Source organism: Phoenix dactylifera, chromosome 4 (assembly GCF_051530095.1).
Source record: "Phoenix dactylifera cultivar Ajwa chromosome 4, Ajwa_hap1_PhDact_Kaust_v1.1, whole genome shotgun sequence".
Taxonomy (NCBI): domain Eukaryota; kingdom Viridiplantae; phylum Streptophyta; class Magnoliopsida; order Arecales; family Arecaceae; genus Phoenix; species Phoenix dactylifera.
The window spans coordinates 53712565-53825454 of record NC_143193.1 but is presented as its reverse complement, the minus strand read 5'-3'; the positions used below and the strand labels follow the sequence as shown (position 1 = coordinate 53825454).

Sequence of the window (112890 nt, the reverse complement as noted above, 5' to 3'; positions counted from 1 at the left end):
GAGGCCCTAGCGGTCACCGCTGGAAAACGCCGTGTCCGACCCACCTCCCACGACTCTTCGCCCGAAACTACAAAGTAAAAACAAAGAGCTTTTAGGTGGGGTTACGAAGACGGCTAGCTTCGATAAAGTAATACGCCACTGCAATATCTGACCGTGGAATCCTTTTTCTCCTCCATGTGCTCCTTCTGATGTAACGCTAAAGCTTGACTAATCAAGCTACACACGCAATAATTTGTCAATGGAGACAACGATGTCAGGGTGTGAAAGAATTTTGATGCCATTGCAGACGGACTCGTGGGGTCACGACAAGGCCGGTATCTTTCTTTCGTGCACCTGCTTCTTCTTTGCTTTGCTGTGGGTTTTCGTGGGAGTAGGGGATGGGAATCCCTGTGGCCCCCAAGTCCCCTTGCTCACATCATACAATACAATACAATATCATCCATCCATATTTTGTTCCTTTATTTTTTCTTTTTTTATGGTGCTAAAAATGTCTGTAGAAGTTTGAATCCTCTACTACCTTTGTTGGCTGTATGTCATCCAATTTAGCCAACAATGAGTTATAAAGAAAGGAGAGAGAATCTCTGTGTTTTTCCTTATTTCTTGACTATTAAGCACGGTTCGTCACGAGTCCTCCAGAGGGTGGTGGCGGACTACTGCGTGGCGTCGGGTCAGAGAGTTAACTTCTAGAAGTCAGCGGTCCACTTCAGCCCGAGCATGGAGAGCAGGGTCAGACAGGAGATCAGAGGGATTCTGCAGATACCTGAGCAGGAGGAGCCACTGACCTATCTGGGTGTTCCGATCACAGGCCGCAGACTGCGAGTGGCAGAGTGCTCCTACCTGGTGCAGCGGGTGGAGAGCAGGTTGGAGGGATGGAGAGCGGCTTCCCTGTCCATGATGGGGAGACTGACCTTGATCAGATCGGTGTTGGGGTCCATGCCAGTATACCTCATGGCCAACACCGTGGTTCCGAAGACGACCCTGCTAAGGGTCGAGCAACTGCTGCGATGTTTTCTGTGGGGGTCTGACGGCGGAGGCCGCGGAGTGCACTTGGTGGCCTGGGAGCACGTCTGCCGGCCCACTAGCATGGGCGGTCTCGGAGTGCAGTCCCTACTGGAGCGGCGCGAGGTTCTCATTGCTCGGCATGCAGCTCGTTTCCTGCTAGAGCCACACGGGCTGTGGAGTCAGGTGATGGCGGCCAGATATGGCCGTGAGGTCTCAGAGGCGGCACGGAGAGGGCGGCGAGTCTCCTTCATGTGGCGTGAGATTGGGAGGTACTTGCCGATGGTGTCGGCGAACACCAGGTGGCTGATTGGCGATGGGCGGAGTATTGATGTGACTGCGGACCCATGGGTGGACACCGTCCCACTGAGGTGTTGGCCGACCATGATCGATGTTGAGGCAGTGGAGGGATTGCGGGTCTTCGATCTTCTTGCCCCAGGAGATTCAGCATGGGATGTTGATAGGCTACGACAGTTGTTCGGAGGACACCTAGCTGAGAGGATCCGGTCCCTTCCAGTGCCAGGTTGTGGGAGGCCTGATGTCAGGGTTTGGGGCACCTCTTGCCGGTCCAGTGTCAGACTGGGAGACCTTGCCGGGGTTATCCAGCAGGAGCATGAGCCGGGCCAGGATTACACTTGGATCTGGAGGTCCGGGCTTCACCCGAGGGCGGCACTCTTCCTTTGGAAGGTGGCATGGGATCGCCTTCCGACGAGGGCAGTGCTGAGTAGGCGCGGTTGGGGGATCCCTGCGGAGTGCGGGACATGCAGCGTGGAGGAGTCGGTCGACCACGTGCTCTTCCAGTGTACGTGGGCGAGGTCGGCATGGCTGTGGGCAGGGTTCCCGCAGGGGGTTTGGTGTGGGAGGCTTCAGTTTTTTCGGATGATGCAGCAGTGGCTGACCCGGCCGCGGATATGTCAGGAGGCTATTCGAGCGACCTGCACAGCACATCAGATCTAGCTGGCGAGGAACGCCCGCACCTTTGGTGAGCGCAGGGTGTCACCGAGGTTTGCTGCAGAGCTCGCGCGAGTACAGGCATTGTAGATCAGACCCTCTTCAGATAGACCTCTGACAGCTCGGGACACCTGGGGTTCCTTCTCTGCTTCGGCAGCTCCTCAGCTGGTGTTCTTCACCTGGGAGCCCCCACTCCCGAGTTTCCTCAAGGTCAACTTCGACGGATCGGTCCTGGATGGAGGTTCGCGAGGTGATGCGGGTTTTGTGATACAGGACCCACACTTCAGAGTGGTGGCAGCAGGTGGCTGTCAGTTGTTCGGCACATCAGTTCCCGGGGCAGAGCTACGAGCTGCCTGGGCAGGTATTCGATGTGCGAGGCAGGTACTGCAGGCTGGATCGATTGTTTTGGAGGGCGACTCGGCTACAGTCATCAGCTGGATCCGGGAGGGGCTGAGGGGTGAGGGCTTAGACCACCCCTTGGTTCGGGATATTGGGATGATGTGTGGGGTTGGGGTGGCCATCCAGGCCAAACATGTATTCAGAGAAGCTAATGGGGCAGCCGACTGGGTGGCTGCCTTCGCGGCTCATCATTCAGGGTACACCTTTTGGATGGGGGAGGGAGAGTTGCCACTGGCTCTCCGTGAGCTAGTGTTTTTTGACTTTATTGGGTGTATTCGTACACGTACTGTATGAGAACCCGTTTTCAGCAAAAAAAAAAAAAAAAAAAAAAAAAGCACGGTTCGTGAAGGTCACTGCTCGAACAATGGATGGTTAGTGAAGGCCACTGCTTATTTGCTGCGAAAACTAGTTCGGAATCCTCAAAATTTGGATTTGAAGCTAGTAGTAGGTCCATTTCGTAAACTGTTCGGGTTAGGGTCGCTTTGCATTTTATGGTCCATATGAAGCTTTAACTTACGAAGAATTAGTGCATTGCTGATGCTAATCAAATTTGTTGACATAAAACTTTTTTACTGAAATAGTTGCATATGTTTTTATGAATTGTAATAATGTGCGTTAAAATGCATGTGGCTCTAATAAACTTATGCCAAATCTTATATTTCTAGATAAACGTATAGATTAGCTATTGAAATCTTCAAACTTCTACTTTGTCCACAAGCTGTTGGGAGTTGGAATTTTTAAGTCAATTCAATAAGATAGACTATCATCTATCTTTTTTCTAAACAAAAAAATCTATATTAACTATTAATTATTCTTGCAGTAAAATGAAGTCATCACATGTTAGAATCTTCTCTGCCCTATTTACTATTCTTTGGGTTTTGAATCTTCCCTCCCCTTGCACGGCCTGGATAAATGGTAGAAATGAGCACACCTTACTCCTAGCCATCATTTGGTTCAACCAGGGTTCGATGGTTTGAAGGAGATAAAAAAAGAAGGAAATAATTCAATTATCCGACAATGGTCAGTTGAACTTGCCACGCACTTGTGTTACAGGAAAGACTAGGATAACACTCTGCCCTGTAGGTTGTGAGGAAGTGTAGATGCCATCTAACCATGATAGCAGCATCATATCATCACTATCTTCTCCTGAATTGCAGTTAACTATTCTCATATTTATCTTGATAAGTAGCATGTTTCTTCTAAAACTACTTATCCCATAAAAGGAGTCTACTTCCTCCATCCCACCTAAGCCTTTGACGTAGAGAAAGCATTCCCTGCAACCAAAACTTGTCAATAAAGAACAGAGAACAAGTCATCAAAGAGAGGAGCCAAAGCAATTAAAAAGGGGTGAAAGGGGAGACCCACAGGGCTCTTTCTCACCAGCTTCTCACCTGCAGAGGCGCCCGCCGAAGAGCACGAGGCGGAAGCATGTCCGATTCTTTTCTTCCCTTCTAGAAACTTTATTGATTCCGGTGAAAAGTACGTAAATCGCCGTGGAAGCCGTCGTTCAATCCAACGAGACACACGTGCCGCCCATGCGACAAGGGTTAGGTTTCAAATCTGTGTGGATTTACCATGAATTACTTCCAAGTCTTAAATAAATTCAAGCAAAATATAATAATAAAACAACAAAACATCAAAGAAATGATATGGGAGGTAGATTTAGTATAATAGCAACACGAATTCTATAATACTGATTGGAATGCAGTCAATGCAATCTGGGCCCTCCAAATCCACACGACACGAAGTTTCGGTGTACACCTTAGGAAATGCATGTGCCGCGCGACTAGCTTGTGTGCTAGTGGGATACGCTAGCATGTTAAAGCTGAGGAAGAAATTATCGAATGACCGAGTTTCCTGACGTATTCAAGATTTTAGAAGGTTAGTCCCATGCGAGTAAAAAACCTTCAAATATGTTTAATAATAATAATAATAATAACAACAATAATAATAAAAGAGAGTGGTTTTATTGGTTGCAACTAGGACTTTTTGTCATCCCAATATCAGTGGCCAGCATTGAAAACAACATCATTCCTCCCCTCAGAATTTTTTCCGAGAAAATCCTCCCTTCAGAATTAAGTCCTTCAAGACTTGTTTCCTTCATGGAAAAAAAGGGGAAAAAAATGGTCAACCACTTGGTTGGAGTTTTTTTTTAAAAAAAAATAAAAAATAGTATTTTTATGGGAAAAATTCTTATATATTATAGAAAAAAAATTATGAGGAACATAAAACAGCTATTTTTCTACTGATTAGAAATTAGATTTTTTTTCAAAACTATTTTTAAGCCATCAAAATTCATAAATAATTTTTTTCTTTATTAAAGGTATAATAGATATTTCACATAATTTTTTTTAAAAAAGTATATGTTTGATCAAATATAAGCTACTCTATAATATACCATTTTTAATGGTCAATTAAATATGTTAGAACCATTTTTTAGGAGTTATATTTTCAAAAATTAATTTTTTAGAATATATATATATATATATATATATATATATATAGCTAAGGCGAGCGAGTCAGACTACACGAGTACAGACGCATCCAATAAAATCAAAAAACGATACATTACGAATTGTCTTAGACAACTCATCTTTTCGAATCTGATTGGCTACATAAGCATACACCCAGTCTGCAGCGTCATTGATCATCCTAAAAGCGTGCTTGGCCTGAAATATCTTCTGTCATTGAAAGTACTGCAAGCAGATTGCCTGTGAGTCAACCAATAGATTCTTTGTGCCGTGCGCCAATTATGCAAGAAAAGAAAGGGACGGGCACATCGACCCAAATTGCCGTGTTCCAGGCCCAAAGTCTGTCATCAAAATCAATTCCCTTCCGCAAGAAAAGAAAAAATAGAAAAAATAATATCCCCTGCTCCACCTTCTCACAGGATCCATTTGAGGACTTTCAATTTCGGCTTGCATCTAAATAGATATGCCTATAGGTCACAACTTTTTGAAAAAAAAGGGGAACAAAGAAGATGAGACAATGACCATTCCATTTGTTATGAAGAACGTTTCGGAAGAAATTGTTTATCATATTTATACTAAGATTTTATTCCTAATTTATTCTCGTTTTTCTATTCCAATGTATTTTAGTGCTAGTTTAAGTTAAGTTAGGTTGAGCCATAGGCTCATCATATTGAGTTTGCTTTTAGTTGAAATGTAATAATGATGTTTAAGTCTTTTAGTAGGAGATGATGGTTTTTTGGTCTTATAACGAGAGAGAGAGAGAGAGAGAGAGAGAGAGAGAGAGAGAGAGAGAGAGAGAGAGTTGCAAATTTTCTGTGTGTGTGTGTGGGACAATCTTTAGTGAGACGTTTTTATGGGAGAGAGCTAAACTATTTCTTTTAGTCTTTATTTTATTTTGAATAAATTTGTATTTTTTCCCGATTTTTTTTTGTTTCCATTATTTTTATTTGACTTATTATTTAGTATTTGTTCTGAATTCTGGGCGAGCACGTTTGATATACTTCAAGTAACATTCTGTTCTATAATAACATCATTGAGTAGGTTGGCAGGTGATTTATTTTCTTCCGCTTATTGATTAGGCTCTAAATCTTCAAACATACATGCGAGCATCCAACAGTTTGGCACGTTGACGACGATTCAGTAAATGCCCTACCAAAATTGGGAGCGGTGGTGCACCCAAATATTGTAAGCATGAAGATGACTGAAGAAGAGGATTAAACCATATAAATAGGTTTGCATTTTTGGAAGATTTGTCACTATATTAACGATTAGATATATAGACAATTAATTGATTGATAGGGATCGAAATCCTGCAACAAAAACAAGGAGGAAAAAAAGGGGGTTTCCTTGTTTCAATTCGATATGTTGCGATTTGGTTGTCTCTGATTTTTGGTAGGTAGGCCTTTTTACAAAGCTAGCCCAGAAGGCAAGAGCTTTAGGTCATTCCCTTTAGTTTCGTTAGAAGTTAGCAATTTGGTCCAATTGATAGGATCCGCAAGGCAGAGGCTATTCGGTCCGAGAACTTTCTATCATTTGTGATATGCTATATGCATGCGATCAAACATTCAAAAAGTTTCGAATGAAGTTGCCAGTCTCCAGGAGTGGCCCAATGTATTTGGAGGCCTAATACCGTTTTGTGTTTGAGGCCTTTCCTGCAGTGGGTCGGCTTAAGGTGTACTCAGAAAGATCTTTTTTTCTTTCTATTTTGTCTTTGAGACCTTTCCTGCAGTGGGTCTTCTTTGGGCCGGGACCTTAGGCGACCGCCTAAGTTGCCTAAGGGTTGGAATGGCCTTGCCTATCTCTTAGTGGGTGACTTGTACCAAGACTTAGATTCAATTCCTATCTTGAGAACAATAGTTTTTTTATTCACTATTTAATAAGATTTGTATAGCTTGAAAATAATTTTTTATTAAGATAATAGTGATTTGAAAAATAATGTAATTACTTTTTAGAAAAAAAGACTCTAGGATCTAGAAAATTAATTTGAAATCACATATTATAGGTCAACATACAATGGCCTTTGTAATCATTATAATCAGTAATGATTTTAACAGGACCCTGTCATAATGGAATAACACCATTATTGAAATCTTGATACAGACAGCACCTTTTGATCAGCCAGTAGTACCATACAATGTAGCATTGGTCGCACATATTACACTACTAATGTGAGCAAGATCTTGCATGCATTATGTCAAATGGCCATCATTATATTTTATTATGCACATCCACCCTATATTTGATGATCCAAGTGTCCAAAGCCAGTAGCCGCTGCCCCAATGCTCATGCCATTATGTCAGGCCAGGCCAAAGATTTAGCCATTCTAGCTTATACGCAAACTCAATAGCAGACCCAAGCCTACTAATAATTTGTGCTGAGCCTTGTGGCGACCAGACCCGAGCCCGTTGGAATTTGGAACCCGTCCCTCCGAGGAAATAAACCAAGAATTTCTGACCGTTGGACGGCATCATTTCAAAATTAATAAAAAATTGCAACCCTTATGACCGTTACGTTTCGAACACATAAAGCGTGAGTACCGAAGAAAAAGAGGAAAGAAAAGGAGATCAAAAGGTAAAACAGAGAAGATGGGTTGCATCTCCTCCAAACTTCTGGCTACAACCGATATTGATCGAGATATCCGCTTCTATGGGAGCAAGGCGGCCGCCGGCGATTGCCCGAACCACGTTGTCTCGCTCACTTCGAGCACCTATGGAGTACTAAATCTCGACAGGAATGAAGCCAAGGGGAAAGAAGAAGAAGAGGAGGAGGAGGAGGCTGCGACCAAGAAATGGAAGAGATCTTCCCCTCCTCCTACCATCCCTTCATCTAAGAGAAGGGTTCTGAAGGAAGAGCCCTCAGAGATCATAAATGCTTGGGAACTGATGAGGGATCTCGATAGCGAGATACCCATTTGGTCTTCATTGAAGAAACCCACGAAATTGCATGCCTCGGTGCATCTATTTTCTCCGTGCAAGTTCACGGCATCACCCAAGAAGCAGAAGAAGCAATCTGCGGGGAAGGAGAATAGCCCACTCAGCCAGGGTTCAGAAAGGTTGGATCTTGATTCCAATCGGATCTTGAGACCCTTCAGATCCTCCGAGAGTATGCAATGGTCTGGATCACATTCAGCGATTTCGAAGAAGATCACTCCCATCAATGCCAAGATCCAAAAATCAGGGAGAGATTCTGGAGTTTCGGGGTGGAGACGGAGTCTTAGCCCTTTGTTTGATCCAGAGCTTCTTGCTTCCATCGAAAAAGAGCACTATGAAGAGCAGGAACAGATCAAGAATATGGAATTTCCAGTTCGAAGAGATAAAAAAGTCCATGATGTTGGCTTGCTGCTTCAATCCTTTGAGGAGAAGTGCCCGACTGGTGGCGAGAACATTGTGGTTTTGTATACGACAACGCTGAGGGGGATCAGGAAGACCTTTGAAGATTGCAATGCTGTTAGGTCCACGATCGAGTCTTATAATGTTAAGACTGTGGAGAGGGACATCTCGATGGACTCGGGATATAGAGAGGAACTGAGGTTGCTGATGGGGAAAAAGGAGGTGAGGGTCCCTGTGGTCTTTGTGAAGGGAAGGTTGATTGGTGGCGCCCCGGAGGTCTTAAAGTTGGAAGAGGAAGGCAAGTTGGGGTTACTACTGGATGGAATCCCGAGGGCAGAGGTGTGGTGTAAGGGTTGTGGAGGGGGGAGATTTGTTGTGTGCATGGATTGCAATGGCAGCTGCAAGGTCTTGGAAAGAGAGCAGAAGAAGATGGTGAGGTGTGGACAATGCAATGAGAACGGATTGATTCGCTGCCCCCTATGCTGCTAGGAATTACCTCTCCTTTGTATTTTATTAGGCCTGCAAGCTCTCAGAATGGGTTGATGTAGTGTCTACCCTCAAAAGAGATTCAGATATCACTGTTGTATGTATTTGACTAGTTCTCTGCTACTTCAACTATTCAATATAATTCTCTTTCTATGAACATTTTTTTTTTGCACTAGTTTATCTAGTCTGCTGCTCTTTGTTCTTCTTGAAATGGCCATGGTTAGGAAAGCCAATAAGAATGGTCAAATTCCTTCTTGTGTCTTTCGTTCTTTCTTTGGATGGGGGGGAGACAGGAAAACCTTATGGCACATCTGATTTATGCTGAGTTAAACCATTTTCATTGCACACTCAACATCACGAGACTCACCACTAAGTTTTTTGCAGTAATACATGGTGCTCTACTGATTTTGAAAGTAAAGACCCTCCCCAGTTCTCAAAAAAAAAAAAAAATGTAAAGAACAAAAGATTTTTTGATGGGATTTTGCATTGATATGGCTTATTTTATTGAATCACTCAACATTGCATTCACTGACCAACAATGCTGGCGTTCTATTTTCACCCTCATTTATTCTTGTTTTGATTGCCCTTTGTGATTGAATTAGCTTGGCACTGAAAACTTACCCATAAACTAGACAAAGGATATGGTTATCTTCTCATATTTTTCTCTCATATTAGTTTGTTCCTGTCATAAGATGAGTAAGATAAATCAATGAGAATGTGTCAGAAACTAGAGTCACATAGTGCAAAGATGAAGGTTGTTGGTACGTCATCTGTTTTTCATGAGAACAAGCATGCAATTTTTAGTTAAGAACATCGATCTACAACTCTCAGATGTCTGCCTTATGTTTTAAGCGAAAACGTGGATGTAAAATTTGATGTTCATTTATAATCTTCGTAAACTTTATAAATAAATGAAAGAACCTTAGGCAAAGAAGATTTGCTGGGACCAAGAAGGACTTCACAACTGCATTTTGATATGGAATTTTTCGTGTGTGACATCTGAAGAGCAATACTATATGTCAGTTGAAAAAAAAATTCTGCTTGACAAATAGTATGCTGATTTGAGCAGGTGAACTATTAGGTCAGAAGGCTTGTCCATGGTAATTTGTGCTTGTATTTTCTGTTATTCCTATTTGGTGAAGTTGTAGTGCTGATATTGCAAGCGACTGTCATCAATACAGGATTCCATTTCAATATGGTATTCAATTTACCGTCGCTGGAAATAGAATGCTGCCCATTTTTATGCTGTGATATCTCTACTGATTAAAAGAAGATCAGATGTTCTCAAGAATTTTATTGCTTTATTTGCTTTCCCCTTATTGTTTTTTTTTTTTTGTGAGCAAAACCTCTTTTGAGGAACTATTAGATTTTTAGTTCCATAATGCCTGAGAACAGCTCGTTATGCTTCTTATGCCATTACTAACATGAAAGTCTTATGTAAATGCTTCATAACAATTGTATGTATTTCCTATTTTAAATAGGACATATGAAGATCTTAATGTTTAAAGAGCCTCGGTGCATTTTTCCTTCATTCCTTTGTGTCTCATTTGGATGGACAAGCCTGCTGCATAACCTGCTTGCCAACAATATAGCTTGCCTAGCTATTAATATCCCAGTCTTTGGATATGATTACTATCCAGAAATCCTCCTCCCCTTGCGTACTTTTGGAAACAATCATTAACATTTCTTTTTGTATCATTTCACCTTTATTCTCAAGCATCCATTTTGAAATTTAAGAAAGTTACATTCCTTCATATACAACAGTCTAACCATCTTCTGCCATTTTTCAATTTTTTCTGTTCAGCATGAGAAAAATAGTTTTGTTGGGGCCGAATTGGAAGGTGGTTTCACTGGTCATAAGAGAAACCCTCTAGGTAGCACTTCCTTTTTTATGGTACATCATGAATTTGTCCTTTTTTTCTAACATTCTCACAATCAACCTAGGCTACTTTGCCTACCAAAGGAGAAAGCTTAATCAATGAAATGGTTTTCTCAGAAGTTAAGACAATATGGGCGGATGACTCGGGCATCAAAGAAATTTTCCTCCAATCTGATTATGTTTTGCCATAATCAATAGCATATGCATCAATCGTTTCATGCTAAACTGCAGTGCCACTGAATTTGTACACGGTTGGGATAATCTCTTTAAGCCGAACTTACATTAAGTGTTGAATCCAGAAATGGTTATCAGCTAGTTTAGATGGTCCTTGAATCATGAGGAAGTTCCTAGTCAATTGGTAGTGCCAGTCAATGGAAAAGCACCTCCATAGCTAATGACATTCTATGGATAATTTACATGGCCATTAAAATGTGATGGTATCTAGACATGACATCATTGTCCCTTACAATGTTTCATTCGAATGTATTTATCCGTATGTTTATAAAGAGACTGCTTCTCACAGCAACTTAAAGTGCTTGTATGTTGTGCCATGTAACATATCTGGGGCACTTGCAGCTTATTGGATGTGATGTTAGCTTCATCCAGCAATTGACCAAAAAATTGATAAATTATTGCTCGTGATTACTTTCTGTTCCAACAATTATATTACATTCGTCAATGAATGATAGCAGTTGAAAGTTTGAAACTCACCAAGAAGATAACTGAAGTGTTGGGACATATAATAAAGCCTTTATCATCAAAAACAAAAAGTCATATAATCAAGCCTGGGATCTTCTAGAAAATAGCAGCCTTGGTGCAAAACCATTGGAATAATTTTTGCTGATTAACTAAAGAATTGCATGTACCACAAGAACATCATGGTGGTGGCACACTTTGCTTTTATAAAGATTGAGCCACATAACATTGTCCTAAATATCATTTTTATGCCGCATCACGCATAAACTGCATAATTTGATGAGGGTGAGTTGAGAAAATAGAAAAAATTCTATAACCATGTCCATGTGAAACTTGCATGTGCATCCTGCTGGATGAGAAAGCTTCTTATTCGCAAATGTGACTATGAATTTCTTCAAAGATTGCAACTCTAATTGTTCAAAAGTCATTTAAATTCAGTATAGGAAAAAGCATGTAAGAAAACTGATCTCTGCAGTGAAAATTAAGTGAAATAGCCAAAGCCAGCAGCACAAAGCAAGAAAGCTGATACAATGGAAACTAAGTAGTTGAATTGGAAAATGAAATTAAGCTGAATTTCTTGAGCCCACAAAAAGGAACATGTTACATTCGTCATGCCCCTTCTTTAACATTCTCGATAAGCATATGGCATATGCCATCTGGACAAACAGAACTGCTGACATGCACTTTCCTGTAACGGCTATAAAATTTCTCCTTACCATCCTAATCTAAAGGATGGTTCCTCTCTCTCTCTCTCTCTCTCTCTCTCTCTCTCTCACACACACACACACACACACACACACACGTGCGCGCGCGCGCACGCACTTGGTTACTCACACACATTGCCCTTACCCCACATTGCTTATTGAATTCCTCCATATCCCAGGTTAATGAGACTGAACTAAAAGTTGGATGATATTTGTCCCATGTTGAATATTGTATTCTTAAATATAGGTTTAAAATCCTTAAAATTTTTAATTTCTTTTGTAGATGATGCCCTTAGATGCTAGGATGCCTCAATGAACCATCGTTTCTTGCAATAAGTTTATGAAGCAACTATATTGATTAGCTTTTAGCAAAAAAAAAAAAAAACTATATTGATTAGCCCCATAAACAAGAAGACCTACAATTGATAGAATGGTATGCACAACTAAATCTAGAACTCTAGAGAAGAAGAAAAACAGGCATGTCTTCCTCAAATCTTTCAGTATTTTATATCGATACATCCCTTCTTTCTTTTGAAATTTAAGTAATTGTAAAAGTTTTTCTTATGCACATACGACAAATAATAAGTTCCAGCTGCATTATGCTGCATTTGTTCTGTCCAAACATTAAAATTTTATTATTATCTCTAAATACATGTTCTCAACAGAATCTTTTTTTTATCCGCTTATACAAAAGGACAGAATTTCTGCTAGTCTTGTAAATCTCATTTCTTAAGAAGACTGTGAGGAATCCATCACTTATTTCATTAAGAAAATGAAATGCGAAAACAAAGAGTGTGGTAGAGATCTTATAACGTATAATAACATTGAATTTTGTAGCAGATATCTCATATATCTGATAATATTGAATTTTGCTATGTGCATTGCAATTGCCAGTTATAGTGTCCACATCGATCATATATCTAACTAAACTATTTGGGTTTCATAAATTATTTGAAACGAGAAATTAATCACAATAATGCTCAAGTTAACCATAAGAAAGCGAACCACTGTAACAAAAATAAGTAGAGCTTCGGCAACAGCGAAAGTAAAAGTCTGTTGCTAGTGATATAGCTGGTTGTACCCATGCGAGAGCAGTATAAGCAATTGCTGTACTAAAAAAAATAAAAAATAAAAAATAAAAAATAAAAAGACTGCGACGGAGTTATACTGTGCCCGTTGTGCCCCCTGGCAGACTATTGTATATCCCACAGTTCTCACCGACTAAAATAGTAAGAAAAAGCTTGACTAGGGTTCGAAGAATTGCTCTCTAATCGTCACTATTGGAACGGTCTTAGCTCTCTGAATCTCCTTTTGTAAGTCTTTCTGTCACGCCCCGAACCCGGGGGCCCGGGGCGCGAGCAGACGCCGCGCACCTGCAGGGCGGACCCCGCAGGCACGCAAGGCAGATAAATCAGATCAACTATTAATAACTAATTAAAAATAAAATTCCAGTTTTCAGATCAAATGTCCATATATACATAAGTCAAAAGAAAAAGTCAATATCTACTAGCTAACTACATCATGATCACTCCACCCCGTAATCCCCATAGTCACATATCATCACCTGTAAAAAAATGTAAATAGTTAGGAGTGAGCTAACAGCTCAGTAGGCGACATCATGCAATAAAGTCGTCATATAACATGTCATAATGCATATAAAAGCAGCTAAACACATAAATCCAAAAATCCACACAATAATCTGTAAACCCAATCCGAGACTCAAAATAACTCAACCGCATGACTACGGCCACATCACCCAGTGGCATGGTTACACCGAAGTGCCAATACAACTCTCCGAAGAGCCGCTCCACTGAGCCAACGCACCACTGTGCCGCACCCCTTGGTGCCAAACTCACGCTCCACTGAGCCAACGCACCACTGTGCCGCACCCCCTGGTGCCAAACTCACGCTCCACTGAGCCGCTCCGAAGAGCAAAATGCACCCCTGTGCCGCTACTATTCTATCACCGGTGGTCGCGGTGTCGGAACTAGTTCCTCAGTACAAGTCGACAGGGCCAACGTATCATCCCATTGGCGGGGCCTAGACTATAGTCACGCGGATTTTAAAAATCAATAAATCAACTTTCTATGTCAAAGTCATAATTATACTCCCAACAGTAAAGCACATAACAATTTATGAAATTAAATATTTAATTTTAAATCTAACACATAATGCCAATAATAAATCATAACATCGATATATGCAAGATACATGTTAAAATTCTACTTTAAAGCAATAGGTCACCTACCTGGGATCGCTTAAAAATCCCTGCCACAGATATCACGAACCCCTGGTTAAACATATATATTAATTATTTAATTAACTAAGAAACATAATTTAAACAATTTTTCAAACCCTTAAACTCCTAAGTTCATGGATCCAAGAATGGGCCCCCTAAGATCAAACATAGACCCTAAAATCAGAACCCTTTAAACCCAAGTCAATTGTGGCCCAAAACAGATTAGGCCCAATTGAACCAAACCAGGTATCAGGTCCAAATCAGATTTCGGGCCCAAACCAACCCAGCCCACAGATCCAATTAGGTTCAACTCAGCCCAACCCAGATTAGGCCCAATTGAACCAAACCACATTACAGATCTAGATCAAACCGGCCCACACCAAACCAGCTCTGATCAGCCCAGATTAGATCAAGCTTAACAAACCAGATTACACTCAAATTAGACCAACCCAAGTCTAGACCAAATCCACAGTCAGAAGATGGTTCAATCAAATCAAAGTTCATTTGCGTCTGGTTTGTGACACCAACAGAGCACGGAAATTGATGCAAGGGAAACACCCAAAGTTCATTTGTGTGGTTTGAGACACCAATAGGGCACAGAAAACGATGCAAGGAAAGCACCCAGCCGGAAGAAGAAGAAGAAGAAGAAGAAGAAGAAGAAGAAGAAGAAAAAGAAGGAGAAGAGGAAGAAGAAGGAGAGAAGAAGAAGAAAGGAAGAAGGGGGGGGGGGTGGCTGGTGGCTCCGGTCGGCCCTCGGCGGCGGCGCTCGGCCAGCCGCCGTCGGTCACCCCACGGTCACAGGCGACGGAAGGGAAGAAGAAGAGAAGAAGGAGAGAGAGGGAGGAAGAAAAGGGAGGAAAGAGAGGGAGACCGGGGCTGGAAGCCCGGCCCCCGTTCACGCACCTCCAGCCGAACTCGTTTCGGCCGGATTGACCCCGGCCGGCCTCCGTCGGCCGGCCGAAATTCATCAAAAACTTCCCCCGAAACAGGGGAAGTGAAACCGACTGATCCCCCATCATTTCTCTCCCTTAAATCCACAAAAAAAATAGATCCATGCTGTCTTGCTCACCTCCGATCGTCGACGAGTGGTTTCCCCGGCGGCGATGGCGGCTCCGGCGACGACGGGCTCCGGCGATCTTCTCAAAAGAGGGGAAAAGAAGGGGAAGGGATGGGCTCTCAGAGAAAAGAGAAAGGGAGAGAGAGAGAGAGAGAGAGAGTGAGGGAGAGAGGGAGAGGGAAAGAGGGAAAGAGGGAAGAGGGGGGGGCTTGCGGGGGATTCGCTGGCCGTTCGGCCGGCGTGGTCATCGTGGGGAGACCACGATGACTCAACTGAAGTCGGCACTCCTTGCCGACTTCAGTTCGTTGGGCCCTAGGATGGGCCCAATTCGGGTCTTCACACTCTAACTAACTAAAAAGAAATTTCGTCCTCGAAATTAAAGAGATCTAGGCCTTTAAGATGCTCAGCCCATTGAGTAATATAAATCCAAGATCTTATTCTTCTCGATCAAAATCAGTGTGATAGATAACTTTAAATCAATTAGCAAAAATTTCATATAAACTCGTAAGATTAGCACTAGATAAATGACTGACTGAAATCTCGGATTGAAATTATCATCTTGATGCATGTTTACTCGAGATTGGATCAGGATCGATTCACAACAGGATTGATTAAAAGTAGTTGTGTTTGGGATAGAACTTGAAATAAAATAGATCTCATACACTTATCATGGTAGTGTGTTGATCCCTCAAAGAATAATGGCCAACCTTAGAGTCAAATCATTAAATGGCTAGAAATGTAATTCACAAAATGAACATGTACTTATGATCATTAGATAGCAACGGTCTATCTCAAAGATGATTTGCATCAAATCACAAGAGCAGGTCTGAGAAGGCAAAGTATTGATACCATGATTCAATATGCCACGAAGCTTTTAGCTTAAACCTATAAGATGGGAGCAAATAATGCATGGTTTATGTAGATACTTAACAAATTAGACCATATTTGGCCAACAATCAACTAACCCGAGTCATGATACGCTCAAATTATTATTATTATTATTATTCTCTTAGCATATCCAAAAATAGCAAATTCTATCCAAGAGATAACATAATCATATCATGATTGACCTGAGAATCAACAAAATCTTTCATTATTGAACAACATAGTCTTTCATAATAACATGTTACCAAAATTCAGTCAATATTTTTGACCAGTTTAGATTGACTCAATCCATCATACTTTCGCTGCGTAACTCTGATCAATATTCTCCAAAATTTCTTAATGATCCCAGATCATCAACATTTTTTTTTTTTTATAATATCCAAGCAAAATTTTATCCTTGCTTTCCGAGTTCACTAGGTCATTATTAACCCTTGAGATAGTTGTCGTATTTGTACCATCATATAATCAAATAATCATATTCTAGATCCAAATTTGAACTAAGCCAATTCTAGTTTCCCTTGACAATTCCATTATACAAGTTGATATTTATTTTAAGCTTCGATAATTAAAAGATTTTAGATTAACTTACTCAGGAGCTTACTTAATCATTCTGAATCTTTTCTTTTAGGCTAAACTTATTTGGGCCTCTCATGAAATCCCACTTGCATTTCTCATATGGTGATACAAAATCCATAATCAACTCATAGCCTTGATTTATAAATATTTAACTTACAAGAATCTAATAATCTGGTTCAAAGATTTACAAGAAATTCTACCAAGATATAAGCTCCATGATTTTACATTGAGATCAACTCCTCAAATAAGTAAAATATTTTTTTTTATTTGCAGTACTGCAAACATTTCGGGATCTTGTAAATCTACTAGACTTAGAGAATCTACTAATAAAACAATGATATCCATATCGATCAAAATCCAAAGAACTATACTTTCCAACGATCTTTTTTTTTTTTTTTTTTAACAAGGAAAAACATCAAGAACTTTTTCCAAATCAAACAAGTCCTATTTTCGACTAACCCAAAAACATTTTAATCCACCAATATTCTCAAGATTTACTAATTGACTTCCCATCAAAATATCAATCTTAATTGTTTCAAGTCTCAAGTAGAGCCAAATAAAAATTCTTAAGTCTCATCCCCAAATATATTTTCCTTCTATATACGAGTTCCATGCATGATCCACATACAGATTTCAATAAATATTTTCTAGTCCAAGCTTTAAACATCTTTTTATAGATAAATCTTAATTTGCCACCAAAATAATTAACTTCAACTAGAAGCAATATCCACAGTGCCTGATATCAAGTTAAACTTCCAAAATAATTATATTGCACGATAATATCTCATGATTAATATTCCTTCGCTTAATTTAGTCAAAATCTAATTAATCATAACTTGAAATACAAATTGCTCTACCAAAGAAAACTCTCAGAATAGCTCATTCACACTTCAGTTACGACCATAATTAGGTTGCATTCTAATTTTAGCATTTCAAAATCATGATAAATTAACTCAAATTTATCAATAACAAAAGCAAATAAATGCCTTTTAGATCAAATATTAATGATCTTAACCAGTTTCAAAATAAGTCAAACCACCACACTTCCGCTGCACTCTCTGATTTAATTCATTTAATTCTTTAAAGTCACAAAATGATTTCTGACTAAAGTATCATTTTGCATTGAAACTAAGAAACTCCAAATTTCAAATTTCCAAGTAGAACTAGAGCAAAACCTCTAGATCTTTTTGTCCTCAATTTATATAGAGTGTACATACCATAACTAACCCCCGATCCTTTAGTCAAGTTTAAGGTCACTATGTGATCTCCACAACCTTTTTAGAATCCAAAATATCTAGGTTTAATTTAAAGGGGGTAATTCTTGTATTCTCTTTGCAATTTAATTAGAAAATCTATATTGATTTTCCTTCCAACAGAATTTACCTCAAACTCAATGGGTTAGAACTGTTGAGCCAATATCACTATGAGTAGGAATTAACTCTATCAACTTCCAAATCCTTCTTTACCAAAATCCTTAATGTCTATGATTAATGCTACCCATGATAACTCACATAAGCATCTCAAAATCGAAATTTCTACTCAATTTTGTATTTTACAATGACAAAGATTTCTAGTTAGATCATAAACCTTGACTTGAGTTCAAGTTAACACATCCAATGGTCTCCAACAATTATAAGAAAAATTTAGTAGCCCAATCCAAATATACAAATTCAAATAATTAGAATACTCCACCAATTTGCATACTATATGGCCTTAAGAATTTAATCCACTAATAGAAATATGCCGATTTACAATATTCAAACATGTCAAATCCAAATATAATCCCCATACAGATTTAACCTCGAAATCATTCTGCACTAATACTACGAAAAATCTTTCTTAGCCCACTCCAATGATACGGAAGATGTATGTATAAATCACACTCTGATAATTAGTAGCAAAACCAAAAGTACGATCATATCACAACCCATATCAAGTTTGAACTTCCAAGTCGTTTAAATAATATCTGAACATGGTATAACCGGTATGCCATTGTTAATTTTCCTACACTTATCTTAGGTCAAACCTCTCTTATCATGATCAAAGATAATTTATACTTTCCTTCTACACTCATCGAAAACCAAACCCGATGCATACATTTTATCACAATGCTCAGTGATCTTACACCTTAAGCACCAAATATAATTGTCATGTCCCAATTGATCATAACCTTAAGCTATGATATATTTATGTCACAATCCCTAATGATCTTAAACGTCAAACTCTAATGCCATTAAGCCTACAGTCCCTAGTGGTCTTAAGCCGTAGGTTATAATATCATTCATGTTACAATCTCAAGTGACTATAAACCAAGGCTTTGATAGTTTTTCTATCATAATTCCCCACTCACACTTACCTGAACCTAAACCCTAGGATAACTTAACCTTAAGCTCTGATACCAATAAATCTGTCACGCCCCGAACCCGGGGGCCCGGGGCGCGAGCAGACGCCGCGCACCTGCAGGGCGGACCCCGCAGGCACGCAAGGCAGATAAATCAGATCAACTATTAATAACTAATTAAAAATAAAATTCCAGTTTTCAGATCAAATGTCCATATATACATAAGTCAAAAGAAAAAGTCAATATCTACTAGCTAACTACATCATGATCACTCCACCCCGTAATCCCCATAGTCACATATCATCACCTGTAAAAAAATGTAAATAGTAGGAGTGAGCTAACAGCTCAGTAGGCGACATCATGCAATAAAGTCGTCATATAACATGTCATAATGCATATAAAAGCAGCTAAACACATAAATCCAAAAATCCACATAATAATCTGTAAACCCAATCCGAGACTCAAAATAACTCAACCGCATGACTACGGCCACATCACCCAGTGGCATGGTTACACCGAAGTGCCAATACAACTCTCCGAAGAGCCGCTCCACTGAGCCAACGCACCACTGTGCCGCACCCCTTGGTGCCAAACTCATGCTCCACTGAGCCAACGCACCACTGTGCCGCACCCCCTGGTGCCAAACTCACGCTCCACTGAGCCGCTCCGAAGAGCAAAATGCACCCCTGTGCCGCCACTATTCTATCACCGGTGGTCGCGGTGTCGGAACTAGTTCCTCAGTACAAGTCGACAGGGCCAACGTATCATCCCATTGGCGGGGCCTAGACTATAGTCACGCGGATTTTAAAAATCAATAAATCAACTTTCTATTTCAAAGTCATAATTATACTCCCAACAGTAAAGCACATAACAATTTATGAAATTAAATATTTAATTTTAAATCTAACACATAATGCCAATAATAAATCATAACATCGATATATGCAAGATACATGTTAAAATTCTACTTTAAAGCAATAGGTCACCTACCTGGGATCGCTTAAAAATCCCTGCCACAGATATCACGAACCCCTGGTTAAACATATATATTAATTATTTAATTAACTAAGAAACATAATTTAAACAATTTTTCAAACCCTTAAACTCCTAAGTTCATGGATCTAAGAATGGGCCCCCTAAGATCAAACATAGATCCTAAAATCAGAACCCTTTAAACCCAAGTCAATTGTGGCCCAAAACAGATTAGGCCCAATTGAACCAAACCAGGTATCAGGTCCAAATCAGATTTCGGGCCCAAACCAACCCAGCCCACAGATCCAATTAGGTTCAACTCAGCCCAACCCAGATTAGGCCCAATTGAACCAAACCACATTACAGATCTAGATCAAACCGGCCCACACCAAACCAGCTCTGATCAGCCCAGATTAGATCAAGCTTAACAAACCAGATTACACTCAAATTAGACCAACCCAAGTCTAGACCAAATCCACAGTCAGAAGATGGTTCAATCAAATCAAAGTTCATTTGCGTCTGGTTTGTGACACCAACATAGCACGGAAATTGATGCAAGGGAAACACCCAAAGTTCATTTGTGTGGTTTGAGACACCAATAGGGCACGGAAAACGATGCAAGGAAAGCACCCAGCCGGAAGAAGAAGAAGAAGAAGAAGAAGAAGAAGAAAAAAAAGGAGGAGAAGAGGAAGAAGAAGGAGAGAAGAAGAAGAAAGGAAGAAGGGGGGGGGGTGGCTGGTGGCTCCGGTCGGCCCTCGGCGGCCGACCGTGGCCCTCGGCGGCGGCGCTCGGCCAGCCGCCGTCGGTCACCCCACGGTCACAGGCGACGGAAGGGAAGAAGAAGAGAAGAAGGAGAGAGAGGGAGGAAGAAAAGGGAGGAAAGAGAGGGAGACCGGGGCTGGAAGCCCGGCCCCCGTTCACCCACCTCCGGCCGAACTCGTTTCGGCCGGATTGACCCCGGCCGGCCTCCGTCGGCCGGCCGAAATTCATCAAAAACTTCCCCCGAAACAGGGGAAGTGAAACCGACTGATCCCCCATCATTTCTCTCCCTTAAATCCACAAAAAAAATAGATCCATGCTGTCTTGCTCACCTCCGGTCGTCGACGAGTGGTTTCCCTGGCGGCGATGGCGGCTCCGGCGACGACGGGCTCCGGCGATCTTCTCAAAAGAGGGGAAAAGAAGGGGAAGGGATGGGCTCTCAGAGAAAAGAGAAAGGGAGAGAGAGAGAGAGAGAGTGAGGGAGAGAGGGAGAGGGAAAGAGGGAAAGAGGGAAGAGGGGGGGGCTTGCGGGGGATTCGCTGGCCATTCGGCCGGCGTGGTCATCGTGGGGAGACCACGATGACTCAACTGAAGTCGGCACACCTTGCCGACTTCAGTTCGTTGGGCCCTAGGATGGGCCCAATTCGGGTCTTCACACTTTCTTCGTTCTGATCCTCTTTCTTCTTCTTCTTTTCTATCTGTTCTTCTAGGGCTCGGAACAACATCGAGTTCTGGACTCTGTTCTTATTGTAATTATTTTTTCGTCTGAAATTTAGAGTTTTTAATCGATTGGACTGGAAATGGGTGTGGTTTTCTGAAGGGAAGGCGGATTTTTAGGGGGTGCGACGGGTTATGCGAATTGGAAGATTTTCCGGCTGAACAAAAGGCATATGGAGAAATGTAGCTTTTCTTTCTACAGTAGGTCAACGAAACTCGAAATTTTGGGGTTCTTTTGCACCATGTGTTTCCCATCTTTTTTTCTGTCGTTTGGTTTTGAAGGATTAAATTGCAGACGGTCGCGCTTTCCGTAGAAAAAAACTGCTTGTCAGACCAAGCTTAGATGGTTGAGAATTGGAAAAATCTGTGATTCTTTCTTTTCGATACTGGACTAAAGATTGAAGACTGGAATAATCAAAAAGGGGGTTAAAGTTGGTTCTTGGTTTCATTCGTCATGTAGCTGGATTTGAACCTTTTAGATTTTACTAAAACTTCAAACCATGGAGCATCATAGACTTCAGTGAAGACTGAAGAGCTTGGAGGTTCACGAATCTAATCCTAACTATATATATATATATATATATATATATAAAGAGAAAAGATGAGGTTCTTCGATAATTCTAAAGTGCACTGGGCACGTCATTTCGTATTGACCGGATAAGGTGAGAAGTGATATCCTAATGGCTTTTTGGTTGCAAGGATTAGTAGAATATCAAAAGAAAGGGAAAGGTAGAAATGAGTATATAAGAAGAGAGATCGCAAAATTGAGCTTCATAACAGCCTGCATGGAAAGACCCAAAACACCTAGTTCCTGCACTCAACATATTACAAAAGTAGGGAAATTTCAGGAATATATCTGTTCATAATAATGTTTCCGCTTCTCAAGAAAACCCTATTTTATTAGTTGCAATAACTTTCTTGATTAACTAGGGATCATGGTATTAAGTGGCTGCATGCTGGCAACATGCTGACCTGGCACTGACTTATTATGCCTGTCAGGCTAGTGCTTGGGGCACCCTAGCTCCGTGGCATGGCAAAAACTGGCATGCAACTGACATATGGTTGTGCGACATGCTGATTAAGGCACTGCTGGGACACTAATGATGGAAATCCATGATGAAGGAACTTTAAGCCAACCATGATCCTCGAGGCCTTTGTAACTTCCATCCTATTAGAAATGGGAAAAATGACACAAAAAGGAAAAAAGATATTGGAGTTTCTGCAAGGTGCCCAGAGCCTTTTATTGGATGGTCATAATTTGAGACCTTTGCTTCATGTAAAGACATGTTATCTTTGTAGAATTTAATATAAGATATTATGAAACCAACTTTCTTCTTTAACAAAGTCCATTACACTTGTATTCTTCCTTTCTAAATAATAAGTGTGGATTTGTGTTATCCCTTTCTAAACAACAGCTGTTTGATTTACTTCATTGACACCCTTGCCTTGTAAAAGTACTCTTTAAGTGCATATGATTTGTTTATGCCCTTTCAGTGGAAGGAAACATTGCAGTCTGCATACTTTGAGTTCATATGCACTTTTACCTACACATCTGAATCATTTTTTCAAGGACACTTTTGACATCTCATGGTATTTCAATTTTCAAATCATATTTTGTGTTTCATCATAAACTGTATTCTCTTGATTATATCTGCTAATAATTTTACAAATAGCCATGTGAGATATAATTACATTGTTCTAATACTGGTTCTTTTTTCACTTTTGCAGCATGTCAATGGAGGAGGATGCCAGTGTAAGTTATTTGAACATTAATACATAGGTAGGATGCTTTTATTGTTTTTTATTTGTAAAAATTTAAGATATGTCCTGGCGAGTTGTGAGATTGGATTATCTTAAACCTCATTATTTGAAGAATAGCCAAGGGTACACTTACCTTATAAAAGTTTGTATAAGTCTCATAGATGACAAGAGAAGGAATTTAAATAATCAGAAATTTAAAATGCATGCTTGTAGGAATACACAAAACTTGAGTTTCTCTCTCTTTCTCTCTTTTGTGTTTTGTTTATACTCTTTTTTTAGGGTCTGCTGGCCACTTTTGTTGTTTCATTCTGTTGGGGATTTTTAGGTGTGAGGTATTGCTCTTATGCTCAAATGACTTGATTTGTGGCGAATAAATTTTGGCGGCATTCTCCACCATTTCCAGAAAGTAAATTATTCACAACTAGCAAGCCTTCTCTAAAATGTCTGGTTTATACCAGAAGCTTCCCATTTGTAATTCTCTCTCCATCCTTTTCTCCAAGAGACATCAGCAAGCTCTTGGCCATCAATTAATACTGATCCAGCTTCTCACTCCTATTTCTGCAATAATTGAAGTCCATTTACGAGATTTTAGCTGTATCCCTGCCCATAAAAGCCACCCCCCATAATTTTAGTCAGCACTTAGAATTTTCATGTTGATCATTGCATCACCTAGAACATCATGTTTGAACATATCATGCACTGTGGCCAAATTTAATTATTTGTGGTACTTTTGTCCATGAAAAGTGTGAAAAAAAAACATAGAACAAGCTTAGGGCCGGTCCTTGCTATATGCCCATCATGGGTTAGTTCATCTATGAGCCCAACTTGAATAGCAATTTTAACTTGCCATTGCTGCTAAAGCATATGTTTTGTCTTATATATACATTGTTTAGAAGGGAAAGAAAAGGCCCTTAGTACTCCATGAAACAAGGGGTAAGGCTCAGCAATAAGACACAGGCTTAAAAGTCATAGCATGAGGAGCAAGGCTGCCCCATCTGTGAGCTTCTATATGTGATGTGCATGCCTCAATTTATGTAGCTCCCACTATGAGCCACAAGGCAGTTTTTGAACTAACCTCTGGACTTGAAGCAAGGCAAGCCGAAAATATGTATTTTCAACCTAGCGGTTGATAGCATATGAAGTATATATATATCTTTTTTTCTTGTAACCCAAAATTTATACCAGATATTGATATGTGGTTGTTCATAGCAAATTTAAAAGATAAATGAATCAAAACTCGAAGATTCTTTTCTTTTTCCTAGCAAACAATATAAATTTGTTGAAACTAAATATAAATGTGATATTATGAAAGCACAGAGTCTGCACACTATTAGCAGCATTGTGTTTGGTTTGTTTCTTGTCAGTGAAACATTCTGAATTGCTAATTGTCGGTGTCTAATCTGTGCATTCATTTCAATTTGACATATGAATCAGATGTAAGTTTCAAGCAGTTCTTTTATGTTGAAAAAGGTGGTCCAGAACACAGCAATATTATTTTTGGAATTATTGAGAAATTCTTGAATCCTTCTTCAGTTTTCCTTTTGGCCAATGAATTACTCTTTATAAACAGATGAATCCAGAATTATTCAATTATTCTTGAATTTTACATGGATCAAGAATTAGCAGCATTGTGTTTGGTTTGTTTGTTGTCAGTGAAACATTCTGCATTGCTAATTGTCAGTGTCTAATCTGTGCATTCATTTCAATTTGACATATGAATCAGATGTAAGTTTCAAGCAGTTCTTTTATGTTGAAAAAGGTGGTCCAGAACATAGCAATATTATTTTTGGAATTATTGAGAAATTCTTGAATCCTTCTTCAGTTTTCCTTTTGGCCAATGAATTACTCTTTATAAACAGATGAATCCAGAATTATTCAATTATTCTTGAATTTTACATGGATCTTACAGTTCATTCACAACTTGCTTAAGAATTCGTTATGTGCCACAAACTAATAATACTATATACCAACATTTGCCAGATTGGTCGGTATCATACCATACCGGTACTGAACTGGTACCGAACCGGTATGTGGTACCGTACCATACTTGGTATGCCGAATCTTACCGTACCATGCTGTATATCAACACTATAATAGGATGATACTGGCATGGGGTCCGGTATCGTGATGGCGAACCTTGCTATATACTGTTGTTGGTGGCAATGCTTTTAGATTCATTTTTTATTATTGCCTCTCCTATACTTATGTTTAAGTAAATAAGTATACAAATATCTTAAAGAGATTGCATTTTTTTAAACAAATTTGTTCTTTTATTCCTAGCTTTGCTTATGCGAACCCTTTCTGAGCTTTTGAGAAATTTTCCAGCTTTTTTCCAGATCAGGATCATTCCTTCTAGCTAAATTGTTCCTAAATGCTGAACTTGTGACTATTGTCCAGAAAAGATTGTTGGATTTCGCTCTTGTTCTCAAATAAAACTTTTACGATTTTAAATAACTTGAAAGAAAATTCTACATATTACATGTATTTTATCTTTTAAAACAGGTATATATGTACATTGTGAGCATAGATTTCTGTCAGAATAGAAGGTCAACTTGAATGCAGTTGGTTTGCACCAATGCCCAGTATGAATACCGGTTTAAAGTGCTGTAGAAAGCAACAATGAATAAGCGGTTAACCAGGGAGGCAATCCCTTGTTCCATATGTTAGCTCAGTGGCGATCATGCCTCTCTGTACATAATTTTACAGTTTACAGTATGTTAATGCATGTATAACATTGCAAACATGCTATCATGCTACTGCTAAATCATCACATCTGTGACAGGTTAAGAAAGAGGAAGAGGAATTTAACACAGGTCCTCTCTCTGTTTTGATGATGAGTGTCAAAAACAACACCCAGGTAAGAGGTTTCTTCTTTTCTTGAACATGTCTCTGCGTAGTAAAAGAAAACAAATTTTTCCACTAGTTAGCCTGCATAAATATTTCTATGCTTGCTGATTTAACAATGTACTTTTAAACAGTCATGACTGATTATGTAAAAGAGTGTCCATGTTAACAAGTATCATGCTTGCAGGTGTTAGTTTGGCTATAAGAAAATTGAGTGGCATAGGATGAATCTCAGAGAAATTTTTATGTGGGCTATTGTACATGATTTATGGTCCAGGTCAAGCAAAATATATCTATTAATACAGTAGTGGCTATGTCATCCTTATGTTTCTTTAGTGTATTTGATTGAAGCTGTTACTCAGATGACATTACAAAAGTAAGCTAATTTAAGTTACTGATAAATTTTAAATTGTACGCGTCGATATTAAAGATATAAACAGAAAGCTCAGTACTGCTAGCAGTTGATGATTTGGCTTGTTGGTAGTTATTTAATTTAATCTAGATTGTAGTTCTTGATGTTAACATCATTTAACCTCAAGGCCAGTTAACGCTAGCAGATGGTGATTTGGCTATTTCAAGTCAACAACAATATTGGAGCCCTTTAATGGATGTTGCTTTTGTACTTATACTATCTGATTGCAAAAAATGTTGGCCTTTATATTCCTGTGGGCGAAGTCAACTCATGCTTCTCAGCTTTACACTATTATCTTATAAACTAGTAAATTCAGCTGATCCATACTGAACTCTTTTGCCTCAGGTGCTCATTAATTGTCGGAACAACAAGAAACTACTCGGCCGTGTCAGGGCCTTTGATCGTCACTGTAACATGGTTCTTGAGAATGTCAGGGAGATGTGGACTGAGGTGATTTTAGCACTCTTAGAATATTATTATTTTTCCATTATTTGTTGTTATTTTGCTCATGATTAAGACTCTTTTGATTTTTTGTATAGATACCAAAGACAGGTAAAGGCAAGAAAAAAGCACTCCCCATCAACAACGATAGATTCTTCAGCAAGATGTTCCTCCGTGGGGACTCTGTTATCATTGTTCTCAGGAATCCCAAATGAGTTGAGCCTCTTGAGAACCACAACATAAGAGATTTCTCTGTTCGGCAATTTGTTTTGATCTTCTTGCCCTTGCTTTTGAGTATGAGTTGTTATCCTAATTGAAAATTATTTCATGGTATTCTCAGCCGCAACCAAGCCTTCAGGAAACTTGGTCAGAGCACGTTGATAGTATTTTACGTTATTTCAATATGGGAATTGGCACCAGACATCTCAATGTCAAGAGTTGGGTTTAGGGTTTAGGATCGAGGGTTTAGGGTTTATAAAATAGAATACTTATACAAGCCTAAGCGTCTTCCTGCGCAGCCCAAAGGAATACCTACCTTTATCTCATACTCCGGTGATGAAGCTGAACTTGTTCTGTTCTTTATCTTCTTGTTTCCCTGAGCAGGTAAAGGTCACAAGAAAGCTGTGTGTGTTAACGACGGTTAACTCGTCTGCGAGATGTTCTTGGTAAAAGCCATGATAGTTGTTAGGATTCTCACTGAGTTTCCAAGTCTCTTGCATGTATCCCGGAATTCGGTCATGGTCTGTCAGTTGGACACAATTAGTTAAGGTCCCGTAAATTTTACTCTATATTTGTTTATAGTGTTCCTGCAGCAAATACGATCGCCTCATGCCCCTACGTATGAAAAGCCAAAGTCCTTGGAGGATGTTTTGCTTCACATGCATCTTTATGATCACCTTTTCTCTGCAAGCTCGATCCGAAGCAATTTGAGGTCACCTGCCTCAAGACCACCGCTGACCCCAAGTTCCTTGCCATCCACTTTCATCAAAAAGAGTTCTTCCTTGCCATCCACAATCTATTGACCTTGCTCCTCATGTTTGCCCACCTGCCACTGCTTAAGATTAGAATAAATTGCTACACTGATCATGGACCTAAATGCGCACCAGTGTCTTTTTGCCGCTGAGAATTAGTCAAAGGTATCTATGAGTTAAAAGGAAGCTCCCATCCATGCAGCGGCGCTGTACCTCTCAGCCATTTGTGCCATGAACATAGGGAGCTCATGAGTACCCAAAAGGATCTTATGATCGTGTCAGGCTTTTTGATCCATTGTGATCTAGTACATTAGGAAACTAAAGCTAGATGGGCTTATGGTAGGGCTATAGGAACCAAGTGTTACATAAAGAGGAAATGAGGGTAGGGCAAGTTTTCTTTTTTTTTTTTTTTTATCATTACTAAGTTTAACTATGACCGAAGTCAAAATTTCTCGTAATTCAAAAATGGAGAGAAACAGAAAGGCATGCTAGTTGAATAATAAAACTTCTTTATATTGTTCTTTGGTAGTAATATATAGTAAATTTTGCATGAAAAATCTACCTAATTATTGGTGTTATAGAAAATATTAGATTATTTAGTTCACATGATGATACATATTTAAGGTTTTGTGGACAACTTTCTTTTTAGGTAAATATGTATCACATATATTGGTTATTTAATAAATATTATATTATTTAGTAAATGTGCATTATTTATTTCATACTTAAATGTAGTGGCACAATTGTTTAGGAATCTTTAAATATGTATTTTTCTGAAAAAACTAATCTGAACTCTTTCTGCAAAATCACGAGACAGGGTATCTCAATTCAAGATTCAGTAATAAACAAAACGAAGGGTTTCTCACAAATACATGATAATGAAAGGTGTTACATGCCAAAATAACCGATCCATTAAATGGGAAACGAAATTGGAGTGAAAATATCAAGGTCTCCAATTTCTATTCCGATAAATATTCAAGGTATCCAATTTCTATTCCGATAAATGCCCCGACAAATCTCCAATTCGTTCATCTTTCTCCCCATTCGAAGCTTGCGAAGGTCTCGCCGATGGCGGTTCGAGCGTGCCTCTCCCGCTTCCCCGTCGATGCGGAGGCCCAGGAGTCGTGCGGGATACCTTGGGCGCTCACCGTGACGCCGTTCGCGGCGGTGGACGAGCACGGGAACCCGGCGGCGTACGGATCGGACGGCCACCTCCTCCCCCGCTGCGAGAATTGCTGGGGCTACTTCAACAGCCACTGCGAGCTCGACCACTGGTCGTGGAGCTGCGCCCTCTGCGGCTCCCTCAACGGCCTCACCTCCGAGGCCATCGACCGCTACTCCCAGCCCCAGGCCTGCGCGGAGATGCGCTCTTCCTTCATCGATCTCGAGATCCCAGGTGAAAAATCCGTCGTCTCTAGAATTTCTAGGGTTTGATCAGTAAAGTTTAGTGAGTAATTTGATCGATCTGATAGAAGGGAATCTATATATCTTTTGCTGTAGTTGAGGGATCTGCGAGTGATGCGTTGCAGGCGCGTCCAGTCTATGTTGCGGCTGTGGACTTGTCATGTAAGATCTGATCCTTGACCGTGTTTCCTTTTGTATAATTTGTTGAATCTGTGAAGTCTTATAGGGTTTCCTTCCATAATTATGCTTAATTTCTTCGAGAAATGGATGAAGCCTGGCGAGATTTCAACAGTTTTCTTGATTGTTGATAAAAAAGGAGCTACAACATGGGAAGGGAGCATCCCCTTTAAGGGCCTGGTCTAGGATTATTGACTGTATATAAGAGGCATCTACGAAATAATATCTACCAAGAACATGAAGAGGAATCGAGAAAGGGCGAGATGGTTTATAAATTTGTAACCTGTCAATTAAAATAAAATCCTTAGAAATCTTGAGCTTACAGACACCTAGAAACAGTAATCTCATTCTGCTTACCATCTTTGACTAACAAAAAAAAAAAAAAAACTTAGCGTGCAATAAAACAAAAAAAAGCCAGCTGATATGACCACCAGCTTTCTCAAATTCATTTTTAAGAATGTAACCACCTTTCTTTCTCACTTAGTGACTAGAAATAACCTCCTTTGCATGTGCCACATAGTAGTTCATGTTGACCTTCGGGGAAAGCTACCTTGGTCTCCCTTAATATTACTGCTACTGTTTTTTGTAAGCTTCATGAGGATCCTGTTGTCCTAAACTTGTGTAATCCATTCACCATATTTATAGGTACCTGAAACCCCACGCTTACTATGCCGCTTCTCTTTTAGGTTCTTGAGCGCAAGAGATTATGCTGCCTGTTCTTCATCACCAGACCTTTCAAGAGGTCTCTGTACAATCTTTTTTTGCCAGACTTGCAAATTTTTGATAAAATGCAGCAAAAGAATTATCCAGACAAGCGCTGGATCACTCTGTCATCCAACATGGTCCTTCCAGATTTTGCCAGTTTGCCCCATTAGTATCTTTAAATCTGTTCCAACTCAAAGACCAGTTCAAGCAATCGAACCTGTTTAACAAAGTTGATGGTCCTTATATGATTCACTTATTTAGTAACACATCGTTGCTTGTTTATTCCTCCATATGATTGCTCAGGTATGGAGAGAACCAAGTATAACAACATTATAAAAAGCTATCTTTGCTATAACCTATTCAAAATATCTCTTAAATTACAAATCTTCTTAAGAATCAGAGGGTATTTCAGTTTGTCCATTTGGGAAATCAAGAAAAAATTGGCAATATTGCTCAGTGAAGCATAACTGATTTAAAAGTAAGATGAACTCCCATATGATTTTTGTTGTTCAGTAGAAATTTTTGTGCATGTCAATTGAGAATATTGCAAATTCCTTGATGGTATTATCATGTGTGTGTGTGTGTTTTCTCAACGATCATCAAGTAGCAAATTTGAAATATCAAGACTTTATTGCGTAACATTATGCTATATCATCGTCATTTCTCTCTATTGAGATCAGTTATTCACTCATTCCACACACTTGCTAAGTAGTCACCATCATGACTTCCTTGTGCTAATTAATTATGTGCTTAGGGTTGCGGATTCTCTCAATATCTTTGAATTTTATTGCAGCTTCAGAAGAGTTCTTAGAACTTATCAAGAGTGCACTTCTAGCAGCTCTTGAAGGTGAGGGCCAAAAACTTTGTAATTTTGTAGCTTCAATGGGATGATCAACTGATATAACCTATCTACATTTCAATCTGTTTGTTACATTTTTACTGATTTGTTGATATTACATATGCAGCTCTTAGTCCAGGGTCATTATTTGGGCTTGTCACATTCAGTCACAAGATAGGGTTGTATGATGTTCAAGGCGCTATACCAGTTGTTAAGAATGTTTTTATCCCTCCTGACTCAGATGGTGGATTACCAGTTAACCTTGAAGATGTGATGCCACTGCTTTCGTTTTTGGCTCCTGTACGTGACTGAGTATTGTCAAATTGAGCATCTTGAATTGAGATTATAAGGGACTCTGGATATGCTCCAGCTATTTATTGAATCTTTAAAATTCAGATTATTCTTCTATTCAAAATGTTTTTAGGCCGTTGTACTAGGACAGCTTTTGTTGCTTTAATTCTTGAGATTCAATGATATGGAAACAGGTGGAAAATTGTAAGGATCGCATCGCTGCAGCCCTTGAGACTCTGAAACCTACAACTTCCTGGGAAAGAACCACAGCTGCAGGGCAAGGGTTAGATGGTGTATTGCTAGGTGGCCGGGGCTTTGGTGCAGCAATGGAAGCTCTTATAAGTTACCTGAGTTCAGAATATGGAAATACATTTGCACTGGGTATGGTAAAGTCCAAATCATATATGACTATTTTATGTTGATTTTGTATAGTAATAATTTGTTAAGCACAAGTGTTTTTTTTTATATTGTTGTTGTGTGTTTTATACCTTTTTTTGCCATCTATTTGTGGGACGGTGTATTTAGTATATTGTTTATATTGTTGAAATTGATGGCAGCTAGGGTGTTTGCTTTTCTGTCTGGCCCTCCTGATTATGGAGCAGGGCTGTTGGACACAAGAAGGTATGGGGAGCAGTATGCTAGCAAAGGAGAGGATGCGGACCTTGCATTACTTCCTGAACAGACGCCATTCTATAAAGATCTAGTAAGTCAATTAGAAGTATGGTAAATAACTGCAGGAACTGCAATTTGAATTTGTAAATCCTTACTGATGTATCACAGGCTGCTGCTGCTGTTCAAGCAGGTGTTTGTGTGGACATGTTTGCTGTGACCAATGAATATACAGATTTGGCTTCCCTTAAGTTTTTGAGTATCGAGAGTGGAGGATCTTTGTTTTTGTATGCAAATACAGATGATTCAACACTTCCTCAGGATATGTAAGTTCATAATGTAATCAACAGATGAGTTGTAGAAATTTGACTCCCTTTGTTTTCTATTCTAAAACTCTTTAACTAATAGTTGTTCATAGTGTATTTAATAGAAAAGATAGTGTAACATAATCCCTACACGTATTTCTTAAGTCATAGGGTAGTGATCCATTTATTTAGCAGTAATCATTCCTGGAAGACTTTAAAGTTCATAGTGTATTTAATAGAAAAGATAGTGTAACATAATCCCTACACGTATTTCTTAAGTCATAAGGTAGTGATCCATTTATTTAGCAGTAATCATTCCTGGAAGACTTTAAACTTTAAAGTGTCTTTGCATGTGTTTGGTACTGGTATCCAAAGTGCTAATTTCCATACAGCTTAGTCTTAAGTTTCACATGCTTGTTGACTTATTCATAGTTCAGTTAATTGTTACTTCTTGTGTTTTCTGCATAATTGGAGATCTAATTCTTAGCTAACACCTCTTACAGGTACCGTATGTTAAGTCGTCCATATGCATTTGGCTGTGTACTGCGATTAAGAACATCTTCTGAGTTCAAACCTGGTCATGCTGTATGCAATCTATCTTATTGTTTTAAACATCTGGATTCTGTTTAATGTGAAAATATTTAAGGTTATCATGCTGTTAATGTTTTTTTCCCCCTACTTTTGGCAGCATGGTCATTTTTTCCCAGATCCTCAATATGAGAATGTTCAACACATTATTTGCTGTGATTCATTTGCTACATATGCTTATGACTTTGAGTTTGCAAACCATGATGGTTTTTCCAGGTTAGTACTTGTTAGTCTTCTGACCCTTAGCAAACTTTTGCAAAGGTGTCATTAGCAGTATATATTGTTGAAGAAGTGGGTTTATGCTTTCTTTTGTTGGATATATTAGTGCAAGAACATTTAAGGCAGAAAGATGCAGATTTTAGATGCTAGAAAGGAGGGCTTATAGTTGGTTTCAAATCTCAATTTTCTTGAGGAACATGCTGAACTGAATGAGTGACTTCATTTTAAGTAGTGTTGGGGTGCTCTAGCATGTTGCACAAGTTTCTTTTCCCGTTTGTTGTTCTTTGTCTGGAAGCCGCAACTGCTACAACCTCTCTATTAAGGAAGCAGAGGAAAGGTGTAAAAGACAAGGATGAGGACAAGGCAACGGATTAAGGGGAAAAGAATGAGAATAAAAGGAATAAAAAAACTTTTTGAACAATATCTTAATTGTACATTCTAAACTTTTTCAAGGCTGCCTCCCTAATTGCTCAATTTTTCAGTCTTTATTCTGATAACTTGTTTCCTTAGGCTCCAGATTTGCGATGGAGTCTTTTTGTTTTTACACTCTGCTACCTTGGGGTCGGCTGAGTATGAAATTTAGTATTACTTTCTTTTTTGCAGAGTGAATTGCTTTTTTTGGTATCTGAACGCAGTTGATCTGACTGTTCGTTTACAGGCATACAGACCCTCCTGTTATACAGATTGCATTTAAATATACAATTGTGGTGCCTTGTGAGGAGACATCAAATGCTGACTTGAATTCTGCTACTAGGTATAGTTAAATTAAATTTCTTACAATTTAAGAGTAGTGTTTTGCATTGAATAATTTATTTTTGATAGTTTCATATTTGTACCATTAGTTGAGATGTTAGAAGAGTGTTATGAACTGATTGACTAACATGATTGCTGAGTGCAGTGATACTAATGTCAAAAAGAGATCGATAAGATTTAAAGAGACTTAAAAGTTGGGAAAAAAAACTATCTTTCGATCAAGTGCAGGCATTGGAAGATTTAAGAGTGAAATCTTGTCAGACAGAAAATATATAGCAATCATGATATAGAGAGAGGGACATCACCTATGGAGAATTATTATCAGAAGAAAATATTCAAAGTTTACATACATGACAATTCGAGTATTATATGTTTAATATGAGTAATGAAAAGTAGTATTTCTCCCTCTTAGTATGGACTTGGAGACCTGTGTTGATTGCTTATCCTTGTTAGACAAAATGTATTAGGCCTATTGTGTAATACATCATTTCACATACATGTATAGTGACATATCAGCTTATTTATACTTGCATTCTTTATATGAAGTTGTACATGGATTGTAAATTATTGAGTCTATTGTCTATATATAAGCCCTTCAATACGAGCCCTGCATGCGTATTGTGTGCTTTTTATTTTCATTCTTTTGTGCTACAATGTATTGAATTGATTTCATATATTATGTCACTTGTTATTGTTGTCAAGAAAATGCTACTGCAGCTCCTATTCTGGTTTATCTTGGAATTATGGACTTTTCTGCAGATTCAGGCATTCCCTCAAGAGACGATTGAGGATTCGAACACTGCAGTACAGCACAGCAAGAGATATTAATGACCTTCATGATAGTGTTGATTCTGAAGTTGTTTTGTCTATCCTTGTTCACAAGGTATTCTGTCACCATATTCTTTTGAAATGGCTAAAACAATATGATAGTCCTTGTCACTGTGTGATGCAGATATGTCTGAAATAGACCAATGATTTTTTTTTCTTTATATTTTGGTTTACTAAACTTTGATGTGATGTTGATAATGTAGTTATTTAGCTATCATCACTCTGTTACAATGATGTAATCAGAGTTAAAATAAAATAAAAAACTGGCAGTTTCAAGTCAAACAGTAGGTATCTTGACTTCTTCCATCCATTTTTTTTAAATGCCATTGTGGGCAGAGAGGGGATTTGGTTTTATCGAGGTTCCAAGGATATTATGGTTTTATGTACTTGATGAGTGATATATTGGGTTAGCTAGTTGCTCCCTTGATATGTCAAGAAATATTCTTTAAGCTGAAACGCCATGTGCATGCAATATATAATGTCGGCTATATTTATGATTTTTAGATTGTGTCATATAAGGGCATACTTTCATTTGCATTGCAAACATACTGAACTGCTTCAGCAAGATGACTGTTTGGTCAGGTTTATACTTTTTGCCACCCTTCCTAGATATAAGCAGTTACAGGTTTCTGATTAGTCATCAACCGCAAATCTATAATTTTGCAGAATCTGTTCTGCTTTCGTTTCAATGGAGAATTCGGCTCTTGGTGCTTGTTTAACTGTTTGCTGTTTGTGGATATTTCTTGTTATCTTCCAATTATATTGTATTGAATGAAGAATGCATCATTTTGTTGAATTTCTCTGAGATCTCTATTCATTATATATAATAGTAAATTATGTGCTTCGAAGGATGGTTCTTTTATTTGATTTTAACCTGTTACTGTCAAAAAAGATTCTGCAAATAGTTGGAGCAAGTTTTAACTGTTATGATTCTTATTGCTTCACCACTTGGTGCTTCCAGGTAATGTTAGCTTCCTTGGAGCAAGGTGTGAGGGAAAGCAGATTGTTGGTCCGTGATTGGCTAGTCATTCTCACAGCTCAATATAATGACGCACATAAACTTGTTCAATACGAAAATGCAAGTTCAATTGCCCATGTGGATGTTGGCTTCTCGCAATGCCCACAATTGCAGCCCTTACCCCGGCTTGTATTTGCGTTGCTAAGAAGTCCTCTTCTCCGCTTTCATGAAGAGGGTGTTCATCCAGATTATCGGATATATTTGCAATGCCTTTACAGGTATCTATATTTTTTCACGCCTTGAAATAATACCAACTTTGAAATGTTATAGCGGGCCACTTTTATCGGGGTGGATTTTCTGAAGACGATGAGATCTGGTTGTTAAAATTAATACACCAAATTAACGCAGTACAAAAAAAATGTTTGTTGCAATCAGGGATTCTAGTTTTTCAACTTACTGCTTGGACTATATGCTAACAGCATCAAGCAGGCACATTGAGCCATTTTGCACTTTGCTTTGATGCTGTGTACTGAGAAATACTGACAAACCCTGGGTATTCAAGGATCAATAAATAGTACAGATATGATGTGAACAGAATCTAAGTACATGTGTAGAGGTCTTAATAATTTGTTGCCATGCCATTTTACATTCTTTTATTTTTTATTTCTTGTTGACCATCCACAACATTTGTACTCATGCTATATTTGTTGTGCAGTGCACTGGAGCCCCCGTCCCTTCAGCGTGCTATATATCCAGTTTTGATGTCATTCGCCACCCCGGATAAACAAGCATACCCACGTCACTCACTGAGTCGCGCTGCTTTGATAACTAGTGGAAGCCCAATATTCTTCCTCGATGCCTTCACAAATCTTATAGTATATTATTCACCCACAGCTGATGCATCACTTCCCTACCCACCGCCGCATGATTGTAAGATGTTATCTTTTAACTTTGCTTTAACCTTGCTTTAACCTCTAATTATAACCCAATCATCACCGTTAGAATCTAGAATTAGTCACTACTTATTGCTGGACAGCATAAGAACTAAGTAGATGTAGTATTTCTAGCAATGCAATCAAGTCATTTGCTAACTCTGTCGGGATGAATGTTACTTTTGTAGGCCTTCTGCGCAATACAATCAATAGACTAAAGCAAGAGAGAAGCATCACACCCAAACTGACATTTATCCATGGACAGCATGATGATACAACAGCATTTGAGAGCTATCTTATTGAGGAGCAGGATGTCGATGGCACTGGATTTCCCAGTATCACGGGCTTTGTCGCCTTCCTTGAAGAAGTCTCGAGAGATGTAGCTGAGTACCTCAAACGATAACTGCCGGATGAAATAGAAATTACTGTGGAATCAATCTTCTGGTTTTCTAATAGAAATCAGAAGATCTAACAGCCAGAAAAGATAGCTATGCACAGAGCTTAACTTGACATACTCAATATGTTACGAACAGGTCCAGTCATGTTTAAAAGGTAGATTGATTAAGACAAAAAAAAAAAAAAAGGCCCAATCAATGGAAGTTCGAAAGGTCTTTTTACATGCGTTGAGACTGTGTAGGGTGTTTTGGTATGTCCGCCACATTGACCACAAGCAGCTTGATTAAAAGAATATAAAGCTAGCTTATTCTGCAAGAGGAGATCACTTGTCAAAAGTGTCAGGTTTTTTAAATATGACGAGATCAACAGGTTTTTTTACATCGGCAAATGTCCAAATTACCGTATCTCCACCAGTCATGTGGTGCATAAAATTTGAACGTTAACCCTTATGCTTCATCGCTCTCATGGGTTACACGATGACTGTTCAATGCAAGCGAGGCCCACGGACCATCTTGAGCAAGAAGAGAGGGCTTTGACACCTCCTCTAACTTGCCTTTATCTAGGAGAAGAACTCTATCTGCCATTAAAATCGTATCCAGTCGATGGGCAATTATGAGAACCTGAAACTTTCATCCCATTAGCCAAAACACTCTAGAATGGAACCCCACTGGACATTACATGTCATACATGATGAGAATGAGAAAGGGATATAAATAATGTAACTTGGGGGTTAATTCTCGTGACTGGTTCGCAGGAATTTTCAACTAAGATTGTTAAGGACGCAAGCAAGCCATCTACACAAGAAGCATTTAGTAGAATAATGTTTCACCCTCAGAACAACCAAAGAAGAAGGCTACTCTGACCAAAGAAGAAGTTTGCAAGTGTTTTTTCAAGAAATAACTATTAAAAATTCATCACAACGTTCATTCCATATTGGGCTCAACATTCTTTCTGGAAATAGAAACTGTGCATGATTAGCTCTTCAGTAAATTTCAATAGTATTATTTATGATATTGCGATTGAATGATGGTCTAAATTATTAGTATGAAGGAAAGGTAATTGTATCATCTCAAAATAAATTAAGAAACCACTACTGAGACACAAGGTTAACCTGATTTAGGACCATAATATGAATAAAAAAATGAAAAACACCTGTCTCGATTTGATAGTAGAATGACATAAAAATATGTCAAATGGCAATATGAAACATCAAAATATAAGAACCAAGATGATTGTACATACATATAGATAGACTATGTTAAACATATCACTAGGGCATGTCATGAGGACAATGTTCAGTTCAGCAGTTCTCAATGTTTCAGATGGATAAAGTTACGTTTCACCTACAAAAGAGCAAACATGTTCTGGAAGTCCCCATTTTAACCGACGCACCATTTTTGACTTTAGAAACTAAACAAACCAGCACTTCGTAGATGGAATCTTCTTGCCTCGTGGACAAGCTCGAGCTCGACATGAAACCAGATTAAACAAATCTAGGCCTACGAAAAGGTTTCTAAAGATCTTACTCATTAATTAATTAATTTATTATTATTATTATTATTATTGGTGGGGTGGTGTCAATCTGCCTAAACCAGTCTACTGATCCACCAGTCAGGAAACAAAAAAAGCTCAGCAAATTCAATATAAAGAAGCTTTGATCATTAGGAAAATGTGAAGTTTCAACTTCAAAGTTGATGGCTATCGATTTATCCAGTATACTTTGTTAACATCCTAACCAATGTTATATATCAGAATGACTTATATTTCATGTTTTTAGTGTAATGCAAAGTTACAACATTAAGGTTGATGACAAACCAGTGTACTTCATTAACATCTTCACCGCTATTCTACATCATGATAACTTCTATATGCGATGGGGAGCATATCCACTAAAAGGAACATTTAATTTTCTGTTTAAGAAGATCTTCTTTAGAGCATGTGGCTCAGTGGGTTTCTGTTTTATGAAATGCCCAATCAATTAGAGTCAAAAAGCACACAAGACATAAGGATAACAAAAGGTAAAGAGATAAAAGATTGGTTACAGATAGTTTACAAAACTCACAGTATGGTTAGCCATCATACGCTCCAGTGCTTGTCTGACCAACAGCTCGGACCTGCTATCCAAAGCAGAAGTTGCTTCATCCAAAATTAGTACTGAGGACTTCCTATACAGTGCTCTTGCAATAGCTAGCCTGTGTTTAAAGGAAAAAGATGATCAACATAACATGTTTGCAAAACATTCTAAACAAAGTGTGCAAGTTTTGCTCATTCAACTAATAACATTTCTCTATAATAAAGGCATTTTAGAAGCTGTTCCAGCAAAAGTCTTAACTACTCTATCAAATTAGCAAAAGGGATATAAAGACTTTGAAAAAATAACTTTCACCTCTGTTTCTGTCCTCCACTAAGAAGAGAGCCCCTTTGCCCAATGTTTGTTTCATAGCCATCTGAAAGTGTGGCAATGAATTCATCAGCATTAGAAATTCTCGCAGCATTTTCAACTTGTTCCATGTTCACTTTTCCAATCAAATCTCTATAGCCAATATTTTCAGCCACTGTTCCTGAAAACAGCATCTATACTCTAACAGAAGGTTAACACAGGAGACGTCAACAGCAACAGAGTGCAATAGTCATGAAATAAAGTATGTGAAAGATATCACTTTAAACACAATTGTCACAAATTATTTATGTATAAAAGAAACAAAATGTGAAAGATATGACTGAACCACACAATTGTCACAAACACTGGACAGAAATAAATACATTTTCAAGCAACGAAAAAAAAAAGATATATTTGCTGAGATAATGTTATAGAACAATTTCTGCCATTGCCAGAGATTAAAATGAGAAAGTTATCTACCTATATACATAGTATTCAGCTTTACATGCATTTTACCATCATACCGTGAACTCTCAACCATTTTTTACACATTATCCAGTATTTTTAGCCGAGAAGCCAAAGCATCTCGGTAGCTGAACTATTCAAAGACAAGACAAGTTGGTTATTCTAGACATACCCATCCACTTCAGTATTCACCATCCATAAACATTTCTGATATTGGTGATAACGAATATTGCATGACTGATGGGCTACAACCATGCAGGCCTAAAGCCACACATCCGGTTAGTTCACACACAGAGAGAGAGAAAGAGAGCGATGGACTTTGCTCCTCTCAAGAGGAGAGGGTATTTACTCCTCAAGTCTAAAACCAATAATACGATATCTAAATCAAAGATTCACACTATTGATCACACTTTATACTACTAAAAATGCCTAGAAACAAAAAACCACACGTTTGAGTAGTCTCTGACTTATGCATGTAAGTGCATCCAAAAATCAATAATTAAAATGATCCGAAACCATGTTTTTCTATGATCTAAATGTTAAAATATATTAATTTTCAATTTACATATATTTTAACATGTGTAGATCATTATCAATAAGATGGACTTTCAATATTTTATCATGTATTTTAGTAGAAATAGCACCATAGAAATTGTTCATCTTTGTGTCCACATAAGGCATAGGTTAGAGATCGCCAAAATATTTGATATTTGGTTCTAAGTATTTTTACTCATATAGATCATGATCAATGAGTAGATCTTCAATTTAAATGTCTTATTATTGATTTTAGACCAAAGAGGAGTAAATACTCTATCCCTCTCGATAGGAGCATAACAAGTATACAATGTTTTAACTTTTAAGATATAGTGGTGGAAGCCTTGTGCACTGGGCTGCTTTTTTCAGGCTGCATATGGAATCCCTTGATCGCATTGCATTGCCTATTTACAATTACTATATGCAGTCATACTGCATATAGGTAAAAAAGGTAGACCATTTAGTACTATGTTGGCCATGTATGGAGTTAATTAGCATTTTACAGCTGCATAAATGGCCCATTTAGCATTATGAGGGCACACATGTGACCCACTCTTCTGTGGCCCTCTGTGGATAGAGCAAGTGTGAACCACTAGTTAGGTTGCATTGGCTTTCAATGATGTTATAGCTATTGTTGTAACTATTGCCATTAATATTAAATACTTAGTCACTAGTTGTTAGTTGTTAGTGTTATTAACATTGTAATTATTATCAAAATAAATATTATTATCATTATTGTTGTTTGCATGGTACTTAGCCCACACACTCCCCCCCCCCCCCCCCCACACACATATATAGTGTTTTAAAACATTGTATATAAAAATATATAAAATATATAAAATATATAAAATATATAAAATATATAATATGTATGTATGTATGTATGGAGAGAGAGGGGGAGAAGATATACATACATATATATATATATATATATATATATATATATATAGATGTATGTATGTATGGCGAGAGGGGGGGGGGGAGAAGATACCTGATACCTGAAGTTTCATACTTCTGACAAGATGATGCTGGAAATTTGCTTTTCATTAAGTTCACCAATAGACCATGACATTTTGCTCTCATCTTACATAACTACAGGTACTTGTGTAATTTGCCCTAGTAAGATGTGCTAGCGTATCCTTGTGAAAGATACATCTAACAAAGTTGTAACCCATCTATAAGCAGATATCTAAGGAGAAGAAGAACTCAAATCTTTGGACTTACAATATCCTGTGAAACCAGAACTATGTGCTCTCTTAAACTTTTCAGTCGGATATCCTGAATATCATGATTGTCCACAAGTATACATCCTACAAGATAGAAGCAACAAGAAGATACGCCCATCAAACAGAAAGGTATATTATTAGACCAACGACAAATTAAAAGCATTAGTCTCTAAGTCCTAATTATCAAGCTAACATGGAAAATATCTCTTGGGCACTAGGTAATTCAAAATGAATACTACAAAAACTGAGCAGTTTCGCCAATGACCATAAAAGACGAAGTATATAGATCAATCACCACAATGAGGATCATATAGGCGAAGAAGCAGTTTGGTAAGAGTTGTTTTTCCTCCTCCAGAAGGCCCAACAAGAGCAACCCTTTCCCCTGGTTTTATATGTAGATTTAACCCATTTAAAACAGGAGGCATGTTGTCTGCATATCGGAATGTAACACCACAAAATTTTATGTCGCCAGTAATTGAGTCTAAATCAACTGCATCTGGTTTCTCAATCACCTACATTGAAGGAAAGCAATCAGCATACGTACATAAGCTTTATAGCAGAAAACATCTTAAGCCAACTTTTTCCATACTTATAGAAAGACTAGCAGATGGAACTCAACCAAATAAATTGTTTAGAGATGATTTAAACATTGGAGTGCAACCCCTCTAGCTAGAAAGTGGAATATAAGGTTTGTCATCAGGAACTTCTCCCTGAACTCAAATTTAACTGAAGCATTAGCCAAGTAAATCACTAAGTGCACAAAAAATACTCTTCTGATCCATGAAATAAGTAAAAATATATCCTGGCATCAAGCTGTTGCTCTATGGCTGCCAATATAAGATAATAGATTTTGAATGGATGAGATCTTCTTCCCCTCAAAACGAAAAAAGAATTTAAGTAAGAAAGATGAGATCTTATCCAAAAATGGTGTGACAAATTTATGCCTGTTTGTGGCAGACATGTCTGAAGAAAGATCTAGCTTATAATACAGAGGAAAAGTTTGCTTGTCATAGTAAGGTGAACCTGCAAAACAATGTTCTCTTCGTAAATCACTTGAAATTATTTAATGGCAGGAGGTGATCTCAATGCATACGGAAAAAACATACTATTGTGTTGGGCATCTAGGTTCAGGATGTAGCTTTCTGCAGTTACAACATGTACTGTCTTGGCATAATCGTTGAGAAACAATAAGATTTCTTGCGTATAATACCTCAGAATAGAACAGGTTGCAGAGACAGAGATCTTCCAACTCCCATTTGCAATTATTTTGAAGCATGTTACTTGACAATATTAGCAACTCAAAGTTGCAGTAGCACTGAGTATGCTAAGAGAGTGTTGATGCTACTAGCAAGATCCTTGTTTAAAAGAGCATTTTGGCATTTTCCAGACTCAAACTAGACAGACCAATGTTCTACAATCACATCAAAACCAACATAGAGCATACCTTTCCTAAGTGGGCATTGACTGAAATTCATGAAGAATTATAATGACATAGAAAGCTTTCAGCACCTTCAAGATGCTTGGGAAATTATATTAGAGCTTCCGTTTTGTTGGGTAAGCATGCCTAATGTCACAACCTCTAAATTTAGACATTTTTTAGCAAAAAATGGTGGTTTTCCAAGAAGCTGTCATTGCTTGCACCAAGGTCTTGCACCAATATTGCGAGATTTCAATACTAAGCACTGGGATCTATTATTCATTATTCCTTGCATTTATGTTATGGTTTGTGCAATTCAACGAAGTGTATTATATATTTGCTGTGGGCAATTAAACATACTCATATTTTCTCATATTTTGTTATCTCATGAAATCACTAGAACAACAATTTTGAGAACACAAAAGTATAAAAAATCTAAACGTCTAGAACATCTCATGCTAGGGGGGAACAAAGTGCAAGCCCAAAGTACGCCACCTTTTGATCAAAATAGCTTATAGTGGCTATAGCTTTTTCAAAATACTAAGTGTAGCAAGAAACTATCCAAGAGATTCTTTTGGTGGCACCCACACCAATGGTAGAGGGCATCTCAATTTAGAAATCCAGGGACCAATTGTCCTTTTCCGAACAATATTGAGTCTCTATATCCTGTAAAATTTTGTTTTACCCTTCTCTCTTTTTTTGAACAAATGTAGCTGTACATGAACAAGGTTTGTGATGTGCGATAATGCTCAAAGGCTCATTTAGGTCCAACAGCCTCATTCACTTGCTGCAACATGAGAATCGGTCTCCTTGCTATGGGGAGCACTAACCAATAAGGGTAACCTCTATATGCATAAAAATGGTCACAACTTATAGGCTTCACACATAAATCGAAATGTAAAGGAAATAATAAGCAGCAAATATAACATAAACTAGAATATGTAGGAGATATGTTGCTTCTTCATGACCATTCAAGGTATCACAGCAATGGAACCCACAAAAATTTAATGCAACCATGGAACATAAATGCAACAGTAAGGGTCCAAGTAAAAGAAAAAATACTAAGCTTATACCACTTGTTAAAACATGGCCCCATAAACTAGTTTGTTCTACAGGAGGTCACTTGCTCTGCAAATATGAGCTCCCCAAACTCTTTATCACAAATTTGTTGTAGATCTTCTATTTTCAGGACACTCCTCCTTTAATGGATTCCTCAGCATAAAATCAAGCCTTCCTTGTCATCCTTAGGTCTTGTCACATGTTGTGGTATCATCTGAAAGAGCCCTAAACTTGTTCTTTTTGATGCAACTTCTGAAATTTCACTAGTATACTAAACTCCATCTATAGAAATAGAAAAGGAAGACTAAATGACAATAAATAGGAACAATAAAATACAAAAAGCAATTATTGGTGCTGGATGGAAATAAGTACCTTAGATTTGAACCTTGTTAGATCAAACAAGCGTTCTATTGCTGGCTCTCCTTGCTTCAGTTCAGTGTAAGCTTTTCCCACATCCTATAAGTTTCATGACTTCAAATTTAGTGCTAAAATATGACACTAGAAAACAGATACACAGTTGGAAAAAACCATTAGTAACTCATTAACATGGCTCCTCTTGATGACTAAAATATTTAATTACACATGTATATATGTCCAGGAGAACACATGCATGGATGTACATGTACACGCCCGCACATGTACATTTAAGGTTGCAAATGGGTCAGGTTGACCCGTGACCCGACTTGACCTGCTTAGATCCAATCCGACCCATTTTGAAGGACCGTGGGACCATGTCGGTGTTTTAAAATTGGACTCGTTCCATTTTCTGGGTCAGGTCTGGGTTTACTGAATTCCGACTCGACCCATTATTTTTTGGGTCAATTTTGGATCGTTTACTCTACAACCCGACCCGAACCTGAACCTGGATATACCGTTAGCATATATCTTATGATAAAACTGCACAAAGTAATTGCTAAAGTTGGCAAGAACAATTCTCCTCTAAATTGATGTCCAATAAGCCCCACTATCATATGCCAAATAACAAGTGTTAATCACTTACATTTAAGAAAGCATGAATCACACCATAATATAATAATGACATGAAGAAGTATTTTTAAAATGCTGGGCAAGGCTGTTAAGGCTAAGAGCCCAACAAAGTCGATGGGCTGGGTCTTGGCAGTGCATGGGCTAGAATTTAAATAGGCCCAAATAGGTGAGACTGTCCAAGACAATGCAGAACAAATCCTATAGTTAGTTCGGTCTATTAAGAACAAGCAAAGCTTGTCATAGTAGAACTTGGATTGGATTCAGTTCTCATAGTTCCTCATATAAGGGTCGACCCAGACCTGACCCGAACCCAAACCGGACCCGACCCAGACCCGAACTTTTTGGGTTGGGACCATATTATACATGGACCAGACCCAACCCGAATGATCCGTTGGGTCAGAAATTTTAGCCATAGACCCGATCCGATCATCTATTAGGTTGATTTTGGGTCCAATGTTAGGACCCGAACAAGGAACCGAATTGGATCGGGATCACTCATGATCCGGTCCTACCCGACCCATTTGCACCTCCATGTATATTGGACAGGCAGACACAAAGAGCCTTGGATTGCATGTAATTCTGCTAAAACAGTAAAACCATATAGTAAATGACTCATCATATAGTTGGATGCTAGCTGCCATTCAATGCGGAAAAAAGATTTCACTGATCAAATAAAAGAAAATATAACGATAGTTAAAACAAAAGAAACATTAGATATATACACCTCATGAGCTCATTTTTTTTGTTGAGAGTTATGTTATTGACAATCCAAAATATTTGAGGTTGTGCAACCATATCTGTCTTTTTTTCTAGAATTTAGTTAACCTCTAATAAGAACATTACAATTTTTTTTTTTTGGCTAAAGTGAACATTACATTTTCATGATGAGATAGTGTTAGAATGTCTAGGTGCATAACCAATCACTAATTTCACTTGATTTTCACCAAGCAACTACACGAGTATCCATATATGCATGAATGCATCTTGTCAAGTTACATCCTTAGCAAAAAAAGCTTCTTATAAAATTATGGTGCTTCACTTCCAAGGAATTTTATTATTCACGAGCAAAGAGTTACATGAACCAAGGATTCAAGACCCAGAACCGACAGTTGACTCAGTGCGGTCTCAAGTCAGTACAATATCTAGGTGCTCTCATCTTGATACATAGGACAGGTTAGCATCAAGATACCCATACCAGGGCACCCCAAAAACCTATCTTATTTTGTTAGTTTTTAATTGATTAGAATTTTTTGTCTATTTTAATAATTTTTAAGAGCTTTTTAGCCTCTTTTCTAGGCTTTTTGAGCCTTTTAGGTAGGTGTGATACCGGTATGCCCCATCTCTCTTCTCACCATTCCTTTGCTTCCTCTTTTTGTCTTTCTTTTCCTCTTGGATCTCCCTTGAGTGACTAAATCAATGGGATAAAAGAGAGCCATCAAGGGCTCTCTCTTTCTATGGATGGGACCCAGCTATCGCAGCTAGTACAGGGTGACCCAACTAGGGAATCAGCTGATCTCAGCTGGTACCAACTAGGACAATAGGTACATCCCATTTCTTGAGAGACCCAGTACCCTAGCCTCCTAGGAGTGTCCCGGGTATCATTCTCTCATTAGAACAGTAAAATACTAGCAGGATTAGCAGGACAGAAATCCTTGAGAAGAAAATGTGCCTTTGGGTGGCCCTTTTATCAATATTTTGCATGGATGCATCCTTTATATATGAGTATAAATCATCATATTTGTACTCGTGACTCCTGTGGGCATTGTCACAGCCATAAATGTCTAGGTTACTATCATCGTTACGATGCAAGAATAGTGATATTAATTTTGTTTGTATTACAGGCATGCTGTATAGTGCATAGGTGCTGTCTGCCCTTCTTTGTTATGGACTGATGCTGGCTTATAAGATGTTGCTGGAGACTCATTTTTCAGATAGGAGAGGCTATGAGGATCAGCAAAAGGGGACGGATTTTAAAGAGACTGAGGATGGAAATCTTATAATCCTGGTAGCAACCAGTCCATAATGAGTACTTTGAAGACCATGTTTATTTAGTAGAAAATAGTTACCACTGATGAAAAAACAAAACATCTTTATCCAATAAAATATTTAGAGAGAGAAAAGAGGCATGCAAAATCAAATATTTATATTTTTTTCTTTTCCCATTTGGACAGTTATATGCTTATCCGATATAAACTAATAACATATGATAGATAAGTAGCAATAATACCTGAATAGGCTCAATTAGGAGAGTCAGTGCCATTATAAATGACAAAAAACTTGATGCAGCAAATGAATTCCTTAAAACAATCAGTGAACCAGCACAAAATAGTAGCAATCCTCCTATGTACAATGCTTGTACAATCTGAGGCATCAGAGCCTTCATTTTCCTCTTTCTCAAAAGTTTTTCCAGATCATCTTGGGCAAGCATTTGGAATCGCATGCTTTCATTCAACTCTCCATTGTTAGCCTTTACAGCAAGAACTGATGGAACTACCTGGAACATGAAACTACAAAGTACCTTCTTAGTGTAAAGACAATATTTGATATATATATATATATATATAGATAGATAGACAGATAGATAGATAGATAGATATTTCTTGGACATGATTGCTTAAATCTCACAAGAATTTATAGACAGTGAAAGTAAAGAAACCTCATTTAAGTAGGCTGAGAGTCTAGCAGCACTCAAGTGTGCGTTCCTTGATATCTCCCGAAGTCTTTGACCAAGATAGGCTATGATGACTGAGGTACATGGGATGATCTGAGGTTACAACATGGAATAAACAACTAACCTAATCAGAAAAGGAAAACAGAACTGAAATAAGCAATGGAGAGCTTCATTTATTACAGACTCACCAATGCTGCCAGGAATGAGAGAGCTGGACTGACCACCACCATCTGAGTTGCCATCGCTATCACTTGCAAGGTATTTGGTACGATAGTCTGCATCCAACTCAGCGACAAGTTAAAGAAATCCAACCGAATATATCTTAACAAGAAATCATCTAAAGATAGAAACTTGCCATCACAATCACATCGACCATAAACTTTCAAGATTACAAGCAATTCCAAGAGATCATTGATTCGAGGTACATCCAAGAAAGAATTGAGACGCCTACATTCAAAAGTGCGCACACAGTGTCCGCAACATCCGATGCCTCCGCCGTGATCCTATAAGCTACATCCCCCGCCGGAACACCATCATTCCCCTCGAAGAACCCCAGATCCCTCTGCAAGACCCGATCGAAAACATGAACCCTAATCTTATAAACCGATTTCACCGCCGCCTCCCACAGAAAAGCCTGCTGGAGATAACCGGTAACCGATCGAGCACCGGCCAGCGCCGCCAGCGCCAAGCCCTCCCGCACCATGCGATTGGACCCGATCCCGGCGGCTATCACCGACGGGAAGCGGCCGACTCGGGGGACGGCACTGGAGAGGCAGTAGACGGAGACGGCGCTGCAGATCCAGCCCTTGAGGATCGGCTCCCATTCGGATCGGAGGAAGGGGGCGATCTCAAAGAGAGGGGAGGAGGAGGTGAAAGGAAAGGCATGGCGATGGGATTCTTGCGGGTTTGGGATGGAGAAGAGAGGGGAGAAGAGAGAGGATTTCCTGGGGAAGACGAATCTGGAGAGATGGGTTCTTGCTCTTCTTGGCGGTGGCATGATTAGGGTTTTGAAGCATGAGAAGTCTAGGAAAGTGGAAGGGATTCGGGTCAAGAGAGGACTGACGAGAGGGAGAGGGGAAGAAGAAGAAGAAGAAGAGGAGAGGAGGGGAGATGGAGGAGGTGCTGCAAGAAACATGGCGGTCATTCGCGATTCAAGAAGCAGAGGTACGAGACCGGGGTCACTTAATCCATTATGGGAAGGGCTACGGGTTAATCGTGTATGATGGACCGTTATAATCCCGCGCGTTTTCAGCCTTCTCGACGACGTTGCACTTCGTACGATGATAATTCTACGGATGCGTGCACATATACGAGATTTCGGATCGGCCGTCTGTGTCTCAGCAATAGATGACAGGCGAGTGCTGCCATTGCCAAGTTTTGGATGGTTGTAGCCCTCTTTATATATATATATATATATATATAATTCTGAACGGTATATATATAGTCATGTCCATCTCCAATTTTTGCACCAAAAAATACTATATTATTATGAAATATGATAATACACCGTTAGTATAATATATGACATATCATGATGATAAAAAAGGGCCATCTACCTCTCTGACATAAATGATATGGTGACAATCCACGATGACATATAACTCTAGCATGCAAAAGTCACATCATAAAAGATATTTCGTCTTTTTTTTCTATTGATAATTTACTCTTATGAGAGCTAATAAAATGGATGTATATTATCTTCTTTTTAAATAATCAATTATATTTTGATATTTGAAAGGATTGTGATTGGTTACTCGTCATTCATGCAAAAAACTAGACATGGATAGTCTATTGCTAGAATTAATTACCATGAGGAAGTTATTTGACTAAAAGAAGTTATTTGTGTGCAAGAACCCTTGGCAACCATTTAGGTGTTACTAGTACAAAAAATTACATAAAAAATGGGCAATAACTACTAAAAACTACTATCAAATTTTGTTATAAGAAGAAAAACAAGTTTTATCCTGAACCTCTCTCACTTTCTACAATAGCAGTAACACCATATTTGGTGAAACACGACTATTGCAATGATATACCCTGGGATTAGGATTAAGCCTTTAAAATAGAGAGTCTGCCTATTTTAGATTATTTCTTAGCATCGTCAATTATTTATCTTGGTATCATGAGATTAAAATTTTTGTATTCATATAATCTTGTAGGTGTACTCATAATTTTTGGAGATGCATTTCTTTATTTCTTTCTTTTAAGGAAAAAACTATAACAATGTTTTGAGGAATTGGTGTAGAATCTACAAGTATCATGAGCAAGGAAGAGAAATTCAAAGAGATAATTATGCATTATTATGCCATGAGACTCAAAGTTAAACCAATATCAAAGTGTATGCATCTAGTTTAAGTTCGAGGGAGCTTGCCATGCTGATGCTCATGTAAACCGACAAGGTCCAAGTTGGCCTGTTGATATTTGAAGCTTGGATCTTAACTCTAATTTAACGCGATTAATTTGGATTAAGTTCAAAATTTAGATAAGCAATTGTTCAAAAGCAACGAGCAGCAAAAATACCACGCTATTAGATTTTACAAGATTTTTGCATTCTTAGGCTTTGAGCCAACTTCGATTCTAAAAGATCTATAAATTAGCAAAAGCATGCACAAATTCACATGCACATGCATCATACCACCTTTCCCATCCTCCTCTTGATAGCCGTTGGGTTCCTCCAAGCGTGACTCAAAATTTAAAAAAGAAGAAAGAAAATGGCGGCAGCTCTCCATCTCTCCGCCGTCAACTCCACTCCTCCTGACACCTCAATCCCCTCCACCATCCTTAAACCTTCTAAGCTCTCACCACCAATCCCTCCTTCCCTTCTCCTCCAAAGGGTCACAGGCCCCAAATCTCTCAAGCAAATCCATGCTCAAATCATCAAGTCCCGATCCACGCAAGCACTCCAAGTTCAAATCAAGCTCATCAGCCTCTACTCTCTCTTCAACCAAATGGACTCTGCTGAGCTCTGCTTCCAGCGAATCCCATCCAAACTCCAATTTGCTTACAATGCAATGATCCGAGGCTACTCCACTCATGGATTCCCCGAAAAAGCACTCCTTTTGTACTCCCAAATGCTCTACAGTCATTCTCCACCACCTGATAAGTTCACTTTCCCGTTCATTCTAAAGGCATGTGCTGCTCTCTCTGCGCTCTCTGAGGCCAGGGAAGCTCATGGGAGGATAATAAAGACAGGGCTCACACCTGATGTTCATATCTCGACGGCGCTTGTTGACTTTTATATGAAATTGGGTGAGGTGGGAATCGCCCGACAAGTGTTTGATAATATCCCTTTGAAGAACACTGTCTGTTGGAATGCTTTGATTGCGGGCTATGCTCATAATGAGTTGGATGTGGAAGCAGTTGATGCTTTCAAATGGATGATAGAGCTGGGTTTCCAGCCTAGTTCATCTACTATGGTATCAGTACTTCCTGCAGTTGGTCGGCTTGGTGATCTAGAAGAAGGGAAGCTTATGCATAAATTGATTATAGAGAGAGGCATCGAGATAAAGGAGTCAGTGATCAACAGTCTGATAGCCATGTATGGAAAATGTGGGGAAACGGAAACTGCCCGTCGACTCTTTGATGAAATGCTGGAGAAGACTGCTGTTTCTTGGACTGTGATGATCTCAACTTATGCCCGAAATGGGAAATTTGCTGAGGCTTTAGAGTTGTTCATTTGTATGCAAGCTCATGGTGTTAAGCCCACAGCGGTCACAGTGGCCAGCATACTACCAGCTTGTGCTGATATGATGCATATTAAACTAGGAATGAAGGTTCACGGATACAGTATTAAAAATGGGTTTGATTTGGATATCATCATGAGCACTGCTCTTGTGGACATGTATGCAAAGTGTGGTTGTATTGCAGAGGCTAGATGCGTCTTTGATGAGATGCCTGAGAGAAACATAGTTTCATGGAATGCAATGATTAATGCTTTCGGGCTCCATGGCCAAGTGATGGATGCACTGGAATGGTTCGCATTGATGCAACTCGATGGAATGAAGCCAAATGGCAGCACATTTGTTTCATTGATCTCTGCCTGCAGTCATGCAGGCATGGTGGCAGAGGGATTGGAGTGCTTCAAGTCCATGAGCAAGGATTACGATCTTGTTCCTGAGACGAAGCATTATGCATGTGTGGTGGATCTACTTGGGCGTGCTGGGAGGCTTAAAGAAGCTTTTGAGTTCATTAAAGCTATGCCTTCAGAACCTGATGATTCTGCTTGGGGTGCGCTGCTCGGTGCTTGTAGAATTCACAAGGATGTCGAGCTTGGGAGAATGGCTGCACTGAAGGCTCTCGAACTGAAGCCAAGGGAACCTGGTTATTATGTTCTTTTAACAAATATATATGCAGGAAGCGGTAGATGGGCAGATGCTCAGAAACTGAGAGAGGTGATGAAAGAGAAGAAGATTCTGAAAGAAGCAGGGTGCAGTTCTATTGAGAATGGCGGAATTGTTCATTCCTTTGTTGTAGGTGATTCCAAACATCCTGAATGGAAGAAAATATACAAGAAGATGGAGGAGATCGAGGAGAAGTTGAAGGAAGAAGGCTATGTTCCTGATACCAGCTTGGTGTTGCATGAGGAGATCGAGAAAAGTGAGAGGCTTGCTATACACAGTGAGAGGATAGCCTTGGCATTTGGGCTTCTTAAGATACCTGATGGGATCCCCATCAAAATAACTAAGAACTTGAGAGTATGTGCGGACTGCCATTCTGCCTTTAAGCATGCATCCAGGATCTATAAAAGGGAGATTATTCTAAGAGACCTGCGCCGGTTTCATAGATTTGGAAGTGGCAACTGTTCATGCAAGGATTGCTGGTGAAATGAAAGGGAGATTGCAGGGAAGACAAAATTGTACAATCCAGCAACTGAATGTTGCCATTCCTTCCAGTATCAGGTTGAAATCATCCTCGGTTACAATATTTGGTATTATGACGTGAAGTAGCAGCGTGTTGCCATTACAGAGATTATGAGTCATTGCTCATAATTCCATCATTGAACCATCTTAAATTCAGATTAATAACAGCAGAGCCATGTGGCATGATAACAAGCTGCATTTATGGTTGTCATGATGACCCATTTGATATATACAAGCCATAATAGATACTTACGGACACTATATGCTTGTGTGCAAGACTTGATGATGATAAAAATCTAGTCTTCAAGCATTCCCTATGGACATGAACTTTGATAATACAGTAAGAAGTTATTTGGACTCCAATAAGCCAACTCGAGTTGTAGGTGGAAGGTAATCTACTTTTTTGGATGCTTGCAACTTAAATTGCACCGAATTATGCATTGAAGTGTAACTAAGGATTATTGTATGGCAGATTAACTTGCAATCAAAATGATCGTAGAATGAGTTACAACTTACAACTGCCCAAGCAGGTATCTTAATAAGATTCTCTCTTCCTTTCCTCTCTCCACTCTGCCTCTTCCTCCGTCACTGCCACCATCTACCCTCTATCCATCAGCTTTGGCTCCCTACCGGCCGCCTCTCCCCTCCTTCACCTTCTCATCCTCCTCAAGGCTTAATGGGCAATCATAGGCGGCAATGCTTAACGGTTTAAGTCATTTAATTTGTTTTAACCTGTTGTAAATTGGATTAGATTGCTTGTTTAATAAAATGGTCAAGCTCTAATTAAAATTTTTGATCTGTTTAATAAATAGATCAAGTTTAAATTGACAGATTTTTTATTATATCCGACCCAATCAAATTGCCATCTCTATAAGCAACCCCACAATCATCTAGCCCCTGCCCGAGCCCTCGCCGTTAGAAATTCGTCACACATCTCTTCATTCAGAATACTCATTTTCATGCACATCAAGTGCTCTAATTTAGCATCTGTCAGCAAGGTGTTTGATGAAGTATTTGTTACAAACACCTCTCTCTTCTCCAAACTTTTCTTTATACACAAGAAATGAGCTTTCCTTACATTAAGCTGTAATGCAACTAGAACTTTAGCAGACTTCCAACCGTAGAACTTTAAATAGCTCCTAAGCTGGCGACTCGACCTAATCAATATCCAAAATGAAATTGCTCATAACTAATTAATTATCTCAGCCAGTTGATGCCGTCTGTCCTTATTTCATGATAAATTTCTGGACATCTTTTAAATAGGCATGCTCCTAACGGCCATATAACTGGAAATGCTTGTTACCCAGTTACTAGCAAGCAAGAGAAATGATTTTCTGTAAGCAGATAGGCAAGTCCTTCCATATCCGGATCTTGAACCGGGTGCTCTCCTTCCAACTGAAAAATTATGAAAGCAGCTCTAAACATTCAAAATACCATGTCATCAACCTTGAAGTGGATAATTTCCTATATTATTAACATATCCAGCCCTAAGCTGAAAATAACCCTTACTAAAAAGCAAATTAAGTATATTCATTCATATGTTCTCGGCTGATCCCCTCTGATTCCTGTTAGTGTTCACAGCAAGCCTGATGCTCGAAGGCGGTATTCAGTTGGCTAGAACCCCTTGAACCAAGTCAGAAATTAATCGCAAGCCCCATGAAGAGGATAAAAAAGTCGGAGCTGACTCCACACAACAATCACCATACAAATAAATCGTATCCAACATGAGTCGCAATATAATACCCAAAGCTTCTGCTTCATCTGATAAACCTCCTCTACATGCCGCCATGTTTCACTTCAAGACCAAAAGAGGAAGCATGGAAAATTTTTTTTTTTGGCTAAATCAAAGCATAAAATATTAAAATCCATTTAGCTTCTACAGAATTTAATCAACAACAGAACAAAGGATCCAAAAAGAGGCCTTGTTTTGTTACAAAAGACACAAAAAGCACAAATCACTAACTCTTATATGGAAACTGACATCATCAACCAAGAACGAAACTGCGAATTGACCTGACCCCTTAAAGAATTAGGGGGAGCAAGACCAGTCTAGGTATTGGTTGCTCTTGTGTAAATTTGTTGACTGGCATGGGAAGATACCATCCTGATGGAACCCCTCGCCATTAGATCTTTTATTGCCCTTCTCGCCAGTGATCCATTGATCTGAGAGAGAGAGAGAGAGAGAATTAGACAAATCAGGCCAGGATAATGTTTTTCCATAAAAAGAAAACAACATTATCAAATACTGACATCCCATTAGTAGATGTATGAGGGAAAAAATGGAAATGAGCTGATTCCTCAATCCTCACAGAAAAGGAACAGGTAGATTCTAACAACCATATCAACCAATGCTAAAACCATTGTCAGGCACATGTGATGCACATGCATGGAAGTATGTATGGTTGTGATTCCTTAAAAAAACATTTTAAATTATTTTCGTAGCTTGGTAAAAACACTAACTGTTAGGAGGTGCACTTTTCCTGTTTCTATCCTTTAAAATATAAATTGTATTGTGTGTATTTATTTAAGATGGAATTAGCTTTAGTCATCAAAGGGTGCTCGATATGTGATGAAGGACGCAAGGTCTTGTATTTATATTAGCAAAAAGTACGAGAACATTGCATGACTTTGAGAAGCCAGACTCGAAGGATTTACATATGAAGTGCCAAATACTTGCAACTTCTTCCTCAAAGATAAGAAATAAATGGCTTAATCAAATTGACAAATGAAGAGTAGGACTCTTGTCCCATCTAAGTTGCCTATCATGATAAAAAATATTTTACAACTATAAAGACAGCTTTAGTGAAATTTGATACCAAAAAACTTAAGATTATTTACCATGTAAAACTATTTGACATTAAAATACAGCATACCAGTGAATCATCATCCAAGTTTACGTCTGCAGGTAATATTATGGTCTAATAAAGCCAACACAAGCATGGAATCTGTAAACTAAGGGCCTATTTGCTGTTGCTTTTCTTTTCCTATTTTGTTTTCAAAAACCCAAGAATAAAAAGGAACTAGACTGAACAAAATGTATAACAAAAACTTACTGTTTTTTTTAAAAAAATGTTCGTAAAATCTTTGGAGTTGTTGGAAGCAAAGATTTACTGCTAAAGAGTGAGAAGAAAATCAACGAATAGCATTAGGTTTGTTCAAAAACTATTTTCAACATCAATCTCCATTGGTATCTCACTATTTTTAGGGGAAACAAGAACACAAAAGCAATCACAATACGAAACAGGCCCTAGCTTATTCAGAGTAGAAACAGTTTAGTCCAATATATGCTGAACACAGAAGTATGAAAGCTCAGCAGTCAAAAACCTGATGATAAGTTTGCATACACAACTTTTATCTCAAAACACCACATACCAACATGTCCCAGATCTAGATCAATCTATCCATTAATATATTTAGGTCAAAATATTTCCAATTTTCCAGTTTCACTGAATGCCAGCAAAAGGAGATTTTTGGAACATTTAAAATGTCAAAGGAAAAACTACAAGAAGAAGAAAATTTGGGCATATGAAGATAAGATTGACATGAACCAACCAATTATAGAAATGAAAATAAGGTTTTCGTATGACCATTAGTTTCAAGCAATTTTTAGATATAAAAAGTACTAAAACATATGAACTTACTCAGTAAATCTATTTCAGTAGCTTATAAACTTTTCAAACTACTTTTACCCCTACTATCACTCCAGCTTCATCATTTCTTAACCTCACCTCCAATTTACTTTCAACCATGTATCTTAACTTGATATCCTTTACTTAATCAAATCAAGGATGTGTGCTTCACCCTCTTGACAGCCTTTTAATTTTGTTGATTAACCAAAGCATCAATAGTCAGTAACGATGTTAGTAGCTCTCTTTCTTAATCTTGCTTACCCATACTATTCAAAGAAAGCACAACAAGCATGCATTGAAAGTACCCAGCGATGGTGGCAACAATGAAATATTACTTTTAGTTGATCAGTTCTTGCTGTCAAATGGGGAGATCAGTTTAGTTAGTGGTCGTGCGAAGGATGTCAATCCAGCAGTCTGCCAAACTAACAAAAAAGCTGAACAGCTTAGGCAAGCTAAAATAGAAGTCCGAATGCAGAAATATGTTTTAGACTATCTTCAAAATAGATAATTCAAAAAGATAATGAAAAATATAGAAAAAGATTTTCAGAAACTTATATGACTCTGAAGTGATGTTCAAAGATGGGACACAAAGATCTCCATAAAATGATATTTGATGTCAAGGGAAAAAAAAAACCATCTACCTACTAGTACAGAGGTTGTGTACTCAGATGAGAATTGCAGTGTAGCAATTTGTTCGAGGCCATCTTCAAACAGAAAAAAATTGAGAGGGACGGAAAATTGCACAACTATTATTGCCAATCTTTATCCAAAGTATTCGTCATTTCAATTTGATGACTTTGCTGTGAAGTTGGCTTATTAAAATAATAACAAAATATGAAAACAAAATGAGGGGGACCAGAATGTAGCAACTTGTTCGAGGCCATATTCAAAAACAAAGAAATTGAGAGGCACGGAGAATTGCAAACTATTATTGCCAACCTTCATCCAAAGTGTACACCACTTCAGTCAGGTGACTTTGTTCTGCAAATTGGCTGATTAATATTCTACAATTACAGAACAATTATAGAAATCAAAATGAGATTTTTGTATAACCACTAGATTCAAGACATTTTTAGATATAAAAAGTACTAAAACATATGAACTTGCCCAGTAAATCGATTTTGTATCATTTACTTAATCAAATCAGGGATCCATGCTTCACCCTCTTGACAGCCTTCTAATTTAGTTAATTAACCAAAGCCTCAATAGTCAGTAATGACGTTAGCTCTCATTCTTATTCTCGCTTACCCACGCTATTCAAAGAAAAAACAACAAGCATGCATCGAAAGTACCCAGCAATGGTGCAACACTGAAACATTACTTTTCTTGCTGTCAAGTGTGGAGATTAGTTTAGTTAGTGGTCGTGCGAAGGATGTCACTCCAGCAGTCTGCCAAACTAACAAAAAATCTGAACAGCTTAGGCAAGCTAAAATGGAAGTCCGAATGCAGAAATATGTTTTAGACTATCTTCAAAATCGATAATTCAAAAAGATAATGAAAAATTTAGAAAAAGATTTTCAGAAACTTATATGACCCTGAAATGATGTTCAAAGATGGGACACAAAGATCTCCATAAAATGATCTTTGATGTCTCCATCTACCTACTAGTGCAGAGGTTGTGTACTCAGATGAGAATTGCAGTGTAGCAATTTGTTCGAGGCCATCTTCAAACAGAAACAAATTGAGAGGGACGGAAAATTGCACAGCTATTATTGCCAACTTTTATCCAAAGTATTCGTCATTTCAATTTGACGACTTTGCTGTGAAATTGGCTTATGAATTTCCTAAAATAATAACAAAATATGATAACAAAATGAGGGGGACCAGAATGTAGCATCTTGTTCGAGGCCATCTTCATAAACATAGAAATTGAGAGGCACGGAGAATTGCAAATTATTATTGCCAACCTTCATCCAAAGTGTACACCACTTCAGTCGGGTGACTTTGTTCTGCGAATTGGCTTATTAATATTCTACAATTACAAAACAATTATAGAAATGGAAATGAGGTTTTTGCATAACCATTAATTTCAAGCAATTTTTAGATATAAAAAGTACTAAAACATATGAACTTGCCCAGTAAATCTATTTTGTATCATTTACTTAATCAAATCACGGATGCATGCTTCACCCTCTTGACAGCCTTCTAATTTAGTAAATTAACCAAAGCCTCAATAGTCGGTAATGATGTTAGCTCTCATTCTTATTCTCGCTTACCCACACTATTCAAAGAAAGAACAACAAGCATGCATTGAAAGTACCCAGCAATGGTGCAACACTGAAACATTACTTTTAGTTCCTCAGTTCTTGCTGTCAAGTGTGGAGATCAGTTTAGTTAGTGGTCGTGTGAAGGATGTCAATCCAGCAGTCTGCCAAACTAACAAAAAAGCTGAACAGCCTAGGCAAGCTAAAATAGAAGTCCGAATGCAGAAATATATTTTAGACTATCTTCAAAATAGATAATTCAAAAAGAATGAAAAATTTAGGAAAAGATTTTCAGAAACATATATGAACCTGAAATGACGTTCAAAGATGGGACACACAGATCTCCATAAAATGATCTTTGATGTCAAGGAAAAAACATCATCTACCTACTAGTGCAGAGGTTGTGTACTCAGATGAGAATTGCAATGTAGCAATTTGTTCGAGGCCATCTTCAAACAGAAAAAAATTGAGAGGGACGGAAAATTGCATAACTATTATTGCCAACCTTTATCCAAAGTGTTCGCCATTTCAATTTGACGACTTTGCTGTGAAATTGGCTAATGAATTTCCTAAAATAATAACAAAATATAAAAACAAAATGAGGAGAACCAGAATGTAGCAACTTGTTCGAGGCCATCTTCAAACAAAGAAATTGAGAGGCACGGAGAATTTGCAAACTATTATTGCCAACCTTCATCCAAAGTGTACACCACTTCAGTCAGGTGACTTTGTTCTGCGAATTGGCTTATTAATATTCTACAATTACAAAACAATTATAGAAATGGAAATAAGGTTTTCGTATAACCATTAGTTTCAAGCAATTTTTAGATATAAAAAGTACTAAAACATATGAACTTACTCGGTAAATCTATTTCAGAAGCTTATAAACTTTTCAAACTACTTTTACCCCTACTATCACTCCAGCTGCATCATTCTTAACCTCACCTCCATTTTATTTTCAACCATATATCTTATCTTGATATCATTAACTTAATCAAATCAGGGACGTGTGCTTCACCCTCCCCTTTCTCCCCCACGCCAAAAAAAAGGTTATCCAGCAAGAAGGCCATCGATTGTAGACCAAATACAAAGAGAACATTTTCTCATTTCTTCATCAGTGGATTTTACTTAGCGCAAACCATGAAAAATACATGGCTGGAGAGTACGAAAATCCTAGCCGATATCTAATTGTTCCACTCAGAAATAAATCATGTAAAGATGTATCAGCAGATAGCCCCTTAAGCACTAAAAACGTGAGTTCATAAATCGAAAAGGAAGGAAAGAAAGAAAGAAAGAAAGAAAGCAGTTTAGCATGCTATAAGATTTTATCAAAACAAGCAAAGCAACAGCAACTAAGTCTGGCAAAGATACTCATATATCACGACTAAATCCAGAAAAAAACAACAGATCCATAATAAATATGAGATCTTTTACCCTTAATCTTTCAGACAGCACGGAAGGAGTGATCTGCTTGTACTTTGGAACTTCGGAGAGCATCTTATCATAGCTCGCCTGATCGAAGAGCACGGCGTTGTTCACCTTCTCCTTCTGCTTTCCCTTGCTCCACTTCTGCAATTCAAACCCTAGTTAGCCAATCCAACATCAAAACCTCCCGATTCCCAAACACTAACCTTAAACCATATCGCGTTACCTTCTTCTTCTGCTTCCCTCCACCGGATTTGGCCGGCCTAGAAGACGGGGGAGGAGCCTTCTCCTTCTTCGGCGCCTGTCCGGAGAATAAAAGGAGAGATCAGATATCAAAACCTCAAGTACAATCGAATCCGAAGGAGAAGAGGAAGATTCTATTACCATTCCAGAGGGGATGTTGGGCTTGAACTGCTAGGGTTTCAGAAGCCGACCTCAGCGGAGAAAGCAAGCAGCGGCGTCACAGAGGGCCTTTTTATCTTATGGGAGTCGGATAAAATAAATAGAGCTCCCGGCGAGCTAGGGTTTTGCCGAGTTCGACTAACGTGCGCGAGGTCTGATGAAAGACGCGAGGACGATCGGAACCGTTGGATCCGTTGAAAATGATTTGCCCTTCTTTTTCTGAAAAAGGGCAAAAAATTCCGCTTGCAGATATTGGCTTATAGTTAAATCCCATTGCCGACTCTAAGTTTCCGCTCGAACCTTAAGACCCGGTCCAGGCTCAACACTGGTAGTCTTCGGCCCAAGACTTGCCCAAAAAGGGCTCGGTCTGATGGGCTTCAATCCGACCAAGGTCCATTTTTCAGCCCGCCTTGCAGGGTTTAGCTTTTGGGCTCGTTTGGTTCGCGGGAAAAGAAGAAGAGAAAGTGTGCTCAACGAGAAACTAATGAGATGCCTCTTATTTAATTGGAGTTTTCAAAGGACAGACGCGAAAAAGTTGTATTTTTATGAAAATATGATTCCCACATTTCATGAGAAAGTCTTTTCCATGAAAAATAAGAGAAAGTTACTTTTCCTGAATCGGAAATCGTTTCATTATTATTTTTTACTAAAAAAGCCCTTTAGCATTAAAGAGACATTACAGACCTAATTTTTATTAAGGGTATAATAAAAATTACGCATAACTTTTTCAGAAAAATGGATGGCCAACCAAACATAAGTACTCTGAAAATCTGTCACTAACTTTTCCATCGTCAACCAAACATGCTAAAAGTACTTTTTCAAACATCCTCTTCCTAAAAATCTGCTTTCCAGGAATCATATTTCTATAAAAAAAAATTCTTCCCGCAAACCAAATGAGCCCTAAGTTTTTGCTCGAACCTTAAGACTCGGTCCAGGCTCAACACTAGAAATCTTCGGCCCCAGACCTGCCCAAAAGGGGCTCGGTCTGATGGGCTTCAATCCGGCCTAGGTCCATTTTCCAGCCCGCCTTGCAGGGTTTAGCTTTCGTATTTTATTATCCATTAGCTTTCTTTAATTGCTTATATAGTATACTTTCTTTGATGAATTTCTAGCTAATTAAGTGAATTTCCAACAAAATCTGGTAAATCATTTTCCTCCTAATTTTTGCATGATGAGTACGGCTCCCCAGGTATTTTAAACTCTATGTCCATGGCACCCACTAGGATCCAGACGAGAATAGCTTGTTGGCATCTGGATGCAATGCACCCGCATTAGGACACCACCTCTCGATAACTACTTATGATAAGGTCCTAGCAGCTTGCTTGTAGGAAGAGAATGCAATTCACAAGGCTGTTGGATTCTGCTGCAAGCTCTGTAGTGCCCACCTGCAAGCCGAATTGTTTCCAGACTGCCTTTTGTCACGACAAACAGAATCTGCAGCCGATAACTCCCAATTGATGCAATGTACAAGTTTAAATTTCTGCAAACAAGCCCTCATCTGATTTCTGTCAGCAACACATCTGAGTTCCTCTAGGCTCTAGTAAGTTAGGAAGAAGTCACCTGCACCATCCTTTATATTTCAATCCCAACGAAAGAAATTTCAGAATTTCAGTGGAAGAGATTCTCAGGCTACATTCTTGCTGTTGAATAATTTCCACAACAAAAAGAACATCCTCGAACAGACTTATGCATGCATTTAACCCTGCATTCTTCAAGTTTGGATCCAATACCTGGGGGGCTCGGCCTTGATGATGCTAAATATGCAAATTGCCCCGGAGACTCTGATCTCCTCCAAGAGGTACCTGATAGACAGATTATACATATACAGAAGTATGAGTAAATTCTGCAATGTATTGATATTTGTTAATCAAGTATTAAACTTGAAACAAATGAAATAAATAATATATTTTTGAGTTGGTCACATCTACATAGATTTGGCTAAGACATGATCCAACTAAATCATTGCAATACTAATACCGAAGGTCATCAAGGAGCACGCCCTCAATGAGGCAAGAGATTTGCACCAGTAACATGTCAAGTTTAAACTTTTGGGATAAACCAATTAATCTGGTTGTCCAAGGAAACTGCTAACTCCCTAGTAAAGTGGAGAGAAATAAATATGAATCCATGAGTCCAAGTGATGGGTCAGTATTAGTGAACAAGAGTACTTTTTGCTCAGCTTTCAGTAACTCCTCAAGATTGTTTTTTCTTTTTTTTAGTACAACGGCTGCTCACGCCGCTCTAATGTGAGTGCAACCAACAGAGTTGGGGAAAAGGAGATGGCATAAGGGTGGAGGGGTAGCTAAAAAACATATTCAAAAAACCTCTCCCGAATAGTGAGCGGCAAAGAAGGCGACCTAGTCTGCAGCCCTATTTGTCTTCCGATACACATGAGCAACCTAAAATGAGTCATAGTCTCTCGCTATCCTGTGAATATCCCTGAGCAGTGGGTGGCCATCGCCCCTCCACTTCTCATCCCAAATCTACTCGACCACCGTCGCTAAGTCCCCTTCCAGGAGAACTCCTCAAGGTTGTTCAATGCAGGGATTGAGCGTCCTTCCATGAGGCCCATTAAATTCTTCATACAGATGCACATTTGGAAAAGCTGAGCAATTAGCTGACCTGAAATAGTAAAATGCTCTCTCTCCCCCTCAACATGAACAGTAAATTTCGTTGTGATGTTCCAGGAGTACTAGTCCAGTTACTTTTGTAATTGACAATGGAACAAAAAGTATATTGGAGCAACATCCAGATCTCAGAAACATTAGGAGAATAAACCTGCTGTCTGTTTTTCCAGACTCCACAGCAACTCTCTTCCTCCTAGCAACTGATTCAGCTAACACTTCTGGTTTTTCCCGTTCCTCTGCAAATTAAATGACAATAATTAAACAGTAAAACATATAGAAAGCATTTGTATTTTTATCCTGGAGCAACTGGATATACAAGACCCTGAAAAGTTCAAATTGAATATTAAGTGTTTTTCTGTTGACGACCAACTTGTCACTGATGCGGTATTTTATCAAAAAAGTTTTATTGTTTTAGGTTTTGCTTGAACCGTACAGACTTGGAAGCTTTTTCTGGTTAATATCTCTTCGATTCTTCTGAAATAGAAAAGAAGAAAAAACATAAGAAGGGCATCAAGGAACCTGAAATCTTCCAGCAGTATCCACTATAACCACATCGATGGTCTTCTTTTTAGCGTCCTCAAGACCATGATTGGCTATTTGTGGCTTTATAACAGTACGTTCAGTATAGACAGGTACCCCAACCTGTGACAAGTTTATTACTTGGCATAAGGATAAACAAGATGAATTATAAACAAAGAAGTTGTTAGAAGGAGAATGTTATATCATGTTGATTGCTATAATAAAGAATTAATTGAAATAAGAACCTTAAATATATATATTCAAAGATGTTTTTTTGAAAGTAGATGCAGCAAACATGGGAAGAAGTTCTACAGAAGAATGCGTTCTGTATGACCAAACTTGCTCAAGTATGCATGTTAATAACTAGAAAGCAACAGGACATCGCAAATGATATGTCAGATGTAGAACTCATTGAGTACCTGCTCACCCAAATTTACAAGTTGGTCAACAACTGCAGGCCTGTACAAACAGTAGTCTTCCCAACACCTTGTAGACCCGTCGGTAATCTCACTTCGGACCAGAGTTTGCAAATACCAAATCAGAAACTTCACCACCCATCAGTTTCCCAAGCTCATCATGTACGATCTGCAATGTGGAGTTACATGAAACTGCTATCTTTACCCAGGCTGGTTTCCTAACAAGATTGGCATTTGAATTCTAAATGATTTCTCTCTGGCAGGGAACAAAGGATTATCAGATGTTGAGGGAGCACTTCCAAAGTGAGGAAAACAAGGAGTTAAATATATGTCTGCATCTCCACCCCTATTTCCAAGCAAAGCTGCGCATGTTCTTTGTTAGTACTGGTAAATACAATGCTATCATGATTCTTATTTTATTAAAGACAGAAGAGTTTTCTATGTTTCTCGTGGTTACTCAGTGCTTTCTTGGAGGCACTTTCAGCTAGAAAATTATACATCTCATATACCCATCTGGGTTTACGCTAACTTATGAAAATAAGATCGCAACATGCCCAAGTTGTAACAAATTGCAGATTTTATTCAGAAAACATGATGTAGAAACATCTGGGCTGCATATATTTCCTTATCATTATTGAATCGAAAGTTTTCCAAGGGCGTTAGTAACATTTAGATCTCTGTCTATGATTACAGTTACAGCCCATGCGACTCAAAAAAAGGACATCAAAAAAAACATAAACTAACTCATGATATTTATTCTGGTGATCCTGACCCTTCTTAACCATCAGCGCAAGACTCCTCTATGTTTTGCTGGCTGATGCTCTTTACAAACCCTTTGAGACCACCCCAACTGATTGTTCCACCGGGACCTCTATATTCTTCAGTGCCTATCTGAATTGGTTCTCCATTATCAGACTCTGGTAAATGCAACTATCGAGCTTCCACCAACATAATCATTTCAGATTTTCCACTTCCCAAATTTACCAAACCCCACTTTAGGATTCTAACCAACTAAGCCCATTTTAAGTTCATAGAATCGTCTCTCTTGAAGGTTTTGATCCCGACAGCGTTGAAATTTTTTTTGCATTTTTTTGCTAAAATACTTTTTTTTACAACACTTTAAAAGATGTGCCTTTCGATTGGCAAACAGGTGTTGCCCACCACCCTAAAGATGTCTTACAATTTTCCAATGTGAAGCATATCCACATACTTCTCTATCATCATGTTATCAACTAAAAGTAACTCATGTATAATTGGAATATAATGTGCATTTAAGCTTTCAGAACTAAAGATCATATTGGGATTCCATATTTCTTTCATGAACTCTGGTTGCTAAAATTCCCACATGACGAGCCTAAATCATCTACAGGAGGGTAAACGAAAAGAATGACAGAATATTACATTCCAGACATGTAAATCACCACTGACAGCAGGATACAGAGGCTTTCAGCTTACTCAAAGAACTGGACCAAGTCACAGCAATCTAGCATGGATACAATTTTATAAGTACACCAACCGGGCACTGCAGAAGTTTGCGCTGAATAAAGTCATGGTCATGCTTAACTCTGAAGTCAGGAACCCATGACACTACAGCACCATTTCTGGCTAAGATCAAAAAGTCCAATCACAAAATCCAAAAAAAAAAAAAGGCATCAAGAAAAAAGTTTATTTATATTACAATAGCAACTTCTTTTATCCATACAACAAACTTGAATGCAGCACAGGTTAAGCACATTATTCATCATTATTCTACCTATGTACATAATACATAGAGCAAAGTCAGCCTTGAAGCTAACAGGGCAGGGGTGCAGCTGCATCAGGCTGGCAGAGGCTCCTCCGATTTCTGGGGAAAAAACAGAAGAAGAAGAAGACAGGTGAGACGAGAAACATGCGAACGAGCAATGCAGATGTGCAATAAGTGAACTGCCGAATTAATACATCTGACAGCTTAATAACCAGATGCTAAACAAGAAGCTCATCAAAGAATACCATAGTTGCCATCATTTATAATATCAGTAAATAACCAAGCTTGCAAGCCTTGCAAAACAATTCATTCTATCCGTTATTACCAAACAATCAAAAATGCAAAAAGAGACAGAAAATCTTGCAACAGGAATTAAAAGCTTTATTTTCAAACTGAGGCAGTACAAATAAACTGTCCGCTTATTTGCCGACTCGTTTTAGGATAGATTACTAACTATAACCTGAGAATGGTCCAACCTCAGACTTCAAGGTCAACTTATAATGCCTTTCCAACCTAAAACCTTCGCACCACTGAAAACTGAGAATTTTCTTAATCATATAGCTAACACCGTTACATGCTAGTCTAATAAATATTTGATCTGGATTCTAACTAAATCTTCCATACATATTGTCTTCTCTTGAATACTCAAGACTCGATATTTGGGTTGATTTAATAAACTAAAGCATCAGCTTTTGATGCCTTACAATTTATGTTACCCACGACATCATGCACCCAAATTTTATTTTTCGCATATTCAGTTCCTGTCATCACACACCACTTTGTAAACAACCACATGCCCTGATCACTTACCATGGAGCAATGCTACATCACAGTTCTAGTAAGATTTAATGCTAACAATTTTATCTAAAGCATTTGAATAGGACCCTCCTGGACATATCTGACACAGATTCCACTGGACTCATCACCTAGGCATATCATCGAACGGATTTGCAAATAGAATCACGAAGAAAGCTACGACAAAGCAAAACCCTAGAAAGTAAGCTGAGGGCCAGCAATGTATATACCTTGTCGGCCCCGGATTTCTCCGATTCCATTCTCTCTTTCTCCAACTTTCTCCGCAACTTCTCCAACCGCTCCCTCTCCATTTTCTGCACACAAGCAAAAGAGACCGCCAAGAAATACGAATCGAAATCCAACAATCGAACGAAAGTATAGATGCGAATTGGAGGATCTATGTATAGGGATCAGGAGGAGGAGATGGTGATGACTGAGAAAGAGAGATCGACCTGGATGTAGACCGCCTCTTTGGCTCTCTCCTCCTCGCTGAGAATCCTCCCCGTGCCCTCACTGAAGTAGCGAGGAGCTCCCCCTCGAGCACCACCTACGACTCCTTCCATCGCCCCGGGTCGAGCCAGGAGAAGACGAAGAGGAGCTCGCGCCGCAGGAGATCTTATCGCCATTGCTGAGTGACTTCCTTCCCCAGACGACGACCAGCTTGAGTAATAAGAGGAAAGAAAGTTGCGGATAAGAACGAGGAATAATAATTAAAAAAACCGTACGGCGGATTTGGGGAAAACCGGGACGGAGTTTCTGGGTCGTTCTGGAGAGCCCGAGGGCTTCGTGGCGATGCTGGCCAGCGAATCAGAATAATTTGACGTGAGGGTCCATGGAATGCACGGTTGTGATTAAAAATTGGAAATATCTTTTCCTGGACGGTTGCTTTGCGGTCCGTTTAAGTTGGGGACGATGGCGTTCTTTGCGACAAGCCATCCGGCGGCGAATGATTGAGAGGATTCTGGATAAGGCTCTCTCGCCACGTCATGCCTTGAGATTTTTTTTTTTTTTTTTTTGGGTACAGTGGCCGCTCCCATGGTTTTAGACAGAGATAGAGGGGCATTACATGTCTAAAACACATCTTTGGGATATTAAATAATAAAAAAGACGGCTCAGCCTACGACTTTATCCCCCTCTATGAATAGTCTGAAAAGAGCCATAATCTCTCACCACTCCAATTATATTACTTAGTAACGGTTTTCCATTCCTCACAGGTTCTCATCCTATATTCACTTGGTCACTATAGCTGATTTTTTTCAAAAAAATATATTATCAAGCCCTAAAAATCTACGTTTTAGAACAGGATGGTGGGTCTCAACACTCGTACCAATCATTATTGTTATTTCAATTTTTATTAACTATAATTTTTAAGATATTTGTAAATAAAAACTTTTTATTTGTAAAATAGAAAATAAATGCAGAATATTTCTTTAATATTTATTCATCGACTTGGATAATTATTCTTGTGAAAAGCTGTTTCGTGCTTTAGCAAAAAAAAAAAAAAAAGCTGTTTCATGAGCAGAAGATCGGCGCCCAATCAATGCCTAAGTCAACACGAGCCAAAAATTGTAAACTTGATAACTTCTCCAAATCAATTCAAGGGGCGCGCACCGGCTAGGTGGTGAGGTTTCTAGTCTTCCATGACTTGGTCGTAATTATGTCCGAAGGTCTCCTATAAAGAGCTGGAACTCACTAATTTTATTAAAAAAGTCATGAATTACTCAAGAGACACATGCCATTCAGCTAAAAATATCAACAAGCACTAAATATAATTACCGTACCCATGAGACGGAATGCAAGCATATCATCTCAGATAAAATCCCCATGAGCATAGCTGCCACTCAACTATTATTCGTAACCATTTAAACACATGCAATCACTCCTACAATATACAACAAATATTCCTCAGCAGCCTTACAATTGGAAATTAGCACCCTATATTGCTCTGCATTAAGATGTCCTAATGTTACAAGGAGAGGGCAGAAAAAAAATTAGTAGCAAATCAAGATTGTGGAGGGATAAAACTATACATGAAAAATTGATTAAGATAGAACGATAACTTATGATTTCTAATATACATGAAAAAGTTTCTAATTTAACTCTATCTAGAAGGAAAAAAATATCTAGAAGTTTCTGAATTCATTTACATAGCACTGTGGAAAAAAACTAATGTGTTCATAGACTTTTACGGAATTTATGTCGCCTATATAATGACTATATTGTACAATTTTTTTAGAGTTTTTTTGCATGAATATCCTTCTAAATATCGAATTTTGCATGAATACCCTTCCAAATTGATATTTGCATGTATACCCTCATAAAATACTTATTTTTCTATTTTATCATTTTTTATTTTTATTTTTGTATATGTACCCACCCATCTAACACCGTTAAAAAATTAACATTTTCAAATTAAAATAACTAATATATCCTTAATGGATAGATGTGCAAAAAAATATTTATAACGTAATCGTGATGGAGGACCAAAAAGTAATTTCAAAATTTGATTTTATTTATAATTAAAATAATAGGGTTTTTATTGACAGTATATGAGAACCGTTATATTAGGGGCATTTGTGTAAAAATAGTATTTTTATGAGGGTATAGAAATAAATATAAATTTAAGAGGGTGTTCATGCAAATTTGAATTTTTAAAATGGTATTCATGGGGAAAAAAAAACCTATTCTTTTATTGTTAAAGGTTTAATGGTAAATCGGACAAGCTTTCTCCTCCTTTTCTTTTGGGAAGAGAGAAACTTTCTCCAATCAAAATAGTACTCTGGACAAAGAAAACTTGTGAAAAAATAGTTGCAGGATGTTTACCGTTCAGTCCATTGAGTAATCCTGTCTTCAGCAATCAGTGGATGTCAGCAAGTGGAGTGCCATCAGCTCGCAGATGTTTCAGTCCTCTTTTATACAAGCACTTGATAAGGCGACAAAAATGTTGGGAAATAACATGAGAAGCATCAGCAGAATTTGAACTGCATTTGAGATAGAAGTTAGAGATGACTATTTACAATGGACTTTTTCCACTTTGGATTTATGTCATCAGAAGAGATCAATATGTTGTTGAGATAATAAACTTAATAAACGTCTTGGAAGGTTCATGAATATATGAAGGATCATCTTGAGAGTAGTGGTCATATATTTGGGTTTTCAATGTGCATTTAAGTGGTTCATATATTTGGGTTTTCAATGTGTATTTCGGTGGTTAATGTATTTGGGTTTTCAATGTGCATTTAAGTGCCTCTATTTGGGTTTTCAATGTGTATTCATTTGAATTTTCAATATACATTTAGGTAGTTTGTGTATTTGGTGTACCTAGAAATTCTATAAATTCTACGTAAATCTTATAGTTTTTGTAAGAGTTAAGAGCCAAAGTGAATAAAATTTTTTGAAGTATTTCACCTTTTCAGCCTTTCCTCTCTAGAGAAATATTTTTTCCTATATCCCAACATATGTCTGAATGGTAACATATAAGGCCAACCAGTGTATTGAGATGCCTCATTTTTGTTGTGAATCTAGAAGCATGACAGAGGCTAACATTGCTTCATAAACTACCGAGTTGAATAAGCATTAGCCACAATGACAGGCTAACAATGTTTTGTATTGTTCCAAATTTTAAGCGAAAAATGAAAATTACCTGCACGCGTTGAACATACAATTAAAATTCTTCAGAAGACTGACAACCAAAGAACATAGATGTGTGACTGACTTATTTACTCATATTCTCCACCAACTATGAATTCAAATAATTTCTCAAGATGAAATTGCCCATGGGAGCACTTCACAGCACTCACCACCTCCTGAAATATAGAGACGGTGCAAGGAAAAGATAAGCCATTCCTCTGCTCGTACCCATACTCCTTGTATGCTTTCTCCAACGGCATACTAAGTAAAGAGTGGATACGGTAGAAAGCTCGTCGGAATGATGGTAATAAGAACAGTCCCCTTGTAGGCACCACAGAAGACAAGAAAAGGCCCAAAGATAAGGATTGGGCTGAAGTGAGCCTTATTAGCCAGGTGATTGTTTGGCTTTTGGGGAGATCTCACCCGTTTGACATATAGAACTTGTTTGATTTGCGGATAGAAAAGAAAAAAAAAGTATGATCAATAAAAAAATAAAAAAAAATCTTATATTTTATTACAGTTTTTAAAGGAGAGAGATAGAAATGCGGTTTTTCTATAAAAATAAGATATCCATATTTCATGAGAAGAAAAAGATCCATATGAGATATGGGAAAGTCCAATTCTCACAAGCTGAAAATTAGGATATTTTTTTTGTTCAAATATACCGTTAAGCTTTTAAATAAAATAGGATGAGGTTTTCTTTTATTAAGGGCATAATTAGTATTTTATAAAACTTTTTTTTTGAAAAGTAGATGCTCAACCAAACATAAACCACTCTGGAATATGCCACTTTACTACTCCGATAACCATGGCATATATGAATTAGATATTTTGTGGCAATTTTGTTAACCTTATTTGGTAGCTGTATAACTAGTAAATCTGGTTGATGCATCTCCTTGTTTTCTCTTTAGCCTTGCTAAACCCACTGCATTCGAGATGATGCAGGTCCCTTTTGTAGCTTGGAACTGGATATGAAAGGAGAAGATCAAAACAGAACATGGTCATAGCTAATAATAAATTATGATAATTCTTGCAGGTACACTTCACCACAATATTTGGCATTTAAGTCTTCATGCTTTTTTCTTGTGCAATGACTCAAAATCAATGCACAAGATAATCTTTGATTTGTGAGAGTGGTTATCTGGACAACAGCACTAACTGGAGGAATTTTGGTGCTCGCAATATGAAGACAATCTGATTGCTGAGTTCAACCTGGGCAACATCAAGAGGTGGGAGGCACAGTTGGGAGGCGTTTCAGGGCAGCCCTCCAGATTTACACATGATTCTCTGACATTCGATGGCAGCATTTATTCAGCAGGAGCTTGAAATGTTCTGATATGTCAATCTAGATTGCAGCTTCTTTCAGAACCAGATGCATCACTTTAAAATTTATGTCCTCATCTCCAAGGCATTGGCAAAATTTACAGGCTTTCTGTATATAGCCATACAAAATCTCGTGTGTATTGGGTGGAACGCATCAACTGGAAAAAGCATCAAGATCACGATCGCCCACCTGGAAAACTTCGAATGTCTTACCAGGGAATCCATAACTGATGTTCACTCGATTTGCATTTGCTTTTTCTTCTTCTTTTTTTTTTTCTGGTTTGGTTCTTTTTCGTGACGACCTTGGCGTTCTTGTGAATCTCATGTGACAAGAGTTAAAGAGTTTGTCTGCCACCACGGGTGGGAGGACGCCAAGTATCTTGAAGGCTGGAAAGTCGAATGAGCTTTTTTGTTATCAGGAGAGGATTTATTTGGTCTAGATTAATTAATGGGTATGAAATTTCTATCCACAGATTTCTGATCCTGAAGGCTCTTGGATGAGGGCGTTTACCTGCCATGAAATCCTAATCATGTCATTTCATGGTATTTTTCTCAATTTGCCCATCCTGGTCCTATCAGCCAGTAGCAATATTGTGACTTTAAAGTCCTTGAGATTTTTTTTCCTTTTTGTCTGATGCCTGCAAGTCTGTTTTTAACCTACGGACTGCTGCATGAACACATATTGCAAGCTTTTGCAACCTAAGCATCAATTCATTAAGCATCCCAGCCTTATGTGCATTTCCACCAGAAAAGCAATTTCCTTGCCTTTTATCTTATTCTTTCATATGATTGGTGGATCGGCAACAAAAACCATATTAGCATAATTTTAGGAATCATATAACAACATGCCTATAATATTTTTATTTATTAACGTGATCTGTATCAACTTATATTATTATTTTTATTTAGTATGATTATATTAGAGTGATTTTAGAAATCATATAACAACTTGTATCATACAGAAATATTTTTCATTGTTAGCGTGATCCTCTATCAGCCTATATTATTTTTCTTATATGGAGCATGTACACAAATATATATAACTCCTGAGATGTACCGAATATAATGGAACAGAGAAATAAAATCATTTTTTTCGCTCTTTTTCATTTATTTTCCTCTTCTTTTGCAAATATTTTGACAAACCAAATAAACATTGTTTTTGATGCATCAGTTAGGTTAATCAGACAAGTATATATCTATGTGATAAGTTTCAAACTATAGCATACTCTTTGGATATTATACTATTAGGAAGGATGATGATTGGCTGAAACTATGGCTCACAATGGGAGGTACCAACATCAAAATGTCCCTAACTTTTCCTTCTCTACAGCAGATAGAAATTAGGGGTAATTAATTCCCCACCCTCCAAAAGACCACGCTATAACAAAAAGTCCCGGTTGACTGGTCTTAAAATCTTCCATCCAATATCTTTACCAAGTTTAATTCCCGGTCCTTAAGCCCCTTTTATTTTTTTTTAAAAGGCCGAAAATGCCCCTGCCCTCCTCATCTCCCACTCCCAAAAGGAGAAGAAGAAAAGGACGCCACCGCCGACCACGGCCCGCCCCCGCCCGAGCTCCCTCCTGCGGCCGCCGCCGGCCCCGGCTTGCCTCCTCCCGAGCCCCCTCCCGCAGCCCTGCCCCCGACCGAGCTCCCTCCTGCGGCCACCACCGGCCCCGGCTCGCCCGCTCCCGAGCCCCCTCCCATGGCCCCGCCCCCTCCCAAGCCTTCTCCCGCAGCCGCGCCGCCAAGATTGCCCCCGCCCCTGCCCCCGCACGAGCCCCCTCCTACGGCCGTCGCCGGCCGCAACCCGCTCTCCTCCCACGTTCGCCACGGACCGGCCCCTTTTCGGAGCTGCTAGCCTCGCGGGAGGAGAGGTGCTTTCCGCTGGCCGGCCGCGGCTGCCGCCGCCGGAGGCCCCGCCCCCTCTCGGGCCGCCTCCCATGGCCCCCTCCTGCAGCCGCCGCGGCCCGGCCCCCTTCCGGCGCCGCCAGCTCGCGGAAGGAGAAGAAAGAAGAAGAAGGGAAGAAGAGAAGAAAAAAAAAAGAAGAAAAAGAAGAAAAAGAAATAAAAAGAAGAAAAGAAAAGAAAAAAAGAAAAAAAGAAGAAAAGAAAAGAGAAAAAAGAAAGAAAAGAAAAATAAATAAATAAATAAATGCATCAATATATATATATATATGAATGAATGAATGAATAAATAAATAAATAAACAAATATATTTTAATGACATAAAATAATTATAAATAAATAAAGCTGCTGTGGCTGGACCCCCTCCCGCGGCCGCCACGGCCCGGCCCCCTTCTGGCGCCACCGGCCTCACGGGAGGGGAAAATAGAAGAAAAGAAAGAAAAAAGAAGAAAAAGAAAAAAAAAGAAGAAAAAGAAGAAAATAAAAAAGAAAAATAAATAAATAAATAAATTTATAAATAAATAAATACATATATATAAATGTGATGAACGAATAAATAGATAAATAAATATATAAGAAAAGGAAAAAAAAGAAAAGAAAAAAGAAGAAGAAAAAGGAAAGAAAAAGGAAAGAAAAAGAAGAGAAGGAAAGAAAAAGAAAAAAAGGAAAGGAAAAGAAGAAAAGGAAAAAAAAGAAAAAAAAGAAAACAATAAAAGAAGAAAAAAAAGAAAGAAAAAGAATACTTAAATGTGTGATGCATAGAACAGTTACTGTGTGCAGAGAAGATTTAAGTGTGTGTGCAGAGAAGACTTAATTGTATACCGAAAATATTTAACTTAAATGTGCGATGTACATAATACTTAACTGTGTACAGAGAAAATTTAAATATGTGCATAGAAGATTTAATTGTGTATAGAGAACACCTAACTGTGTGATGCACACAGTTAAATGTTATCTGTATACAATTAAGTCTTCTCTGCATACACTTAATTGTGTGATGCAGAGAATACTTAACTGTATGCAGAGAAGATTTAAGTGTGTGCAGAGAAAATTTAATTGTGTATAGAGAACACCTAACTGTGTGATGCACACAGTTAAATATTCTCTGTACACACTTAACTGTGTGATGCAGAGAACACTTAACTGTGTGCAGAGAAGATTTAATTCTGTACAGAGAATACTTAACATGTGATGCACACAGTTAAGTGCTATCTGTACGCAGTTAAATATTCTCTGGATACAATTAAGTTTCCCTTTCCTTTTTTTCTTTTTCTTTCCTTCTCTTATTTTTCTTTCCTTCTTTCTTTTTCTTTCCTTTTCTTCCTTTTTCTTTCCTTCTTTCTTTTTCTTTCCTTTTCTTCCTTTTTCTTTTCTTTTCTTCTTTTTCTTTCCTTTTTCTTCTTTTCTTTCCTTCTCTTCTATTTCTTTCCTTTTTCTTCTTTTTTTTTCTTTCCTTCTTTTTCTTTCCTTCTCTTCTTTTTCTTTCTTTTTTCTTCTTTTTCTTTTCTTTTTCTTCTTTTTTTTGTCTTTTCTTCCATTGTATCTATCAATATCAAGAAAAGAAAAGAAAAAAAAGGAAGAAAAGGAAAGAAAAAGAATAAAAAGAAAAGAAAAAGAAGAGAAGGAAAGAAAAGAAGACAAAAAAAGAAAAAAAAGAAAAAAAAGAAAAAAAAGAAAAAAGAAAATAATGAGTGAGTGACAGTTAGGTTAGTAAGCTTGGTATACAAGTAATATAGCATGGTTAACTTAACTGTGTGCAGAGAAACCATACCTATGTGCAGAAAATAGTAAACTGTGTGCACAGAATAGAAGACTATATTTCGAGGTTAATTAAGTATGTATCATCGTTAGTTAAGTGTGCTTCAAGTTTAATCGACTATGTGCCATGCTAAGGTAAGACTTGGCTCACAAGAACAATCTATATTAAGTATCTACCACATCATTGTAATTGATTCGAAACATTCTACAAAAATCAGATTGCTTAACTTAACTGTGTGCAGAGAAACCATACCTGTGTGCAGAAAATGGTAAACTGTGTGCACAGAATAGAAAATTATGTTTCGGGGTTAATTAAGTGTGTGCACGGAACAGAAAACTATGTTTCCTTTTTCTTCTTCTTTTTTTCTTTTCTTTCCTTTTCTTTCCTTTTTCTTCTTTTTCTTTCCTTTTCTTCCTTTTTCTTTTCTTTCTTTTCTTTTTTTTCCTTTTCTTCTTTTTCTTCTTCTTCTTTCCTTTCCTTTTTTATTTATAATTATTTTATTCTATTAAAATATATTATTTATTTATTTATTTGTTTGTTTATTTATATTTATTTATTTATTTATTTATGTATTTATGCATTTATTTATTTATTTATTTTTCTTTTTCTCTTTTTCTTTCTTTTTTTTTCTTTTTCTTCTCTTCTTTCCTTCTTCTTCTTTCTTCTTCTCCCGCGAGCCGGCGGCACCGGAGGGGGGCCGGGCCGTTGGAGGGGGCCGCGGGATGGGGCGGGGCCGCCGTCGGCGGCGGCGGAGAACACCTCTCCTCCCGCGAGGCCGGTGGCTCCAGAAAGAGGCCGGGCCGCGACAGATGCAGGAGGAGGATGGGCCGTGGCCGCAGGAGGGGGCTCGTGAAGGGGCGGGGTCGGGGGTGGGGGCATTCATGGCGGCGCGGTTGTGGGAGGGGGCTCGAGAGGCGGCGAGCAGGGGCTAGCGGCAGCCGCGGGAGGGAGCTCGGGCGGGGGCGGGCCGTGGGAGGGGGCGAGGCCGCGGAAGGGAGCTTGGGAGGGGACGAGCAGGGGCCGGCGACGGCCGCGGAAGGGGGCGAGGCCGCGGTAGGGGGCTTGGGAGGTGGCGAGCAGGGGCCGGCGACGGCCAGGCCTTTTTCTTTTCCTTTTGCTTCCGAGAATGGGAGATTAGGTGGGGAAGGGGCACGAGACGGCGGGGCCGCGGGACGGGGTTCGGGAGGGAGCGAGATGGGGCCGGTGGCGGCCGCGGGAGGGAGCTCGGGCGGGGACGGGCCGTGGTCGATGGCGGCTGCCCCTTTTTCTTCTTCTTCTTCTTCTGGGAATGGGATATCAAAAGGGACAGGGGCATTTTAATATTCTTAGGGGGTATTTTCGTCTCATAATAAAGTATTGAAATATGGCTGGACTGATTGTTAAACAATCAGTCAATAGGGATTAAACATTACAGTCCGGTCAAAGAATGGACCGGACATTAGTTTCCCCAAGGGGTAATTAATTCCCCACCCTCCAAAAGACCACGCTATAACAAAAAGTCCCGGTTGACTGGTCTTAAAATCTTCAAATTAGGGGTAATTAATTCCCCACCCTCCTAGAAATTAATACCTGATTTAAAACACTAGTTAGAAGGCTATTTCAAGGTGGAAAATTAGAGATAGCCTTCTAACCGTGCTGCATTCTTCTTCTCAAATTGTTTTGGCTAAAGAAAAATTATATCAATCATTGTGAAATTTAGAGATTTTTTTTGTGTGTGTGTGTGTGAAACTGTGAATATGTGAAGTTAAGAGATTAGCAGCACTCGTGATAGCATGAGGATCATATGACATTACTTGTACATCGATCTAATCAGGAAGGCTTGTAAAACTAAGGAATGACTAGCATCAAATAGTTTTCAAGGTGATGTATAAGATGCTGAATTTTTTACAACTGTAAATTTTGCACATGACCAACAGAGAAGCTCTTATACCAATTTTACCTTCTACAGACATGCTGTTCACCACCATGCGAACCTGAGGCTTTGTATGTCTCTTAAGAAGCAAGAACCCGAACCTATAATTTATTCACTTAAATACATGAAAGAGTAAAAGCCCTTATTTCTCATGACTAATTTCTCTTCGTTATTTTTTTTGATATTTTTTTTGTTTTTTGCTTATTTCTTTTTTTCTTTTTCCTTTGAAAAGATGAAAGTAAAACTTTTCCTCAGAAATGGCATAAACTAGCAAAAAGCCTATTATTATTAATCGCCGTGCCCTTCATCAGCTATTTTCTTCTCTTCTTCTTCTTCTTCTTCTTCTACCTCTTCTGCTTCTTCTTCACGTTCTCCTTCTTCTCCTTCTGAAATGGCTTCTTCTGGGTGGACTATGTGCAGCTTCAACCGCCCGTCTTCCCGAGAGGCTTGCAAGAAGTCATGAGTTGGGGTCCTGATCTCTCTCAGAACAAACCTCCCGTCCTCCCTATAAGATTTGAAGGAGATCCATGGCTTGCCACTCTTCCCGATCGATGATATCGGCGGTGGGAACCCCCCACCGCCCCTCGACCGCACCTGTGACAAGCTTCTTGAATAACCGCCATCCACACCATCATGCGGCGACTGCCTTTCCGTGTCCTTCTCTTTCCCAAGATCACTCCAATCATCACCACCTTCCTTCATCAAGTCATCGACGTCGCCCGAGCTCTCGGAGCCGAGCCCTTCGGTGCAGAGCTGCAGGGACTCGGTATTCTTCACCAAGAAGCCGCCATTGCTCTTGGGATCACATGTACAGCCATTTCTGCCATTCTTTTCCTCGGAGGTCGGTGCAGGCTTCTCTTGGAAGTGGAGCTCACCGAAGATCTCCGTGAAGGACGAGTTTTCGCCCGGTTTCTTGGGCTTGGTTTGGTTCCATGATGACAGAGAATCAAACAGCGTCGGGTTCTCAGGCATCGGGTTCTCAAACAAAGAGCTCAAGCTACCCAAGGTAGCCATGATCTTGTTGTGAAAACGAAGAAGATATAAGAGATTTGGAGGAGGAGGAGATTGGTTGGAGATTTGGAGGAGGAAGACGGGGAAGTTCGGAAGGATGTTGAGATGGTTTTCTGAGGATGGACGGCGGTGGATTAGATGACGTGGAGTTTGGCCTCCGTAGACTTCTCCATGGCTTGGCGCTTATATAACCGTCCCTCCTGAAAGGATGGCGAGTATGGGTGCATGGGAGTCCTCATTGATGTCCCTTGTGGAGTCGGTTGGGAGATCAGATGGCTATCAGCTTCGGTGCAAACATGATTGATGTGCCAGAGGCCTGGTGAATGGCTGTGATGAAAGATAGCATCAGTTCTCAGCGTGGGGAGATCGCATCCATTAAGGTCGTTGTTAAGCTCCGACTTTGGTGGTGGTGTTGTTGGGATAACGATCATGGCCCTGATTGGACTGCTAACGTTGATGGGGGTGAATCCCGGATATAATCTTACGTCGATTCTGTACTAACCGTTTCCGTAAAAGATTTGAGTTTAAACAATAAGACCTGGTCAGATTCATCAATCATTTTGTAACAACCCAATACGAAGTCATCCTTGTTGCAACTCCATGGAGACTTTACTATGGTGCTTTTAATAGCACCACGCAGTTACCCTTTCAATTCCTCGTGCTAATGGCATGAAGAACTTGAAAGGGTAATCTGGCGGCGCCGCATTGCATTCTCTTTGATTTAAGTGAGATCTTATTGGCGAAATTGTTGGATCTCTAAGGAAGACAAAGATGTGTTCTTCTATATCCAACGCCAGTAAGTTCGATATGTTAATATCACTGCAAAATCTTATCTAGATTAACAATGACTGGGTTGTGAATGGCAGCAAGCTAGTGATACACAGCCAAGGAGCAGATATCGATGATGCCGATAGAATTCGGCAGCAATTCCTGTATCTTCCAGGGCAATTATATGTCAATCATGGTTCATGCAGATAGAAAGAAGAAAATATACAGCTGCATAAGAATATTCCTCTGAGAATTGCAGGTAATGTTACTACCAAACAGAAGAGATTATTCTTGATGCAATAAAAATGCAGAAGAATGATGGACCACCCCTTCAAGATAGGTCTTATGCTTCGCAGAGTGATCTTCTGATGGCATCTCTGACAAAGAATTGAAATCAATAGCATCCGTTTATGAAACTAACATCAGGAAAAATCACCAAATGAAATGTTCGAGAAATGTTTTTCTGCAAGGAAAAAGAAAAGAAAAATGAAATGGAAGAGAAATGACTCTTCCTGATTAGTTGCGTACTTGTGCTATGAGCAGGGTGGAGACTGGACAACAGCAGTGGTTAGATTTTCACCCGAATAAGTTAACATGTTTTAATGATCCAGACATAAGCTTGATGGATGAAGAGTTATCGCACAAGCTGGACATTTTCTGTACCTATGCAATTAGTATCAAATGGAATTGCCACATAGCATCTGCTGAAATACTACACAACAGGCAATCGTCTCAGGAAATAAAGTCGATGAGATTTACAAGAGAAACAGGCACATCTTAGTCACACGAACATAAGTTTCAGAAAACAGAAACAGTTAGCATAGACTGTGTCAAGACAGGAAAATCATACAACAACCGGAAACCAAAACATTCAAAGCAAATTCATGATCCCTCGACTCAAAACTATAGTCAAATAAGAGTCAGTCGTGTAATGAAACAGACTCATTTAACATTTTTCACCTCCATGCTTCTACTCGCTCTACCTTTGAATTTATACGACTCACAATGCTGGCCCCTCTTGATTTCTCAGCTGGCAAGTTTGCTCGAATGGCAGAGTGTCCTTTAGCTTTTCTTGTTCCTTTCTTATGATTGAAACTGCTTGACCGCCCTGCCTTGTTCCTACGAGAATTTACACGAACTGCATTAGAACCATTAGCAGCAATTTCTGGGCCAATAGTTGAACCATCAGTACGTGCTGGGGTCTCACAAAAGAGTTCTTCGGTGGAATGCACTGCAATTCCTTCTGGGACAGCATTGTTGTCAGAGGTTTGAGAAGTATCAGCTGCCTCATCTGTGGTGGAATTTTCTTCAGGTAGACGGGTGGGGCTATCTAAAGCAGGTTCTTCAGGAGCAAAAACTTTCTCTGTTGCTTCTTCACTGCAACTCTCCAGATGAAGCTGAGGGCTGTGATGACCATTTTCATCTGACGGATCTAAATGGGGGATCGAAGCATCCTCTAAAGTGGGTTCCTGTCTTTCCTTGAGTGTCTTTAAAATCAGCATTCTGAGAAAATTCATCACTTGCACCGCATACATCAGTGCAGTTAAAGGATCTGCCATCTACAGTTATGAAAAATTGACCGAAGTAAACCCTTTAATGCATCTGTAAGCTGAGCAATAAGCATTACAAAGTGCTAACAAATGAAACTAGGCCAAACAAAGGAAGAGTAGTTAATTTAGTATAATATAAACAACTGCTAAGTTAATGGAGGATCCCAGCAAGTTGGGTTAGCCAAATGTTACCTGGGTCATGTTTGGAGCAAATACCATTGCAACATTGCGTGCATTCATCTTGTTCTGCTGTTCCTCTTGGACAACATCAGCCATCAAATTGATAGCCCAATCCAGCAGAGCGGCCTCTGTTGGTGGTAGAAGTCTTGCGAGTTCAGCACAATCTTCTTCTGTTTGACATTGGATCACCTGTTCAGGTGAAAGAGAGTCCAGCACCCCAGCGGGCAGTTCTCTAAACCAGGCCTACAGAAGCATCAGCAAATGGCATTATGTCATCATGCAGAACAATTTTAATCCCTGATGAAAATCGTCTTACTTCTTGAAAGAAACATTATCAGAATAATCCAGGTATGCAATGTATAACCTTTCAGTTTAATAGTTCATACACCAGGAAATAGTATTGTAAAGTAATAAGATGGTGAGATTAAAAAGAAAGAAAGAAAGAAAGAAAGAAAGAAGAAAGTGCAGCATAGTATACAGACAAATCATAATATTGTTGCATCCAGAGTTACATATCCCTGAAGCAGGAAAGGGGAAAAAGAAAAATATTTTGGCTACTTAAAATTACCAATTCTACGTGGTTTATAACCATCACATTTATTTGTTAGTAAATGAAACCCATCAGTCGATAAAAGAAGACAGATGTTAATCCAACATTGAAAAACAGAAGACAATGTTAGATAGCACACTATGCATTCATAAGAGCAGTAGAAAACAAATGTTAATCCAACATTGAAAAACAGAAGACAATGTTAGATATCATCCTCATCACCAAGAGGTTTGCAGGCTTGTCCAGCATTATTCATGCAGGGCAGGGGGGGATTAGAGTGACTAAGCCGAAACTTATATGCCAGCAGATGAGAACCTTCTTCGGCCTCGCATTTGTTACTTTGGCTACCCCTGATTAGAAGCGCAAGCTGCTTGCTGTAGGTGGACTATCCTAAGATAGTAGCAAATTCAACATCAATCTAAATTAGTGCACCTTTTTGCACATCTATTACCTTGATTAAACCTGCCACGCAGTGCACATCAATACCATCTGGTACAATTCCATGATTTAGCTGGTCTCTGACATACTCCTCTTGGCTATTTTCTGCATTAATTCTGAAAATGCCTTCAGCCTGTTCAATTAGATTGGGAATCAAGTGTCAGGCATTATAAATCAAAACATAATGTATTTAGCATCAGTCAGAAGCATGTATTTAGCATCACTCGAAAGCATACCCGAAGGCCGCCTTGCTCGTAAAGACGTCTTTGCATTAGCAAGAGTATTGTTGGAACACTATTCCCTCTAGAGTCAAAGGAACATTGCATCGACTCGGTAGAGACACCAAACACAGTTACACTGCACTAGGAATTGGATGTAGTCTTAAATTCTCTTACAATGCATGGAGAAAACTAAGTCCACCAACAAGAGAATTAAAAAAAAAACATATGTATGCATGCATTCATGCATGCATGTATGTATGTATGACAAAATGACTATGTTAACAGTGATTAGATCTAGATGCTGGATGACGCATTATAAGAAATGTGGCTATACAGCAAAGCAGAAGCAGCTTAGGGCATCACAGATGTTGACTTGTATCCAGAAACCTTCATAGATAGCAGAAAAACTTATAATGGAAAAAGAAAAAAAAAAGATTAGACCTAAGCAGCATCAAAATGTGCTGATAGAGAATTATAAGTGGCAAATTAAGATGTATAAACCTGATTGAGCTGTGCAGAATAAAGCTTGTTGATTTTGGATTATGGTAGTTTCAGTTATGGTTAACCAAACCAGATATGCACTAACATGAACATCTCTAAGATATGAGTATGGTCACTGAGTGTCTGTTAAAAGAGAACATTCAAATATGCATACTTGCAGTTATAAGCATATTATTACATATAGAGAGATGAAATGGGATTTATATTTATTTCCATTTTCAAGATTTGAATAGCATATGAATTGATGGTGAAGCATGATCCACATAATCTAACGAATGAAAAGGAGAAGGCCTACTTTATACTATTGTTTGTGGATTCCCTCTTCAGCAGTAATGAGTAGAGCAAGTAAAAGAGGAAGTGAAATAGCACTGGAAAAAAATATATGTCTAAATATTGCCGTATTCAACTTTTTTGGATGGTCTGATCATGTGATACAAAGTTGTCTTGATGTTTTTTTTAAAGTTGCCTAAAGCAAGAGTATTACAATTAATTTTAAAGTCACCATGTGACTTTTCAACTGGTCATGTCAGTCTGAGTCATGATAGTTCGTTAGCTTAGATATCAAGGTCTCCCACCCTTGGTATGAGAGTAACAATGGAATGTTGAATATAATATCAAGGGTTTGTCTCTTTTTCAAGGTCTGAGTCAAAGGTGAAGACTTTAACAGACTGTATGTGATGCCTCCTGCACATGTTGGTAGGTACACATCCACCAACACTGTTTTATTGGCATTTATCTTTCTGTCTTCTGTACTCTGGATTATATTTCCTTTCAAACATTCCACCAAAATTGACTTCTAGGATGAATTTATCATCAATTTCAATCAGGTTCTGTTCAACAATTAGAAGTCCTCATATTTAGCATATGATTCCTTTAAATGTCACTCCAGTCACCATAAAATAAATTATTTCTTCAGCTTTTCCTGCAAGGAGACAGAAACCAAAACTCGCTTCCAGGTTCAAGTAACCGTCAATTAATTGTTAGTTGTAGTATCATCCCCTTGTTAATGAGAATCCCTTATTTTTCAGAAATATCATCTGTCCGTTCGATCCCAACAGGATCAACTATTCTTCAATCCTTCCCATGGGAACATTTCGCACCAAAATTAATGGTTTATTAGAGATGCATGTGCAATTAAACACCAGGAGGTGAAGGCAACATCTAGCTCTCAGCAAAGATCAACACCCAGGACAGTATTTGTAAGCTGGTATTACACACAAGGATACACGATTACTGAAGAATTTATGAAGACAACAGTATCCATTGCATTCCTTGATTTGATTACCGAAATTAATGATTACTCAAATGGAATGATTCAATAGATGAAAATCAATGAACTTCCTAAGGCAAAGCTTTGTTGGCATAGTGTGGTAGATTATATGCTTCTATTAGGGAACCACACATCATGCAGTCAAGGAGATGAAAGTGAGGCTTAAGAGATGTACATACTGTCTGATCATGAGAGATCACTGTAAGAAACATTCTTGGACAAGCGCATAAGAAGGTTCAGATGTTGGTCTTTAGACTGATAAGGACCATTAGCAAGCCCTTCGATTCTTCAAAACCAGCCCCAAATCTAAAATGGAGCAATATGACTATTTGCGGCCTTACATATTATCCGAACACTGAAAGAATGCAGAAACTAATGTAGCGACTAGAAGTACTTCAACCAATTCCCTATAAGTACCTCCACCAATTCCCTACAAACAAGGTCAGGGGCTAGCAGTGTTAATGAATCCAGAAATTGGAGGTGATCATCTGAAATCGCATGGATCAGAATTGGAAGAGTTTGCAGTAATGACAGATATATAGCAATTATACGACCGATTGATGAAAGGGTGAAGGATTCAGAAACACAAAAGCAACAGCTAGATAAAAATTGCTAGTTACGGAGTCCTTGTGGATTGGAGAACTAGTGACACTTGGATTGATGATCAAGGTGATGAAGTAAAAAACGTGTTATTAGAAGTGATGCAGCATATATCTCTATTCTGTCTCCAAACAAGACAAACAAATGTTACGAATCTTTAATTATAATCACCCATCACACGACATAAAGTTTCGTATTTGAGATCCTTTTTTTTTTGTGATGCAAAAGACGGTGAGATGTCATTTATTTCATAAAGAGAATCAAAGTAAACATTAAACAATTTAAACTCCAATAGTATGGACCTGAAATATTGATTCAGAACCAAAAACCCAACACATCAATTCCGTTAGATCAATAATTGAAAATCCCGTTATAAATGCAAGCAAAAACATTCCTTTTCTAACAGCATTCGACAGGAAACTAAAAAAGGAGCCACCTTTCACCTTGTTTCAAAAAGATTTCATCTTAGAAAAACCAAATTCAATTCAAAGCTCCGAAATTAGCAACAATCCAACATTATCAAAACAAGAGAAGACGATAATAGACCTGGCACTGGGTGCTCGCCGGGGAACCTCCGGCTCGAACTCGACAGGCAAGCCGAGGAAGCCATGGAATCGATCGAAGGTGACATGGGCGACGTGCCGCACTTCGGTGGGCCACCCGATCTCCATGGCTCCCCGGAGCTCCTCCGCGCCCTCCGTCTTGCACCCAAGCAGCGACTTCCTCACCACCGCCAGCAGCAACGTCAACACCGACAGCTGCTCCTCCGCCGCCGCCGATACCTCCTCTTCGCCTCTTCTCCGCCTCTCCCTCTTCCTCTCTACCACCGCCCCTGGGCCCTCCCCAACCTCGACCCCATCGCCGCTTAAAAGGCCCGGGGAGCTATCATTTGGGTCGCACGAAAGCGAAGGCCGGCTTGGAGAAGAAGGGAGGTGGGAGGGGGACCGAAGCACCTCGGTCATGGCTGGCGATGGAGGGGTACTATGGGAAGTCTAGTGAAGGTGGGCCAAAGAAGAGTGGGGAAGAAAAAAAAAAAAAAGGGATTTTTAGAACATGGGGGCTTCCCCTGAGGTGGAGATTTTGGGAAGACTAGCTGAATTTTTTTGGAGTGGAGTTGGATTGAAGAAAGGATTTGCGTACTGCTGGTGGGACGTGAGAATCATAACTTCGGGAGGGTTTAAAATTTTTGCCCCCCTTTCTTGGCTGGCTTCAGGGGTTTGAAGAAGCAAAAGGGACGGAGAGGGGAGTAGATGCGGAGGTTGGAGGGACTTTGATTTCCTTCGTCTTTGTATTTAAATTTGAGAATTTTTTCTGGGGGTAGATCGGGAAGAGAGATGGGGAAAAAAGAGAAAAAAAATCAAAAGGTGGTGGAGGTGGGTGTAGACCGTAGAAGAGAGAAAGAGGAGATTAGTGGAAGTGGTGATGGTCATTGAAGGGTTGGCTGCTTGCTTGATCAAGACTCCTCCCTATCTTAGTCCTAGACTTTAAATGATGCACTCTATAATGTTTATGTTTCCAGAAATGCCCCTACAGTTTTTTTTTGGGATTAGAGACCAGGACAGGCTTCTTTAATGCTGATGGTGTTTGCTTTGTGCGACCCTGGGTGCTTTGGAGTTCATAGCTTCACTAATAGAATAGAAGAGAAGACCACATGATAACATAAAAGTGATTATTATGGTTAGCTCAAGATTAAGATGAAATTAGCATCCATGGTATAATTTAAATATATCCAAGTGAATGTAAATGTGGGATGAAGGATGGGTTTGAAAGGGAGATCAACATCATCATCATTGTGGTTTAAAGTTATGTCATGCCAGTGGTGACAAAGCAGCATAAAAGTCTGGAGTTATAATAAGATGTGATTGCAAACAATGCCGGGTTTTAAGATTGAAGGTCAGAATATGATAGTTAGTTTGGCTTAAACAAAGGAAAATTAAATGTCATAGACTTTAGCTGCTTTAAATGTCCTTGCTGGACAAATTTTAAAGCCTGAAAACGCCTGAGAGGGAGAGTGGTGAAAAAACGGGAAGTTAAATTAGATGTCAGGTCTAAAGCATTGAGATACTTGGAACCAAGACTCATTCTAATGCATTGGTGAAAGCTCATGTCATGAGTATGATTTGAATTCCCTGACTCTAGGTTAACATATAAAGACCTTGAGAGGTTCTTTCCTCCACTGTTTCTCTTTACGTACATCAACATTTCCTATTTTAATCATCAGACAATCTGCTTGGAGCCATTTAGCTTTCTTTTTTTTTCTCACATCTATTTCTCTTCTTCATTGGCAATGTAACTCATCTCTGCTTCCCATCTCTATTGTAAATATGATTAATTTTCAATAAAAATCGGGTGGTTTTTTTTACCTCCTTTTATATTAAAAAAAAAATCCCGAGAGCTTGAAACATCTGTATGTGGGTTCCAGAGTGCCCCTGCTTGGTGAGAATTTAAATATTGGGCCATTTGTCTCTCTGTTACATGGATGAGATCTGGCAGCGCGTTGATAAGGGTTTTATTATCACATGCAAGACAGGTGCCTTCAATTAGTTATTTTGGAAGTGCACTTGTGAGGAAGAAGGATGGCGGTTGTATCAAAAAAAAAACAGAGGATGGCGGGGCCCAGCAGCAGTTGAATAAAGAGGGACGATAGATTTGGTCTCAACGAGAAGCCCCACGATCCCACAAACGAGATGGATGGACGCCGAGATTAAAGAAGAGGAACCTTCCTGAAGCTTGCGCAAGGGACGGCATTCCTTACAAGGGACATTCTTCCTTTGGTCCATGGTAGGTAAGCTTGGATCAAAGACAGCCAAGTACCAGGCAACAATTTATCCAAAATTTTGGGTCAATTGTATTATCCCATGAAAGACAGTTGTTCTAATTTTATTGTTGTTTATGTTTCATGTCTTAGTTCAGCCATGGTTTGATATAACCTACTAGCAAATTTCAATTTGTTCGGCATGGATGTTACAAAATTTATCTTGTATAGCTTAATATACATTATTTTCTAGACATGTTTTTCATGAACTTTAATTTGTAGTGACCAAATTACATGTCCACAGGTGACCTATCCCTTTTTAGAGTCTCCCATTTAATTGTCACTTGTCGATGCCTATTGGATTATTTAGACCCTAGATGGATAAATCAAATGCAATCTACAGTCGACAAGCATAGGGTGCATGAAGATGCTGCATGAGCGATGTGAAGCTATGGTATTTAATAATACAGGTTGATTCATGTGTTAGGTCATCTAGATCGATGCACCATAGCTACATGCCGAACAATGCTTCACAACGAAGGGCTAACCTCCATCTGGTTTAGGGTTTACTGAGACCGTCGAAACTTCTTTAGAGACCAAATAACACCAACCTTAGTCATGAATAATCTACCAGTACTCACATAGTTTGTTTGCATATTGCTTCCCAGAGGATATCAACATTGCACTAAGGTTTTCAAACTGTTACAATTGTTTTTTGATTTGCTCTTGAACTCCAAGATTGATCTTACCCAAAAAAAAAAAAAAAAACTCCAAGATTGAGGAATCGGGAAAAGCAAATCCCCACATTTCTTCCTCTTTTGCAGAGAAAGAGTCTTGCTGGCTGGTGCAAAAACCAAAGAAAATAAAGTGCTAAAAAAGGGTTGTCGCAGCTTACATGACCACGGGCTAACAGATTCAAATTTCAAAACTAGAGGGCGGGCAGAGAGGAATTGGTTCACGACTGAAGGGCAAAGCGGAAATTCTCAAGAAACAACCCCCCCAAAATTAAAGAGCTTTCATCAGTCATGCTATTTATTTATTTTTTTTTAGCCAAAAAAAATTTTTAACCCCCAAAAAAATAAAGAGCTTTCACCGCCTATGCTAGAGAAGTTTTGGAGATGGAGCAAGAATTTTCGAAGAAGACTTAACCTCGGTGATCGAGAAGCTACGAGGTGGGAAGAGGAGACGGAAGGGGATGAAAACCCGCTACTTTGTGACTTACTTCGAATGGTAAAAAATTGCAGCACCATTCAGTACGAATATGGCAGCTAATTGGATCGCCTTTTTTGCTGTCCAGCATTTAGAAGAGGTTTTTTCGCTTGTCAGGAGGCATTTCTGTATTTTTTTTTATTTTTTACTTGATCCTATTGGTTGCACTTAATGAATGATATGAGCAACTGTTGTAAAAATAATAATTAAAAAAAAAAAAAAAAAAAAAAAAAAAAAAAAAAAAAGAATGGGAAGAGAGAGCGCTGATGCTATTTATTTGTGCTAAAAAAATTAAGAGCTACCCATCAGTCAGGCTATTTTTTTAGCAAAAAAATAAAGCGACAGGGGCGTTGCGAGAATCGAACTCGCGACCTCTCGCACCCGAAGCGAGAATCATACCACTAGACCAAACGCCCTTCTCATAAAAATTTATTATCGTGTTCACATAAACAAAAAAAGTGGCTTTCTCACCCACCACCACCAGTGTTAAACTATCCGCCACGTGCATTTGGTGCTCGACAAAAGGAGAGCCGGACTTTGCTTGCAATCTGAAAATCATAAGGTGGTAATCATAGTTTTGCGGTGATGTAATGGTTTGAAGTTTGGACCCCCCAGAACTATTCCGTGGTTATCCATCCATGCAAAAAATGCCATCTAGAATTGCATGCGATGCCTCCACCATAGAGAATAAGATATGGTTGCGTGATCTTTGTCCAAAGGGCCAGGGGACCGAGCGCACTGCTTGGCCTAACCGGACACCGGGGCTGTTGGCGTGGTTGGTGTCCATGAATAGAAGCATACTTTTCGCTGGTGGTTGAATTGAGCTGCACCTCAACTAATTGAACCAATGACAAGGAGACAACCGAGTTTAGCCCAAGCAATCCCATGAGAGGGGAAACATGCCGCATGATAGCTACAGTTGCACGGGAAAATATGGACGTGACGGGGAGGAGACCACAAAGGGAAAAGCTATTTACTTCTTGTAGCTTTTCCGTGCGGAGGTGGTGATCTTTTGCCTTCTCATATGACTAGATGAACAAAAATGCTACGCTAGTGGCCTACTATCGCAAGAAACCCACGAGATAGGGTACCTGTACTTATGGTGAAAGGTCGCATGCTTTGGCTCATATTTATCGACGCTTTTTATGGGCGTCGACAGATTTTGTTGCCATGCTCATATTGTTGACGTCGGTATAGGCAATAAAAAGCGTCGGCAATACTTAATTTTTCTATAGTAAAAATAATTTCTGGCAGCTTAGACCTCAAAACATGTTTATTTGAGTGTTTTTTTATTATTATTATGTAGCATGATCTTTGGTGATGCATGGTAGATTCTTTGCACGAGTAGGTTAGGTCCCTTAAATATGAAAAGAAATAAATACATTGTAAGTGCAATATGTTGTAAGCATTGTGATTGCAGTTTAGTTTTTCATGAACCTTCTTATATATCTCCCCCAAGAATATCACGTGGAACAAGAGTCAATCATGCAGTCAAACTTTGTAGAGAGGTAAAGGCTCCAATATTTTTCTTTTTTTTTTTTGGGGGGGGGGGGGGGGGGGAGTGGCAAGCATCCGCGCACAAGCAAAGGAGCAAATATAAAAAAATTTCTAAAAGAAAGCAAGCTATAACAAGTATCATGCATTCATGCATAAGAGCAAGTATGGAAAAGCCCCCTAAAGAAAGAAAGAAGCATGGGCGATCAAGATGCAACTAGCCGCAGGATCAAAGAAGCACAGAAAGATACGTCATTAATATGCGGGAGTAGAGTCTGCTTCTTTTGATGTTCCTGAGCCTATATAAAGGGCTTTAGGGATCATTTCAAACACAATGAAAAATTTTTCTTCTCCCTATTCCAAGAGCCTATATAAAAAGAGCTCTAGGGATCATTGGAGAGAAAAGAAATAAAGAAATTTTTTCTTCTCCTCATAATTTTTTTAATTTTCTTTTGAGCTATTTACAAGCGTGAACGTGCTCTTCTTTCTTCTCTGGAGGCGCATTGACGAAGAAGACGTGGTTCTATATTAGGTTGTCATATCTCTAGAAGATCTGTGCTAGCAGAACTGTGCGTGGGAGGCATAAACTTTTTTGGGACAATGCGTCAGTGTGCTTTGATCCACGGGCCATCTTCTCTCTCTTTCTTTATTTTATTATTCTATTATCAAGTTAATTATTTGCTAATTTATTCTTCTTATTTACTATTTTTGAATATTAGAAATATTTAATTCTTGATTTATCAATTATATTTGTGCATCTAGACTAATAATCTAGGAAAGTTTATATACTGTTAGCACTAGATTTTAAATTGCAATATTTATTATACATTTGCTGCATAATTGCAAATTCTTATATTTTAGCTGTTACATATTTATGTTAGCTTCACTTTAGCGCTTAAATTTTCAAGTAAAATATTAGATTGTCTAACCTCCAAGAGGTTTATTAATACCTCCATTTGGACTCCTCACGGAGTAATTTTCAGATTCCATTCAAACGGAAATTCAAAAATTAGTTAATTCATAGGAGCTAGCTTAATATTGCACTTAGGATAAAATTGAACGATATCTAGTGAAATCATCTATTGAATAATGGTGTCTAAGAAAAGCTTGTCAAAAAGACTTATGTGCCTAAGAAAAGCTGGTACTTAAGTGAGCCAAATGCTCCACCACCGATTTGGAGCTGATCTCGCTGTTATTATTTAGATTTTTTCAACTAGACATATAAAGTTCAAATTAGATATCAATGTAATAATTTGATATAAACCTTCTCATTTTTATAGATGTCAAAACTATGTTAAGCTACAAATTAATGGCTTTCCACACATTTGAAAACAGAGGCCGGATGGGGAGGAAGGATACTTTGCTGTAATCATCCTCTGCTGTAATAATTTGTAAAGCAGTTCATTTCTTTAAAGATGCCTTTTAGAGCATCTCTGGATGTAATATAAAAGGTCAAAATTGTTTTCTAAAAAAAAAATATTTCTTTAAAAATTTTATTTTTTATTTGGCATTTTTTATTAATAGCAATGGTTGGATTTTGCTTTTTGTTTTTATTTGATTTTGTTAAAACTAATCCGATGGGCTTGATTGGGCAAATCGAGCCTGCAAATAAATTGGTAGGTCATGAACCGACACTATTATAACTACACAAGCAAATAATATTTAGTATATCCGAGAACAAAAAATCATTCAAGCAAGAGAAGTTCTATGTTTATTTATTTAATTTTTAGGTTTTTTTTTTCTAAGTGGACAAAAAAAATGCAGCAAAAAAAAGTTCTGCCCGTATGATTTTTGTTCTACAAATTAGATGTGAGTGCATGTATGGTAATAATGGTATACTGAATCATGTCAGTAACGCAATGACCTATGTAATGCTATCGCATAACTTTTTGGTTGATCTCGAGATGGTCGCTTCGGGAACTGTGCAGATGGATGAAGGATTCGGAGTGCTTTGAGATGTGTACGAGGCGCGATCCAACAGCCACCGTCGCGAAAGAAGATTAATCATTCTTCCGCGCGAAAGATGCAACCCGAACCAGAGGCCGCGATGGTTGGGCCTCGGGCATTGGCTTTGTCTCGGTTCCCCCTCTCTTTCGGCGGGAACTATTAGGGTTTTTCGGGGTGAAATCTTGCGGAAATCGAATCTCTGGGGTCTCGATTCGAGATGGGTTCATCTCCATTGCCGGAATGGGCATCGGAGCCTTGCATCATGGGCATCGACGAAGCTGGGAGAGGCCCTGTTCTTGGTTTCTCTTCCACCATCCCTCTCTATCCGTGTCTCTTTTCCTTTTCTCCCCAATTTCTAGGTTTTGTTGGATTTTTTGATGTAGGCGCAGTGATTTCTCTTCTTATTCTGATGGATTTTAGGTCCTATGGTGTATGGATGCTTGTACTGCGCTCGATCTTTCCAGAAGACCCTGGCTTCCCTTAACTTCGCAGGTCTGCGACCATTTGCCCTGCTCCTCATTCCCATTAGATGTACTGTTCCTACTGCCAATTTGAGTTCGCGTAGTTATATAAAAGGAGTCAACTTTGCATGAAAAACAACAGTTTTATATGATTAAATTTTATGTAAAGGGTGGATTTTTTTTTTTGAATTTTGACTCCTGCTTGTGTTTTTGTTTTATAGTAAATTTGCTTCTTGGTTGCATATATGGAAGTATTTGCATGGATACTGTGAAGTTTGTTGTTAAGCTCAACAATTTATCTCTGCCGGAAGAAATTAAGCAAAGTACTTCCCTCCTCACCTACATTCTCGTCTCCATATAAATCAGAAATTTGGTTTCAACACAAAGAAATGAGATACATCCAAAACTAGGAACACTATCTTCCTATTTCAGGATAAAGGGCAACATACACATGAAAAATGACATCATCCTTTCTTTGTAAACATGGAAGCCACCAAGGATGGGGTCAGATGGAGCCACCGAGACAACCATGAGCATCTAAAATCAGTTCTTGATCTGGCTGATCATCTGAGGAAAATACATATCATAATGTAATCTCTATCTTTTTCTTGGTCCTAGCTAACTTTCTCAAAAGCTCTCCAGCTTTTGTCTGTTGGTCTTCTCACCTTCCAACCAACCATCTGATAATTCTTTGGTTTTTCTTCCTTCCTTTACCGAGGAATGGATCTTCTGATGCCCAACATTTTCTTTCTCGATAAGTCAATGCAAGCATTTGTGAGGATTCGTACGGGCATGTGTTTAGTCCCATATCGGTTATTCGCCTGATAGATCTTGGGCATTTATACAGAATTAAGAAACCCAAATAATGCCTTTCGGCTAGCCTTTTTGGGTGAGGTTCTGAATTGTTACAAATGGTATCAGAGCGGACCTGGCTCATAATATGTGTGGACTAGAGGACACTGCAACATAGATTTATTGGGGCTGACCACGAGTCGATCGTGGTGTTTGTGATTAGATTTGAATGGATTTGAACCTTTAGCACGACGAGGATATTAGGGCTTAAATGGGGGGAGTATGTGAGGACCTGTATGGACATGTGTTTAGTCTCACATCAGTTATTCGCTGGGTAGATCTTGGATACTTATACAAGATCAAGAAATCCAAATAATGCCTTCCAGCTAGCCTTTTTGGGTGAGGTCCTGAATTGTTACAACATTCATTAGGACAAGAGGGACAAAGCAAATGACTGCATACAAATGAGCATAGATGCATCTGCATTCATGGCTTGTACTTTGCTGAAATGATGAAACAAGAAAATAAACAATCTACTGCTTCATTCATAAATAGAAATGCCTACTTCATTATATGATTCATGTGTTGCTTTACTGTATACAGATTCAAAGACTCTAAAAGAGGAAAAGAGGGAGGAATTGTTTGAAAAATTAAAAGCTGATAGTTCTTTAGGATGGGAAGTTGATGTCATAGATCCAAGGGAATTGTCAGCCAAAATGCTACAGAGGTCAGTTTATGATGTTGAGATCTTAGGTACCTTTTTAACAGTGTGGACTTCTAGTTCTAAATATCTGTTGCTGCTTGATCACAGGGTAAAAATCAATCTTAATGAAATTTCTCATAATTCAGCTATTGGTCTTGTCAGTAGGGTTTTGAACATGGGTGTTCTATTAACCGAGGTAAAGTATCTGTATATTTCAAATTCTTGACATGGATGGTATGTTAATCGTGTCTCACCCTCAATTCTTGTTACTCTTACTTATCATTTTATGAATATTTCATAATTCCTAGCATAGGTCTACGTGGATACTGTTGGAGATGCAGAAAAATATAGAATCAAATTGTCTGAAAGATTTCCAGGTGTCAATTTCGTGGTTGCCAAAAAAGCTGATAGCCTCTATCCAGTTGTTAGTGGAGCAAGCATTGTTGCTAAGGTAATTTTGTTATTTTTGCTTTCTACCCAGTCATTAGTTCTTGTTATTCTTGAGAATATTTTAGCTCCACAAAATAGTGTCACCATGTTATTACCTTCATTTTCAAAGGGCCACAGACATGTAAAGTACCATTCTCAAAAGAGGATACTGTTATTTTCAATGTTCCTGGGCTTTGGAACAACAAGAAAGAGATCAGTAATGAAGTAAAACAAATGCATCTTACAGTGTTAAGCTGGTTGTATATCCGTTGTAACAGGTACATCAGCATATTACATGGGACACAAATAATGCAGGGCATCTTATCCAATTTTTATCATTTGCAAAAATAAGGTTCTCTCCTAGAGGTTGGATTGAGCCTCTAAGTGTGTTCATAATTTTTTGCCAAAAGACATTGACAAAATCATGATAAATCAATATAAAAGATATAACAGAACCACTGGCGTGGCGTTTGATCATTTGTGTGCGAAGGAAGAGCTACTTCTGGGTTGTTACAAATTAAGAAGGGAGCAGAGAAGTAATTTCTATGAAGCTTTGAATCAATTTGCATCACTGCAATATTTCCTGCATATTAAATCTTTGAATCATAGGTGTAAAAGCTTAATATTTGCAGCATTGAGCATTTTCCATATAGGTGACCAGAGATAGGGCCTTGCGTGACTGGATACTTGATGAATCTGCTGACAATATGCATAGGAACTTTGGATCCGGATATCCAGGGGGTAAAGCATGCTGGCACTATCTGATTTCCAATTCATGCATGTAACCTTAAACATTTCCAGCTTTTGAGCTCATGATGTACTTTGGGCAGATCCTGGGACCAAAGCATGGTTGGATCATCATATGCACCCGGTGTTTGGGTTTCCAACATTGGTTCGCTTCAGTTGGGGGACATGCACCCCTTACTTTAAGGATATAGTTGAAGTCATCTGGTAAGTTTTTTGGAACCTGGCTAGCTATTTAAGTTCAAATTACTCCAACTTATCGAAGAAGCTGAAGCGTCTTGTGTGAAATAAGTAATTGCTTTTGTTCCTTTTTCCTGATTTACGGTGTCCATTATTGTGTGCCCGTTTGAAATATATTTGATTTACTTGATATGCTTGTGTGCCCTTTTGAAATATATTGATTTACTTGGTATGCTTGTGTTGCCTAGGGAGTCTGATAAGCTGGAGGAGGATGGCTCCAATAGTAATGGTGGTAAGCGGCAGTTGAAGTTGTCTAATGTTGGTTTCACTAGAAATAAAAAGAAAAGTGAGGATATTGAATCTAGTGGTAAGGGTCGCTGTAAGTTCTTCCAGGCTCGTAAACTTGAGTTGGTTGCTAATTTCTAGCGATGCTGTTGACCCTGCCTTGTGGCTCATTAACATCTGGGCTTTAATTGGGCTTAGGCTTTCGAATGTAATTGTAATCCAAGATTCCATGTCATGTTTGGCAGATATTATATGAACAAGTTTTCAATTCTTGTTTGAGGTTGGAATTTTCTTGCACAGAAGCACAGCTTGCTGAATGCATTTTAACACTAATTACTTCTATGATTACACACATCTGCAAAATGAAGAAATCCAAGTAAATTCTCAGCTATGAATTCTTGGCTGGAATCTTCTAATGGAAGTTTATTGTTACTGTTAAAATCACATCATTATAATGTTTTTACAACAACGGCACTACATGGAACCTTAGCTAGCCTTCAATGTGCCAAACAAAGTTTTTCCCCCATTAACTCCAATGGCTGGACCATGTATCCTACGTTCTGTAACTGTTACACCATACTTTTAAGTGACCTATAAGACTCATTAGTCTGTTTATCTGCACTTTCTTCTGCTGCAAAAATATAAATCCATTGATCTCCATTGAACTACTGTAGGAGTTTTTCAGTCCCACTCATTGTTTGAGGAAGAATTTTGGAAGTTAACAGGTCTGTTGTAAATTGGGTGGAAAAGAATTGTTCAAAGTTGCAGTTGTTTCAGTGAGAGGAAGTCTTATCTTGCTTTTGTGGGGAAAGGGGAATAGGTTGAGTTGCAAGTTAATTGATAAAGAATAAAGAATAGCCTAGGATTGATATCGTAAACAGAACAGTCCAAACCAGAGGTTGTCATTAGCTTTTGTGGCACCATATCCAGAACATCCTCCCTCTTCTTAGTAGAGACAATTAGAAAGAGACACAACAATATGTTAATCAGGTTATTGCCAGGTTAAATTTCTTGACTCTTCCCCACACCCCTCATCGAGAATTTAAGAATAATATCTGTGGTCCTCAGAAGTAGTTCATACGGCATTTCTTGGATTGACTAGTTGTTTTCATGATCGTTTCTACATTTTCAGAAAAGGAGTTTCAAATCTGTTATCTTAAATCTATACTGAGATAAAACTTCTCATCGCTAGACTGTTGTATTAATTTATCAGAGTTTTGTTTTCTTCCATTTTCGTGATTTCATCATTTTCTTGCAATTCCATGATCTTGTGGCTGTGGGGTCTGATGAGATATTCTGTGGGGTCTGATTAGATATCAGCCCTCACCGAATATTCACAGGTGTTCAGCCACACCCATTTCACACAAGACACAGCATGTATACATGCTTATCATTAGTTCAATATTTGTGTTGTACGGATAGGACTCAAATGAAAATATTCTGGATGAGACATTAAAAATTTCGGGTCCCAAACGGCAAGCCTCTTCTGTTATTTTATATAACGATTGCACGGAGTGGCATAACCTTTGCTTTGCCGTACAGCTATGATTCCAGGTGCAGTCCTTTCTATATATACTATGACCCATCTTACCTGCTGCCCATATCCTAAGAATTCCAACCATTATCCTGGATTAGCACAGAGTTGTACCTTAAAGCTCTTCCTTCTTTGTCAGCTCGATCTCATTGTTCTTTGTGATGAAGATGGTGTCGTTCATGAAGTTGGTTCAAAAAGCCAAGGTGCTCGAGAGTCTCGAGCCATTGCGCCACCGATGGTTGCTTAGGAGTTCTGAGGAACTTCCTCTGAATGCAATCTCGGTTGGGTGCCTACCGGTTTATGTCGGAGAGGAGCGGCAGAGGTTTGTCATTCCAACTGATTTTCTTTCGCACCCACTCTTTAGGATGCTCTTGGAGAGGGCTTACAGGGAGTATGGCTTCGAGCAGAGGAGTGGGTTGATGCTGCCTTGCAATGTTTCAGTCTTTCAGGAGGTGGTGAGTGCTGTGAAGTGCTCTCATGGGCAGTTTGACCTTGAGAAATTGATGGAAGATCTCATTTAGTTGGTGCAAACGACTCGGTCACGGACCTTTCCATGCCTTATGACCTTTTTCTTTGATTATTAGATTCCTTTTTCCTTTTTCTGGTGAGCAAGATGTATGCTTCATGTATATAGTCTTTAGTTTTTGTGATGCATTGAAATATGCTCATCTTGTTTTGCATAAGCAGAAGATATGCTTTATCAAAGAAAGAAATGAAAAAGAAAATATAATCAGCATGGTGCTTATTTAGTTTTAAAAGCAAAGAAAGTTCTTGTAATTCGTTTGAACAACTGCAGCTATACAAACCAGCCCTCTTTCAGATCTGTAAGGGAAAATCCCACTCTTCTTCTGCGAGTGAATTCCATTCATTTGCTTCTAAGTTCATTTTGTGAGTGATTTTTTCTTTTTTAATCATCAGCATGATTCTGTGTAATAGCTGAAATGGATTTCATGATTCTTCATGTGGATTTCTATCTAAAAGAGTAAAACAAATATGAGTTCCTTTATTCTCTGGGTTTTTTATTTATCTCCATACAGAATGATTTCAGATTTACAATTGTTTTTCCTTCCATTGCATTCTGCGAAAAAAAACTGGAAGGTTAGGTCACCATAACCATCCTTGCTAATTGGCAGTGGTGAACAAAGTAAAAGGGAGCAGATTGACTGTTCTTGAGGAGTGTAACAGATCGTCTTTTCTTCACGCTATATATTTGTTTTTAGAAGAAAGAAAGAGATTGATGGGCTTGGAATCTGTTGGAAACTGAAAGCTAAACCAGAAAGAAAGAAAGAAAGAAAGAAAAACTCCGAGACTTTAATGACATGTTGATCCAAGTCGAAGCAAAGAAGAGGGAGATTGCCGGTTTCTAAATAAGTTCAGTTTTCTTTAGTAAACCGAGCATTTTAAGATCTGCTACATGCTGATTCTCATGGTTGTATTTACTCAAAAATAATATAATAAAGTTTGGAGCTGCGCTATGAAGCCATGGAACATAGTACTACCAATCCACCACCCATCAAAGAATTGAACTTGGTTCCTTTTTTTTTTCTTTTTTTATGTTCTTCCATTCATATCAAACCAAGAACAAGCGGAACAGCGCAAGCAAGAAAGACGGTAATGTAGGTGATCTGAGTTGCTACTCCCTGCGTTGCCTCCACGTCCTACAATTCGTATTATCCTTCCACCTGCACTACTGGGTGATCTTCCGCTGCTGCCATCACCAGCGCCTCTGTGACTGCCGCTTGATTTCTCAACACACTGCGGTCTTCTTCGGGGTTTATAAAGGTCAAAATAAGTACATGATTCTGATGCGTTCTGACCAGAGAAGGTATGTCACTAGAGCATGCCCCAAAGACTAGCCAAAGACTTGCTTACATCAACTAATGAGAGATCCATAATATCCTTGTTGGTGTTTGGTTCCCAGCTAAACATGGTACTTCACTTTCGAAAATCCAAATAATTGATCTCTTCTATGAAATTCTTATGTTCTAGATTATGCATAATTTACAGACTAAGATGCGATTATGCTTTCTAAGTTATAATTTTGAAAACATGTCCTCTTTAAAACTAGCTGCATACAAAACCGCATATGGAGGCTTTGTCATTGTAGACATAGAGAAGGAAAGGAGCATGACTCTAAGGACATTGGTGATCCAATCAGAGAGAGGAATGAATTTTCTCAACCTGCTTAGCTTGACTATCTTGAAAGAAATTTAGAAGATGCAAGAGTTGAGAAAGTAAGGCTTAAGGCCCTGTTTTGTTTGGGAGAGCTTTTGGAGGGCCAAAAAGCACTTTCTGGCCCTCCAAAAGTACTTTTAGATAAAAAATGGTGTTTGGAAAAATTTTCGAAAAGCTGTTTCAGCTTTTGCGGGAAGCTAAAAACAGCTTTTGGGGAGAAGCTCTAATTTGAAGCTTTCCGAAAACGCTGTTTTCAGCTTTGTTGAGAAGCTAATTTTTGGACCAAAATATCCCCATTTAAATCACACATTTTTTTTTCCAAAACCCTCATCCCGCCTCTTCCTCTCTCACCCATCCTCTCCCTCTCCCTCTCTATCTTCTTCTTCCTCTCAACGCCGCCTCTGTTCCATCTTCCTCTTCTTTTTTTTTTTTTTTTTTTGTTTTGGGAGCTCGTGGCTGCTCACGGTGGCGGCCACCATGCCGGCTACCACCCATGGCCGGCGACCCCTCTATATTTCAATGAAATAAAATAATAAATAAATAAAATAATGAGTGAGTGGCAAATAATCTGATCTAAATAAATAAATAAAAATATTAGTAATTATTTAACCAATTTTATCACCTAGCTAGAAAATTTGTTAGAGAGATAAATGGTCATTAGAAGGATGAAAAATTAATTTACACTAATAATTATAATATTATATATATTTATTATTGTACTATACTATAAATATAATATTATATTACATTATATCATAATACATTGATATGTTATGTTAAATAATTTAATATTATATTAAATTATTATTTGATAATACATAATGTTATAGTACTATATTATAATAATATTATATTACATTACATTAATATTATACTATATCATATGTTTATGTATTAATATATATTATATTTTATTATGCTCTGTTATATAATACTGGTAATGTCCTTTATGGTCATTTTGTCACACAAAAGTACTTTTTCGATTTGTTTACCAAATACATATTAAAGTGCCACAGTACTTTAGAAATATAGTTACCAAACAGCAAATAACTTTTTATAAATGCTCTGCTTCAGACAGCTCTACTTCCAAAAGCTCTACTAGTAATAGATCCCCCAAACAGGGCCTTAGTTAGGGGTGGCAAAATATGACCCGACCCGCCAACCCGACCCGCGTTCGACCCGCCATAAACAGGTTTGGGTTTGGTCTAAACGGGTTCGGGTCGGATACGGGTTTTAAATGTCTGACCCGTTTATTAATTGGGTCAGATACGGATTTCAGATGTCTGACCCGTATAATCCGTTTAACCCGTTTAGCTATTGGGCTGATAGACCCGCTTCAGCCCGTTTTATTTGCATCAGCCCAACTTCCCGCCTCGGCCCAATTTCAGCGCGACCCGTTTAACCCGTCCACCGCCCGCGACTTCTCGACTTCGTGAGTTCGTGGCCTTAGGGATTTAGGGTTTGTGCTGCCGTCGCCTCTCAAGTCTCCAGTTTCTTTCCTAGTCCCCTCTCCTCTCCTCCCGATTCTTCGCCTCCCAAGCCCTCTCCTCCAGACCACCGCCTCCGCCCTCTCCTCCTCCGTGTGGATAAGTTCGGCCTCTCCATCGACGGCCACCGCGGCGGCTCGAGGACCACACTCCACCGTCCGCGACTTCTCCTTAGTTAGGGACTTAGGTGTAATAACCCCAAAAAAAAATTTTTATATAAAAGGGATAGAATAGTCCTTTAAAATTGATATAAGGGGTAAAATGGGAAGGAATCAAAAGATAATGGCATAGTTGTAGATGCGTTGAAGTGGTAAGGGTAAAATTGGAAAGGAATCAAAAGTTAATGGCATAACAGTAGATATGTTGAAGTGTTAGGGGCAAAATGGGAATTTAATAATATTAAACAAAGGGTGAATAGTGTTTTGATGTGATTTAATTAGGGGGTTTGCTGTGGCTTTTGGATGGAAACCGAGAGAGAGTCACAGAGGGGGTTCTCAGGCGACAGAGAGGAAGAAAAAGAAGAAGAGGAAAGGAAAGGAAGAAAGGAAGAGGAAGAAGAAGAAGAAAAAGAAAGGGAAAGGAATCCCGGGTGCACTTCCAGCTGAAGGGAAAAACGTAGATCTCCTTCTCCTCTACACAAGAACCTCGATTTCCAAAAAGAAAAAGGTAAATATCCGTCCCTATCTAGTCTTTTGATGACATTAGGCTATACAAAGGGTGGATATAGTCTAGAGGGGTCGGATAAGGGTTGTAGAGGCGGTTAAAAGAGGAAGAATCGGATTTTGACAAATTTTTCCGGCACTACGGAAAAACTGTGTCGAAGTCCCAACTTCGGCGAATTATTTAGGGGGTCAAACGACCTCCGATAGCAATGCATGTTACCTCTTTGGAATCCTCTATGAGTGTAGAATGTTAGGTAAAAATTTCATCAAATTTGGAGTTTGGAAAGTAGATCAAACCCGGGATGAAGTAACCGGCTGTCCGTCCGGGTTACTGTTCATCCGGGTGGAAAATAGGGGATTTCATGCTATAATAGGGTATTAAGCCTAGATCAAGCTAAAAGGGACCTTGTACTCATGCAAGGGAGTCCCTAATACATATAAATGGTGAGTTAATTAATTAAAAAGGAAAAGAAGAAAGAAAAGAAAAGATTTAGGGAACAGGGGAGTTGAATCAATTAAAGTTCCCTATGTTATAATTGGCACGTAGATTATAGCCCTTGATACAAGACTAAATGTATTGTAAATGCATGTCACAGTTGGGCAAGAAGCTAGGGAACAAGAGGAAGAAGTTCCCCACTGCCTGCTGTAGATTTTTGGAGACGTATCAGGGCTGTGCCAGATTGACAGGTGAGTGGGAGTCATGTACTTTGCACTATGAGCATCCTTAATTCATTTTCATGAATGTCGCCAAGTGTGAATTGATTCCACTTGAGCATATTGATTGATATTGTAGTAGATTCCTCTATATTTTGATTCTCCATGCTTGATTATTCTGTACATGCATTTGAGGGAGCATTGAGAGGAATTACGAGGGGTTGATGAGTAATTAAATTGATTCTGAATTGTGAAATAACTTCTTTTGTAAATTGATTTCATTTCCTCCATTTCAAAGATTTGTAGAGCCTTTTTAGTGGTATATTGAGTTGTATTGCACTTCCTTGACCCTCACTCCTAACCCTGATGTTAGTTTATGATTGGGTCATGATCGAGTGAGTGGTATTCTTGATTATACTCCTTTTTAGTAGAGTATTGGGAGGGTGCATTATGGCATTTATGCATGGCTTGGCAGTATCTGCAGGACACCTATAGTCGATGGGGTTGAACATCGGCCTTTGTGCACATAGTAGCCTTCTGGGTGGGCGGAGCCCAGTCCCTTCCTAGGGGGGGACACGGCCCTAGGCGTAGGATCGGCCGGTCCTACGACTTATATTCTGCTTGCCGCCGGGCATAGTAAGACCCCGCGAGGTGCAGTATGGCTTTCCGCGGATGTAGAATTCCCGCGAGGTGCCGTTTAGTATGTAGATGTGAGATGGATTTCTGTTCTGGATACTGGCCAGCATTTATATGATCAGTGTGGTGTCTTATCCTGCATATGCATGTGACAGTAGGGAGTTGTTGCTGGTTCGCCTGGGGCGTAAAACCCACCTCCCGATAGCTGTCTAGCATTTACATTATCGATATGGTGTCTTATCCTGCATATGCATGTGACAGTAGGGAGTTGTTGCTGGTTCGCCTGGGGCGTAAAACCCACCTCCCAACAGCTGTCTAGTGATGATTTACATATTGGTGTGGTGTCATATTCGATATAAGCATATGGCAGTAGGGAGTTGTTGCTGGTTCGCCTGGGGCGTAAAACCCACCTCCTGATAGCTGTCTTGTTGATGATTCAGCCTATTGACACCTGATTTATATGATTCAGTACTATGACCTGTTGAGCATATTCATGAGTAGCATATATGTTTACTTGATTATTCCATATATGCTTCAGATGAGTTGATATTGATTGTGGTGGTATTGATGACTTACTCCATATTTTCTATGTTGAGATCATGTTCATCTTGTTATTGATCTTGAGATTTCACATCGAGCCATGATTATATTCTGTCTCATGTGCATAGTACTCTCTACTCCACTCACTGAGTATTTATATACTCACTCCCCAGTTTGGTGTTTTTGATTGCAGGGCAGGTATTGTATAGAGAAGAGCAGGATTAGTGGTTGCCTGCTAGCTGTGCCGCTCCATAGTATAGTATAGTATAATGTAGATAGAGGTTTATACCCTTTTGGTGTATTATAAACCTTCTATTGTATATAGTGTATAGTTACAGTCATAGATCCTGTTGTGGATATGGGTTTGACCATGGATGGATTGGGAAGCAGGTATATATATGTGTGCAGATCAGTTGTGTGCCTGTGATAATGTATTGCTATATATTGTCCAGGTTTATATGTGACAGATTATGTGATTGCTGCTCTGACAGGTAGTGTGTTGTATGTACTGAGATAATCCTGACAGGTCACTATAGGAAAAGTGATCATTTTGTGCATGCATCATGCCAAATTTTTCAAGATTTATTGATGATTGATAGGTAGTAGGGTTCTACGCGGTGGCTGGTGGCCTTATGCCTACCCGCACCCTAGGACCGTCGCGGCGGCCCGCTAGGGAACGGGGCGGGGGTCGTGACAAAGCTTGGTATCAGAGCAAAGGTTAAGAAGAGTCCTGTCAGAGCAATAGGATGAGTCAGGATTAAGTATAGGATTATACTATGGAGCATAGGATTTTTCTGTATGTTAATTTATGAGTCATTTACAACTCAGTAAAATATATCATGACTCAGTGTGTAACGACCATCCTCTCTTTTTGACTTTTTTAGAGAGATATAAAGAATACCTCCAAGGAGAGGACCTGCTCGTCCTGGAAGGAGGATGGAGCCAGATATAGCATTGGATGCGGGTTCTGCACATGTCGAGCCCCAAAGAGAAAAATCTCCTCCTGCTGATAGACGGAGGGTTGATGATCAAGGAGAGGTAGGAAGTAGAGATGCATTAATGGAACAGTTACTGGCGGAGAATCAGGCTCTGAGGGAGCAGATTGCTCGGGAGAAATCTCCTGCCCCGTCAGTAGTATCCATCCCACCTCCTGTAGCTGTGCCAAGAAGTTTGGCCAGGCGGGCTTTAGATGATGAGGGGATTACTGTACAGGAATTTCTGAGACTCAGAACCTCGGAGTTTAAGGGGATAGTATAAAAGCGAAGTATGTGTATCCTACCTGTGTGGTAGAGATAGAAGGTAAAACACTTCTAATTGATTTGATTTCCAATACCACACCGAGCAGAATATGAAAAGCAGATACACTCACCCCTTTGAGTAATCAGGTGATTTACTCTTTTAAATTCGAGGACGAATTTTATATAAGGAGGGGAGGATGTAATAACCCCAAAAAAAAATTTTTATATAAAAGGGATAGAATAGTCCTTTAAAATTGATATAAGGGGTAAAATGGGAAGGAATCAAAAGATAATGGCATAGTTGTAGATGCGTTGAAGTGGTAAGGGTAAAATTGGAAAGGAATCAAAAGTTAATGGCATAACAGTAGATATGTTGAAGTGTTAGGGGCAAAATGGGAATTTAATAATATTAAACAAAGGGTGAATAGTGTTTTGATGTGATTTAATTAGGGGGTTTGCTGTGGCTTTTGGATGGAAACCGAGAGAGAGTCACAGAGGGGGTTCTCAGGCGACAGAGAGGAAGAAAAAGAAGAAGAGGAAAGGAAAGGAAGAAAGGAAGAGGAAGAAGAAGAAGAAAAAGAAAGGGAAAGGAATCCCGGGTGCACTTCCAGCTGAAGGGAAAAACGTAGATCTCCTTCTCCTCTACACAAGAACCTCGATTTCCAAAAAGAAAAAGGTAAATATCCGTCCCTATCTAGTCTTTTGATGACATTAGGCTATACAAAGGGTGGATATAGTCTAGAGGGGTCGGATAAGGGTTGTAGAGGCGGTTAAAAGAGGAAGAATCGGATTTTGACAAATTTTTCCGGCACTACGGAAAAACTGTGTCGAAGTCCCAACTTCGGCGAATTATTTAGGGGGTCAAACGACCTCCGATAGCAATGCATGTTACCTCTTTGGAATCCTCTATGAGTGTAGAATGTTAGGTAAAAATTTCATCAAATTTGGAGTTTGGAAAGTAGATCAAACCCGGGATGAAGTAACCGGCTGTCCGTCCGGGTTACTGTTCATCCGGGTGGAAAATAGGGGATTTCATGCTATAATAGGGTATTAAGCCTAGATCAAGCTAAAAGGGACCTTGTACTCATGCAAGGGAGTCCCTAATACATATAAATGGTGAGTTAATTAATTAAAAAGGAAAAGAAGAAAGAAAAGAAAAGATTTAGGGAACAGGGGAGTTGAATCAATTAAAGTTCCCTATGTTATAATTGGCACGTAGATTATAGCCCTTGATACAAGACTAAATGTATTGTAAATGCATGTCACAGTTGGGCAAGAAGCTAGGGAACAAGAGGAAGAAGTTCTCCACTGCCTGCTGTAGATTTTTGGAGACGTATCAGGGCTGTGCCAGATTGACAGGTGAGTGGGAGTCATGTACTTTGCACTATGAGCATCCTTAATTCATTTTCATGAATGTCGCCAAGTGTGAATTGATTCCACTTGAGCATATTGATTGATATTGTAGTAGATTCCTCTATATTTTGATTCTCCATGCTTGATTATTCTGTACATGCATTTGAGGGAGCATTGAGAGGAATTACGAGGGGTTGATGAGTAATTAAATTGATTCTGAATTGTGAAATAACTTCTTTTGTAAATTGATTTCATTTCCTCCATTTCAAAGATTTGTAGAGCCTTTTTAGTGGTATATTGAGTTGTATTGCACTTCCTTGACCCTCACTCCTAACCCTGATGTTAGTTTATGATTGGGTCATGATCGAGTGAGTGGTATTCTTGATTATACTCCTTTTTAGTAGAGTATTGGGAGGGTGCATTATGGCATTTATGCATGGCTTGGCAGTATCTGCAGGACACCTATAGTCGATGGGGTTGAACATCGGCCTTTGTGCACATAGTAGCCTTCTGGGTGGGCGGAGCCCAGTCCCTTCCTAGGGGGGGACACGGCCCTAGGCGTAGGATCGGCCGGTCCTACGACTTATATTCTGCTTGCCGCCGGGCATAGTAAGACCCCGCGAGGTGCAGTATGGCTTTCCGCGGATGTAGAATTCCCGCGAGGTGCCGTTTAGTATGTAGATGTGAGATGGATTTCTGTTCTGGATACTGGCCAGCATTTATATGATCAGTGTGGTGTCTTATCCTGCATATGCATGTGACAGTAGGGAGTTGTTGCTGGTTCGCCTGGGGCGTAAAACCCACCTCCCGATAGCTGTCTAGCATTTACATTATCGATATGGTGTCTTATCCTGCATATGCATGTGACAGTAGGGAGTTGTTGCTGGTTCGCCTGGGGCGTAAAACCCACCTCCCAACAGCTGTCTAGTGATGATTTACATATTGGTGTGGTGTCATATTCGATATAAGCATATGGCAGTAGGGAGTTGTTGCTGGTTCGCCTGGGGCGTAAAACCCACCTCCTGATAGCTGTCTTGTTGATGATTCAGCCTATTGACACCTGATTTATATGATTCAGTACTATGACCTGTTGAGCATATTCATGAGTAGCATATATGTTTACTTGATTATTCCATATATGCTTCAGATGAGTTGATATTGATTGTGGTGGTATTGATGACTTACTCCATATTTTCTATGTTGAGATCATGTTCATCTTGTTATTGATCTTGAGATTTCACATCGAGCCATGATTATATTCTGTCTCATGTGCATAGTACTCTCTACTCCACTCACTGAGTATTTATATACTCACTCCCCAGTTTGGTGTTTTTGATTGCAGGGCAGGTATTGTATAGAGAAGAGCAGGATTAGTGGTTGCCTGCTAGCTGTGCCGCTCCATAGTATAGTATAGTATAATGTAGATAGAGGTTTATACCCTTTTGGTGTATTATAAACCTTCTATTGTATATAGTGTATAGTTACAGTCATAGATCCTGTTGTGGATATGGGTTTGACCATGGATGGATTGGGAAGCAGGTATATATATGTGTGCAGATCAGTTGTGTGCCTGTGATAATGTATTGCTATATATTGTCCAGGTTTATATGTGACAGATTATGTGATTGCTGCTCTGACAGGTAGTGTGTTGTATGTACTGAGATAATCCTGACAGGTCACTATAGGAAAAGTGATCATTTTGTGCATGCATCATGCCAAATTTTTCAAGATTTATTGATGATTGATAGGTAGTAGGGTTCTACGCGGTGGCTGGTGGCCTTATGCCTACCCGCACCCTAGGACCGTCGCGGCGGCCCGCTAGGGAACGGGGCGGGGGTCGTGACATTAGGGTTAGGGTTTGTGCCCCGCCCGAGCTCTATTCCCTCCCTCAGTCTCTCTCGAGTCTCTTCCCTCTCCTCTCCTCCGGATTCTTCGCCTCCCGAGTCCTCTCCTCCGGACCTCCACCTCCGCCCTCTCCTCCCCCGTGCCGACAACTTCGGCCTCCCCATCGGCGGTGACCGCGGCGGCTCGACGGGTCCTGGGAACCAAGGTTGAATCTCTGCTCGACTGCTCCTAAAGAGGTCGGATCCTCTGCTCTACCGAGGTAAAAATGATCCACCTTTTTTTCTTTCGGCTGGGGTGATCTTTTTTCGGTTCCTCCCTTCTTCTATTCTCTGTGGGGTTTATCCTAGGCTAGCTTCTTCTATTCTCTTCGGCTGGGCAGACGGGGGCTCGGATTGGGAGGAGTGGGCCTACGCCGGGACCAGCCGCGCTGCCGTGGACGAGGCGGCGATGGGGAGCAGCAGACGGGTCGGGAGAAGGCAGCGGGCGGCGGCGATGGGGAGCGGCGGACGGGTCGGCAGAAGGCAGCGGGTGGCGGCGATGGGGAGCGGCGGATGGGTCGGGACTCGGGAGAAGCCAGCGGGCGGCGGCGATGGGGAACGGCAGATGGGCCGAGAGAAGCCGAGAAGGCAGCGGGCGAAAAAGGTCCTCTTTTATTTTAAGTATTTTATTTTTGGTTATTTACAGTAATATTTAGTTAAACGGATAAGCATAAACCAACCCGACCTGTTTAATAAACAGGTTAAACGGGTCGGGTCGGGTGACCTGTTTATTAAACAGGTCGGATTCAGGTTGTAATTTCTGACCTGTTTAATAAACAGGTCAGGTTCAGATTTATACTTTTCTGACCCGTTTAACATCTGACCTGACCCGTTTATGCCTGACCCGACCCGATTGCCACCCCTAGCCTTAGTCTCCTTGTCTTTCATTGACACTTCACATCTTATAAATTGAGGTACATAGCATCTATTTAAAATACTAGTAAGATTCTTCTTTTCACAATTCATGTTGAATTCCCCTCTTAGTTCGAAAAAGAGCAGATCTCCAAAATAAATTTGACTAATAGAAATAATTAAAAAAAATTAAAATTCTATAAAAGGTAGATATCGACTTTTACATCGACTTTATCTTCTATTGCTTCACCTAATTCTTCGTGAGTTGAAAAATAACGTCTAGTCAAAATCTTTTGTAAAAAAAAAAGTTTTGGTTTGACAAGCCTGTTTTAGAGACCAAGGATGGAATTTCGACATAATTCAACCCCTTAAGAGATTGACCCAAAGTTGTAGATCTCGAAAAGCTATTTGATTTAGAAAAAAAAATCTTAAACAAACATCGTATTACCAAATTATAGCCTATGAAGTTTGATATGCGATTTGGTTTTCCGACATGACCAAAATAGTCCACATTAAGTATCCAACGAAAATAGTTCTCTGCTAACAGGTTAAAGTTGGTAACAAATATGAACTATGATATCTTGTCATATTATGAAGATGACCCTGTCACGGGTTATAATGACCATAGCGCGAAAAATCTGCGAGCACTGTTTTAAATAAAAGTATGGATAAATGGTAAATATTTAACGATAAAGAATATTTTAAATTGCATTTTCAGATTTACAAACTTGCATGATTTGTCCATACATGGTTGGTTTTCTACGACATAGTTTGTTATTATGTTTATGAAATATTTTATTTTACAATATAATTTAACTTTCCAAATGATGCATTGAATCATGTAAAAAATTTTATGCTTGATCCGGTAAGGTGGTGCATGGTTACTTACTAAGCCGCAAAACTTATTGTCTCTTTATATTTTTTTCAGATAATTAAGGTTGCTAGGAGTGGGGAAGAATAAATGAATGACAGATGAAAGAATAAAGCTTGAAGCATAGTTGCAAGCTATCAATAAGTATAGTTATGACTATAAAGTTTGGGTTATGCGGTCGAGAATATTCAAATATTGGATTTATCCTTACCTTTGTAGATTCTCCCCGAAAACAATGGTTCATAGTTCGACTTGCATGTGTTAAGCATAAAAGCTCGAGGATGAGCAGGTCAACATGCTGATCGGTTCTTCTAGGGAGTTCCCTACTCTGCTAACACTATGATCCGGTCAAGGCGAATGGATGTGCTCCGTACCCACTTCTCTTTGTTTAGCAAATAAAATTGGACTAATTTTATTATGCTATATGAATTTTTATTATGATCTTTGTATTATTGTGGGCAATACCTTATGGTATCACGACCATGTCATGCTCCAGATCTAAGGTGTGACACTTAGTGAAAAGGCTAGCCGGAAGGTTTTTACATACCCTCTAGTTTAAGCATCCTTGTTAGGCTAAACCATTCAAATCTAATCACAAATACTGAGATCAGCTCATAATCAACTCAATGGGCCCATGACGTAGCGTGCTTGGACTGCAAAAGCAATGGGGCGAGTTCACTCTAATACTATTTATAATGACCCAAGACCTCACTTAAGAAAAGACTCAAGGTAGCTCAAGATAGACAGAAGGGTTGGGCAGATAAGAAAAGGATAAAAATGAAATTCTAAGACGGTGACTTCGTTTTCTTAAAGGTTTCACCTTGAAAAGGTGTCATGAGATTTGGGAAACATAGTAAGCTGAGTCCTCACAGCATTGGGCCCTTTGAGATTTTGGACAGAGTAGGAGATGCTTACAGATTAGCTTTGTCGCCAGAGCTATCCAGCATACATAATATCTTCTATGTTTCTTTGTTGAGGAAGTAAGTTCTGAATCCGGATATCCATCGTGTAAAGCATGTTGGCACTATCTGATTTCCAATTCATATATATAACCTTCAACATATCCAGCTTTCGAGTTCATGATGTACTTTGGGCAGATCCTGGGACCAAAGCATGGTTGGATCATCATAAGCACCCGGTGTTTGGGTTCCCAACATTGGTTTACTTCAGTTGATATGCTTGTGTGCCCTTTGAAATATATTGATTTACTTGATATGCTGGTTTTGCCTAGGGAGTCTGATAAGCTGGAGGAGGATGGCTCCAATAATAATGGTGGTAAGCGGCAGTTGAAGTTGTCTAATGTTGGTTTCACTGGATATAAAAAGAAAAGTGAGGATATTGAATCTAGTGGTAAGGGTCGCTGGAAGTTCTTCCAGGCTCGTAAACTTGAGTTGGTTGCTAATTTCTAGCGATGCTGTCGACCCTGCCTTGTGGGACATTAACATCTGGGCTTTAATTTGGCTTAGGCTTTCGAATGTAATTGTAATCCAAGATTCCATGTCATGTGTGGCAGATATTATACGAACAAGTTTTCAATTCTTGTTTGAGGTTGGAATTTTCTTGCACAGAAGCACAGCTTGCTGAATGCATTTTAACACTAATTACTTCTATGATTACACACATTTGCAAAATGAAAAAATCCAAGTAAATTCTCAGCTATGAATTCTTGGCTGGAATCTTCTAATGGAAGTTTATTGTTGCTGTTAAAATCACATCATTATACTGTTTTTGCAACAACAGTACCACATGGAACCTTAGCTAGCCTTCAATGTGCCAAAGAAAGTTTTTCCCCATATTTTTTCATTGTAAATTAACTCCGATGGCTGGACCATGTACCCTACCTTCTCTAACTGTTACACCATACTTTTAAGTGATCTATAAGACTCATTAGTCTGTTTATCTGCACTATCTTCTGCAGCAAAAATATAAGTCCATTGATCTCCATTGAACTACTGTAAAGAGTTTTTCAGTCCCACTCATTGTGGGAGAAAGAATTTTGGAAGTTAACAGGTCTGTTGTAAATTGGGTGGAAAGGAATTGTTCAAAGTTGCAGTTGTTTTCAGCGAGAGGAAGCCTTATCTTGCTTTTGTGGGGAAAGGGGAATAGGTTGATTTGCAAGTTAATTGATGAAGAACAAAGAATAGCTTACGATTGATAACATAAACAGAACAGTCCAAACCAGTGGTTGTCATTAGCTTATTTGGCACCGTATCCAGAACATCCTCCCCTTTCTTAGTAGAGACAATTAGAAATAGAAAGAGACAATGATATATTAATTACCTTATTGCCAGGTTAAATTTCTTGACTCTTCCCCACACCCCTCATTGAGCAGTTAAGAATAATATCAGTGGTCCTCAGAAGTAGTTCATACGGCATTTCTTGGATTGACTAGTTGTTTTCATGATCGTTTCTACATTTTCAGAAAAGGAGTTTCAAATCTGTTGTCTTAAATCTATACTGAGATAAAACTTCTCATGGCTAGACTATTCTATTAATTTATCAGAGTTTTGTTTTCTTCCATTTTTGTGATTTCAATGATCTTGTAGCTGTGGGGTCTGATGAGATATCAGCCCTCACTGAATATTCCCAGGTGTACATGCTTATTATTAGTACAGTGTCCGTGTTGTACGGTTAGGAATCACATGAAAATATTCTTGATGAGACATTAAAAATTTCGGGTCCCAAACGGCAAGCCTCTTCTGTTATTTTATATAACGATTGCATGGAGTGGCATAACCTTGTCCCTGCCTATTGGAAAACTTTGCTTTGCCGTACAGGTATGCTTCCAGGTGCAGTCCTTTCTATATATACTATGACCCATCTTACCTGCTGCCCATATCCTAAGAATTCCAACCATCATCCTGGATTAGTACAAAGTTGCATCTTAAAGCTCTTCCTTCTTTGTCAGCTCGATCTCATTGTTCTTTGTGATGAAGATGGTGTCGTTCATGAAGTTGGTTCAAAAAGCCAAGGTGCTCGAGAGTCTCAAGCCATTGCGCCACCGATGGTTGCTTGGGAGTTCTGAGGAACTTCCTCTGAATGCAATCTCGGTTGGGTGCCTACCGGTTTATGTCGGAGAAGAACGGCAGAGGTTTGTCATTCCAACTGATTTTCTTTCGCACCCGCTCTTTAGGATGCTCTTGGAGAGGGCTTACAGGGAGTATGGCTTCGAGCAGAGGAGTGGGTTGATGCTGCCATGCAATGTTTCGGTCTTTCAGGAGGTGGTGAGTGCTGTGAAGTGCTCTCATGGGCAGTTTGACCTTGAGAAATTGATGGAAGATCTCATTTAGTTGGTGCAAACGACTCAGTCACGGACCTTTCCATGCCTTATGACCTTTTTCTTTGATTATTAGATTCCTTTTTCCTTTTTCTGGTGAGAAAGATGTATGCTTCATGTATATAGTCTTTAGTTTTTGTGATGCATTGAAATATGCTCAGCTTCTTTTGCAAAAGCAGAAGATATCTTTTATCAAAGAAAAAAATGAGAGAATAGAATCAGCATGGTGCTTATTTAGTTTTAAAAACAAAGAAAGTTCCTGTAATCCGTTTGAACAGCTAGGGCTATACAAACCAGCTTTCTTTCAGATCTGTAAGGGAAAATCCCACTCTTCTTCTGTGAGTGAATTCCAGTCATTTGTGTCTTTCATTTTGTGTGAGTGAATTTATTTATTTTTAATCATCAGCATGATTCTGTGTAATAGCTGAAATGGATTTCATGATTCTACATGTGGATTTCTATGTAAAACAAATATGAGTTCCTTTATTCTCTGGGTGTTATGTGTATCCCCGTACAGAAAGATTTCAGATTTACAATAGCTTTTGATGCCGAACACGTTGTTTTTCCTTCCGTTGCACTTTCCAAAAAAAATTGGAAGGTTCGGCCACCATAACCATCCTTGCTAATTGGCAGTGGGGAACAAAGTAAAAGGGAGCAGATTGACGGTTCTTGAGGAGTGTAAGCAAGCTTCATTAGCATTGGCGGAAACAGATCGGCTTTTCTTCGCGTTATATATTTGTTTTTAGAAGAAAGAAAGAGATTGATGGGCTTGGAATCTGTTGGAAACTGCAAGCAAAAACAGAAAGAACGAGGGAAAAAAAAAAAAAAACTCTGGGACTTCTAATGACTTGTTGATCCAA

General features: G+C 39.0%; 10 protein-coding genes, 1 long non-coding RNA gene, 7 other non-coding genes and 1 pseudogene across 26 annotated transcripts; 6 read left to right on the top strand and 13 right to left on the bottom strand.

Moving 5' to 3' along the window:
- Positions 1–7364: 7364 nt before the first annotated feature.
- LOC103705675 (uncharacterized protein At5g39865) lies at positions 7365–8993 on the top strand. Its single transcript, XM_008789485.6, has one exon. It carries the CDS (start codon positions 7406–7408, stop codon positions 8636–8638), a length of 1233 nt encoding a protein of 410 aa, XP_008787707.4. The 5' UTR covers positions 7365–7405; the 3' UTR covers positions 8639–8993.
- Positions 8994–18790: 9797 nt separating this feature from the next.
- Positions 18791–21203, bottom strand: LOC148702628 (uncharacterized). The gene is made up of 3 exons (XR_016400398.1): positions 21076–21203; positions 20003–20044; positions 18791–19319 (listed from the first exon to the last, which is right to left on the bottom strand). It is a non-coding gene; the product is annotated as an uncharacterized LOC148702628 (long non-coding RNA).
- A 319-nt stretch (positions 21204–21522) lies between these two features.
- On the top strand, positions 21523–27704 carry LOC103705664 (uncharacterized). The gene is made up of 5 exons (XM_089930295.1): positions 21523–21661; positions 23189–23213; positions 26004–26078; positions 26823–26927; positions 27017–27704. The coding sequence occupies exons 2-5, from the start codon at positions 23190–23192 to the stop codon at positions 27131–27133; spliced, it is 321 nt and encodes a 106-aa protein (XP_089786421.1). The 5' UTR covers positions 21523–21661; position 23189; the 3' UTR covers positions 27134–27704.
- Positions 27705–28773: 1069 nt separating this feature from the next.
- LOC103705639 (protein transport protein SEC23 D-like) lies at positions 28774–37115 on the top strand. Of its 2 annotated transcripts, none has more exons than XM_088720636.2 (14): positions 28774–29285; positions 29390–29455; positions 30930–31022; positions 31141–31313; positions 31499–31685; positions 31862–32007; positions 32085–32239; positions 32722–32803; positions 32907–33022; positions 33684–33779; positions 34538–34661; positions 35568–35842; positions 36280–36494; positions 36685–37115. In XM_088720636.2, exons 1-14 carry the CDS (start codon positions 28958–28960, stop codon positions 36897–36899), a joined length of 2271 nt encoding a protein of 756 aa, XP_088576762.2. In that variant the 5' UTR covers positions 28774–28957; the 3' UTR covers positions 36900–37115. The 2 variants fall into 2 exon arrangements, with proteins under 2 accessions (XP_088576762.2, XP_008787674.3); XM_008789452.6 differs by having other exon boundaries at positions 28781–29285; positions 30969–31022.
- A 103-nt stretch (positions 37116–37218) lies between these two features.
- ABCB29 (ABC2 homolog 12) lies at positions 37219–49013 on the bottom strand. Of its 4 annotated transcripts, none has more exons than XR_016400397.1 (10): positions 48083–49013; positions 47820–47906; positions 47617–47724; positions 47188–47454; positions 44346–44429; positions 41793–42009; positions 41496–41581; positions 39279–39339; positions 38955–39084; positions 37219–37512 (listed from the first exon to the last, which is right to left on the bottom strand). XR_016400397.1 is itself a non-coding variant. In XM_008789461.6 (10 exons), exons 1-10 carry the CDS (start codon positions 48773–48775, stop codon positions 37339–37341), a joined length of 2034 nt encoding a protein of 677 aa, XP_008787683.2. In that variant the 5' UTR covers positions 48776–49009; the 3' UTR covers positions 37219–37338. The 4 variants fall into 4 exon arrangements, 3 of the variants coding, with proteins under 3 accessions (XP_008787683.2, XP_026660079.1, XP_088576763.1); XM_008789461.6 differs by having other exon boundaries at positions 39279–39466; positions 48083–49009; XM_026804278.3 differs by having other exon boundaries at positions 39279–39466; positions 47987–49007.
- A 1037-nt stretch (positions 49014–50050) lies between these two features.
- LOC103705633 (putative pentatricopeptide repeat-containing protein At3g11460, mitochondrial pseudogene) lies at positions 50051–53034 on the top strand (annotated as a pseudogene). The gene has a single exon (XR_016400396.1). The product of XR_016400396.1 is annotated as a putative pentatricopeptide repeat-containing protein At3g11460, mitochondrial pseudogene (transcript).
- A 1274-nt stretch (positions 53035–54308) lies between these two features.
- LOC103705623 (small ribosomal subunit protein eS25-like) lies at positions 54309–60293 on the bottom strand. Its single transcript, XM_008789427.6, has 4 exons — positions 60133–60293; positions 59975–60049; positions 59758–59892; positions 54309–54653 (listed from the first exon to the last, which is right to left on the bottom strand). The coding sequence occupies exons 1-4, from the start codon at positions 60133–60135 to the stop codon at positions 54540–54542; spliced, it is 327 nt and encodes a 108-aa protein (XP_008787649.1). The 5' UTR covers positions 60136–60293; the 3' UTR covers positions 54309–54539.
- Positions 56799–56922, bottom strand: LOC113462809 (small nucleolar RNA snoR86). Its single transcript, XR_003385947.4, has one exon. It is a non-coding gene; the product is annotated as a small nucleolar RNA snoR86 (small nucleolar RNA).
- Positions 56979–57101, bottom strand: LOC113462810 (small nucleolar RNA snoR86). Its single transcript, XR_003385948.1, has one exon. It is a non-coding gene; the product is annotated as a small nucleolar RNA snoR86 (small nucleolar RNA).
- LOC113462808 (small nucleolar RNA snoR86) lies at positions 57759–57882 on the bottom strand. The gene has a single exon (XR_003385946.4). It is a non-coding gene; the product is annotated as a small nucleolar RNA snoR86 (small nucleolar RNA).
- Positions 57947–58069, bottom strand: LOC113462813 (small nucleolar RNA snoR86). Its single transcript, XR_003385950.1, has one exon. It is a non-coding gene; the product is annotated as a small nucleolar RNA snoR86 (small nucleolar RNA).
- LOC113462814 (small nucleolar RNA snoR86) lies at positions 58748–58871 on the bottom strand. Its single transcript, XR_003385951.2, has one exon. It is a non-coding gene; the product is annotated as a small nucleolar RNA snoR86 (small nucleolar RNA).
- Positions 58936–59057, bottom strand: LOC113462815 (small nucleolar RNA snoR86). Its single transcript, XR_003385952.3, has one exon. It is a non-coding gene; the product is annotated as a small nucleolar RNA snoR86 (small nucleolar RNA).
- Positions 60294–65364: 5071 nt separating the features above from the next.
- LOC103705611 (uncharacterized) lies at positions 65365–66945 on the bottom strand. Its single transcript, XM_008789402.4, has 3 exons — positions 66704–66945; positions 66482–66565; positions 65365–65555 (listed from the first exon to the last, which is right to left on the bottom strand). The coding sequence occupies exons 1-3, from the start codon at positions 66875–66877 to the stop codon at positions 65529–65531; spliced, it is 285 nt and encodes a 94-aa protein (XP_008787624.1). The 5' UTR covers positions 66878–66945; the 3' UTR covers positions 65365–65528.
- A 9979-nt stretch (positions 66946–76924) lies between these two features.
- On the bottom strand, positions 76925–77966 carry LOC108511306 (uncharacterized). Its single transcript, XM_017842722.5, has one exon. It carries the CDS (start codon positions 77792–77794, stop codon positions 77069–77071), a length of 726 nt encoding a protein of 241 aa, XP_017698211.2. The 5' UTR covers positions 77795–77966; the 3' UTR covers positions 76925–77068.
- Positions 77967–79313: 1347 nt separating this feature from the next.
- On the bottom strand, positions 79314–85327 carry LOC103705605 (rho GTPase-activating protein 5-like). Of its 2 annotated transcripts, XM_017843111.5 has the most exons (6): positions 84416–85327; positions 81514–81634; positions 81291–81410; positions 80302–80532; positions 79767–80118; positions 79314–79678 (listed from the first exon to the last, which is right to left on the bottom strand). In XM_017843111.5, coding segments are annotated over exons 1-6 (1242 nt in total). In that variant the 5' UTR covers positions 84832–85327; the 3' UTR covers positions 79314–79676. The 2 variants fall into 2 exon arrangements, with proteins under 2 accessions (XP_017698600.3, XP_008787611.3); XM_008789389.5 differs by having other exon boundaries at positions 79314–80118; positions 84416–85324.
- A 2850-nt stretch (positions 85328–88177) lies between these two features.
- TRNAP-CGG (transfer RNA proline (anticodon CGG)) lies at positions 88178–88249 on the bottom strand. The gene has a single exon. It is a non-coding gene; the product is annotated as a tRNA-Pro (tRNA).
- Positions 88250–91360: 3111 nt separating this feature from the next.
- LOC103705595 (Polynucleotidyl transferase, ribonuclease H-like superfamily protein) lies at positions 91361–95155 on the top strand. 3 transcript variants are annotated; one of them, XM_089930293.1, is made up of 9 exons: positions 91361–91573; positions 91695–91766; positions 91957–92058; positions 93131–93254; positions 93339–93426; positions 93544–93681; positions 94313–94400; positions 94490–94610; positions 94832–95155. In XM_089930293.1, the coding sequence occupies exons 1-9, from the start codon at positions 91492–91494 to the stop codon at positions 95007–95009; spliced, it is 993 nt and encodes a 330-aa protein (XP_089786419.1). In that variant the 5' UTR covers positions 91361–91491; the 3' UTR covers positions 95010–95155. The 3 variants fall into 3 exon arrangements, with proteins under 3 accessions (XP_089786419.1, XP_008787589.3, XP_089786420.1); XM_008789367.6 differs by lacking the exon at positions 91957–92058; XM_089930294.1 differs by lacking the exons at positions 94313–94400; positions 94490–94610; positions 94832–95155 and adding an exon at positions 93938–94223.
- Positions 95156–96569: 1414 nt separating this feature from the next.
- LOC149767841 (auxin-responsive protein SAUR50-like) lies at positions 96570–96923 on the top strand. Its single transcript, XM_089930414.1, has one exon. It carries the CDS (start codon positions 96570–96572, stop codon positions 96921–96923), a length of 354 nt encoding a protein of 117 aa, XP_089786540.1.
- Positions 96924–112890: the final 15967 nt, after the last annotated feature.

Coding starts and splice junctions, on each gene's coding strand:
- LOC103705675 (XM_008789485.6), top strand. CDS start 7,406: ATGGGTTGCATCTCCTCCAAACTTCTGGCTACAACCGATATTGATCGA.
- LOC103705664 (XM_089930295.1), top strand. CDS start 23,190: ATGTCAATGGAGGAGGATGCCAGT. Junction 26,079..26,822: donor GTGTCAAAAACAACACCCAG/GTAAGAGGTTTC, acceptor CTTTTGCCTCAG/GTGCTCATTAATTGTCGGAA. Junction 26,928..27,016: donor TCAGGGAGATGTGGACTGAG/GTGATTTTAGCA, acceptor TTTTTTGTATAG/ATACCAAAGACAGGTAAAGG.
- LOC103705639 (XM_088720636.2), top strand. CDS start 28,958: ATGGCGGTTCGAGCGTGCCTCTCCCGCTTCCCCGTCGATGCGGAGGCC. Junction 32,008..32,084: donor CGCCATTCTATAAAGATCTA/GTAAGTCAATTA, acceptor GATGTATCACAG/GCTGCTGCTGCTGTTCAAGC. Junction 34,662..35,567: donor TGTCTATCCTTGTTCACAAG/GTATTCTGTCAC, acceptor TGGTGCTTCCAG/GTAATGTTAGCTTCCTTGGA.
- ABCB29 (XM_008789461.6), bottom strand. CDS start 48,775: ATGACCGCCATGTTTCTTGCAGCACCTCCTCCATCTCCCCTCCTCTCC. Junction 42,010..44,345: donor TAACAAGGTTCAAATCTAAG/GTACTTATTTCC, acceptor CCTTCAATGTAG/GTGATTGAGAAACCAGATGC. Junction 37,513..38,954: donor GTATGATGGCTAACCATACT/GTGAGTTTTGTA, acceptor TGAAAGTTTCAG/GTTCTCATAATTGCCCATCG.
- LOC103705623 (XM_008789427.6), bottom strand. Junction 59,893..59,974: donor GAGGGAAGCAGAAGAAGAAG/GTAACGCGATAT, acceptor TTTGAATTGCAG/AAGTGGAGCAAGGGAAAGCA. Junction 54,654..59,757: donor TGCTGTCTGAAAGATTAAGG/GTAAAAGATCTC, acceptor TCTCTCTCTCAG/ATCAATGGATCACTGGCGAG.
- LOC103705611 (XM_008789402.4), bottom strand. CDS start 66,877: ATGGCGATAAGATCTCCTGCGGCGCGAGCTCCTCTTCGTCTTCTCCTG. Junction 66,566..66,703: donor AAGAGGCGGTCTACATCCAG/GTCGATCTCTCT, acceptor GCTTGTGTGCAG/AAAATGGAGAGGGAGCGGTT. Junction 65,556..66,481: donor AGAAATCCGGGGCCGACAAG/GTATATACATTG, acceptor TTTTTTCCCCAG/AAATCGGAGGAGCCTCTGCC.
- LOC108511306 (XM_017842722.5), bottom strand. CDS start 77,794: ATGGCTACCTTGGGTAGCTTGAGCTCTTTGTTTGAGAACCCGATGCCT.
- LOC103705605 (XM_008789389.5), bottom strand. CDS start 84,831: ATGACCGAGGTGCTTCGGTCCCCCTCCCACCTCCCTTCTTCTCCAAGC. Junction 81,635..84,415: donor CGGCGAGCACCCAGTGCCAG/GTCTATTATCGT, acceptor TTCCTAGTGCAG/TGTAACTGTGTTTGGTGTCT. Junction 80,119..80,301: donor TTGCTCCAAACATGACCCAG/GTAACATTTGGC, acceptor TCATAACTGTAG/ATGGCAGATCCTTTAACTGC.
- LOC103705595 (XM_089930293.1), top strand. CDS start 91,492: ATGGGTTCATCTCCATTGCCGGAATGGGCATCGGAGCCTTGCATCATG. Junction 93,427..93,543: donor TGGGTGTTCTATTAACCGAG/GTAAAGTATCTG, acceptor TTCCTAGCATAG/GTCTACGTGGATACTGTTGG. Junction 93,682..94,312: donor GAGCAAGCATTGTTGCTAAG/GTAATTTTGTTA, acceptor TTTTCCATATAG/GTGACCAGAGATAGGGCCTT.
- LOC149767841 (XM_089930414.1), top strand. CDS start 96,570: ATGGTGTCGTTCATGAAGTTGGTTCAAAAAGCCAAGGTGCTCGAGAGT.